The 132,500-nt window shown below is 40.5% G+C and overlaps 7 protein-coding genes, 2 long non-coding RNA genes and 1 pseudogene across 13 annotated transcripts in view; 7 read left to right on the top strand and 3 right to left on the bottom strand.

Annotated features, from left to right (window-relative positions):
- ankrd11 (ankyrin repeat domain 11) overlaps positions 1-23,524 on the top strand; it is a 102,707-nt gene extending 79,183 nt beyond the window's left edge. The window contains exons 4-13 of the mRNA XM_083550092.1: positions 1,383-1,521; positions 7,532-7,705; positions 8,359-8,559; positions 8,822-8,964; positions 9,879-10,023; positions 10,109-17,142; positions 18,179-18,277; positions 18,528-18,671; positions 18,785-18,877; positions 19,450-23,524. Coding sequence (XP_083406218.1) covers positions 1,383-1,521; positions 7,532-7,705; positions 8,359-8,559; positions 8,822-8,964; positions 9,879-10,023; positions 10,109-17,142; positions 18,179-18,277; positions 18,528-18,671; positions 18,785-18,877; positions 19,450-19,635 — 8,358 coding nt within the window. The 3' untranslated portion in view covers positions 19,636-23,524. The remainder of the gene's footprint in view (positions 1-1,382; positions 1,522-7,531; positions 7,706-8,358; positions 8,560-8,821; positions 8,965-9,878; positions 10,024-10,108; positions 17,143-18,178; positions 18,278-18,527; positions 18,672-18,784; positions 18,878-19,449) is intronic.
- A 937-nt stretch (positions 23,525-24,461) lies between these two features.
- On the top strand, positions 24,462-38,252 carry slc22a31 (solute carrier family 22 member 31). The gene is made up of 9 exons (XM_083550116.1): positions 24,462-25,661; positions 28,594-28,697; positions 28,819-28,973; positions 32,008-32,176; positions 33,399-33,544; positions 34,226-34,334; positions 35,524-35,738; positions 36,122-36,233; positions 36,312-38,252. Exons 1-9 carry the CDS (start codon positions 25,272-25,274, stop codon positions 36,742-36,744), a joined length of 1,833 nt encoding a protein of 610 aa, XP_083406242.1. The 5' UTR covers positions 24,462-25,271; the 3' UTR covers positions 36,745-38,252.
- Positions 38,253-47,333: 9,081 nt separating this feature from the next.
- On the top strand, positions 47,334-61,616 carry LOC310730896 (atlastin-2). 4 transcript variants are annotated; one of them, XM_083550120.1, is made up of 14 exons: positions 47,334-47,429; positions 52,582-52,838; positions 53,617-53,751; positions 53,905-54,009; positions 54,326-54,376; positions 54,505-54,561; positions 54,651-54,743; positions 55,773-55,911; positions 56,438-56,565; positions 56,644-56,700; positions 56,805-56,876; positions 58,430-58,861; positions 60,023-60,037; positions 60,145-61,616. In XM_083550120.1, exons 1-14 carry the CDS (start codon positions 47,336-47,338, stop codon positions 60,253-60,255), a joined length of 1,746 nt encoding a protein of 581 aa, XP_083406246.1. In that variant the 5' UTR covers positions 47,334-47,335; the 3' UTR covers positions 60,256-61,616. The 4 variants fall into 4 exon arrangements, with proteins under 4 accessions (XP_083406246.1, XP_083406248.1, XP_083406249.1 ...); XM_083550122.1 differs by having other exon boundaries at positions 47,336-47,494; XM_083550123.1 differs by lacking the exon at positions 60,023-60,037 and having other exon boundaries at positions 47,336-47,494.
- Positions 61,617-63,444: 1,828 nt separating this feature from the next.
- On the bottom strand, positions 63,445-95,864 carry LOC310730883 (lysyl oxidase homolog 4). Its single transcript, XM_083550098.1, has 15 exons — positions 95,755-95,864; positions 94,193-94,451; positions 92,631-93,196; positions 91,848-92,065; positions 81,916-81,954; positions 81,139-81,349; positions 79,606-79,783; positions 75,443-75,597; positions 75,130-75,285; positions 71,765-71,924; positions 70,446-70,689; positions 69,123-69,238; positions 68,493-68,629; positions 65,312-65,423; positions 63,445-65,157 (listed from the first exon to the last, which is right to left on the bottom strand). Exons 2-15 carry the CDS (start codon positions 94,449-94,451, stop codon positions 65,087-65,089), a joined length of 2,622 nt encoding a protein of 873 aa, XP_083406224.1. The 5' UTR covers positions 95,755-95,864; the 3' UTR covers positions 63,445-65,086.
- LOC310730937 lies at positions 70,510-79,327 on the top strand. Its single transcript, XR_014535023.1, has 2 exons — positions 70,510-70,610; positions 78,466-79,327. It is a non-coding gene; the product is annotated as an uncharacterized lncRNA (long non-coding RNA).
- A 4,129-nt stretch (positions 95,865-99,993) lies between the features above and the next one.
- Positions 99,994-109,072, bottom strand: LOC310731159 (pancreatic secretory granule membrane major glycoprotein GP2-like; annotated as a pseudogene). The gene is made up of 10 exons (XR_014538399.1): positions 108,973-109,072; positions 106,709-107,521; positions 105,316-105,402; positions 104,182-104,496; positions 103,885-104,078; positions 102,251-102,402; positions 101,924-102,172; positions 101,563-101,722; positions 100,174-100,240; positions 99,994-100,049 (listed from the first exon to the last, which is right to left on the bottom strand). The product of XR_014538399.1 is annotated as a pancreatic secretory granule membrane major glycoprotein GP2-like (transcript).
- A 2,143-nt stretch (positions 109,073-111,215) lies between these two features.
- LOC310731004 lies at positions 111,216-112,664 on the bottom strand. The gene is made up of 2 exons (XR_014535045.1): positions 112,540-112,664; positions 111,216-111,405 (listed from the first exon to the last, which is right to left on the bottom strand). It is a non-coding gene; the product is annotated as an uncharacterized lncRNA (long non-coding RNA).
- Positions 111,268-113,963, top strand: ciao2b (cytosolic iron-sulfur assembly component 2B). Its single transcript, XM_083550284.1, has 5 exons — positions 111,268-111,402; positions 112,537-112,614; positions 113,091-113,216; positions 113,303-113,348; positions 113,674-113,963. The coding sequence occupies exons 1-5, from the start codon at positions 111,274-111,276 to the stop codon at positions 113,772-113,774; spliced, it is 480 nt and encodes a 159-aa protein (XP_083406410.1). The 5' UTR covers positions 111,268-111,273; the 3' UTR covers positions 113,775-113,963.
- Positions 113,964-123,451: 9,488 nt separating this feature from the next.
- Positions 123,452-126,032, top strand: rrad (Ras-related associated with diabetes). The gene is made up of 5 exons (XM_083550139.1): positions 123,452-123,610; positions 123,734-124,166; positions 124,410-124,483; positions 124,608-124,812; positions 125,026-126,032. Exons 2-5 carry the CDS (start codon positions 123,800-123,802, stop codon positions 125,301-125,303), a joined length of 924 nt encoding a protein of 307 aa, XP_083406265.1. The 5' UTR covers positions 123,452-123,610; positions 123,734-123,799; the 3' UTR covers positions 125,304-126,032.
- A 323-nt stretch (positions 126,033-126,355) lies between these two features.
- Positions 126,356-132,500, top strand: part of cdh16 (cadherin 16, KSP-cadherin) — a 55,030-nt gene continuing 48,885 nt past the window's right edge. Inside the window, 5 exon segments of the mRNA XM_083550168.1 lie at positions 126,356-126,417; positions 126,817-126,865; positions 126,975-127,073; positions 129,298-129,432; positions 129,926-130,055. Of these exon segments, the coding sequence (XP_083406294.1) occupies positions 126,839-126,865; positions 126,975-127,073; positions 129,298-129,432; positions 129,926-130,055 (391 nt within the window). The 5' untranslated portion in view covers positions 126,356-126,417; positions 126,817-126,838.

The raw sequence follows: 132,500 nt of genomic DNA, 5'->3' as shown, positions 1-132,500 counted from the left end.
CAGAATGTTTTCTGCATCATTCTTTGTAAACTTTAGTGCTCAGCACTTTTTAAAACCCAAACCAGCTTTTCTAATGCAAGAGGTGAAAATGACCTGAAGTTCTTGACCTGCACCGTGCTGCTGGCACATGATTGGGTGATTCGATATCTGCGGGTGTGTACACGCACACAACGGTTCGAGGCAAACGCCGGAATCACCATTAGGGTTATTAATGATGTCCTACTTCCTAAAGGGACGCCTGTGAGAAGATCTGTAAAAGAAAAGATTTTGTGTGCATGCACATCATCATAATCTCTCGGCACTTTCTGCTCTGCTATGATTTCGGGTGCAGGCCGTAGCAGATGCATAGTTAGTGCATCGGAAAGGCACAACACATGTTCAATATAAAGTTGAGTACAGCTATACGCCAACGCGCACATCAACCACCTCAGGTTTTACAGACAAGTCCATTTTATAGCAGCAGCAACACAGCGCACACACACACACACACACACACACACACACATCAAACGCGGACGTGTGCGGCACTCAGCGCTTTCACATAGTTTTGAAGGTCGAGCAGCACCCAAGCGTGCACCGCTGCAGGTATCGATATGACTTCCGGTATCGCTTTTGCTGTGCAAGACTGCAAACGAATAATACACCATATGGACAAAAGTATTGGGACACCTGAATTTTACACTCGTATGTGATCATTCCACCAAGTTGGAGGCACATTCACTTGACCTACGAGACCCAAACCTGTTCCAGCATCACAATGCATTTGTGCACAAAGCCAGGTCCATGAAGATCTATAGATCTCAAAACCTATTGAACACTTTTGGGATGAATGGGCACTCCATCACAGGCCTCCTCACCTCACTTCCATCAGTACCTGACTTTACTAACACCCTTGTGGCTGAATGAGTCTCCTCAAAATCTAGTAGAACTTCTTCTAGGAAGAGTGGATCTTCTTATAGCAGCAAATTGAGGCTAAATGTGGAACTAGATTGAGTGCACAATCTCATGTTTAGGTGTCTACTCACAAAGGCATCCTTTAACTTTACATTTACAGCATTTTGGCAGAATCCAGAGCGACTTACATTTATCTCATTCATACAACTAAAGGTTGCTTCAAAGTCCAATGGCCTGCTACCTCCCTAACTCACTGCTAACAGGTCTTGAGAAGAAGCACAGTCGGGTGTCCCAAAACCTTCGGCTATATGGTGTATATATAGATATTACTGAGCAATAGGTGCAGTATTTTATTGTTCCATATTGAAATAATAATATTGGTATTAATGTAATACTCTTTAAAACCTTGCTGATTGGCTCAAAATTAACCTGAATGTGTTATTAAAAAGAGGTAATTTTTTTGCTTTTTTTTTGTCTTGCGTCTCCAGGATAAAGATAAAGGCTCGTCAAACAAGACTCCTAAATTGGACCGCGGCGATGGCATCAAAGATATGAAAGAGAAGGCTCCTAAGAGAAAGCTTCCCTTCACCATTGGAGCCAATGGAGACCAGAAAGACTCAGACTCAGGTAAGGAGGCAGGGCCAAGGCCTTTAAACTGAGCTGGGGGATTATGGGTAACATGATGAAAGGTTTTGGAAAGGTGCTGCATGCAGTTCTTGTGTTTATGCTGAAACGGACCTTTGGAAGCTTGAGAACTTAAACATGGCTGCAGAAAACACGGAATTATTGGGCACGATGGCCTGGGAATGCTTTTAGGTAAGTGTGTGCGTGCGCTGCGTTCAGCTTGGAGGATGAGGCTTATAATTGTTTGTTATACATTTCAGTCATCTTTATTAATGAAATGGGTTTGGGTTAAACACGATTCTGTGCTATTTATCTGTGTCTTGTGAGAAGTGTGTGTTCTACACTGATTTATCATTCTGGCGATCGCTCTAGCCACAAAAAAACAGCAGTATATGAAGTGCTCGTGTGTGTAAAGTCAGAGTGCTTGTGTGCGTTTCAGTAACAGTTCCTGGGTCGTTAACCCCGGACCCCCAACCACCCCCCTCCGTTTTTTTTTTTTTTTTTTTTTCCTCCAGCCGTTAGGCGTGAAATCTTTCCCTTTCTCTCACCCCATTTAAACAATGCCTATAGTGGCTATTGTGATGCTAACTCTCCAGGGGTGGAGGGCCTCCATCTTCCCACCGGCCTGCTGCATGTCTCTCGCTTCCTTTCTCCTTTCTGATCAGGTTATTGTGCTCTATTACACACATCCGTATTTTGTGTTCACCCCATTAGCGCGTGTGTGTGTGTGTGTCGGTCGGGCAACGTTTCATCATCATTTACAAGCCATCGTTCTGGTTGTCAGCCATCTTTTCCTGTTTTCAGGAGCAGAATTTTTTTTCCAGGTATTCCTGTCTTGTTGCAGGCGATCGTGTGTGTGTGTGTGCGTGCATGTGTGTGTGTTGTGTAACCGTGTACGTTCGGGTGCACAGCTCAGACCAGGCTTTCTGCTTTGGTCGATTTTTTTTATGCCAAGTCATTGTCAGACCCCTGTAGATGTATATTTTTTTTAATATTCGGCTCTATTCTTTTTTCTCCGCTCCATTTCAATGCTTTGACTTGTGAAATTTGTGTGGTTTTGTTTACCTTTTCTTTTGCTTCCTCTTGTTTGTGGAATATATGCCAGTTCAGGCCAGTTACCTTTTTGCTTTATTCACACACACACACACACACACGCACCACTGACTTATTACAAATAGATCACCGAGGCAGGAACATTTTCATTGAGCTTAATTATGAGAGCGAGCGAGAACCAGATAAAGCGCACAATAGATGTGCTTGGAAAGTCGTTTGAAGCTGCGACGAAGCCATTAGCTGCAAAGCACCACGGAGCACCAGGAGAGGCGAGACGCCTCCGTGCTTTTATTATGTAATGAGCTGCTGCGATCAGCGCCGCGCCCTTCACCCGTCAAGGAACAATCCCAGAACCATTCATGTTTGTTTATTCACAGTGCATTGTGTGTGTGTGTGTGTGTGTGTGCACTTATAGCTGCCCATGAGTTGAGTTCTTGCACAAATTCAGGTATCTAGTTTCTTATGCAACTGGTGTAATTCTTATGAAACCAGATTTATGTAGGACAGAAGCAGCAAAACCATAAAATACGAGTCGCACCTGGTCCCCACAAACAAATAAAAGTGTGGGAGCGAAGGGTAGAGGCACCCCTAGTCTCGTGCTGGCTCAGCTCACGCTCTGCTCGCTTTCATTTTTTTTGGAAGACTCCATTTGAGATGCATAATTCATCTAGCTGGTATTTTGCAGCAGTGTTGGTTTTTTTTTTCTGCCACTTTCTTTTTCTCATGTGCTTCTATAAAGAGTCCTGCAGAATATTAAATTTCTTCCCCCTTATCCCCTGCTCTCGCTCTTTCTCTCTTCCTGTACGTTTTTCTCCACCTGTTCCTGAAAGTCTGTGCTCTCGGATCCCATGTCACACACTTTTCTGTTTTATAATGTATGGGACAAAATCCAGTTCCTTGCTGCAGTTAGCTTGCAGTTTCTCTCCTTCCTGAACCTCCTGCAGGAGAAAGTGTTTTTTGAGGAAAAATGTAGTGCATGTTCTCACTCAGGCTGGAACGAGTGGGTGGGTTTATCAGAGCTACTAATATTCATCACTTCACTGCTATGCACACCAACACTGCCAGGCAGAAACGATGGCACACACACACATAAACACAAAAAAAACAAACAATTGGCTTCAAGCTTGGATGCTTACCAGATGTATCTGCTGGTACAGTGTGTGCCTGTAGCTCCACGTTTGTGTGTGTGTGTGTGTAGCAGTGCACTCTCCCCCTAAGCATTACTCTATAAGAACAGAGCCCAGGTCGATTTCGAATTCCTGCATGTCCAGGAGCCTAGTGTACTCTTTGGACATCCGAGGTGTGTGTGTGTGTGTGTGTGTGTGTGTGTGTGTGTGTGTGTGTGTGTGTGTGTGTGTGTGTGTGTGTGTGTGTGTGTGTGTGTGTGTGTGTGTGTGTGTGTGTGTGTGTGTGTGTGTGTGTGTGCACGCTTTTGAAGATTGCAGATATACAGTACAGGCCTGTTTTTGTTTGCATGATGATGGTCTGCTCATGAGTTTCTTCTCTCATAACGGCTTGTAGTATATTTTTTCCCTTGCCTCTTTTCTTCTATTCTGTCAATGCATTTTTTTCATGTAAAGCACAAAAAAGCAGTGACATAACATCCTGTGGGCACTTCCTGTCTCTTCAGCCTTCATTTCCTGTTTTCTCTGGGCAGCTCAAAAGGAGTCTGTCTCTCTAATTCTTACTCCGTTTTGTGTGTGTGTGTGTGTGTGTGTGTGTGTGTGTGTGTGTGTGTGTGTGTGTGTGTGTCTCTATCTCGCTTATTCTATATCATCTCATTTGTCTCTTTCACTTTCTTTTTCTTTTTTTTCTTTTTTTTTCCCCTCACATGTTTTCCATAACACACACTTCTTACATAAAGATCCCAGAGAGAGAGTTATATAAGTCCTATGCAGGACAGTCAGGACCGTGCGTTCAGATTTAGAGCAATGTCTTTGTTGTCATTGTCGTTGTCCCCTCCCCATTTCTCCTCTGTTTTTTTCCCTCCTGAACTCTCATGCTCCTCTGTGTAGATACCCGGCAGGACTTAATCAGCCAGTGGTGTTTGAGTGTGTGTGTGTGTTTGTGTGTATGTGTGCATGCGTGCACGAGGCGTTCGTAAATGTGAATGTCGTAGTACAGTAACAGACGTCGTGCTTCATGTCCCTGGTAATGGGAAAGTCCCCTCAGCGGCAAGTCCCCACCCTCTCAACTGACCCAGATTCTCTACAGCTCTCAGAAACACAACACAGCACCCATCATTTATATTTTCATTTGAATCAGTCCAGAGTGGGAGGGGGGAAATAAATAAATAAATAAATAAATAAATAAATATAGGACACACTTAGAAGGTAACTTAGAAGATTTATGGATGAACAGATCTTCTCACCACAGCACTATGCAGACCCACTAATCTGAAAACCTAATCCGGTCTAAATAGGGCCTCGTTGTTTTTCGCTTCGCATGTAATCAGCCAGCTTTTACCTGGAGAAAAAGCAAGCTCGTAGTCGTTGATGGGTTTTTTTTTTCGCTCGTAAACGTTACCCGTCCGGCAGCTTTGCTACCCAGACTACATCGACAGAAACGAGTTTATCTACTTTCACCATGGCAGGGTTTTTTTTTTTTTTTGTCCTTTTTTTTACATTTATTTTATTTTTTTAACTATGGAAAGCAGCAGCCCACACATTCCCATTCACACATCGTTGCATAAGCCATTGTCTGTCTTCTTCTCAGCTCATATTTCAAGTTTTTCTTGTACTTATCTCATGCTCTGGGTGTGTATTTTGACACAAATAAAGGGGATGGGGGGGTAGTTTTTGTCATGTTGTAAACACAGGCATCTGTGATGAATCGTTTCAGGCTCATGTTCATCCATCAGATGAATCTTTGGCTTTTTTTCTGTAGACTATTAACGGTTATTTAAAGCTGCTGAACTCGAGTACTTTACCGCCGATGTTAAAACCTCTCCCGTGGGAGCTTTTATGTTTTTTTTTTATTTAGTTTTTGTTTTTTTTGCCAGCTACTGTTTATTTGATTAGACTGAATAGTTCTGTTATTAGGACGTGGCATTTGTTATTCTGCAGCATTTCTAGAGAAAAAACAAAAATAATACATTTCTATCTTTCTCCAATACACACTTTACAGTATAGAGACAAAATTTTCTGGACACCTAAACCTTTGAGCATCCCATTCCACATGTCCTCATTTTCTGTTATGATGATGTCCACTATTCTGGGAAGATGTTCTGTTAGATTTTGTAGGGCTGCAAGGGTGTTAGTAAGGTCAGGTACTGATGATGAAGATGAGGTGAGGAGGCCTGGGGTGCAGTCAGCGTTCACATTCAGAACTGTACCGCATGAGATTTTTCACTCCAACCCATATCTTAATGGAGCTGGCTTTGTGCACAGGCGCGCTGTCATGCTGGAACTCCGTAAACACTAGCGGTATCTGTTAGCATTCGACGAGCCTAGTTTGAGACCCCGAGCAGCCGCAGCGAGCGAGTACGCTCTAATCGTAGTCCTGTTATAATGCTCACACGGCGAAGGCTGCGACAGCTAAACTCTGCTTTTTTTTTTTTTTTTCTTTTTTTCCTTCCCACCATGGAAAAAAAAACATGTTTAGACTGCTTCTGCGGCTCCTGCAGTTCGAGTTTGAATTGCAGGAATGTTTCTAAGCAGCAGATGTGTGTGAGAATGCAAACGGGCGGTTCGGCGGGTGGGTGGGGGGATCGGGGGTGTGTGTGTGTGTGGGGGGGGGGGTTACATTAAGTGTAATCGTTTGCAGATGTTGGCGAGAGTTCATCAGATTTGACTGTGGAAAAGCAATCCCTGGAAAGAGTTGTGTGTGTGACAGGAAGTTTTTTCTGCTGCCTCGCTTCCTCTCCGTATAAATTATATTTGTGACCTTGAGCAAATCAGTGCATTAAAAAACAACAGCCCCCGTGCTCGTAGATCTTCCGTAGATTAGACGCGCACCGAATCTAGATGATGGCATCTGGTGTAGCTCGTTTGTTTTTATTACAGGTGTGTGTGTGTGTGTGTGTGTGTGTGTGTGTGTGTGTGTGTGTGTGTGTGTGTGTGTGTGTGTGTGTGTGTGTGTGTGTGTGTGTGTGTGTGTGTGGTGTTAGGTCGTGTTGATTATTGTGAGGCATAGGCTTTTTCAGTGCCGTCTCCCTGCTTGTTACTGTAAGCTGATAGTTTGGGTCAGGGCAGTATAATGGACTGTCCTGGTGCCTTGTGGGGGCAGATATGTTTACACCCAGATGCAGAAAATAATTGACAGGCGTGTCTTTTGAAGTGCAGCTGCTTTTGTCTGGCTCCTCATTCATGCAGTGACCTTGCCTTAGCCATGCAGAAACCAACACCAGTAATTTTGTAATTGCTGTCAGCCTGCCAAGTCACACCCTAATAGAAAGACACTGGCACACATATACACATACACACACATGCTAAGTGCCCCTCCCCTCCCCATGGGGATTCTGGATAATCCTGCTCTTCTGCTGCTGCTGCTGCTGCTGCAGTCTCTCAGACTTTTCAGGGCAGACAAGGGAATTCACCTGGGAGTGCAGGGTTTCATTTCACTTTCACAAGTATCTTGTGAAGGTTTAGGTCGTTTTTTGAAACATCCGGAGGAGGTCACGTTATCGCGCTCTCATCCAAAGCACTTCCGATGAAGGTTGTAGGCGAAAGTTGTATACGTTATGATTTAAAAAAAAACACAAACACGTAAAGCTCTTGTTGGCTGTCTAAAGGTGAAGATGTGCAATTCCATATGCACGAACCTTCACTCTGACTTGAATTTGATTACCGTGATATTTCAGTAAAAATAGTTCCTCAGTTTGTGAAGTATGTTTGTGTTCTCCAAGCAGGACAAACAACCCCAAAGAACAAACACGAACAAGTAGATCGCTGGGTCTGAACATTGAGGCGGTTCTTCTGGTCTAACACAGCCGTTCTCCCCCCCTTCCTCCCACACATAGAGAAGCAAGGTCCGGAGCGGAAGCGCATTAAAAAGGAGCCTACCAACACCAGGAAGTCGAGCTTGCCGTTCGGGATGGGCATGCCAGGAATCCGAGCTGGGTACCCACTGTCGGAGCGGCAGCAGGTGGCTCTTCTTATGCAGATGACGGCGGAGGAGTCAGTAAACAGTCCAGGTGCGTGCTTGTCATGAACGCCACGTCTCACGAGCCCCCCAACAAGTCTCTCGCTGTCCTCGATGCACACTCTCGTGCTATGCTTCATTATAACACACACCGCGCTACTTAACTAGAATTCATTTAACGAGAAATCCCTCATCGATTCCCATTATTACATCGCAGAAATGTGTACATACCACATTCCTTTAGCATTCCTTTAGCAAGCGTTTTTTTTTTTTCTTCATGTACCGGACAGCTTGTATTTAATATGAAGGAGAAAGTCCTTGATGTGAATATTTCAAATACTTCACATGCACTGAAGTTGCTGAGTGAAGAAAAAAAAAACTGCATTGTGTTTTAACCAGTTTCTACTTCCAGCCGTTTTTCTGCCTCTAGTACAAAACAGATTATAATTATAAATGACGTTCCGCAGGATACTGTACAAAAAAACCCCTCTTATAAACCGTTAACTGTAACAAAACAGTTGCAGCTGTCCTCTTTGTTGAACAAGAGCGCCACCCGGAGGCGGATGTGGGTCATGTCATTTTTTAGCAACGTTTTATTTTACTTGTTACTGTGTGTGTGTGTGTGTGTGTGTGTGTGTGTGTGTGTGTGTGTGTGTGTGTGTGTAAAAATTACGGTTCTTTTCGTTTTTTATTTCTTTTTTTTAGACACAACACCAAAGCATCAGTCGCAGTCGAATCTGGGTCAGAAGGGAACACCAAACTCTGCCTCAAAAACCAAAGACAAAGTAAATAAGCGGAACGAGAGGGGCGAAACACGGCTGCACCGGGCAGCCATCCGCGGAGAAGTGCGCCGCATCAAGGAGCTCATCAGCGAGGGAGCTGATGTGAATGTAAAAGACTTTGCAGGTGAGGAGTTTAATCTGCGAACCTTAGTCTCTGAATTTGTGTATAATACACGCACGTCTACTAATATATATATATAATGTGTGTGTGTGTGTGTGTGTGTATATATGTGTGTGTGTGTGTGTGTATGTGTGTGTGTGTGTGTGTATATATATATATATATATATATATATATATATATATATATATATATATATATATATATATATATATATATATATTATAATTTATTTTTTAATACTCTTTTCTTCATTGTGTCTTCCAGGCTGGACCGCACTGCACGAAGCGTGCAACAGAGGGTATTACGAAGTGGCCAAGCAGCTGCTGGCAGCCGGAGCCGAGGTCAATACCAAGGGCCTGGATGATGATACGCCTCTACACGACGCGTCCAACAACGGCCATTTCAAAGTGAGACCTTTTTTCTTTTTAAAAGCGTGAATGCACAGGGGTTTAACGGTACACTAAATTCACGCTTCAGTACGTATCTCGTTTTTTAAGTCACGGTTCGGTTACAACAGTTAGGGGAAATGCAAAACATGAAATTTGATTGTGTTTGTTTTATTATTATTTGTAACATTTGTGAACAGTTTGCATTTTGTCGAACACTAAAAAAGCCTGCTTGGTGTAAATAAAAAAATATATATTTAAAAATAAAAAGTACTAAATCAAATTAGTGCAATGTATGTTATTTTAATAATTATATTGATTAAAGTGAGTAATTGATTAAATTGGCACTAATTAAATAAGTAAAAAAAAAAAAAGTTTACATTTGTTAGACCCCAGTAGTGTAATACAGATGTGTAAACATGTGTGTCTAGTAGGCTTTATTGTCATTCCAACCATATACAGTACAGTGCAAAGTGAAAGATGTGTGTCTCGAATTTAATGATTAGAGGTTTTACTTAACTGTTCTATTTATTTCAGCAGACTTTTAACAAATGTCTTAATTTTTCCCATCTTTCATTCATTCACTCCCACGACATGCCGAACTGTCAGGATTTTCTCTTTATAAGAGAAATCTTTCAAGACATAAAACGCTAAAGAATCCATAGCTAGACGCTCGTAAAAAAAAACGGAAACGTCAGCGATTTCGCACGTGCGCAAAACCAAATCTTGACTTCAACCTCGCACTACAAATGTTTTTTCTTTCTTTTCAATACCCCTGGCATTGTGTTTTCTCACGTTTAATAATAATAAAAAAAAGCACTGTATCGAAAGAATTCGGTACAAATACGTGCACCTTTACACCCCCAGTGAGTCACACTGGACTGCATTTCTTTCAGGCTTCTTTTTATTTATTTTTATGGTTTTGTGTTTTCCAGGTGGTGAAGTTACTTTTGCGGTATGGAGGGGATCCTTGTCAAAGCAACCGAAGAGGAGAAACGCCACTCAAGGTCGCAAACTCCCCAACCATGCTGAATCTGTTGCTCGGAAAAGGCACTTATACGTCTAGCGAGAGCTCGTCAGGTGTGTGAGATATATGATTTATACAAATTCTTTACAAAAAAACATCTACGTTTTCTCTAATCATTTTTATCATTTGTTGCGGCAGACTCTTCAGAAGAGGAGGACGCTCCATCGTTTGCCCCTTCCAGCTCCGTTGACGGCAATAACACCGATTCGGAGTTTGAGAAAGGTTTAAAGCTGAAAGGAAAGCCCCTGGACCCACCCAAGTCCGCCACCACACCGGTGAAGGACGAGTACGAGTTCGACGAGGACGACGAGGAGGAGCGCGTCCCGCCCGTGGACGACAAGCACCTTCTCAAAAAGGATTTCCGCAAGGATCCGGTCAGCAAGACCAACAGCTTCATCTCCATACCCAAGATGGAGGTTAAAACCTATTCCAAAAGCAACTCGCTCACACCAAAGAAGCCCGTGCGTCGGATACTGTCGGACAGCAACAGCTCGGACGACGACGACCGGACGTTGTGTTTCACGCCGACGCCCACGCCGAGGCAATCTGCCATTCAGAGCAACACCAAGAGCAGAGACTCGAACGCTCTGTGCTCCAAGCAGCAGAAAGACAAAAGCAAAGTCAAGAAGAAGAGGAAGAAGGAGACGAAAAACAACGCCAGTAAGGAGGTGCGCTTCGGCAAAGTGAATGACAAGTTCTGCACCTCGGACTCTGAGACCGGCGATATGGAAAGCGAGGACGATAAGTGCTCGATGCCAGTTTCGAACTGCGTGAAGGATTCTTCAACCCTGAGCCTTAAAGATTCCAGTGTGTTCAGCTCGCTGTCGGTGTCTTCATCCTCGTCTTCTCATGGAAGCTTGGGCTCTCAGAAGCTTACACAATCTCTGGCAGAGCAGCACCCGAAACAGTGGCGGACAGACGGTTGGAAGACCGTGTCCTCCCCGGCGTGGTCTGACGTCAGCTCCCTGTCCGACTCGGTCAGGACGAGGCTTTCCAGCGAATCGGACTATTCCTCCGCAGACTCGAGCGTGGAGTCTATAAAACAGGTGAAGAAGAAACCGCAGGAGAAGAAGAAAAACAACACACACGGCAGCAGCGCGCTCGACAAAAAGAGCTCGGACTTTTATAAGAACGCGGACGGGGCCGCATGTAAAACGGACAAAGATGGAAAGGTGTTGAAGAAACACAAAGTAAAACACAAACACAAAAACAAAGAAAAAGAGAAGGTGGCGACCTTAGTGTTGAATCAAGACATGAACGAAAAATTCGTCAAAAGCATTTCCTTCGACTTCGACGATTCGCGGCAAGAGTCGCCGTCCGAAAGCAAAGTCAAACTCTCCAAACACGACAAGGATCATTTTAAGAAAGAGGACCGACTGTCAAAAGTGAAAATAGAGGATAAAGACTGGGCAGGAAAAGATGTTCAAAGGGTTTCCAAAGACGAGAAATCCAAGAAAACCAAGGAGTCGAACAAAGACCGAGCGAGTAAAGATGAGAAGGACAAATCTTTAAAAATGGAAAAGGAGAAAAGCACGAAAGACAAAGACAAGCCGAAGGAGGAAAAACAGAAATCCCATAAAGAGGATAAAAAGAAAAAGTCCAAAGATAAGTCTCTGAAAGCAGAAAAAAAGGGAGAGCAGAGAGAGGAGAAGCATTTCAAATCGGAAAAAGACAAAAGCGCGAAAGAGGAAAAGTCGAAAAAGGATAAAACTATCAAGGAAGAACCGGATTACGAGGACTACGATCTGAAAAATCCTTTTTTAGAGGATACCAAGATGAGCGCGTCCGATCACGATCGGTGGCAATCGGATCTTTCCTCCGACAGCTCGCTGTACGAAGACGATAGCTGGGACGCCCCTGTGAAAGAGTACAAAGCCAATAACAACTCCGTAAAGCTTATTGTGGAAACCATGAAAGAGGAAAACAGGGACCGGAAAAAGGACAACAAAGCGAAAGACAAGAAGTCGGAGCACAGCGACAAGCGCTTGGAGAAAGACGTCTCTTCCAAAAAGAAAGAGAGGGAATCTATAGAGAAAGGAAGCGACAAAGGAAACGAAAAGAAAAAAGACTGGACGGACAAACAAAAGCTGAACTCCGGTCACTCCGAGAAGGAGAAGAAACGAAAGGAGTCAGCTGACGGAGTCATCAAAGAGAAAAAGGAAAAGGAGTCCGTTGAGTGCAGCAGAGACAGAAAAGATTCCTATGAGTTCACCAAGGAGCGTAAAGACTCCAAAAACAAAACGGAAATTCTGAGAGATGAGTACGGCAACGAGACTTTCTTCAAATCGGAGTGTGAAACTACTCCTAAGTCAGACCCCCGGGAGAGGAACCACTCCGGAAAAGAAAAGGAGAAGAAGGGAGATGGGGTGGAGAAGAAAGACAAGGTAAAAGGCGAAAAGTACAAAGATAAGCCCAAAGATCGAAGTCTGGACCAGGAGAAACCCGAGAAGAACTCGGTCGACAGGACTTCGAAAGATAAAGACGTCGAAAGGAGCTCCAAGGACAAGAAAGACGGAGCTAAAGATAAACACAAAGATTCTCACAGCAAAGACAAGGAGAGGAAGATGTCATCTGAGGTGCAGTGTAAAGACAAGAAAGAAAAAATATTCCAAGACAAACACGGTGACAGAGAAAAGGATTTTCTTGACTTTAAAAAGGAAGAGAAGAAACCTGAAAAGGTGAGGGAGAAAACCTGGTATAAAATCGAGGATATATTCACTGATGAGAGTGAGGACGAAAACGACAATTATAACGGAGGCGTGGCAAAACTGAGCGATTCGTTTGGCTTAATGGACTCTCACCGTAAAGATTCCACACCCGATAGAGACGACTTGGACTTGCTGACAGATAAACACAGGAAGTATTCCGGAGAGGGGAAACAACACTCGACAGAAAATAAGAAAGACAAGGAGCATAAAGATAAAAAGAAAGAGAAGATGTTCGATGCAGGAAAAGAAAGGAAAGGCTCCATGGAAAAACACAAAGAAAAGAAAGACAAGGACTCGACCGATACGAAACACAAGGACCGCAAAGACCGAGCATCTGTGGACTCGAATCAGGAAAAGAAAATCCGTCAGAAAGCAACAGACAAGCGGGAGCTCGCCGAGGAGAAGAGCAAAAGCAAATACAAAGATAAGCCGGACCACCTGAAAGATCGGAAACCTTCTAAGGGCAGCGGCGAGAACGAGAAATCCTTGCTCGAGAAGCTCGAGGAGGAGGCCATGAACGATTACAAAGACGATTCCAATGATAAGAACAGCGAGATCTCGTCAGACAGCTTCACAGACCGGGGTCACGAGCCGGTTTCAAGCAGCTTCTACGACTCCTCCAATATCACCTTGCCTGATATGACAGAAGATCGAAGAGAGTCGCTGTCCATTTCCAATCCACAGGACAGATTTAGAGAGAAAGAAAGACACAGGCATTCTTCTTCCTCATCATCCAAAAAGAGTCACGACAAAGACAAGGAGAAAGGCAAGAAAGAAAAAGCAGATAAAAGGGACAAGTCCGAGGAGATTAGAGAGTCCTTCGGCCGCAGAGAGAGCTTACCTGTTGAGAAAGAGCCCATGCCGCTGGAAGCCGATCCGTATATGTTCCCATACGGCTCTAAAGGCGACGGAGAGGACGACTTGGACAAAACTCTGGAGTTCGAAAAGGAAATGTCCAAAAAGGACAAGACAAACAGTATCATCACGAGTGAAAAGATCAAAGACAAAAAGAAGAAAGAGAAGCATAAGGAAAAAGTAAAGGAGGAGAAACACAAATATTCTGACGGCTTCGGGTCTTTCCGTCTCACCAAAGATGAGCTGAAATCTGGCCTGAAAGAAAGTCCTCAAGTCACAAATTTAAAAGACAAGTCTAAAGAAGATAGTCCCAAATTTGATGGCAAGAACAAGGACAGGAATAGGGACATCACAGACAAAGATAGAACGGATTATAACAAGACCAAGGATAAGCTCAGTGACAGCGACAAGCTCAGCCAGTCAAAAGACAGCACCCGGAAAGACAGTCGGCCGCGTGAGAAGCTTCTGGTGGACGGAGATCTCAGACTGACCAGCTTCGGCAAAATGCTCAGTTTAAAAGATCAGGAGAATGAAGAGCGGCATAAGAGATACAAGGAGAAGATCAAACAAATGGAGAAATTAAGGCATAAATCAGGAGATCCGAAGCTTAAAGAGAAAATCAAGTCCAGTGAGGATCTGAAAAAGAACCGTAGCGATCTCTCGTCTAAAAAATCCGGAGCATTAGATTCCGCTCTGAAAGACAAGAAACTTAAAGAGGTGAGCCTTCCGTCCCAAATAATGTCCCCTGATAGAAAATCACAACCATTGGACAGCCAGAATTCCAAAGACTGGCTAGCAGGCCACCAGATGAAGGAGAATCTTCCTGCTTCTCCACGACCAGATCAGAACAGACCAACAGGGGTCCCCACTCCTGCATCTGTGATTTCATGCCCAAGCTATGAAGAAGTCATGCAGACTCCTCGAACACCTTCCTGCAGCACAGAAGACTACCAGGAAATCATGTTTGATGGACTAGACTGTCAGAACTCTTCTGCAATGACGATGTCAATGAACGCCTGCTCTCCAACATTCTTCGACAGATACACCTCCCAGAACTCCTCCCATGGTTTCCCAGAAGGAACCTGCATCACACCAGCGAAGAACATGCAGTTACCCCTCGAGAGCAGGTCCATTACCTCTGAGGTCAGAAGACCTCTAGAAGAAGAGTTCAAAACAGACGTGGACAAGTTCCTTAGACAGCAAACCACGCCTCAAGAATTTGAGTCTTCTGCCTCGCACCTTTCTGAAGACAAAATACCAGTGGAGAGACTCGATGGAATTTCATCTTCGTACCCCTCACCTCACATTAACATGCTGTCTCCGAGACCTGATTCAGCACAGCCTGCACCCGATAGAGCTTCTGCAGCCAGTTCTGGGAATGATGCCAGTGAGCTCCCTCCAGAGAGCATGTACAGTTATCTAATGAAGCCCTCAACTCCTGTCCATAGACCTGACCCTCAGTGTCTGGACATCGCTGCTCCTCTAACACCAGCTCCTGCCGCTTTGCCTCCGATGGACATCGATGACTTGTCCGAACCACATCAAAGTGAACCCAGTTTGTTGCCGTCTGACCCAGTGAGCGGCTGCGAATATTTACCGCCTCTTGAAGAGGAGCAGGATGAAGATGAGGAGGATGAGGAGGAGGAGGAGGAAGATGAGGAGGAGGAGGAGGATGAAGAGGAAGAACATTCCGAGGAAACCCCCGAAACTCAGATCGTTTCCAATCAGCCTACAGAAGATCCCACGTATCCCCTCGGATTAGGAGAGTCCGTCATGAAGACTTGGGCTGAATCTCTAGATCGTCAAGATCCTGAAGTCCTTCCCCTGACACCCAGTCATCCTCAAGACAGCATCATGGAGAACTCCTGTGACCAGTCGATAGCATGGAACTCGGACGGTCTTATGAAATCACCACATGAAAGTTACAGAGAGGTCGAAGCGGCGGTTTCTAAGATTAGCAGTCCGTATTCGCACTCCGATTGTGACCTGCCTCCTATTCCTACCGCGATACCTGTGCATTCATCCATGACTCCGCCTTATTCTACATACTCGAGGGCATACCAACACATCTCAGAAAGTCATTATGAGGTCCCGAAGGACAACATAGAGGACATCTCTTCATCACCAAGACCTGAAGCAGAGCCTGAGGATTCGAACTTCTTGCCACCCTCCTCGACTCGACTAGAAACCTTCTTTACGGATATCAAACCACATGTTGAGGAGAATGAAATGGACGATGAGCCGTCATGTGTGGCACAAGAGAACCAAGAAGAACCACTCAGTTACCCTCAGAGCAGTATTGCCCAACCAGTAAGCTGCGAGTCTCAGTGGGCTGACCCCTTTCCTAGCACAGTTGATGAACTAGACGATCTGAGTCCATTCTCTTTGCCAGATCTTCCCTTTACAGAAAAAGAGATTCATGAGCCTGATGTTACTGCACCGGAGATACCGGAGAGCAAACATCCTTCTGTCCAAATAAGACCTTTGGAAACAAATAAAGAATTAGGGGTGTTGGATGTCGGTTTTCCCACTTTGACCAAACCTCCATGCTCACCTGCAGGTGTTTCTCCACACGAGCCTGCTCAGGATTTGGAGCCGGCTGCTCACGAGGAGAGTTACGGATCCCAGCTTGAACCAGAACCGCACAACATCCAGGACGTTCCATCGGTAAAAGAAACAGTACAGGAAGATGTGCACATGTTTGAAGAACAGGATGAGGGTGATGGCAACATCTATTCAGCTGTAGATGCAGAGAATGACCAAGAATATAGACCGAAAGATGCTGCACCAGATACCCTGCCTACAATAACGCCATGTTCAGAAGCACAGGCACCTCTAAAATCTGAGCAAATTGCTCCCAACCCCGTGGTCGTCTTGGGTACCTCGTGCAACTCGTGCCTTCCTGCTCCAGTCTTGACCATCACATCGTCTAGCACCACACAAATATCAGTAGTGTCTGAGACAACAGTCAAGCTCCCGGTTGTACCTCCAGCACCCGAGGCCCCCAAAAAGGTGGAGGAGATAGCTCCTCGGATGACCCGCAACCGAGCGCAGATGCTGGCCAACCAGAGCAAGCAGATCACCACGACGAGCGTCTCGTCTTCCACGACCTCCTCTCCCGTCACCACGAACGTCACCACTATTTCTCAGTCCTCTCTCACCTCCGGGGAAAAGGAGAAAGAAAAGGAGCCCATCAGCACCATCACTGCTCAGGCGTCGACTCCTGTTCTCGTCACCAAAACTAAAGGTCGTGCCGAGGAGGAGGACGGGCAGACACAACATCCTCGGAAAAGGAAGTTCCAGAAATCGGGTCAGCAACAGGTACAGGTTCAGCTCGTCAACACGGCGATGCAGCAAACCCGGGAGATGATACAGCAGACGTTAGCTGTCATAGTCAACGCTATCAAGCTGGATGACATTGAGCCGTACCACAGCGACCGCTCCAACCCGTACTTCGAATACCTGCAGATCCGAAAAAAGATCGAAGAAAAGCGGAAAATCCTGTGCTATATAACACCGCAGGCTCCCCAGTGCTACGCAGAATACGTGACGTACACGGGCTCCTACCTGTTGGATGGCAAACCGCTGAGCAAACTTCATATCCCTGTGGTAAGAACATAATTCTACACAAAAACTCTTCTAATTCTACCAGGGGTGTAACGGTACCCAAAATTCACGGTCACCTCGGGTTTTAAAGTCGCGGTTCGGTTCAGATAGAGGGAAGGAATGCAAACCATAACATGTCGTTTTTTATTTACGGTTTATTTTTATCAGCATTTGTGAACAGTTTACATTTTAAAAACAATTTTAAATCAAATACATGCCTGGTTAAATAATATATACAATTATATAATATTTTATACAAATAAAGTAGAATACATAAAAAATTTAATGCAAATACACCTTTTTTTTATTATAGTGATTAAATAGTTATTGATTAAATTGGCACAAATTAAATCAAATTAAATAAATGGGAAAATTAAAGTAAATAGTTTACATTTATTAGACCCCATTTGTGTAATAGATGTGTCTATAAGTGTGTGTGTGTGTGTGTGTGTGTGTGTGTGTGTGTGTGTGTGTGTGTGTGTTACATTTAATATTTCATTTTCTCCTCCTTCTTCTTCTTCTACTTCCGGCTGCTCCCAGTAGGGGTCGCCACAGCGGATCATCCGTCTCCACACAACTCTGCCCTCTACATCTGCCTCTTTCAAACCAAATAAGTTTTACTAACTGTTCTGCTTATTTCAGCATACGTCTTTAACAAATGTTTTCATTTCTTCCAGCGTTTATTTATTCCCTCCCTCGATATGCAGAATCGTCAGGATTTTCTTTTTTTAAGAGAAATTCTTACAGCTGGACTCTAAATGCCAAAAGAATCCATATCGCTAGACTCTCGTAAAAACGGAAGTGGCCGCGATTTGGCACATGCCAAAAAAAAAAAAAAAAACGTATTTCAGAAGATTAAACAAACTTGCAGTCTGCCACCTTATACGTGGGGGGGTTAACTATGTTCCGCACGTAAAAAGGCTCGCATTCCGTTCACACGTGCACCGAAACTGTTCAGGAAGAATGCGTGCACTGTTACACAAAATCACCAGTAACACACCAGCGTTTAAAAAAATCTATTTTTGTTTCTCCCTTGCAGATCGCGCCACCTCCATCGTTGTCTGAACCCCTGAAGGAGCTCTTCAGACAGCAAGAGGCAGTAAGGGGGAAACTGCGACTGCAGCACAGCATTGAGCGGGTAAATAAGAGCGACTCTCATCACACACACTTCCCGGATCGGATCCCTTTTTCCAGCGCTCATCACTAAACCTTTTAATTAAAGCTTCTGTATACTCGTAAAAGCCCCTGTATGTGGAATCCACGTTTCATCTCACACTCATCCTGCGACATTGGTGAAAAACAAACAACACCTCGAGGGTCAATGAGCCCAGAATGACGTTTTGTCTAAAATGTTATTTTTCCTTTTTTTTTTTTTTTTTTCTCTCCAGGAAAAGCTGATCGTTTCCTGTGAACAAGAGGTCCTGCGAGTTCACTGCAGAGCGGCCAGGACCATCGCTAATCAGGCCGTGCCGTTTAGTGCTTGCACCATGCTTCTGGATTCAGAGGTGTACAACATGCCATCGGAGAGCCAGGTGAAATAGCTTCTAACTCTCGTCACGTCCATTCTAACCGTTTCTGCAGGTGTTTCAAAATCATTTGGAATAATTCTCTGAATGTCCTCGTGTCGATGTGTGTGTTTTAACAGGGAGATGAAAACAAATCTGTGAGAGATCGCTTCAACGCCCGGCAGTTCATCTCTTGGATTCAAGACGTGGACGATAAATATGACCGCATGAAGGTAAAGATCTCCAGAACATTCTGAGTGCACCACAGCATGATTCTAAAGTTGTATGATTATAATAGAATGTGATTTTTAAAGGTCGATGATGCGCTATATGGACAAAAGTATTGGGACACCTGAAATTTACAGCCATATGTGGTCCTTCTTTAAACCGTTATCACGAATTTAGAGGCACACAATTGCACAGGACGCCATTGGATGCGGTAACATGAAATTCTTTCTTCACCTGAACTAGACTAAAACCTGTTCTAGCCAGCTCCATGAAGACCTGCTTTCCATGGGTTGGGGTGGAAGACCTCCAGCTATAGAGATATAAACCATATTGAACAATGAATGTGGCCACTAACACCTTTGTGTCTGAACGAGCACAAATCTCCATAAAATCTGATGGAACATCATCTCAGAAGAGTGGAGGTCATTATAACAGTGAATGAGGACTAAATCTGGAATTAAATGTTGAGCCAATATCAATCTTATGCTCAGGTGTCCACACACTTTTGTCCATTATAGTGTATTACCGTATGATTTATTGATTTACTTTTATTAACGTTCCGATCCTGATCTCTCAGACGTGCCTGCTGATGCGGCAGCAGCACGAGGCCGCCGCTCTGAACGCAGTGCAGAGGATGGAGTGGCAACTCAAGGTGCAGGAGCTGGACCCTGCCGGACACAAATCTCTGTGCGTCAACGAGGTTCCCTCCTTCTACGTGCCAATGGTGGACGTCAACGACGACTTTGTACTGTTGCCCGCGTGACACGAACACACGGAGACGCTGAGAGCGCGGTTCTAAAATCCCTCAACTTTTTTTTCAAAGAGACATCAAACAAGCAAGCGAGTTCGGTAAGGGCTAGCCAGTTTGAAAACGAAGATTTCTTTGAGAAGAGTATATACGTATATATTATATAGAAGAAGGTTAAAAAGAAATTACAAAAAAAAGAAAACTAAATGCTCCTTCCCATCAGAAAAGAGGAGCATAGTTTTTTTTTTCCCCAGGGGAAAAAAAATAAAACACAACTTGCACTTTCATCCTTAAAAGTTTTAATGCTTTTGTTTGGAATTTAACGAAGCAACACTGTTTTGCTTTAAAGCTAGCCCACCCTCTCTCAACCTGCCAGTTGAAAGATTTAGTTTTTCTTTATTTTTCATCCCCTTTTCAACTAAATCGCAAAAGAGGAGGGCTGAGAGAGGCTCCTCCACCTTCGACGTCCTTCAGGATCAGGGACAGAAGGCACAAACGGTGTCCTCGAGCGCACCAAACAGAAACAACGCGGCCTGGCGCTTCGAGGTGCATCCGCGTGTTAAAGAAATAGAAAAGAAAGAAAATAATAAAAAAAACAAAAGACATGTAAGGTCGCAAGGTGCAAGGCGGAGGCTGGAACATCCACAGCTACAGCGGGACAGCACGCTGCCGGACTCGGATAATCTCTCGTAACCACAACAGAGGAGAGCATGGCTCCCTGATGCCCACAGCGCCCCCAAGAGCAAGGGCAGCATGGTTGAGGCTCTGTGCCAGAGCAAGGGAGTTCAATTTCCTTCAGCACCAGGACATCCCACCTCAGTCCATCGTGGTGTCCTCAGACAAATGGGGGAGGGACAAAAGGAGAGCAGAGTAGGTTCAGTTCACAAAGCCTCCAACGGTCCACTGCAGGAGCCAATCCCCATTGTGCTAGCACTCTGCGCACACACACACACACACACACACACACACACACACACACACACCTGCAGAACGAGGAGATGGAGGACAACTCGAGAAACCGCAGTGTTGCAAAACCTTTTACAAATGATGTTTTAGTGGGTTTTTCTTTTTTTTTTTTTTTTTTTTTTTTTTTTTTTGGATCTTTCTTTACTCGGGCATTTCATTGTTCCCTTTCTGAGGACGTGACTTGAAACACTACAGAGCCAATGTTAGTTTAATGGAATAAACACACAAAAAACAAAAACAGGAAAAAAATAAAAATAAAATTGTATTCCGTAAATGATGTACAGTTTTTATATTCGTTAACCAATGTATTCTCGCTGCCTTCTAGATAATTTATTTTGCCACCCATTACTGCACAGTTGTAAATAACTTATGTACTGTAACATCACACAGTTAAGTGTAAAAACAAACAAAAAAAAAAATAAATGAATAAAATTATCTTTGTATGTACAGTTCACTTGCGGGCAGCACTTCCCCCCACCCCTTACCCTCACGGGCCAAAATGTGTACACATCAGTATTTTAAGGACAGTTTGTTCGTTTGTGTGTGTGTGTGTGTGTGTGTGTGTGTGTGTGTGTGTGTGTGTGTGTACAGGTCCTTAAGGTCTGTCAAAACGCGCGTCTGCCATCAATCAAGACCGTACACGACCCCTCAGAATGAAAGCGTCAGGGCCACAAACAGTTCTCAGATGTAGCAGAGTGATTCATTATGGATTATTTAAGAAGAATAATAAGAGGTATATATTATTCATTGCTTTAAATACACAAGTATGTATCTTTAAACAAAAAAAGAAAAAGCAAAAAAAAAAAGGGAAAAAAATTATATAAACCGAGAAAATGCCTTTTTACCTTTTTCTGATTTAATTTCAAGCTGCACACGTTTAAAGCTCCAAACATCAGCAAACAGCAGCAGCAGCGGCGACATTCCCATCTAATCCCATCTTATCCTGTCTAATCCGATCCGATCTGAGCATCCGGTTCGATATATAACCTTATTCTTAAAAAAAAAGTAACAATCCAATACACCGCTGAATATCTCTAATGAGTAGCGTTTTCTCCCTTCACCTCCTCCCTTCTTTTTATCATCGGGTTTCAGTGTCACACTTATTCTTTTCTTCCTTTATTTTTGTTCTTTAATCTAATCTGAATGCACACATTAGTGATCGGAAAAGCTTTTCTCCAAAAAAAATAAATACATTTCCAAAGGTTCTTCAGACCTATAAAGGTCATCCCTACTTACAAAAATAAATAAATTATTGGTTACACTTTTTTTTTTTTTTCTTCCAGCCCCTCGGACTGTTTCCATAGTTACCGTAGCCCCTCACGTTTTGGCCCCGCCCCTCCCGCGTCATCGTGGCGCACGTACGTCGCAGATTTTTGTTTTTTTCCCACCTTTAAAGCACAATCACAGCATTTTATTACAGCGCTCGTAATTATTCGGTGGCATTTGTTTGTTTTTGTTTTTTATCCTGATTTTAAAACGTTTTTGATATTTTATCCTTCCTGCCTGTGCTTCAGCGTGAAGTTGTGTGATGTGTTTCTCAATCAGCCACACTTCTGTTTCTGTGTTCATTTATTTCTCCGTGTGTGTGTGAGCGTTGTTGCTCGTTGATTTGACGTACAGGGTGTGTGTGAAATTTCCTTTTATTGAATTTTTACTGCTTCTCAAGTACCTTTTGTGATATGAGGTTAATTTGGCAAAAAAAAATTATTCCAAACCAAAAATGCGTGTGTGTGTGTGTGTGTGTGTGTGTGTGTGTGTGTGTGTGTGTGTGTGTGTGTGTTTGTGTTTCCCTCTCAACACTGACATGTTCATCATGGTTTATTAAAAAGCAGAATGTATCCCATTACTGTCCCTGCAAATCTCACGATTGTTTACAGATGCATTGTGTGTTTGTGTGTGTTTTCTCAGTTGTGTCTTCTTGTTCGAACCCTGCTTTTATTACTATAATTATTAATCTTATTCCTGCCGTTCTTTGAAGGCTTGAAATTGTGATGTGAATTTTATGTAGCGTCACTGTGAGCTTTACGTAGTTCTGTATCGTGGTCATCAAACTTGTCTCAACAAGCCCCGCCCCCTTTCCTGTTTTCTTCTCTCAGAAACTCCTGTCTGTGAGTGAAGCACTTCCTCCCACTGACCTCCATTATGCAGAATTACCTCCGTGATCTGATTTCACCCCGTTTCCTCACCCTGCACATTTACGTGCCATCGGGTCACAATTTCAAGCCTTTTTTTTTTTTTTTTTTTTTTTTTGCAGAAATCTGATCATAGATGTTTCTTGGAAAATGATTCATAAAGCATGTAGAGCTAAATGGTGAGAAAATAACCTATTTATTTTTGTTTTGTTTTTTGTTTTATCATTTTTTCCTGACACCTGTGGTATGTTTGAGTTGGAAGGTCTCTGCTGTGTAAATTTTCCTCTTGTAATGAGTAAATATACCGAACCGTTGTACATAAAAAAAAAGCTGTATATAATCTCCCAGGACCTTTTGCACCCTTCTCTTTGTACTAGTCTGATCTTGCGTAGAATGTGGGGTTCTAACAGCAATGAGACGCTGCAGGTGATGTAAAAAAAAAAGTCTCTTTTGTTTTGTTTTTGTTTTTTTATTTGTATTTTTATTTTGTTTTCCCTTTTATTTTTCCCTTTTGTACAATGTAGTTGAATTGTGTACATATTGTTGGAGCAGCTATGGGGAGGGAGGGGTTTGTTGATGCTGTCTTCAGTGCTGTCAAAGACCCAGTACTTTCACCTCTAGCTGTGTCGATATCCTGCAATTCAAACGCGAGAAAATTAGAAAAAGAAAAAAAAAAAAAAATCAAAAAATGAATAGAATAAAAAAAATTTCAAAATTGTTATTTTCTACAGTTGCATGTACAGAGAGCGCGAGAACTGCTGTTGTTCCTCAGAGATTATGTTCGTAAATAAATTTTTGAAATATGATGGTTGTCTGTCATTTCTTTTCAGTTTCTATAATGGCCAGCAGATGGCGATATTGTTATTATTTTAATTTTTTTATTATTTTTATTTTTTGTTGGGGGTCCCGAAACATTGGGCGCCTTTTAGCCGTGAGAAAATATCTAACATGTTTTATTGTAGCTGAAGAGAATTCTACTTACCCCAAGTCCCACTTTATATATATATATATATATAATATATTAGTGCTGTTCATCTCTATTACTGAGGCCAATGTGATTCGCATCTCGCTGTTTAGACAACGATACATTAAAGACACGTGTTAGACAATTCACTTTTATTTCTTCAGTTCAGACAGACAACAAATCAATTTACTTAAATTCCTTTTGACTTCTAACTCATGGTCCTTCCACACACACGCCTCTGTAGTGCAACAAAAAAGCTGAAATAAAACCAGACGTTCTTTTCCTGTTGTGTCTGGAGGAAGTTACAGCTCTGCTTCTGCCATGTTAATCTGTATTCTATGTGACCACAGAGACGGAGGCGTGTCCTGAGAGTGTTGTGATGCGTCGTATTCACGTGCTGAGAGAACGCGCTCGAGATACAATAATAATCTACTAATAATATTTCAATAAATCGTTTCTTACCGACGCAAATATTTTCAAAACGATGATACAAATGGCAACTTTTTAAATCGATTTTTACGTGTGAAGAAAATAATTATGATAGTGATTTATTTTAATAAACGGCACGAGGCACAACATGAACGACACTGAAAAAAAAAATATTGAAATGACGGCACCAGGAGTTTATTTATTATTATAAATAATATATATAATAAATAAAATAATTGGACGCATCCAATTACTAATGCACTACTTTAACAGTGTGTGTGATTCGGAGCAGCAGAATTCTGGATTTAATGAGCCAAACATCAATAACAGCTTGAACTCCATTTTAATGCTCTCTGCTTCATCACAGGTTCTATTTAAACCACTCTGAAAGCTGTTGTTCTTCTCCTTCGGAATCCCAGACGCTTGATGGACATGAAGATGGCAGGAGCTCAAACTTTTGACTTTTACGTTTTTTAAGTTACCAGTGGGTGGCGCCACTAAACCAAAATACATACTGAATGAGATTGTCTTCCAAAACACTGGTTTGGAAATTTATACTGAAGCCCAGGATTTAATATCACACAGGCAACAAGCTGTGTGTTCTGACACCTTCTATCAGAGCCAACATGAACTTCATCAGCAGTTTGTACTACAGTAAAATCTTCTGTTAGATCACACCACACGGGGTGGCCTTCACTCCTCACACCTCAGAGAGCCCTGATAATCCATGACCCTGCCGCAGGTTTCTCTTCCTCTCAACACATCACCATCATCATCACCATCACCATCAAATCCCACAATTTTACACTTGCCATTGTTATGACGCCTCCACGATGTGGGTTTAATGTTTGAGGCACAGTGAAGTTCTTCCTTTCTTTGCTTGTTAGAAAGCAGGGTTCAGAGAACAGGGTCAGCCATGATACAGCGCTCCTGGAGCATGGAGGGATAAGGGACCTTCCAGTGAGTAGCCCAGAGCTTAAACCATGAAGCTCCTACTTGTGGTGATCAGTTTGTATTCTCATGTCCAGCCTCAGGAGATCCCTACATGAGTCGCTCAAAAAAAACTGGGTGGAGTGTGTGTGGAGGAGTGTTTGGAGGAGTGAGTGTGTAGGACGCGGCGTTTCCCACTGACACTCGCTCTGGTTTCTTATATTTTAACGATGGAGTTTGAAGCGAAGGTTTTGCCGCAGATTGGAGGATTCGGCCGCTATAACCGACTGGTTGCGCTCTTCAGCTGGTTTCCGCACTTCGCCGTGGCTCTGAGTCTTTTCTCCGATGTTTTCTTCACGCTCGTCCCGGAGTCGTACCACTGCCGAGCGGATCCGGAGCTTCTGCCCTCCGCCTTCCTCCTCAGAAACTTCTCCAGACAGCTTTACCTCAACTTCACCGTCCCGTGGATTAACGGCTCCGGACCGAGTCACTGTGATCACTACAAGTACCCGAGGAACTGGACCAACTTCACGGTGAGGGAGTCCAGGGAGCTGGTGCCGTGTACCAGGGGCTGGTGGTACGGAAACGCCGCAGGGCTTCAGAGTAACTTCGTCACTGAGGTCAGTGATGTTCGTGTTTCTAATAAAAATCCAATCATCGGTTCATTACAGGTTCAGTGTGATCATAAATTATTGGTGCACTAGGTGTGCTATCTGATATATTAAAGGTGCAATAGGTGCAGTCTGATCTATTAAAGGTGCAGTAAGTGCAGTCTCTGATCTATTAAAGGTGCATTAAGTGCCGTCTGAACTATTACAGGTGCAGTAGGTGCAGTCTGATCTATTAAAGGTGCAGTATGTACAGTCTGATCTATTAAAGGTGCAGTAGGTGCAGTCTGATCCATTAAAGGTGCAGTATGTACAGTCTGATCTATTAAAGGTGCAGTATGTACAGTCTGATCTATTAAAGGTGCAGTAGGTGCAGTCTGATCTATTAAAGGTGCAGTAGGTGCAGTCTGATCTATTAAAGGTGCAGTAGGTGCAGTCTGATCTATTAAAGGTGCAGTAGTTGCAGTCTGATCTATTAAAGGTGCAGTAGTTGCAGTCTGATCTATTAAAGGTGCAGTAGGTGCAGTCTGATCTGTTAAAGGTGCAGTCGGGTGAAGTCTGATCTGTTAAAGGTGCAGTCGGGTGAAGTCTGATCTGTTACAGGTGCAGTCGGGTGAAGTCTGATCTGTTACAGGTGCAGTCGGGTGAAGTCTGATCTGTTACAGGTGCAGTCGGGTGAAGTCTGATCTGTTACAGGTGCAGTCGGGTGAAGTCTGATCTGTTACAGGTGCAGTCGGGTGAAGTCTGATCTGTTACAGGTGCAGTCGGGTGAAGTCTGATCTGTTACAGGTGCAGTCGGGTGAAGTCTGATCTGTTACAGGTGCAGTCGGGTGAAGTCTGATCTATTAAAGGTGCAGTCGGGTGAAGTCTGATCTATTAAAGGTGCAGTCGGGTGAAGTCTGATCTATTAAAGGTGCAGTCGGGTGAAGTCTGATCTGTTACAGGTGCAGTCGGGTGAAGTCTGATCTGTTACAGGTGCAGTCGGGTGAAGTCTGATCTGTTACAGGTGCAGTCGGGTGAAGTCTGATCTGTTACAGGTGCAGTCGGGTGAAGTCTGATCTGTTACAGGTGCAGTCGGGTGAAGTCTGATCTGTTACAGGTGCAGTCGGGTGAAGTCTGATCTGTTACAGGTGCAGTCGGGTGAAGTCTGATCTGTTACAGGTGCAGTCGGGTGAAGTCTGATCTGTTACAGGTGCAGTCGGGTGAAGTCTGATCTGTTACAGGTGCAGTCGGGTGAAGTCTGATCTGTTACAGGTGCAGTCGGGTGAAGTCTGATCTGTTACAGGTGCAGTCGGGTGAAGTCTGATCTGTTACAGGTGCAGTCGGGTGAAGTCTGATCTGTTAAAGGTGCAGTCGGGTGAAGTCTGATCTGTTAAAGGTGCAGTCGGGTGAAGTCTGATCTGTTAAAGGTGCAGTCGGGTGAAGTCTGATCTGTTACAGGTGCAGTCGGGTGAAGTCTGATCTGTTACAGGTGCAGTCGGGTGAAGTCTGATCTGTTACAGGTGCAGTCGGGTGAAGTCTGATCTGTTACAGGTGCAGTCGGGTGAAGTCTGATCTGTTACAGGTGCAGTCGGGTGAAGTGACACATTTTTCGGACAGATTGTGGATTGATTTCAGATTGTTGTCTGTTTGTGGCTGCAGGATTCTAAAGTCTGATTTGATCAATAGTTTGATGTTTTGTGTTTTTGAGGAACGCAGCACTGAGAACATTTCTCGCTCAGACCAACAGGAAGTTCGAAAGCTTGATGGGCTTTTCTTCCTGAATGCTTTACTCATCAGGGTTTCCAAAGGCCAGCGAGTGGTGCAGGACAGGAAGAAGAGGAATGTAGAGCGCAGCAACAGTGTAACATTATTACAGCAAACTGCTGTTTCTTAAATCAAAAGGGAATTTAAAGAGCTCATTTCCCCAACAATGGTATCTGGTGCTGGGTTTTACGACCTTCTGATCAGGAGACCAACATCTTTACTACAAATGCACAAGAAAAACAAACATTTGTGGGGGTTTTAGCATAAGATTGGTATGAAAATCTCATTCCACATCGTCTCCATTTGCTGTTTTAATAACTGAGAAGATGTAGAATTTGTGGAGATTTGTGCACATTCATACACAAGTCAGTTGCTGATGAGGAGGTCTGGGGTGCAGTCAGCGTTCACATTCATCCCATTGCTCTTCTATAGAGTTGGAGCTCTATAGCCAGAGATCTTCCACTCCAACCCATGTGAAGCAGATCTTAATGGATCTGGATTTGTGCACAGGAGCATCGTCATAAGGGAACAGGTTTGGGTCCATACCACCTATGTCTGGAAAAGTTAGGTGTCCCAATACTTTTGTCAATGTAGTGTTTGTGTGTGTGTGTAAATATTGGATTCAACTAAGAAAACAGATCAGCGCCCCCTATGGGATCATTACTGCATGGACGATTATGTTGATGAACAAGTTATTTAACTGTAACTGATGCAGTGAGCAGCTTCTCATTGGGGGGGGGGGGGTGTTTGGGGGGCTGTGCTGTGATCTGGGGTTCTTCATAAGGTGGAAAATTCACTCACCGGGTTCACCAGGCGTCTCATCCAATAGGAGAGCAGAAGCAGTATTTGGATGTTTTTTTTTTTTTCTTTGTTTCAAACGTGAGGCAGGAAAACGTGTCCGATTTTTTGTCCGATTGTAGATTTATGGCTCAGGGGCACTTGGCAACCCTCAAAACATTAACAGACGTGTAATGGATTTTGACACGTTAAAACGTCAATAAGGACCATCAAAACAGACCCTTGATTGTTTCCAACAGCACCATTGTGTGAGGTCGAAGGTCAGATGACCTCACTATAACCCTGTTTGTTGACGATATTTCCAATAAACGTGCGTCATGAACTTTAGGAGGTAAACAAACCCTGAGTATCTCGTTAAAGATACCTAATCTGAGTTGCTTCTCTTCGCTGGTGTCCACAGTGGAACCTGGTTTGCAAGGACTACTGGAGGATTCCACTGCAGCACGTCTGCTTCATGACCGGCTGGATCCTGGGATACGTCCTGCTCGGGACTCTGTGTGACTGGTGAGCGATTCGGAGCATGTAGTGGAAATTATCATTTTTCTACATGCTGTTTGTAGATACATTTGGATTGGCATAACTCATTTATGTGTGTGTGTGTGTGTGTGTGTGTGTGTGTGTGTAGGTTTGGACGACGTCAGACTCTTCTGATCTCTGTGTCCTTCTCAGGCCTGTTTGGAGTCTCTGTGTGTTTCTCCAACAGCTCCGTGGTGTTCCAGCTTCTCCGCCTGGGCCAAGGCGCCGCACTCGCTGGTGTCTTCCTTTCCTCCTACATCAGCCGTGAGTTCCACATGAGTGCTTCTTGTGTCAACACACACACACACACACACACACACACACACACACACACACACACACAGTAGTGTACATAAGGAGATCACACCTTTAGTTAGATCATCGTTGCACGTAATAAAGAGATGTTGACAGGTTTTTTCTTCGTGGTGAAATCTGTTGAAGGACATCAGAAGATGGCTGCAGGTCGGTTTGTGTAATCAGAGAGCAGGATGTCGGTGCGGAGTAGGAAGCTCCTGTTTATCCACAACATCCTGTCTGAATTCATGTTCTACTGATTGAATGTTTATGCTTCGAAGGAGGAAATTGGTTTCAGCATGAACATGTAAAGACGGCAGCCTTGCATTATGGGTAAACACTGAGTTCTAGTCACTTGTGAACTACAAATCCCTGGTTCTTCTCTGCAGCAGTAACTTTTGCCTTTTGTGTGTTAGATTTCTGTATGAAGGTAATTTGCACATTTGATAGACGAATGTTGGGAAGTACATTTTAATGGCAAATTACAATGTGCACCAGCAGAAGTTACGTTTTCTTTGTTTGTTTTGGAGCAAAATGATGATAAACAACATCTTCAGAACATTGGTGAAGTCTGAGGTCAAAACTAATGAAGCTTCACCAAACCAACCAGGAGGAAATTCAAAATAAACATCATACAGGTCTTTCTTTTACCCACTGGTCGGTGTGAATAGTGGATTGTGATTGGTTGGAAGGAGTTCAGGTGTGAATAGTGGATTGTGATTGGCTGGAAGGAGTTCAGGTGTAAATAGTGGATTGTGATTGGCTGGAAGGAGTTCAGGTATGAATAGTGGATTGTGATTGGCTGGAAGGAGTTCAGGTGTGAATAGTGGATTGTGATTGGCTGGAAGGAGTTCAGGTATGAATAGTGGATTGTGATTGGCTGGAAGGAGTTCAGGTGTGAATAGTGGATTGTGATTGGCTGGAAGGAGTTCAGGTGTGAATAGTGGATTGTGTTTGGCTGGAAGGAGTTCAGGTGTGAATAGTGGATTGTGATTGGCTATGAAGATCTGCTTCACATGGGTTGTATGAGTGGAAGATCTCCTGATATAGAATAATGAATGTGAACACTGACTGCACCTCAAGATCAGTACCTGACTTTACTAACACTCATAGCTGAATGAGCAAAAATCTTCCCAGAAGAGTGGAGCTTATTATGGGTTTTAATGAGCAAATGTAGACTTTATATATATATAAATAATTTGTTCCCACTAGTTTTCATGATTGTCATGCTGTTATATGATCCTCTTGTAAGTTCTCACGAACCACCTTGATCTTCATCTGCGCTTGCAGTAAACAAGAATGCAAGTCCAAGGCTTTCTCTAATCCTAAACTTCCTCTGGAAAGCTATGTTTTTCCTAATTTGGCCTTCCGGTGATTGTTCCATCCAGCAGAAGTTGCATTCGAGGAAAAGGCTTAAGGAAACTCTGTGTAATGCCCTTTCATACATGCAGTCCACACGTTCTGGCGTTGTGTGACGTGGAGCTTTAAAGTGCGTAGGAGAAGAAGGTACAGGGTGGAACTAGAAACATGAATCATGAACATGCACATACACACCTAAAGCCCAAATTCCTTCGAGGTCATAAGAAAAGAATTCGGTCCAGATTAAAATTCTGAGAAGAAAGTGAAGTTCCTTTCCAGACTCCTCTTCAGGAATTTCACACAGTTCTGCTCTCATTCACGGAGCACTGCAAGCAAACAATGGGCACGGCTTTCAGCCTGAGAGATTTTTATCTGAGAAAACTTTCAGTGCATTGAAATGTTTACTGAAATGTAAGTTTAAAGGATAATGTGATGAATTAGAGCTTCAAAAATATGGGCCCAAACTTCCACATTTACTCTCCATTTACTGCTATAATAATCTCCACTCTTCTGGGAAGATACTCCACTAGCGTTTTTGGAGATTTGTGCCACAACGGTGTTAGTAAAGTCAGGTGCTGATGAAGGTAAGGAGGCCTGGGGTGCGTTCAGCGTTCACAATCATTGTTCAGTAGGGTTGAAGATCTATAGCAGGAGATCTTCCACTCCAACCCATGGAAAGTAGATCTTCATGGAGCTGGCTTTGTGCACAGGAGTATTTTCATCCTGGAACAGGTTTTGGGTCTCCTAGTTTGAATGAAGGGAAAATGTCTTGCTCCTGCATCCGAAGGCGTCCAATACAATTGCGCCTCCAAATATCTGGATACAGTTTGGAGAAGGGCTAAAAATGGCTGAAATATCCAGATGTTCCAGTACTTGTGTGTATAAAGTGGCGCATGTGCTTGAGGTTGTGTTTGCCATAAACCTCTATAATTTAGTCTATATTTTAAATATATCATATATTTTCTATATGAATTAAGTGTGACGTAACAAACACATTGCAAAGATTTTAACGATGATCATGCACTTTTCCGAGCTGTGGACCTGCCTCAGCTTTTTTAGGTTGTGGAGATGATGAGCTGTGAAGACTGTTGCTTAGTTTTAGGGTCGTCCCCTAACTCCTGAGTTTCACTCGTAATGATCCTCGACATGAAGGACGGGCACGGAGTTCTTGTCAGACTTCGGCCCTGTGTTCCTTCTGCTCCTGGGACAGCCTGGGGATGAACACGGCAGCAATACGCCGCATGTTCAAATCTCACGTGAGGATTGTCTGGACTGTTCTCTCCGAGTTTCCCTGGAGAGGCGTGGCAGTCGATGGCGTGCCTGTTTTCTCGCAGTACAGGATGCAGGTGGCGGTCGTCTCTTGTGCACCGCTGGCAAAGCGTGTTACGAAACCTCGTATGTGTATGTATTATCATGGTGACGTTCGTTCCAGCTGCAGTCAGTTCTCATACACATGTTGTGGAACACCAGTAAAATTGATCTATTGTTCCCAGTTCACCAGCTGAATTTTATTGTTGATTTGATTTTTTGGTTAATGATTTATTTATTCTTAAACACCTCAAGGACCAAATTAATTCTGTCTATGAAAAGAGTTCCCTTTAATTGTTTTTTTATAAGTTTTTTCCTCTTGGTGTGAATGCTGCAGGTCTGGAGGTGTGTGATCCTCCTCACAGGCTCATGGTGTCCATGGTGAGCGGTTTCTTTTCTGTGATTGCCGAGCTCATGCTCCCGGGCCTGGCTGTGCTGTGCAGTGAGTGGTCTGTGCTTCAGGCTGTGGCTACAGTTCCTCTACTGCTGCTGCTGTCTTACTGGTGGTGAGAATCACACACACACACACACACACTCACACACACACACACACACACACACACTAATCCGCCACAGCGGATCATCCGTCTCCACACCCCCCTGTCCTCTACATCTGCCTCTTTCATACCATCTACCTGCATGTCTTCCCTCACCACATCCATAAACCTCCTCCTTGGTCTTCCTCTTTTCCTCCTTCCTGGTGTCTCCATCCTCAGCATTCTCCTACTGATATACCCCATGTCCCTTCTCTGCACATGTCCAAACCATCTCAATCTCACCCTCCTCACCTTGTCTCCAAAACGTCCTACATGTGCTGTCCCTCTAATAAACTCATTTCTCAGCATCTTCAGCTCTGCTACCTCCAGCTCCACCTCCTAAAAATGTATAATAAAATAATAGTTATAATAATCTAACAAATAGCTACTGGTTAATCTACTGATTAATGAATAAAATAAAATGGATACTGGATAAAAAACAAACACTGTATGTCAAATAATAGTGAACTTTATAACCAAAATAAAAAAAACAGTAATGAATCATAAAAAATGTGCCACCGGAAATAAATAAATCTATGAATAAATATAATAATAATATATAATAAATATCTAGCACTTTCCCTGCAGTGCACAGTTTTACATACAGAACGTGGCGTCAGTGATTCGCCTCTAGAGGCCGCTCTCGTAATGACAGCGGACTGCAAGCCGGAAAAACTATCAGCATGGACTTTGTTGGTAGACGATAGTTGCAGCGATCAACTATCGGTGCCTCGACCTCCATTAATAACTAAGGCACATTTTAGTGGGAAAGCCAACCTTTATTATCAAATTATCAAAATTGCGTTTTCAAAATATGTCTTTGGGGTTATTCAGAGGTCCGTTCTGAATGTGGGGGCAATAGTCTGCTGAACAATATCAGGTGCTAGAATTTATTATAAAATAGTAATTTTAGTCCCCTTCATTTTCTGAGCAAGTGACCTGCTGATGTTTAATATCTGCTTCGGTACATTATAGTGTTTGTGTCACTTCATTCGTCTTTATTCGCTACATAGATGTCTGTATTTTTTACTCGACACAACGTTGCACACTTTTCGAGTGTGTGTGTGTGTGTGTGTGTGTGGAGACTTGTATGTGTGGTATGTGTTCTAATGTGTGTCTTGTGTTACCGTACACTGACTTGTCGAAGACATTTGCCGTAGTAAATGAATAGCATGCTTGTATGTTTGAACAGCTGGCCCTCTGTGTTTCCCGAATCTCCACGCTGGCTTCTGGCCACATCTCAGATTCCTCAGGCCAAGAGATGCCTACAGCTGTTCTCCACCCGGAACGGAGTGTGTATGAGGGATGAGATCTACCCAGCCGAGACTCTTCTGACGGGTACGCGTGGAGTTGCGTCACTCCTGGACGCAAAACATCTTTACTGTTTTCACACGTTATCTCGTATTTCTTATGAGTTCAGGCAGGAATTCAAGGAACTGAAAATAAAGGCAGAGAGTCAGATGACAAATTCTATTTAGAGACTTCCTGTAGGAATGTGTAAGAATATGCCATATGAAATTGCAGCATAGAAACAAACAAGGTCAGTAGTACGACGCCGTTTTAGCGCCACCTTAAAAAAGAAGTAAAAATTTCAGATCGCGAGAATAAACGTAGAAACGTTTCGCTGTTTTGCATAAAATGGATGTGGAGGGTTTGGATAAATCCTGCTTCGTTTAGGATTTAACTCCTATTTTAACTTGGCATCAGCACAGAGTTATAATCAGTAAACACACACTTCAGCGGTTTTGTAGGAAACTTCATTTATTCAGAAAAAAAATCAGACAGACATTGAGGAAATCGCCTCTTTTGTGCAGGCTGAAGGATATCGATGGTAACACGTGCGTGATATTCAGAGAAGAGATGTTCTTAAGACACTATGAGGATGATGATCACAGAAAAAAAAATCTGATCTCATGTCACTCTAAACAAATGTGGGCAGGAAAGCAGCATATGTCTAAGTATATCAGTGAAGTCTGGCTGAATCTGTGATCGTGCTTCTCTCTGTTATTGTTTTTTCAGAGATAGACGTGGCGTTCCCAGAAGACCCCCAACCAAAGTACCACCACATCTTCGAACTCTGGCACACCAGAGTTATCTGGAGGAACTGTCTCATCCTGACATTCACCCTGTAAGTGACACGTAAACACCTCTGAATCTGTGTGCTTTTGTTTTTTTATATTATAACCTTCCCTTCAGTGTATTTGGTTGCCAGGTGCAGCACATTCATCTGCGCTAAAGCTGGAACAATATTCAATATTTCTTATTGACTTTAATCCCCTGGTCAGTGTGAAAAGTAAATTGTGATTGGCTGGAAGGAGTGGAGAGCATTGAACACACCGGGAGTTTGTGTCTTTCTAAGTTGAAACAGATCTTATAGAATATGAGGATTTTTATAAACGGGTTGAGACACGAAATTAATTTGATGATAAAATTGTTCTCTCTCCCTCAATTCTTTCCTCAATCACTCGCTCTCACTCCTCTTTCTACTTTTTTCTCTGTGATTCGGAGCAGCAGAATTGTAGATGTAATGAGGCGGATATAAAATGCATAATGAAAACGTGTTATTTTGATCCATTCAGTCAGTTTCGCTCTGCAAACATCAATAACAGCTTGAACTCCACCATTGTGGGAAGTGAGCATAGTACAAGGTGATAATCAGAGCTAGGTGTGAGACCTTTTAAAATGATCTCCGCTTCACCTCAGGACCTTCTTTATCTCTCACACCGAGCCCTGTATAATCAAGTACTAATAACCTTACATCCTAAACATTCTTGTGATTGCCTGCCCATATTTAAATAGGACATTGTTGTTCTGCCATATAACAAAAAGCCATTAGGACAAACTTCACACGTGTGATATTTAGAGGTCGACCGATTCATCAGTTTTGCTGAATAATTTTCACCGATAGTTCATTGCTGGAACCGTCGAATGTCTGCAAATATACACAGAGATAGTTTTTCCGGATTGCGTTATAAAGTACGAGAGCGGCCTCTAGAGGCGAATTACTGACACCACATGCTGTTTATAATGTTTAGTGACTTTTTTATTCATTTTGGATGTAACTGTTATTTTATTTTTTTTATTTGGAGTGTTACATTTTGTTTCAGTTTGTTTTTTTATTTTCCTCAATATTGATTAATATAATGAATATAGTCATATAGTATTTAAATTAGCATATTTTCATGATTCTTAAATTGTTTTATTTGTAATAAAGAACTATTTTACATAAAGTATTTGTTTTTATTTAGTGTGCATGAGTAGTAAATAAGTATGAAGCCATTGCTAATGAAGTGTGATGTTTTCTATCCACTCCACAGTTTCCTAAGCACAGGGATACAGTACTGTTTCACCCGGAACCTCCACAGCTATTCTCCTCACTTCTACTTCGTCTATTTCCTGCGAGCTCTGATGGGAGCCGTGGCCTGCGGTCTCCTGTGTGTGTCTGCTGACCGGCTGGGCCGGAGAGGAATTTTGCTGCTAGCTGCAATCGTCACAGGCCTATCATCACTGCTTCTGCTGGCCCTCACGCAATGTAATAATAATAATCATCATCATCGTCATTACCGTTTCACACAAGACCACACTCACAGTCAGAATAACATGGTTGTTTAAAAATGTAAAAAAAAAAACCTGGTGTTGCGGAAGTGAGATCATGTTGTTTCTGGCCGATGGAGTGTGCACGTGGTCAGAATAGCAGACGTGGTAACGTACGTGGTCAGAATAGCACCAGTTGCACAGCTCCCGATGTACACAGAACGATGTCTTTTGTTGGTGCTCCCTGTGACTGTGTGTTCAGCCTTGTCCTGCCATCTGTTGGTGTGTTACAAAACTAGTCCCAAAATGTTTTGATACCACCTCGTATCTGTTCTAATTATGTGTATAACTGATACATAAATCCACGTAATGATCTTACAGTCCTGCATGGAGGACTGGTGCTGGTGCTGTCATTCGTGGGACTTCTGTCCTCTCAGGCTCTGGCGATGCTTAGTGTTTTCTTCGCCAGTGAAGTCATGCCGACTGTTGTGCGGTAAGCGAAAGCGCAGATAAAACGAAAACATTCGAAAGTTTCAGTCTGTCTCTCTCATGACCTTTCCGTCTGTCTCAGGGGCGGCACTCTGGGTCTGGTGTTGGCTGCTGGCAGCGTGGGCACCGCCGCCTCATCCCTGATGGAGCTGCAGAACAATGGGGGCTACTTCCTGCACCACGTGGTGTTCGCCTCGTTCGCCGTGCTCTCTGTGCTCTGCATCATGCTCCTTCCTGAGAGCAAGCGCAAAGCCCTAGCCGACTCCCTGAGAGACGGAGAGAGTCTGCGCCGACCTCCTCTCTTCCTCTCCGGGAGAGAGAGGGATGATCTCCCACTGCTCCGCTGCCACCATCCAACTTCTCAGTACAACCCGGAGAACTACTCACGCCTGCTCAGCACCACCAGGAAGATGCTCTCGCAGGACACCGTGCCGTACAGGATCACGGTGGAGTCTCAGCCGCCGGCGCTGCAGAGAAACGGAACTTCTCAGGAAGATCACAATGTCTCCTCATAGCAGACGGATAAAGTCTTCACACTGGTGGCTACTGGGTTTTAAAGTGCAACAAATTAATGTAGAGTTTTGCTTTTTCCAACTGCAGGAGGTGGAGCTACTCATGGCCATTATTGTATGATCTGTCTTTAATATAATGAAGTCCATCTATAATCATGACATGCTCTTTCCCACCTCTGAGCAAATATTCTTCTCCAAACTCAGTGTGTGCTGTGATAAATTCTTCTCCAGGCTCCAGCCGTCACACTTCGCTGTTTCTTCGTAAAAGCCTCGGTCTGAACTTGTTTGTTTTCAATGAAGCCAAAGATCACATGAGAGCTGCTCCTTGTTTACTTAGCTGGTCTCATGGCTTTCATTGAATGCATCTTATCACCTTGTTGTTCTGGGGCTTCATTACATGGAACTGAAAGGTGCTCACATTGTTTATACAAACAACTCTGTGTTCATGTATCTGTGCTTCTGTGCTCTCGCTGTGCCATAGTGTGCACTGAAGGAAGAAGGTAAGTGCTATAATGAGATAACGGTCACGTGGATTAGTGCACTTTGAGCATCTGCTGAGATTCACTTACAATAACAGTGATCTTCATCTTCATTTGGCCCAAAATCTTTGCCTTGATTCTTCTTTTTTTTGTTTTTGTTTTTTTTTTTGTTGTCTTTTGAAAATGTGAACCGGTTTTGTTGTATCAGTCTGATTCTTTAATCCAGTCTGGTGCAACATGGGAACTGCATGCTATTTGTTTTATATATATTTGTAGTGTGTGTGTGTGTGTGTGTGTGTGTGTGTGTGTGTGTGTGTGTGTGTGTGTAGAAGTGCAATAAAATCCGTTTCAGCTTCCAGATATCTTCATTACAATTCTACTTTTATATTAATGCCATTTTTTTGTGCTGCCCTGAATAAACTACACTATATAACCAAAGGTTTTTGACCACCTGACTATAAGATTGTGCTTCTGAACATCTCATTTCACAGTTAGTCTCCATTTACTGGTGTAAGAAAAAGTTCTTGTGGAGGTTTGTGCTCATTGCGTGTTGCCAGGGTGTTAGAAACGTCAGGTACTGATGTAGGTGAGATGATGAGATGTTGGGGTGCAGTCAGCATTTGCATTCATCCCATAGGTGTTTAATATGGATGAGGTCAGCGTTTAGTAGCAGGAGATCTTCCATTCCCACCCATGTAAAGCGTATCTTCATGCACATTGTGATGCTGGAACATGTTTGGGTCTTCTAGTTCAGGTAAAGGGGATTTTTCATCCTACTGCATTCAAAAAAGTCCTATACAAATTTTTGTTAACAGTTTAGGGAAGAACCACATCTGGCTGGGGAAGAACCACATCTGGCTGGAAAAGTCGGGTGTCTTAATAGTTTTGTCTGTATAGTGTCTAACACACAGCATTTCAGTGTTCTCCGCTTTAGATCAGAACTTTCTGGACTAATTGTGCAAATTGTGATACTGTGTGGTGTTTTCTGGATGATCAGCGACTGTTTTTGAGGAATAAACCAAATGAAACTTTCACTGGCTGGCTTCATCACACTTCTAATTCAACAGCTCCCCCTGCAGGATGACAGTGAAATTACATTTTAGCTGAATGACCGCAGAATGTGTGAGATCTTTGATGCAGTCTGGAGTTGAACGCTACTGGATACAGAGTGGAATTACCATTCTAATGTGCTGAAGGTGTGTTGTACCTGCACTATACTGTACCTGTACTATACTTTCACTTCAAACCATCAATTCATTTCATCTTCTAGAGCAGGTCAGGTTGTGATTTACAGTCAGAATCATCTACAAATCAGGTTTGTTTATTTTTTTTCTACATTTTATTTCTACCTGTCTGTCTGTTTGTCTGTCTGTCTGTCTGTCTGTCTGCCCTGTCACAACTTCTTTCTTTATCTGTCTGTCTGTTTATTCTTTTATAAGTTATATCTTTTTTTCCTTTTCTTTGTCAAGCCAAAATCAGTGTTTGTTTTGATGAACTTCTCTAGTTTTCTTCATTATATTGAGGAATAATTGTCATTCCGGATTTATTTGGGGGGAAAAAAAGATGACATCATTACCCGCCATACATAATTGATTGTATACATACAGATATAATCACTATGCAATGCGATTTCCTTAAAGGAATGACAGTAATATCTGGGTGCTTTAAGAGTCTGTGGTTCTTCTGTGGATTTTGCTGAACTGCAGGTGGCTCAGGAAATGCAGCTCTCTACAGGCCCATCTGCCTCTCCAACAGCAGGTGTCTGGCTTCAGTATTTCATTCCTCTTGTCCTTGTCCTGTCACTCCGTTACACTCTTTCTCCACAAACACACAGCCGTGTCATAGACAGTGCTGGAAGTCCTGCACTTCTGTCAGGAAGGTTGATGATGTTTATGTTTTGTTTCTTCTTTTGTACCTTAATGGCATCAGGCAGCTACACGTCTGTACGTTTCTCCTCCTTGGACTTTTCTTATCTACACCACTCATCTGTTGTCTTGCATTTTGAATTGGTGAGATTAAACTGAAAATCATCAGTCAGGACTGAGATTTGTGCTCATCTCTCACTTTATACCCCTGTAGCTGAACATTCTCTTGTTATTTCAGGTCTGACTGATGATCCAAGAGATGTTCTGTGTCCCATTTTTTCCACTCATATACCTTTATTCAGTCACATTTTGAAAACCAGAGACGAATTTTAATTACTGTTTTTCTCAGTTGCTTTATAGCATTTCTCAGGTTATTCTTACTATTTGGTAACCAGTAAGTGAATTTCTCAAAGCAATTTGTGCACATTTGTCTGTACTTTTCTCAGAATCCTTAGTTCATCTCTTTAAATTATGTTTCTGTGTGAATGAACATCTCATTCCCATCAGAAAAACACGTCCTTATGTCATTGTTCACAAACAAGATCTTCAAAATGTTTCAGAGTTTCCTGATATAAACTACAGTTTGGATTGAAAATGCAGAAGGTCTGAATTTCTTCTGTTTGAAATCTCTGAGTTTCAGCAGCACAAATGTGTTTATTTGATTGTATATTTGATTTATTATTGATTGTAAGACACCGGACAGGATTCACACTTTTACTCTACTGTATTAGTGTTTGTTCACTTCATTAGTGACGTTCAAGATTCATCTGCACAATTCATCAATTCAACACATTCACAAAGAAAAGAATAGAATAGAAGTTTAAGACTCGCAGACGATGAAAACTCGTTTAAACATTTTGCATTTAAAGATTTTTACAATCAACTGATTCCTGAATGTTTTGGGGGTTAAAACTATTCAGATGAAACCAGTTTAATAAATTTTGATCAACATGAACATAAATAATTAATAATGTGGGGAACAGCAGACACTCGTACACAATCCATTAAAAGATTTTACCAAAGAATTTGCAATTTGTTCAAAATTGCTTTTATTACAGTATGTGCACAAGTGATGATGATCTGGAGGCTGAACGAGTAGTTTTGAGAAGTTTTTATTTCTGATCTGAGAAACGCTCCATTTCTCTTCTTCATATATTCTTATTTATTCTATATTTTGTGGAACGAGTGATGTGAATGCCATAAATGTTGTGATGTCTTTTTATCTTTAGAAGGTCTCTAGATCTACTCTAATACCAGTCACCATCAACACAACAAAGCGTCTGTCAGAGCCTGAACTTCTCCAACTTCAGTCTTGGTGTGAAATCCTACGAGGAGGAATCAGTCATGATAAAACTAGGCCACTCCGTTCCCACATGCACACAGGCCGAGCAGACAACAAGACCAACAACACACGTATCAGCATCCATCTGCTTGAGATCTTTGTTGGAATCCTCGTCAGGAATCTGCAGCACAGAAAGAACTTAATCTCGCTAATCCTTACAGCATTACTCACTTTTCTGCAGCACTAAGCATGCTGCTAGATTAACTCCTCACTGGAGCTGTTTGGCTTTTCCTCATGAGGAAGGGAAGTTATTTAAGCAGAGAAAGTGCCGTCGTGTTGCTGAGGATCTCCACTAGAGCAGGTAACATCAGGCATTAAAAATAATCAGAACAAGGAAGCTGGAATAAAACAGAGGGAAAAAGTCAAATTCATAGAAGATCCACTTCTACTTTCCTGTGAGCCAAAACATTTTATCTGTTGACCTCTACTTTCATTTTGTATCTTTACTATATGCTCAAAAGTTTGTGGACTGCTGACCATAAGATTAGTATTGTTGTTTTTTAGTTTTTTTACTTTCACTTTATTGAGAAGATGTTCCATTAGATTTTGTGGAGATTTTGTGCTCAGTGAGGAGGCCTGGGGTGCAGTCAGAGCTCACATTCCTCCTGTTCAAAAGGGTTTACAGCTCTACAGCAGGAGATCTTCCTCTCCAACCCATATAAAGCAGATCTTCGTGGAGCTTGATTTGTGCACAGGGGCATCTTCATGCTGGAACAGGTTTGGGTCTGGAAAAATAACATGCACCAGAATCCAAAGACGTCCTACACAATCTTGTTTGTGCTAACAAGATTGTGGCTGGAAAAGTCAGGTGTCCCAATACTTTTGTCTATATAGTGTAGAAGAGTGATGTATTTTATATACCGTCATGTCTAAGTCAGAGTAGTGATGTAATGTAGTGGAGTCTCTCCTGAGAACATTGTGTCTCCATCGGTAAACAGATTTTAACCTCAATAATGAAATCATTGTAATGAATGAGTGTTTGGTGTTGAGGATGAGGACTGGATCTATTTTTTATGTGATTCCTCATTCATTAGGGATAAACGTATAGGAATAGCGTTGAAAAGGGGTACATTTAAAACGTTCATTCTTTATTTATAAAAAAAAGCTTATTCATGATATTGTTCTGTGTTTAAAATAAAAAACACTGTACAAGTAGAATAGAATTTAACTGAATTATCCAGAATTTTGGTCATACAGCAGATTCCTGAAAGAAGATTTATGTGATTGACTTCCAGCGTAAATTTACAGAAGCTAATCTAAGACTTTATCTCTAAACATATCTTCTGACTAACATGATACAAATGCTGCCAGATTCCACACACACACACACACATTACAGGAGGAACAGACAGCTGTTCTATTAATACTATATAATAATAACAATAATAATAAATATTAATAATAATAATAATAATAATAATTTTATTATTAAATAGAACAATATATATATATATTTATCATATATTATTTATTATTTTATTTTATATATTATATTATATATAAACCCACCCACCCACACTCACCCACACACAGACACCCACCCACACCCACCCACACACACACACACACACACACACACACACACATATATATATATATATATATATATATATATATATATATATATATATATATATATATATATATATATATATATTTAAATACTGTTTCCTACACTTGCTGTTTGTTATTATTACTCCTCTGGTTTATACCCCTGTATTATTTCTTTGCATTTTCTTCTTCCCCTTTATATATATATATATACTGTATGTAGTAGAAATATTGGCTCCCTGAAAGGCTGCACGTGAGAGTTTTAGTCTGACACACTGAAGGTTGCACAAACACTCCTATCTGGCACATTTACTTATCCCCCTGCGTGTAACATTTCCAAACCAGTCCCCTGATTTTTACATAAAATAGGTCACATGTCATGGGGACTGTGGATGGAAGCCACAATAATGCTGGTGCCGGTTCTCAGTGCAGTTCTCTCTGCAGTCCTGCTGGTGTCTTTCCCAGAACTCATGTGCCCTCTGGAGTGTTTTTTGTCCTTGAGACGATCAGATATGATAGCTGACTGCGTACAGTTTACTCAGTGGAATACCGGTTTCACAGGCCACATATTTATCATAGCTTTAAAATCAGTTTATCACACCAGAAAACGTTTTGTTTTGTTTTGTTAAATGTGCCTCATTTTTTCACAGTTTACACAAAGTCATTATTACCTGTTTGGAAATATTAAGAGGGAATTACTCTTGTTTTTTCTAATCACATAATCCTTCGATATACAGCATGTGTAATTTCTGTAATGTTTATACAGTGTGAGTACGGTGGCTTGTGCAGGATACATCACTTCCTGTCTGATGACCTGTTCTACAGTATTGATCCTAAAGGACTGTAGACGTTAGACCCTGAATGGTTAACACATCATATCTGTTTATTTCCTGATTTATATAAAAATAAAGAATCCTTTTAGCTCTGTTCAGTTTGCCTTTATACTCTTCTGACCTGCTTAATTAACCTGAAGCCAGGACACCATGGTGCATAGATCATGTTGGAGATCTCATCTAAACTTTCCAAGATTTGATTTGGTTTGGGAATTATAAACTTATAAACTCTAATACATTGTCAGCTTTTATACATTTTGTTAGATATTTAGAACTTGTTTACATACACTTTTTATTAAACCAGTACTTGACTGCATACAGTCAAACCGATTATTGCTGACCAGCTGAAATGCAGCTGACCTCAACCCTGTACACGATCTCTCAGCTGGATCATCTAGACGTTTACCTGAACTGCTGCTATAATAATAATAATAATAATAATAATAATAATAATAATAATAATAATAATAATTATTATTATTATTATTATTATTATTATTACTATTATTATCCAGGGCTCATCCCAGAACTCATCACTATCACTGTTCTGTTTGATTACGATACACAGTGAGAGAGAAACTATTTTAATGTCCTGGTTGTTCTTAAGGTTTCTACGTCATGTCACTTACATCTGCCCCCCTGTTTGCTGTGCGATAGATAGATAGATAGATAGATAGATAGATAGATAGATAGATAGATAGATAGATAGATAGATAGATAGATAGATAGATAGATAGATAGATAGATAGATAGATAGATAGGGACAGACAGACAGACAGACAGACAGACAGATAGATAGATAGATAGATAGATAGATAGATAGATAGATAGATAGATAGATAGATAGATAGATAGATAGATAGATAGATAGATAGATAGATAGATAGATAGGGACAGACAGACAGATAGACAGATAGACAGATAGATAGATAGATAGATAGATAGATAGATAGATAGATAGATAGATAGATAGATAGATAGATAGATAGATAGATAGATAGGGACAGACAGACAGACAGATAGACAGATAGATAGATAGATAGATAGATAGATAGATAGATAGATAGATAGATAGATAGATAGATAGATAGATAGATAGATAGATAGGGACAGACAGACAGACAGATAGATAGATAGATAGATAGATAGATAGATAGATAGATAGATAGATAGATAGATAGATAGATAGATAGATAGATAGAGAGACAGATAGATAGATAGATAGATAGATAGATAGATAGATAGATAGATAGATAGATAGATAGATAGATAGATAGATAGGATCAGACAGACAGAGAGACAGATAGATAGATAGATAGATAGATAGATAGATAGATAGATAGATAGATAGATAGATAGATAGATAGATAGATAGATAGATAGATAGATAGGAGCAGACAGACAGACAGACAGACAGACAGACAGACAGACAGACAGACAGACAGAAAGATAGACAGATAGATAGATAGATAGATAGATAGATAGATAGATAGATAGATAGATAGATAGATAGATAGATAGATAGATAGATAGATAGATAGGAGCAGACAGACAGACAGACAGACAGTCAGAAAGATAGATAGATAGATAGATAGATAGATAGATAGATAGATAGATAGATAGATAGATAGATAGGGACAGACAGACAGACAGACAGACAGACAGATAGATAGATAGATAGATAGATAGATAGATAGATAGATAGATAGATAGATAGATAGATAGATAGATAGATAGATAGATAGATAGATAGGATCAGACAGACAGACAGATAGATAGATAGATAGATAGATAGATAGATAGATAGATAGATAGATAGATAGATAGATAGATAGATAGATAGATAAAGAACTTAGAAAAGACCAGACAGGCAGAAATACAGATAGATAGATAGATAGATAGATAGATAGATAGATAGATAGATAGATAGATAGATAGATAGATAGATAGATAGATAGATAGGGACAGACAGACAGACAGACAGACAGACAGACAGACAGACAGACAGACAGACAGATAGATAGATAGATAGATAGATAGATAGATAGATAGATAGATAGATAGATAGATAGATAGATAGGATCAGACAGACAGAAAGATAGATAGATAGATAGATAGATAGATAGATAGATAGATAGATAGATAGATAGATAGATAGATAGATAGATAGATAGGAGCAGACAGACAGACAGACAGACAGACAGAAAGATAGACAGATAGATAGATAGATAGATAGATAGATAGATAGATAGATAGATAGATAGATAGATAGATAGATAGATAGATAGGAGCAGACAGACAGACAGAAAGATAGATAGATAGATAGATAGATAGATAGATAGATAGATAGATAGATAGATAGATAGATAGATAGATAGATAGATAGATAGATAGGATCAGACAGAAAGATAGATAGATAGATAGATAGATAGATAGATAGATAGATAGATAGATAGATAGATAGATAGATAGATAGATAAAGAACTTAGAAAAGACCAGACAGGCAGAAATACAGATAGATAGATAGATAGATAGATAGATAGATAGATAGATAGATAGATAGATAGATAGATAGATAGATAGATAGATAGATAGATAGATAGATAGATAGATAGGGACAGACAGACAGACAGATAGATAGATAGATAGATAGATAGATAGATAGATAGATAGATAGATAGATAGATAGATAGATAGATAGATAGATAGGATCAGACAGACAGAAAGATAGATAGATAGATAGATAGATAGATAGATAGATAGATAGATAGATAGATAGATAGATAGATAGATAGATAGATAGATAGATAGGATCAGACAGACAGAGAGACAGATAGATAGATAGATAGATAGATAGATAGATAGATAGATAGATAGATAGATAGATAGATAGATAGATAGATAGATAGATAGGATCAGACAGACAGAGAGACAGATAGATAGATAGATAGATAGATAGATAGATAGATAGATAGATAGATAGATAGATAGATAGATAGATAGATAGATAGGATCAGACAGACAGAGAGACAGATAGATAGATAGATAGATAGATAGATAGATAGATAGATAGATAGATAGATAGATAGATAGATAGATAGATAGATAGATAGGATCAGACAGACAGAGAGACAGATAGATAGATAGATAGATAGATAGATAGATAGATAGATAGATAGATAGATAGATAGATAGATAGATAGATAGATAGATAGGAGCAGACAGACAGACAGACGACAGACAGACAGACAGACAGACAGACAGACAGACAGACAGACAGACAGAAAGATAGACAGATAGATAGATAGATAGATAGATAGATAGATAGATAGATAGATAGATAGATAGATAGATAGATAGATAGATAGATAGATAGATAGATAGGAGCAGACAGACAGACAGACAGACAGACAGACAGACAGACAGAAAGATAGATAGATAGATAGATAGATAGATAGATAGATAGATAGATAGATAGATAGATAGATAGATAGATAGATAGATAGATAGATAGATAGATAGATAGGGACAGACAGACAGACAGACAGACAGACAGACAGACAGACAGACAGACAGATAGATAGATAGATAGATAGATAGATAGATAGATAGATAGATAGATAGATAGATAGATAGATAGGATCAGACAGACAGACAGAAAGATAGATAGATAGATAGATAGATAGATAGATAGATAGATAGATAGATAGATAGATAGATAGATAGATAGATAGATAGATAGATAGATAAAGAACTTAGAAAAGACCAGACAGGCAGAAATACAGATAGATAGATAGATAGATAGATAGATAGATAGATAGATAGATAGATAGATAGATAGATAGATAGATAGATAGATAGATAGATAGGAGCAGACAGACAGACAGACAGACAGATAGATAGATAGATAGATAGATAGATAGATAGATAGATAGATAGATAGATAGATAGATAGATAGATAGATAGTTCACTTTATGTCATCATAGTTATAAATATTGTGTTTATTTATGTATGGTGTATGTGTAATATCATTTCTGGGACATACAACAGTGATAAATAGATATGTGTAAATATAACATTAGAGTGAAAGCTACCATGCAACCATTCAATAAAGTTGAAAAATAAATAAAATAGGCGCGCGTGTGTGTGTGTCTGTGTACATGCTGACACTCGACACGCCATATTTGAATCACGTTCATGTACTCCGTCGCGATTTGATTGGCGCTTGCTATGGAAACAGATTATCTCACTGTGAACTAAAATGGGGGAGTGTAACCTCCTAAATGAAGAGATTTTGAAAGCCAGAAAGTCGAGCAGTTGGTCAAACGGTTTAAATACAAAGATGTTATGATACGAAAGACATGTTTATACATTAATACGCCACTGTTTATAAACGACGTTGCTACGCTAATTCAGCAGGGTCGAGGGATAGCGGACACCCCCATCTCTTCACCCCGTGGACGCGGCAAGCACGTGTCCCCCCCGAGCTCGAGCCGTGCTGACGTCATAGGAGCAGGATTATTATGAAGCGCGAGGGGAGAGGGAGGGGGGAGTTAAAGATGGCGGAGGTGGAGAGCAGTTTCAGGCTTCAGAATCATTCCGGACTCAATCACAAAGGTAACCGCTGCAGCGTGGAGGGGAACCGCGCACAGGAGTCGGGCGCCGCGGACAGAAAGCGAGCAGTGCGGATTATTTTATCATTTATTTTCTTTTGTTTTTTGAGCGGGCGTGAAAAAAAATTGTTCGTCATCGTGCCTGCCTGATGACACCTGCTAATGCTAATGCTAAGATGAAGCTAGCGTCAGGCTCATGCTAACGTCCCTGCATAGTTCAGGCCAGGGTTCCTCAGGGGTTCTTCTTCAGGGAACCGTCAAGTTCTCATTTCCTCTCTGCACGGTTCTTTATAGTGTAATGAACGATGTATGTTAGTTTGAGGAACCCGCTTCAGCTCCACATCATCGCGGGGTTGCGCGGTGAAATAGCGGGTTAGGATTCGGGATTATTTGATGTGCTGTGATGAGCTTTAAGGGGCCTCCAATGTTTTGATGGGGGTCTGATAGAGCTCTAAATGCCTCCAATGTTTTTGATGGAGGTCTAATGGACTCTGAGGGGGTCTTTGACCTTCAATGTTTTTGATGGGACTCTGAGGGTGTTTTGAGGGTTTCTGAGTTTTTTTGAGGGAACATCTGCTGAACTTCTTGCAATGTTGGTCGAATGTTTAAAGTTACTCCTTTGCTTTTGGGTTAGTGTGAATGAATCCCCCAGCAGTCCTGTTCACGCTCCACACTGAGGATTAGGAGGCGGCCTTGACTTTGAACATCTGGCCTTTTTATACAGCTGTTTAATCTTCGGTAAACACCGTCCATATTTTTGTAGTGATCAAATGTGTCAGGTGTGTAATGTTCATGTGAAGAGTCTGACAGGTGGAAGTGATGACCGCTGATCTACTAGTGTGATGTTTCCTCTGGTTTCTGATGCTGATGGAGTGTAGGATGGACTGTAGTTGTGTAATGGTGTTTATTGGTTCATTGGTTTATTGCTCATTTGACAGGTTTACCTTCTGCACCTGCACCAGGTGTAGTGAACACTGCAGATCATTGTGCTTCAGGTGATGATTTAGTGGGGATGGTTGTGTTTGGTGAATTGTCACCCCCATTTTGTGTTTTTGTTGTTGTTGTATACATGAACATGAGGGTGTGTTTGTGTACATTTCCTGTGTTTTCTAGCAATTTCCGTGTTGACGCTTTTTTTTTTTTTTTTTTCCGTGGTTTTAACTCGTTAATCCTCAAATTCTCTCTCTCATTCTCTACGCAGCGCTCAGACTTTTTCTCACAACTCCGACTTTATTTCCTCAATTTCTCGTAAAACGTCCGACACTTCTGGTCCATGTTGTGAAGCTGTTGGTGTATGAATGAGGCTCCTCTGCTTCATCAGACTTGTTCCGTCTCCTCCAGAGCTGATTGTTAGACAGAGTTCTCTCCAGGGATCAGAGGATCAGTTTAATATCATACGATTCGACTGATTTGGAGCCGATTTTCATTTTGAACGTGTAAAAACTTTCTGGCACTACAGAGGAGTGACGCTGCTGATTGGTAAAATAAAGTAAGAAACTGCGAGGAAAATTGGGCAAACTTCATTTATTTTATATTTGTGTTTATTTATGTGTTGGAATCGGGTTTCTGTAGTGTTTACCTGTCCAGAGCACTTCAGAGTTTAGCAGGTGGTGCGTCAGTAATCACGGTCCGTGGGGAAACACGGTGCTCTGTGTGTAGTTAAATGGAATAAACGGAGCATCGAGGAACTTTTCAGCCCCAGTGCTAATAAAGATATTAATCAAGTTATTAATATTAATGAGGACTGTATTTGTGATAAAAAAATTAAACGAACTGAAAACATTAAGGAAAATATAAAGACACCATGGCTGAGTAGAAATCCCTGAAAAACACCCAAACCACAGTTTTCTTTTCCTCGTGGTTTCTAATGTGAGAACTTATTTTTCTTCTCCTTTTTCTTCAACCTGCTCACTTCCTCAGATCCGAGTCTGTTTTCTCTACTTGTGTCTGTTAAAATCACTGTGGCCTTTAGACATGCTAATATCTGACCTACTTGGATCAGATCTGCTGAGCTGTAACTCTGGACTTTACCCTGCAAAACACCACACGAGTCTTTCCTCATCTTCCACATTTTAGTCCTCATTTGCTTTTATAATAAGCTCCACTCTTCTGGAAAGATGTTTCACTAGATTTTGTGAAGATTTGTGCTCATTCAGCTACTTGGTGATGTCAGGTACTGATGTAGGTGAGGCAAGGAGGCCTGGGGTGCAGCTCTATAGCAGAAGATCTTCCACTCCAACCTGACACATGGCTGGAAATCTCTCTCTGACTCTCACACACACTGAGGGATTCGTCATCAGAATAAACGTTTCTCTAGAATCTCTGCTAAGTGCATTTCCCTGCACACTTTCTAATAGCGTTTATCGAGAATGGCTTTTTACTGGTTTCAGCTGTTCACATTGCATTTGTTTTCACATTACGCTAAAACTCTGGATGATCAGTATGATGTTCACTCAGGAATATTCGTCCGTGACCAGATTCTATTATCACTCTATCATTCTATTATGATATTGCATCAGGTGTCAAGATGATGTGAGGTCCAAAGGGGTGGGTGGGTGGGTGTGTGTGTGTGTGTGTGTGTGTGCGCGCGCGAGTGCGCGCGCGAGTGTGTGCGATTTCTATTCAAACCAAGAGCCACATCTTATTTACCCTGTTCAAATCAATTGTTCTTCCCTTTCAATGGTTTATTGGGTGTGTCTCTTAACTTGACTGGAATGAAAACTTACACACACACATCGGCCCTTCGAGGATAAGATCAGACACCCCTGACGCAGAGGTAGAATCTGATCTGAAGTAATACATTCCTTAGAGATTTTCATGTTTGCCCTCCATGGGAACTTTGTTTACATTGCATTTAGAAAAGAATAACAAACAAAGTACGAGACACTGAATCAGCGATAACACTTCATTTTTCTGCCTGCATTTTTGAATAATCTTCTAAATCTTTTTCTGAATCTTTTTAAATCTGTGTCTTTTGGAATCTTCTGAATTTGAATCTTTTTAAATCTGTGTCTTTTGGAATCTTCTAAATTTGAATCTTTTGAATCTGTGTCTTTTGGATCTTTTGAATCTGCATCGTCTCTTTTCTAAATCTGAGTATTCATCTTCTGAGTCTGAATCATATGTCGAATCGATTTCTTCCACACACTGTCTATCTATAACTAAATGCTCTTGAGGCCTGTAGTCTACTTGAAGCTTTCCCTCAGAGCAGCAACTTTAAAATAAAAAAAAAAAAATCAGCAAAACGCATGTTTTTGTTGATCATGTACACCTTCAACCAGACATGCACATTAGACACATCTCAGATTTGTCCAGATATTTCTGAAAACCCCTAAAATGTTAAATGCGATACACAAAACCAGCCCAAGCAACCAGCTGCAAAACCGCCAGTTAATTCCGAGTATGATTTTCCAAATTAGCAACATTTCACCCACAGCTGCTCAAGCCCCTGCAGTGTTCTGCTCTTCGGATCTATTCCTCGCTTCAGACTCGTCATTTTAGCTACAATTCAATTCTCTAATAATTCAGCATGTGGAGAGATTCGATGTCCAGCTTGTGACCGTGCTCTCGCTGTGCACCTCAGGGTGATGGTGCCATCGCTAAAATTATTTCAATGATTCATTTATTTTTCTCAACCAGCCTGAACATTTTAGCAGGGTTTTTTTTTTCTGTACTTGAACCTAAACAAGCATCATGTGCTTTATGTATCTACACTGTATGCACAAAAGTATTGAGACACCTGACTTTTCCAGCCATTTGTGCTCCAAAGCTGGTATTTGGATGCTGTAGCATGAACCAGGAAACACACAAAGCACCAGCTCCATGAAGATCTGCTTTAAATGGGTTTGAATGAAAGCTCTCCTGCTATAGAGCTCTGATCTCAACACCTTTATTATGAATGTAAACATTGACTGCACCCCAGGCATCATCACCTGCTTGTTTAGACAACACCCAGCAACGTGTGTGTGTGTGTGTGTGTGTGAGTGTGAGTGTGTGAGAGAGAGCGCATGCGTTCATCATGTCAGATCAATGTGAAGCTGTTAAGAGGCTCTGAATTGTGATACGTCTTTATCTTAAATTATACGTTTGTCAAAGTGAATTTTAACGACTTGATCAGTGTAAAATCTCTAAATTTATAGACCCATCGTCTTCTGTGTGACTCCGAATGTCCGTTCATTATAGTTCCATCACTGATTAACCGATGGAGACTTGAGTGTAAAACCTTCCATGATGATCGCAGCCTCAAGCTGTTGTAGCAAACTGTTTATATTGATTTCACTCCAAAGCCGTTTAAATCTCCATAGTAACATCATGGATCTTTAAGCTGGTGATGTGGAACCTTCTTCAGCAGAAGTGAAGATCCAAATATAGGGCATCAGGATAAATCAGGCAGGTCCAGAAAGAAGAAAAAGGAAAAGGGGGACAGGGGATTATACACGTGCATACGGAAATCTATATTAGTGCTGCAGCTTTTTCTCTTTCTGTAGAGTTTTACATGCGGAACGTTAACGTTTCCTCCCGAACGTTTTAAATGGCAGAACACGAGTTCGTTTAGTTTCCGCCTTTATTTCATTTTATTTATTCATTGTAATTAAATGTAATAGATTAAATTTGTGCCTATTTAATTAAAGTGTATTAATTTGATGAATTCATTCCTTTTATATACATATATATATATATTTAATCTATACCTTGCATGTATTTTATTTAAAAAAGAAAGAGAATAACTAAACTGTGTACTGTTACACCTCTAATATAAAGATCTATAATGTCCTGTACTACTTTATATAAAAGCACAGTGTATTTCTCGAACAGGAGGCAGTTTATTTCCCCAGACAATAATAAATAATGTAGAATTGAGTGCAATAGGCTTTTTATTGTACAGTGTAAATGTAGTGGTTCAGCACATTGATTTGATTTATTTGTTTATTTATTTGTTTATATTCCCTGTAGGAAGATATTTAAATTACAAATTAAAGGGAAATGTAGCGTGTGTGGGTGTGGGTGTGGGTGTGGGTGTGGGTGTGGGTGTGGGTGTGGGTGTGGAGGGTATTTTTATTTTTTTTTTAATCTGGAAGGATGTTCTCTAACAGGGGGTGTGTGTTTTGTCCAGGAGGGATGTTCTCTAAAAAGGTGTGTGTGTGTTGGCTGTTTAGAAAAAGACTCTTGTCGTAAGATGAGTGGAGACGAGGCGGAGGAGCTGCTGGAGGAAGAGGAGGTGATCGGGCCCGTGCAGATCGTGGTGGCAGATGAAGACGAGCACCAGTTCTCTCTGGACGAGCAGGCGCTGGAGCGCATCCTGCTGCAGGAGCACATCCGTGATCTCAATGTGGTGGTGGTGTCGGTCGCCGGCGCCTTCCGCAAGGGCAAGTCCTTCTTGCTGGATTTCATGCTTCGATACATGTACCAGCAGGTGAGCTGAGCGCTATGCACTAAAAGGGCTTTTCCATTGGTCCAGGAAGTTCTCAGATGTACAGTCTCGGCCTTCTAAAACATTTTACCGATACCAAAGTTATCGATACTCGTCGCTAACCAATTAATCAACCGATATTTTTTTTATTAAAATAGATACTGGATTAATAAACATGTAAAATATATGTATGTAAAATAGTACTGAACTTTTATAAAAAAAAACAGTACTGCACCATGAAAACGTGCTAAAGAAATTAAATATGAATATAGTAACTAATAAATATAATTTACATAAAAGTCTCACATGTAAAAAAAACAAAACAACGAACATTCCGTGATGGCAGTGATTCGCCCCTAGAGGTCGCTCTCGTAATTAATGATGGCGGACCGGAAGTTGGAAAAACTATTGGTTCATTTTTTTATTTTATTATTATTATTTTTTAATAAATACGTCAAACACTGTGGTGGTAGTTTAACGGTGTGAGGCCAAAAGTTTGTGGACACCTGACCATAAGATTGGTATCTGCTTTTGTATGTTTTTTTTTTTTTGGGCTCCATGTTTAAATGAAGGGAAAAGACGATCTATGCGATTATGCAACTCCAACAGTTAGGAAAAGAACCACATATGTCTGGAAAAGTCAGATGCGCTAGTACTTTTGTTTGTAAAGTATATTTATTTAAATCCCTCTGATCATGATGATGCACACCTCGAGATGTCACTAACGGCACACGTCGCTTTTAACCCAAGTGTTACTGTATTTTCTTTTCTGATCCTGCAGAAATCGTCCACATGGCTCGGAGGAAGCGATGAGCCCTTGACTGGCTTTACCTGGCGGGGAGGCTGTGAGAGGGAGACCACAGGAATCCTGGCCTGGAGCGAAGTATTTGTGGTTGAGAAACCGGACGGGACCAAGGTAGGTCTCAGCACGTCCCTCTAAACACTGTACAGTTCACACAAAGCACCTTTATCCACCTGTGTGTGTGTGTGTGTGTGTGTGTGTGTGTGTGTGTGTGTGTGTGTGTGTGTGTGTGTGTGTGTGTGTGTGTGTGTGTGTGTGTGTGTGCAGGTGGCAGTGCTTCTCATAGACACACAGGGAGCCTTCGACAGTCAGTCCACCATTAAAGACTGTGCCACGCTCTTCGCCCTCAGCACCATGACCAGCTCTGTTCAGGTCTTTCATTCTTTTTTTCCTCGTCACTCTATTAGATCCCGTCCTCTTCTGGACTCTAGTATGCGTTTTTTTTTTTTCTTTCTACGTGTTAATATTTGCTTAACCTGTTAACACACACTTGTTTGCACTTTTGCCAAATGGAATACGATCCAAATATAAACATGCATCATCTTTTATTCCGTGAAAGTCGTGTGTAGTAACCAGTCATGTCACATGGTTCCACTCGATCCTCAACAAATATTTATCTTTCAGTCGTATTGTAACTGTATGAACAGGATACAAGACTTTAATAATGTTCTTGTGGTTCCATCTGTAGGTTTACAATTTATCTCAGAATGTACAAGAAGATGATCTTCAGCATCTCCAAGTAAGTTCTGCTTTTCATATGATAAAGGCTGTGAATGTTTATGGAGAGGAGTGGGAACGCTTCTTCTGTGTGATATACAAGAGTGCATCGTTCTGTGTTTCCTTCACCCCTGCTTTTCCTTCTTGTAGCTTTTTACAGAGTACGGAAGACTTGCAATGGAGGAGATCTACTTAAAACCCTTTCAGGTGTGTTTTACTGCACAGACGTCTAAACTTGTGTGTCATAAATCAAGGCTTTATTTAACAAATGTGTTTTGTTTTTTTGTGGCTCGTAGTCGCTAATGTTCCTCATAAGAGACTGGAGTTATCCATACGAACACACTTATGGCCTGGAAGGGGGGAAAGCATTTCTAGAGAAAAGACTGCAAGTAAGTGAAGCTTTTGTGCCCTAGTTCTTTCATTCAATAGCAATCGAAACTGGTGTCTGAAATCTTAGAAGCATGAGAGGGGGAGGGAGGGGGAGAGAGAGAGAGAGGGAGAGATTAATGTGTAAAGATTGTGCTTATGCTCTATATTTATCTTTTGAGTGTTAAAATATATAATATAATTATTTCCTGAATGCAAATAATTTTTTTTTTTTTTCCATTTGTTGTGAGATTTTGGTGAATATGCATAATGTGAAATTTGCGTTTTCTGAGCTGATTATTTTATTTATAAAATTTTTTAAATATGCTTTTAGGCCGTGTCGGACAGTAATGAAGTAAATGTAATTTGTTGCTGTAATTAAGTGGATTTTTCACGTGTCTGTATTTTACTGAAGTGTTTCCATTTGAGAGATTTTTACTGTAACTTCACTACATTTCAAAGTCAAATATTTTACTTTAATGAAATCAGTCGTTCTTTTTAATTAATGAGGATAAAAGCGTAACTGGTGAAACACGCAGCGAGTCACCAATCAGGATCGAGCGCACGCTCTGTTTTACACGTGTTCTGATTGGCGCTCGGTGCATCTACTGATCACCAACATACAGTTCAGCATCAGTTCAACATCAAGCAGAACATTTAGAGAGGAATAAATGATGAAGAAACTTCAGACTCGAACTCACCACCACACACTCATTCTCACCTCATTTACACCATTTTTCTGACGTATTTGAAAAGAAGGTTTTGGGTTCATGATCATTATAATAATCAATCAGTGTTTGAGTCATTAATATCATTCTATTAATAGATCAGTGTGCTGAGAGTCACATTCGAGTCTTTACACAGAAACTGAGTTTATTAAGTGGCAAAATGATAATAGGAACATTATAGTTATAATAAATCATAGTCTCTTGGATGCTTAAGTTTATTTGAAGGCAAAAACTTTTGTCCTTTTACTCAAGTAAAAGTTTAAAAGGACGCTTTTACTGGACTCAACTACAAGCTTTGTGTACTTCATCCAACACTGCTTTTAGGTGAAGCAAAACCAACACGAAGAGCTTCAGAACGTCCGGAAGCACATCCACTCCTGTTTCTCTAACATCAGCTGCTTCTTACTTCCTCATCCTGGTCTCAAAGTGGCCACAAACCCTCATTTCGATGGCAGGTTGAGAGGTAGGAGTCATGTGCCCTCTAGTGGCTGAATAGTGGAATTGCTTCTTGAAAATAAAGGAACTATGGGATATTTAGCATTTTTTTCCTTTCTGCTTTTTAAAATGAACTTATAGCTGTATTTTGTATTATAAACATGCATTTTTTTTATTGTATAATCAATGCACATTTAGGATGGAATAAAGTTCGTAAACGGTTGTAATCTGTCATCTTGTCCTTGTCCGGGGGAGTGGTGGCTCCAGTGGTTAAGGCGCTGGATTACTGATCAGAAGGTCGGGGGTTCAAGCCCCGGTATTGCCAAGCTGCCACTCTTGGGCCCTTGAGCAAGGCCCTTAACCCTCTGTGTGCTCCAGGGGCGCCGTATCATGGCCGACCCTGCGCTCTGACCCCAGCTTCCAAGCAAGCTGGGATATGCGAAGAACAACATTTCACTGTGCTGTAATGTATATGTGACAAATAAAGGCTATTCTATTCTATTCTGGCTATTCCATTATTATTATTATTATTATTATTTTTCCCCCACACACAGATATCGATCCTGATTTTAAAAAGGAGCTGTTGAATCTCATCCCACTGCTGTTAGCTCCAGAGAACCTGGTGGAGAAGGAAATTAGTGGTTCCAAAGTGACGTGTAGAGATCTTGTGCAGTATTTCAAAGTAAGAGATTTTTTTATTTTTATTGTTAAAAAAAAAAATCAAAATTGCAGTCTAACTCTGTCTCTTTTCTGGCTTCAGGCTTATATGAAAATATATCAAGGAGAAGAGCTACCACATCCAAAGTCCATGCTGCAGGTAGAGTTATGTTATATTACAGTACAGCGAACCTGCTGTCTCATCCATTCATTACAATAGAATTAATTTGGACTTTAATTGTATGATTTGTGTTTTTTATTTAGGCAACAGCTGAAGCTAACAATCTTGCAGCAGTAGCAGGAGCAAAGGACACTTACATCAAGAGCATGGAGCAGGTAAACCATCAGCCTTTGCTGCAGATCAGCAGGCGAATTCTTCTTCTGAAGTCTAGACATTTCTATTTAACGTTCACTATGAGCTCTAACTCGTCTCACACGTTCGATGGAAAAGCAGAACAAATAATTCAATTAAGGCGATTTTAATATTGTATTTATTTAAGGTATTTACAATGTCTGCGAAAAGTCTGGAGTTTTTTTGTGGTTTCAGAGACACGTGCATGTTTCTATGCAACAAACTCTGTAAAAGACAAAAACATAAGTTTTATGGAGTCCAAATGAGACATTTGTGTCTCTACCAGAAGAACATGTGTAAGCTGAAGAACCGGAGAGAAGATGTGATCAGACTCCCTCACCCCCACACTCACACATGGAGGTGGAGGATTAATGGTTTGGGGTTGTTTTTTGGAGCAGGGAAGGTTCCAGGTTTTGAATGGAATCCTGAACCAACATGGCTCTAATTCCAGACTTCATCACCATGCAGTTCCGTCTGGACTGCGGCTCATCGGAAGCGACTTCACCGTACAACAAGACGATGAGGCGAAGCGATGAATATGTCCGAGCTCTTATTTAGTAAGAGTTATTTAGAGAGCAGACAGACGTCTGGAGTGTTTATCTGTCATGGAATCGACCTGCCCAGATACTGCACCTCAATCCTACTGAACTGCTCTGAGATGAACAAGAAAACCTCCTTCTAGCGGTCTTTCTTAACTTCAGTCCCCCTATAGCATGAAATATCTTCAGCAGTGTCCGATTGTAAGGCAGGTTTAAAATTTTGTTCCAAAAGTTTGTCCCTCTAACTGGAACACGTTTGGTTCTTGGTTTTTGACCGTTCTATCTTTGGCACTACACTTAGGTTTATTGTCCTGTTGGAAAGTAGATCTTCTTGCAGACAGGAGCAGGATCTCTTGTAGGATTGGCCTGTTTTTTTTCATCCAACTTGCTTTCATCAGTGACCAGTCCCATCAGTACCGGTATCCTCATAACATGAAGATACCCCCACCACCTACTGCTTTACTGTGGGAATTGCGTTCTCTTCCACAAAACATGCTTTGTGCAGGTTCATCACGTTTGGTCTTATCAAACCAGAGAACATTTCCCCAGTTATCGACTATAAAAGATTTTACTTTACCTGATCCCTTATGTGGTTAATAATACCTGTATTTTATTTATTATTTATTTTATGTGTTGTGTAGGGTTGCAAATTCCAGGAATTTTCAAGACTGAAACTTTCCATGGGAATATTGTTGTTTTACTTGGAATCAAATCAAAGTCACAAATATCATTAAAAAAAATCTGTATTAGTTCACATGAATATCAGCTTCTGACCAGACCCAAGGTTCACATTTGTTTGTATATGATCCAGTTTATATACATTTCCACAATTTTCTAATTAATTCCCATAAATTCCCGTTTCCGACTTGGAATATTTCCACAATTCCCCAGATGAAGTTCCCATGGAAATCTTCCACCCTTTATGTGTACAACATTGTAGAACTGCAGTGAAATGTGTGTTGCTCAGCTCGTCTATTTGGACCTGCTGTGTGCTGCAGGTGTGTGGAGGAGACAAGCCCTACATCGCCCCGGCCGATTTGGAGCGCAGCCACGAGGAGCTGAAGCAGAGCTCCATACGGCAGTTCCGCACCATCAAGAAGATGGGAGGCGAGGAGTTCTGCCGGCATTACCAGGAGCAGCTGGAGGCCGAGCTGGACGAGGCTTATAGCAACTTCGTCAAGCACAACGACGGAAAGAACATTTTCTATGCAGCACGCACGCCGGCCACGCTCTTCACCCTCATGTTCGCCATGTACGTGGTGTCGCTAGTGACGGGCTTCGTGGGCATAAACTCTGTGGCAACGCTTTGCAATCTGATTATGGGCGTGGCTCTGGTGGCTCTGTGCACCTGGGCATATGTCAAATACTCAGGGGAGTTCCGTGAGGTGGGAAGCGTCATTGACCAGGTGGCAGAAACTCTCTGGGAGCAGGTGGGTAATTCTAACTCTCTGTTCCAGCTCTTCTTCTTCTCTGTTCTTCTTTCTGCTTTCCCTGACCAGATTTTGGCTCTAAAATCTAAACCTGCATTCACATTATAATCCACATTGTAGAAGTGCTGATTCAGACCGATTCTCCTCCTCCTCCTTTTTTATGATCTTTTAAAAAGCATTCACTTTACTACAGCACATGGGTTCTGAACTTCTATTTATCTTTTGATATACAGAAGAAAATACATTTTGGACACACTAATGGACAAACCTACATTATATGGACAAAAGTTTGTGGACACCTGACCATAAGATTCTACTTTTTGAACATCTCATTCCACATTTAGTCTCCATTTGCTGACATGCTCCACTCTTCTGGGAAGATGTTCTACCAGATTTGGTGGTGATTTTTGGCACATTTTGTTGCACTTAACAGATTTGGATCATCATGCAAATTTTAATATTACACAGTTAACCTGAAGAAACATCTGAGCTTTTTAGAAAATATTCTGTAGACTGATGAGACAAAAAGGGTAACTTTTTAGAGGGTTACATCCGGTTTAAAAACTAACTTCACGTTTCATAAACAAGCACATGACTAACAGAGGCTGAAGGTTTGTAGACACCAGACCATAAGATTGGTATGCTCTTCTTTTTGGACATCCCACATTTAGTCTCTTATAATATCCTCCACTCTTCTGGGAAGATGTTCTTGTTGAGATCTGGGCTAAGATGATAGGTGCTGATGTATGTGAGAAGGTGAGGAGACCTTGGGGTGCAGTCAGCTTTCACATTCATTGTTCAATATGTTTGGAGCTCTGTAGCAGGAGATCTTCCACTATAATCCATGTAAAGCAGATCTTCATGGAGCTGGTACAGCTTGTGCACAGGGGTATCGTCATGCTGGAACACGTTTGGGTCTCTTAGTTTAAGTGAAGGGAAATATAGGGTCGTATACAAATGTGTGCCTTCAACAGTTTGAGAAAGAACCACATATGGCTGGGGAAGTCAGGTGTCCCAATACTTTTGTCCATAAAGCGTAACATCAGATAGAGATGATGTTTTACACTTTTCTGGTCAGAGGGATTTGTAAGCTTCTCATGCTGATCTTTGATGCACTGATATTTTTTCTAACTCTTCCCTTTTCTTCACTCTGCTGAACAGAGGACTCCGAGGAAGGTGAGAAGTTTGCTGTCGCTGCTCTCCTCTTGCACTTGACCTTGTTTTTACTCTCCACTCTCGTCACCTCCTCACCCCCACTGACCAACTCGATCTCCTCCTTTCAGGTGTTTTGCAAGCTTTTCGAAGTTGCCAGGAACAAAGTGACGCGGAACACGCCGGTAGCCGCTCAGCGAAACAGACTGCCGTCGAACAACAACGTGAAGAAGAAAAACTAGCCCCCGCCCTGCCCCCTCCCCCCACCCACTCTTTCATAAACTCCTCCTTTTTAGGACCTGCTCAGCCCTGATGCGCTCGGGCGTGAGAACAAACCGCTATGTGTATGCGGGTCTGTAGAATGCAGGATGGCACTTTGATCGTCTAGACGTCCTTCATTTCATCATGCAGACATCATGAGGACTGAAGTTTTTTTTTTTCTTTCTTTTCTTTTCTTTTCTTAATCTCTTTTCTCTCTTAATGCATCATCAATGTTCTATTTGACGGTTTGTGTACGTGCTGTCATTCCTTTCACGGTTTTCTTTCCATTCCTTATCATTCCTGTGTATTTTTATTTTCTTTTCCTTGGTGGTTTTTTTTTTTGCTATTTTCCTCTCTGCTCAGGTGTTGCAGCGTTTTTGGTGATCTGCTTTATTTCAGGCTGAACTCTATCCAGGCGAGCGTAGTTACCCTTAAAACCGACGCTGCACCAATCACAGAGCCAAAGTTTACACCATCCTTAGTGCGCGCACACACACACACACACACACACACACACACACACACTTTTAGCACTTCAGACGTTAGCATTCCAGTGGAAGACTTTCGCCTTGTGGCTCAGGAAAGGTTCTCTCGGTAATCATGCTAACGAGGTGGTTATATAAATGTTCCATCCTGGCAACAATGGCACACGTTATATACTGTAATTAACTGAAAAACACGTCACTTAAAAGTGACACTCATAATGTGATAAAGGAACTTGAAGGATCCTAAAGGAACCAGGCGCTGTCGAAAGATTTTAATCGCACATATCGTTTTTTGTGGCTCATGTTGTTAAAATAAACACGACACTGCATTTTATTCACGTCTCATGTTCCTCAGTATTAGAAAGATTGTGAGATCGTTAAAAGGATGAACCCATGACTCGCTTCTTTAGGCCCATGTGCTGTCTCCCTGCTGTATTATACAACCATGCTTTGATAATTCCATCCACAGAGTGACTGCTGACACGTACGTTATCCTGTACAGTCCTGATTTTTTTAAAAACTCGTCACGAATAGGGCATGTGTATAGAAAATAAATGTATAATGAACATTTTCTATACTTCTTTTTTTTTTGGTAGCTGGAACAGCGGCGGTTTCATGGCAGGCCGATGCTCAGTTAATTTAAAGGAATGCTTTCGTGATCTGTGTAAATGTCAGAAGGATGCGTTTATAATTTACTTTTATTTATATATATATACATACATATTATAAATAATTTGCCTCGAGCGTCATGATTCCACTCTTGCTGACCGAGCACTGGAATGTTTTTCAATTGTTTTTTTTCTTTTCTTTAATTTATTTTTCAATACAATATTAAAATGAACCACTGTATATCCAAATTTTGCCAATTCCTCTTGTGAATCGACTTCTGCAGCAGTGTTTGATATGCAGAATCGTCAAAATCACCCGGCGAGAGAGGGAGATGTACACACCTCTGTTCTCTTTCTCTCGCTTTCTCATATATATTATTTATTTATTTATATAGGGAGAGGGAGCCTGACTCCTTGATCTGGTCTGGGGTCTATTTGGTCATTAGGTTTGCAGTTTTACACTTGGATTTATTGTCCTGTTGAAAGGTAGAGGCTTAAGCCACTTGTAAACAGTAGCAGAATCTCTTGTAGGAACGTTTTTATCTTCATCCAACTTGGTCTTATCAGTGACTGGTTTCTCCATAATAACCTGATTCTACCACCACCATGCTTCATTGTAAGGATTGTGTGTCCATTAAATGTAAATGTTCATCGTAATTTTTGCTAAACAACAAAACAAACATTAGAGAACATTCAAATGAAAAACAGGACTTACAGATCTCTTCTGCTCAAATGTTTTGGTGAACAGCCTTAGATCTAATGATTAGAGAGAGAAACTCGCACCTTGGCTCTAGTGTTGCGCTGCCTGTAGCCCGACCTTAAGGATATCAATGTGGCCATTAAGACCTTGAGACCATCAAATGGACTGAAGTCCAAAAAAGTGGGAATAAAATTGTCAAACGTCTACCTGCATGCTATCTTCATCATTAACTAAAACTCAACCCCAGCAAAACAGAACTGCTGGTCATCCCAGGTGATTCATCTCCAGGTCAAAATCTCCAAATAACCCTTCATGACTGCTTTTCCCTTCAGCCACTGCCTGTAACCTTGGGGGTAACTATGGACAATGAACTGTCCTTCCTCCCACATGTTGCTAATGTTACTTGCTCATGTCGATTTCTTCTCTACAACATCTGAAGGATTTGATTATTTCTGCCCAGGTTCTTGTTCAGTCTTGTCATTTCAAGACTGGACTACTGCAGCTCTCTGCTGGCAGGTCTTTCTCTGAACGCTATTCTTCCACTGCAGATGATCCAAAATGCAGCTGCATGACTTGTTTTCAATCTGCCCAAGTTCTCCCACACCACCCCACTGCTGCTCCTTCACTGGCTTCCAGTCCCTGCACGTATCAGATTCAAAACACTGATGATGCCTACAAGACCAAAAATGGACCAGCACCATCTTACTTTAGAGACCTCATAACATCTCGCACTGCACCAACCACGCTGTCTGAGATCCTCCAGCACTGCTCGACTGGTACCACCTTCTCTCAAAATGAGAGGTAAGTACACTTCAAGGCTCTTCTCTGTTCTGGCACTGAGGTGGTGGAATGAACTTCCTATAGATGTCCGAGCACCGGAGTCCCTGACTATCTTCAAGTGACGATTGAAGACCTTCATCTTTCTGAAACACTTAAATTAGCACTTCTAAGTTTGTAATCTTGAGTATCAGTGTCGATTTATTCATTGCTGGAGACTCAAAGCATTTTGTACGTCGCTCTGGATAAGGGCGTCTGCTAAATGCTGCAAATGTAAATGTTGAGCAACACCACGGCCCTCGCTAAAGCCTGGGCTCATCTGGACCACAAGTCTGACCTGATGGACACCCAGCAGCACTTTGTGCACTAGTACATTAGTGAAGGTATGGTAGAGGGTGAGATCTGTGCTTTGGAGACGAACTATAAAGAGGTTTGGATTGATTCTTGAGAAAGAAAGTCAAGTGCATATTGTCTATCAGCTGTTCAGAAAAAGAATCGCATGCAGTCATTTCTACATGTAGCACTAAATCACAACGCTTTTCCAATGGCACTAGATCTTGGTTATATTTTTTTGTAGCTGCATAAATATTCTTACAAATATAAAACAGACGTAACAAATGTTTATTTTCAAGTATTAGTGAAAGAACCATCTAAAATAAAATGAATTCACTGACCCGCTGTTTCTTTTTCAAACCAAAAAAATAAAAATAAAAGTATCAAAAGGTCATAAATTACAGACCATCAAATATATAAATCATGATTCAAATAAATCTGTACATGACAATACATTGAAGATGAAGCACATACACACTGATCACAAAGCACCGACACAGCCGAGAACCGAGACGGAAACGAGGTTGTTTCTGGGGCTGGAACGTGACTGCGTAGCTGTGAAGTAGCACAAATACCTGATAAACTCTTTAATGAAAAGGTTTCTGATACATGATTCTAGAAGAGGGTCGGTGTTTGCATAGCAGAGAAGGCCTGAATAAAGCACCGTTTTGTTGTGAATGAAGGAAACATACGATGTGTTTCCTGCTGCTACCTGACTGATTACTGGTTGATTGATTATGTATGAAGTCTTGAAAGAAGTTTCCACTGACCTGGGAACGTTCATACTGAAGTAAGAAGAAGAAACGCAGAATTAAAGGGTCAGGTCAGGAGTATCCCGGGATTGCAAACGTGTGAAAAGAACAATCAATCGATGTTCGTAAGCAAAATGTAGAAACCGGATTCGTTTATACACACAAATGCAGTTAATATTCATTTTTTGGTCAAATCGGAAGGACAGTCTAATCTGTTTAGAGCAACAAAAAAAAATACACAATTGTTATGGCAACAGTAACATAATGGAAAAACACGGACGTCTCAGTTGTACATGCAAAATCGTTCTGTTAGATAATCATGCTTTGTAAAAGACTTTGACAGCTTTGCCAATATCCATGTTCCCATTTTCCTTCGCATTTATCCGCATATAATAACAATTCTCCTTATATAATACTTTGAGCTAGCATTCTAACATCCTGCGTTGGTACCAAAAAGTTTCAAGACTCGCTCTGTTGACGAGAAAGTACTTTATTTCCGCACGATCGCCTTCAAAACGGTTCTCTTGCACAGTAATACAGCTCCCAGTGTTCTTCTGGAGCGTGTCCTGGAAGCCCCTTTCCGATTCGAGCCGGATCTTCATCTTCGGAAGTCTGCAGGAGCCAATTCCGGTGAGTAGGGTGGGTGTGTAGGTGAGATCATGTTGTTTCCGGCGAGAAACTCGTGAGGAAAAGAGCAGACGTGTTAACGCAGCAGCTGTACACAGGACGATGTCTTTTGGCACGCTGACTTATGAACGTCGGTGCTCCCTGTGACTGCGCTTGCTTGTGCTGCCATCTGTTGGTGTGTTACAGAACTAGAATCCAAACTTTTTGATACCACCTCGAATGTCAGAACTACTGCGCTAATAAGATCTAAATAATTTATTTTTACCTCTGTTTCAATTATAACTGGTTCAGATATTAAGAGAAAATAAAAGATCTGGATTAAAATGACCCAGAATTCTGGACCAGGTCCTACTTCGATGTATTCACCTGACTGACAATCAATTTTAAATAACTCTCTAGAAACCCCTACAGACTGGAATGTGTTATCATTGGCCACCTTCTCCTTCTCCTTCCCCTCTGTCCTGAAGCAGGATGAGAGGATGGCGAAGGAGAGTTTTTTCTTTTTGCTTTCCCAGTTCCTCTACAGCTGATTAGAGGAAGTTGTTGGAAATCTGACGCTGGTGTTCAAACAGGTCCTCGACCTCGGCGCTGTAGGCGTCACCTGTAAACAAGCAGGTGGAGACGTGAGGTGCGTTTGAGCTCCTGATGTTTTCTGTTATATTTCATTACTGCCAGCCTTTTCAAAGCCTTGTGTTTTGTTACCATCAACCGTTTCCGGACATTTGTGTTTAAATAAAATGGAACGGTCCACTCACCTGCGTGACATCCGTACAGGTAGACTCTCCCACCATCGTACCTGCATCTGCACCGCATCACGTTGTTCTCAAAGTCAGACTCGGCCATGTCCAGCGTGGGGTTCACCTCCACCTGCAGGAAGCCAGAGACAATTATTATAGAGCACATTTCATACACACACACACACACACACACACACACACACACACACACAGAATGATCTAAAACGTGCACCTATAATCAGAGCTGAACATTCAGTTGTGTATGGAAATGTGTGCAGAGAACCAGTACATAATTGGGTCAATACCAGACTACCAATAAGCTTCAGGACAAACCGTTCAGTTATCAATACTTGCGTTGTTTTATATCCGTATATTTCGGCCTCAATGGTGAATTAAAAGCTACTCCTTTTCATTGTCCGTACCTCAATGATGTCATGTGGCCAACGTTATATACGTTTGTTTGCTTGAACCATCAACAAAAATCCATACCGATAGTTTTTCCGGGTTGCGTCCGTTGCTGGAGCGGCTGAGAAGGTCTGCTGTCATTATGAGAGCGGCCTCTAGAGGCGACTCACTGACACCACGTGCTGTTTGTTTTTACACGCAAGACAGCGCGCGCTGCACGGAGAGCGTAATATTTATTTATTTATAATTTATTTGTTATTTAATTATATTGACTAGTTATAGTATTGTTTTCTGCACCAAATTAGTATCGTTATCCGTACGGGTATCAATCAAATGTAAACGATCATCTCCTCCACATACAGTACATTTGTGTGAGGATAAAAAACAACAAAAAAAAAACAAGCCCTAATGACTTTCCCAGCTTTCGGCCTCGAACATTTTTATTTAACAACACATTCTCATTTTTACGTGCCGAGTGAACCGTACGTGTCCGCAAAAAAAAGTTCATCTGTGCGAAATTGAATTTCACATTTTACTTGAATTTTTTTTCCAATTCCTGAGGTATTACAGAAAACAGAACTGGGATCGTGATTCTCCTGTGAAGAGATCTGTGTAATGAGATCCCTGCGAGCAGATTGCAGTTCGGATTTCTAAATAACTGTGCAATCAGAGAAACGCTCGTCTCAAACCCAGTCATGAGTAATGCGTTTAAATGTATGTTCCTAAATCTGGCGCACCGCAGCCCAGGCCACTCTTTTACAGAGCAACACCCAGCGATAGCATGAAATCCACTCCACACATGCATGGAAACTTACTAACTCACTAACTGACTTTATTAGTCCACTTTACAGCCCTTGCAAATATGGGGGTTTAATGGCAACCTAAAGCGAAAGCGAACACACATCTGAGCATTACGTAAGATCTGTGTTTGATCTGCACTGTAAACCGTATCATAAACATGGTATTGTCATTGTCCCGGGCGGGTTTAATGCCATGTTTGTCACCATCTTGCCTCTGGAAAAAAATTAAAGTAAGTATAGAATCTAGTCTTAAATTATAGTGATGAAACAAGAAACATCCACTTCACTGAACTGCAGCTAAAAATGTCTCCTGTGAAAAAAAGAAAGAAAGAAAGAAAAAAAAAACCATCGTCGGTTAACCAACATTAACCAACAACGCCATTACTGTAATTCTCCCCCATTACACATTCCTTTTTTAACCCATTTTCCACTGTACTTTTGTTTGTAGTGGCTGACTTTATGAGCTTTGCCTGAATGTCGTAATGAGATTATGTGCTCTTTAAACTGCTTCAGGTTCAGAGGAGTAGACAAGGTGCAAAAACGCTTTCACACGACCCTGAAATAAAAAACAGAACGAAAAAAGAAAGGTGCTGACTCAAGGCTTTTTCTATGAACCATTACAATAATAGCAGGTCTAAGGAGCTTAAAATCCAGAGCCTGAATCCTTTCATTATTAAAAAAACACACTCACTCAAACACGTGCAAGCGTGCATACACTCAATTAGTCCCAATTACTCTCACTATCTGCACTTTGCATCGCTGGAGAAACCTGCGAAAAATCCGTTTCCCATTCAGGCCAAAAAGCTATTTTAAAACGGGGCTTGATTTTGTATTGGGGGGGGGGGGGGGGGAGTTTGGTGCTTCTACGCAACTTCATGCTAATTTTAAAACATTATTATTATTTCTTACACGTTGGAGGAGTAATGAGGTTATTTTAACCCATTTAGATGCATTTTTTCCCTTTGCTTTGTGGTTTAAAAGTGCAAAAAGTGAGGTCCTGCTGCGTCCTGAACCTGCACACACCGGCTAATAGGAGATGAATAAAGTGTAGGATACCTGCTCAGGTTTGCAACACAAAACAGAAGACATCATTGTAGAAGCACGCATGCTGGAGCGAGGCGCTGACGCACACAGACAGAAAGCGAAATGAGATAAATATGTGTTTGGGTGTTTCGCTGCAGTGGAATTGTCTGTCTACAGAAAATATGTAAAAACAAAAACAATGTATAGAGACGTGTATTCAAATAAAAACATGCGGTTTATCGAATTGATCGTAAAACATCGATATTTCCGTTACCTGCATGTAAACATCGATCCTGCCTGGGATTTTATTGGGTTTATTGTCTATACAATACAACATTAAATAATCCAGAAATGTTCCCTTCACTTCAACTAGCAGACTCCAAACCTGTTCCAGCATAACAGTGCCACTGTTCACAAAGTCAGCTCCATGAAGATCTGCTCTCCATGGGGTGGAGTGGAAGATCTCCTGCTATACATTTCTTAACTCGACCCTATTAAACAATGAATGTGAATGCTGACTGCACCCCAGGCCGCCTCACCAAACACACTCCTGCTTATAAGATCTCAAACCTCCATAAAATCTAGTAGAACATCTTCCCAAAAGTGTGGAGCTTATTATTAGTATTATATTTTATATTATAACAGCAAATGGTAAGAAATGTGGAATGAGACGTTCAAAGCACATAGAATACTCGGATATCCACAAACTTTTGGAAATAATGTGTAATAATGCGTCTCTATTCATTGTATGAAAGACTCAATGTTCTGTCACTTGGGTTTGCTGCATCAGCTGGAGCTTCTGAGAACATTTTCCTAATAGGAGAGTTACAGGAGAGTTACAATCGAGTTTAAATAAAAAATTCGGAGAAACAGAAACAGGAATAAGCAAAAAATAGTACAACAAACACACACAGGAACATTGTGTGTGTGTGTGTGTGTGTGTGTGTGTGTGTCAGAGGTGTGTGTTTCACCTGGAAGATGTAGTCTCCAGGCCTAACATCAGTCACGTCAACCCACTGACAGTCGATGTCATGGCGATACGTATCCCAGCATCCCACTGTAATGCCCTGATCTCCCATGTTGTAGCAGGTATAGCGCTTCTGCAGGCCTGTTGCCAAGGAAACGACAAAAAACATACGTGTGTTGTTTTTTTCCTCTTGACCACATCATATAGCTCTGATGTAAATCTCAAGTCATTTTCTTTCCATAGGCTTAAACGCTTCTACAGATATTCCACAAACTGTTTGAGATCGAGATCTTCACGTGCAGTTAAACGCTGCCAATTTAATTCAAGTGCTTTTATTCACAAAGCAAACGAACACTGAGACTCACAGCATGGAATAAAGATAAAGCCTTCATTTAAAGGGTTTAACAGATCGTACAGATTCCCTGAATCGAATCACAGACGCCACGTGTTTGTTTTTACACGCGAGACTGCGCGCTGCACGGAGAGCGCTATTTTATTTTTAAACTCAATCCCATGATTCCAAGCACTAAGTTTCATGCACTGAAACTGATTAACTGTAACTGATACTCCGACATATTGTTACAGAAATGTGATTATTGTGTGTACTGTGTAATCTCAGTAATAAGAAACCCACCATCCGGGCAGAAGGTGTCCTCCAGACAGAAGCTGGCTTTGTGTCCCTCTGCGATCTTTGTGCCGTTCAGTGTTAGAAGGTCGTAGTGTGTGAACACCTCGATGCTGTGGTAGTGTCTTTAGAAAAACATGCAAAACCACACAATAATTTTCATCTCGAATACTATTCCTCAAGTTCTTCTCCTTTAATTCAAAAACGTCTCGTAATGATCTCGTAATGCATGTTACCCCAGTGACCTTCAGCAGGAGTGTATGAAAGGGTAGGTTGAATGATCTGAATGATGACGTGAAGAAGGTATGATGAACAGGTGGCATGCTACAGTTATTCTAGATTTTTGTTTAACTACAAATATTAACCGGAAACTTACATGAGAGTGGAAGTGATACAGATTTCTGTAAAACTCTTGCATAAAAAATTAACAGAGAAGCAAAATAAAATGGTACGGGTTTCTCGCGCTCCATTGTGCTCAGAGGCAGAGTGAAGAACCAGGCTGTGCTCTCAGCTGACCGCAGCATCCTGACCACAGCTATAAAGAAACCGGACCGGGACGAAGCAAAGCAGAAAGAAAGAAATAACACCTCTGAAAGAGCTTTTTGGAGCCGATACTGAGAGCTCAGAACTGCCAGGAGGGACTGAAGGGGTCTCTGGGGCTTATAGAAGTCCTCCGTGTGTGTGTGTGTGTGTGTGTGTGTGTGTGTGTGTGTGTGTGTGTGTGTGTGTGTTGGTCTGCTTCTGAGTATTTGATCTTTAATAGATGATGTTGTGTCAGTCCACATCCAACAAAGACTTACTCCAGGAACCTTTCACAACCAAAACTATTTCGAGGTAAACATCTAGCATGGTGTTTAGACAGAAAAAAGATTTTTTATCCCCTGCACTGATCCCTTCTACAAGCAGTCACATTTTGCTGGCAATTACACGATAATCAAGAGCTTTTCTTTGTTTATGTGCAAAATGAAAGCAGACATAATGACTTTATGATCCAGCCCTGTTTTTTACATAAGCAAAAAAACCAACAACAAAAAAACATACTGTATTTTGGGAGTTTTAAATTTTACTGTAATATAAACCACATACAATTAACAATAATATACATCATTTAATACATTTCTGGAAGAATCTCTACAATACTGTACAATATGATGCTGAATGGATTTCTACAGTTATCTAACAGTATCAAAAAGTTCCTAAAAGTACCATTTTATTGCTGAACTCTGCCGTTCTTCCTGAACATTTTTCCATTTTCCATATTTAGTATTTTATAAAAGTTACAGCAGACTGAATGCTTTCGACACTGTATTTTCATTGATTCGAGACTCTTACCTGTGGCACTGGTGCCAAACCCAGGCGTCACGTCCGGCCCGTGGCCTGAAGTCTGCGCGTCCCAGATTCATGATCCGTGAGGAGAAACGTAGCAGGCGTCGGTGGCCGTAGGGCCAGTTCATATGGGCGGCTGAGGACGAGAGACAGCGCTCCTCATGAGCACAGGTGAGCAGGTGGAGAGGACGATCCTCCAGGTATGCAGACTCCTGGACCAGCTGAGAGTCCAACACCAAGTCTGGTGCCGCTGGACACAGATTTACATTCAAAAAAGTCATTTTGTAGCATTTAGCTTTCAACACGTGCAAAATGTAAAAAAGAAAAGACGGATTTTACTCGCAATCAGTAATAACTCGGAGTGTAACGGTACATGTGTTCGTACCGAACTGTTACGGTACAAGACTTTCGGATAATCCTTTTAAACTCGCGGAACATCGTTAAAACTCTATGAAGTGGCAGAACGCAAGTTTTAGTCTCTGCCTCGCACCCACAAAAATAATATAGAAAAATAAAATGGAATAAATCAAATGAATGCAGAAGACTTTTATATTCATTCTTTTTCTCCCGCTTATCCGTAATTCGGGTCGCGGGGGCAGCAGTCTAAGCAGGCCCCCGCCTTCGACTGCTGCCCAATCCTCACAGCACCGTCCCTTACGGTCCCTCCTGCAGGTGGTGAGCCCACGGGAAGGAAAGATATCCTTTGCTACGGTGGGGCTTGAACCCGCAACCTTGTAGGGAGCTGCTGATTTGTAAACCAAGACCTTCCCCACTGAACTATCAGTCCTGACTTTTATATTATTCTGATTAAATTGAGTAAAAATCCATATCTCTTGATTGTCGTAAAAACGTTGGTGACGCAGGAAGTCGTCGATTTTGTGCAGAACGAAATCCGAGTTGCGCGGTACAAATGGTGTCGCGATATACTCAATTTAATCAATATAATAAAAACTTTTTATTCCGTTTCCTTTCAATATATTAAATTTTTCATTTAAACCAAGCAAGAAATTTTATCCGGAATTGTTTTAAAAAAAATGTTGAACCGAACCGTGACCTAAAAACCACCGAGGTACGAACCGAAACGTGAGTTTTGTGTACCGTTACACCGTCAGTAATAACATGAAAAACAATCACCAAACTTCTTTTTTTCATGTATTACATTATTTGATATTATACTAAAAACGCCTGGTAAAATAATGATCCTGGACCTCAAAATTAAATTCAAGAAGTTTTAAAAAGACACTGCCGATCTCCTGGAATGATCTGAAAAAGGGCATGGAGAAAGAAAATGTAGGAATTCAACACTATAAGGAGGATTGACTCACTCTCAGCACAGGTAACACCGGCGGCTTTGACTCCTCCACCACTAGGGCAGTAAACATACCCGTTCCTCTTACACTGTTGGATCGAGATCTCGGTCCCAATACAGTGAGTCCCACTGAGAACGACCTCCTCTGCACCTGGGCTCCCAGACCAGTACACAGTCTCCAGAGCACAAAACACAAACAGAACAAATTACTGACAGGTCAAAAAGCTAGCGAAACGCACACAGTCTTTCTTGTGTCGGTTTAAAGAGCAAATGGTGTCCAGATAGCGATTTATTTTCATTTGCTATTAAACATGAAAACCGCGGCCAAGTAAATAATTGCAAATGGAAATATTTCATTGCCATCATTAGGGCATGGAGATGTGAAACCACCTGATATTCACACAGAAGCTCTGGCATGTACACGCTGCCAACACTAGAAAAGCTGCAATAACAAAATAGCAGTTATGCAAAGAACAACAAATAACTCAGATGCACGTTTCCTCACAAGCTCAGAATTAGCAGAATTAGCAAGCAGGCCAGAGATTCACTGAATTCACCGTCTGGGTTTTACTCCATAAACCTGCATCATTTATTCAATATTATCGTGTTGTTTTTCCCCCTACTTTTGCTCTTCCTCATGCTATTAGACATCTAAGTTTACAAAAAAAAACAACAGTGTCTTCATCCAGTGCAAAAAATACAAAATCTCAACTATTTAAAGTTTGTTTTTCCTTCAGTCTTTGCTGCTTTTCTGCTACTTTTTCTTGGCCGTGTGGAAGCATTTCATGCAAAGCCTGTAATTATCTCCTGCATGGGAAATAACATAAGACTGAAAAACAAATGCAAAGAGGATATAAACAAATCCAGAGCGCAGTGGCACGCTAGGCGACAAAAAATCTGCTCCAGTTGTGTAGAGAAAGAAAAAGGTGTGCAGTCTGCCTGCGGATTCTGCTTTAAGGGCAAACATGCCTTTTGCTTTTCAACAGTAATAAGATATATATATATATATTAGGGCTGTCAAAATTAAGGAGTTAATAACATAAATGTGTTTTAATGACACAAAAGGTATTAACACGCGATTATTAAAATGTTCTGTTTCATAGTTTTTATAAAAAAAAAAAAAAAAAAAAAAGTATGTGAAGATATCAAGAAAAAACACCACTAAAAATTTTTTAAATCGCTAAACATTTGTTTTACTGGTGTGGTCTCAAATCAAGGACCAAAATCCTAAGCCCTAATATATATATATATATATATATATATATATATATATATATATATATATATATATATATATATATATATATATATATAGATACAGTGAGGAAAATAAGTATTTGAACACGCTGCTATTTTGCAAGTTCTCCCACTTAGAAATCATGGAGGGGTCTGAAATTGTCATCGTAGGTGCATGTCCACTGTGAGAGACATAATCTAAAAAAAAAAATCCAGAAATCACAATATATGATTTTTAAACTATTTATTTGTATGATACAGCTGCAAATAAGTATTTGAACACCTGTCTATCAGCTAGAATTCTGACCCTCAAAGACCTGTTAGTCTTCCTTTAAAATGTCCACCTCCACTACATTTATTATCCTAAATTAGATGCACCTGTTTGAGGTCGTTAGCTGCATAAAGACACCTGTCCACCCCATACAATCAGTAAGAATCCAACTACTAACATGGCCAAGACCAAAGAGCTGTCCAAAGACACTAGAGACGAAATTGTACACCTCCACAAGGCTGGAAAGGGCTACGGGGAAATTGCCAAGCAGCTTGGTGAAAAAAGGTCCACTGTTGGAGCAATCATTAGAAAATGGAAGAAGCTAAACATGACTGTCAATCTCCCTCGGACTGGGGCTCCATGCAAGATCTCACCTCGTGGGGTCTCAATGATCCTAAGGAAGGTGAGAAATCAGCCCAGAACTACACGGGAGGAGCTGGTCAATGACCTGAAAAGACCGTTTCCAAGGTTACTGTTGGTAATACACTAAGACGTCATGGTTTGAAATCATGCATGGCACGGAAGGTTCCCCTGCTTAAACCAGCACATGTCCAGGCACGTCTTAAGTTTGCCAATGACCATTTGGATGATCCAGAGGAGTCATGGGAGAAAGTCATGTGGTCAGATGAGACCAAAATTGAACTTTTTTCATAATTCCACTAAACGTGTTTGGAGGAAGAAGAATGATGAGTACCATCCCAAGAACACCATCCCTACTGTGAAGCATGGGGGTGGTAGCATCATGCTTTGGGGGTGTTTTTCTGCACATGGGACAGGGCGACTGCACTGTATTAAGGTGAGGATGACCGGGGCCATGTATTGCGAGATTTTGGGGAACAACCTCCTTCCCTCAGTTAGAGCATTGAAGATGGGTCGAGGCTGGGTCTTCCAACATGACAATGACCCGAAGCACACAGCCAGGATAACCAAGGAGTGGCTCTGTAAGAAGCATATCAAGGTTCTGGCGTGGCCTAGCCAGTCTCCAGACCTAAACCCAATAGAGAATCTTTGGAGGGAGCTCAAACTCCGTGTTTCTCAGCGACAGGCCAGAAACCTGACTGATCTAGAGAAGATCTGTGTGGAGGAGTGGGCCAAAATCCCTCCTGCAGTGTGTGCAAACCTGGTGAAAAACTACAGGAAACGTTTGACCTCTGTAATTGCAAACAAAGGCTCCTGTACCAAATATTAACATTGACTTTCTCAGGTGTTCAAATACTTATTTGCAGCTGTATCATACAAATAAATAGTTTAAAAATCATAAATTGTGATTTCTGGATTTTCTTTTTAGATTATGTCTCTCACAGTGGACATGCACCTACGATGACAATTTCAGACCCTCCATGATTTCTAAGTGGGAGAACTTGCAAAATAGCAGTGTGTTCAAATACTTATTTTCCTCACTGTATATATATATATATATATATATATATATATATATATATATATATATATATATATATATATATATATATATATATATATATATTCTCTATTGGGTTTGTACAATTGTCTGCTATTCATACACACTCTGTCAACGAGCTCTTCTCGCACGTGAGTTTCTTGCCGGAAGCAAGATGATCTCACGTCAGCACCACCCAAATTGGTGAAGGTGCTTGACACGCTTCCAAAAGAAGACTTCCAGGACCCGTTCCAGAAGAATACTAGGAGCTGTATTACTGTGCAAGGGGACTATTTTGAAGGTGATGGTGTGGAGACGTAGACAAATAAAGAACATTCTTTAAATAGAACGAGTCTCAAAACCCTTTGATCCCAACTCGTATAGTGTGTGTGTTTATGGCCTCTGTACTTTGAATCACTTAAGAAGAACACATACAGACCCCAGAAAGTGTGACTTGTGTCTATTAGGTTTGTACCTGGTGAGCTGAGGATGCAAAGCCCATGCCAAGCTGTCGGCAGACCACCATGGCCTCTTTAATGCCCCAGTTTTCACTGCACACTGTCCCCCAGCGCCCATCTATCAACACCTCCACTCTTCCTTCCAACGCATCTCTTCCTCCTGTCAAACGCACCTAAGAATGAGAAAAAGTTTGATAGATGACTAAAGTAAATAGTATATAAAGTATAGTATAATTCGATTAGTATGATAATTCAGTGTGTGTGTGTGTGTGTGTGTGTGTGTGTGTGTGTGTGTGTGTGTGTGTGTGTGTGTGTGTGTATGTGTCTCACCGTAGCTGACAGTCCAGTCTTGGGAACGTTGCAGCGAACAGAAACATCTTGGCCGTGTTTGCAGGTGTACAGTGGAACATCCTGATACTTACACTGCTTTATGGAGCTCTCATGGCCTGTACACTGCACTGAGTTCATATGGATAGGACCCGTACCTGCACAACACACACACACACACACACACACACACACACACACGAAATTGTTTCCTTTTGGTTACCAAGCCTAAATTTAGACATAGGTGTATTATTAATTAACTTTATTAATAATTGTCATTTTAAATGTCCTCACAAAGCTAAAAAGAGCTTTTCTTTGCATTTATTTGAGTGTGCAGTCAGTTTCAGTTTCACAAAATCATGTCTAGTGTTTATTGACTAGCAGCGAGTCTCTTATCCCCACATTAGCGCCCTCTTCAGCTGCTAGAAATAGCGATTAGCATGTTTTTCTTGGACCAGACAGCCACTGGGCTCGTCATAAAAAACACATCAAAGATGGCACAGTTGTGATGTGGAAGGAAGTGAGTGTGTGTGTGTGCGTGTGTGTGTGTGTGTGTGTGTGTGTGTAGTCAGCAACCCTTTACAAAATTACACCCCGAAACCCAGCACATCGTTTAATGTTTCGAAATAGAAACCCTAGGCACGACGGAGGGACAGGAAACAGAGTGCTGGAATCTGTCATTTACAGCACAGTTGGGTCATGATGTCATCGCAATGAGCCAATGGGAAACGGACGATTCTTTCTTCTCGTGACCTTTACGCAAGTGTCATTTATATGCATTAAAAAAATATCTTTAAATTGCAGAGGAACAACCATTTGATGGTATGAAAAAAAGAACTTCCTGATAGCATTCTGTGTAGCTGTATAGAATTAATACTTTATTAATTTTTTTAATTACATTGTCATTGTTTTTCAACAAAAAGTTTACTCTGATTTAACAATTAATTAGTGGACCCCCTGCAGTACCACCTATATTACACCCCTATGCACCCCACCCCATATTACACCCATACACAACCCATCCTATATTACACCCCTATACACCCCACCCCATATTACACCCATACACAACCCATCCTATATTGCATCCCTATACACTCCACCCCGTAATACACCCCTATACACCCCACCCCATATTACACCCATACACAACCCATCCTATATTACACCCATATACACTCCACCCCGTAATACACCCCTATACACCCCACCCCATATTACACCCATACACAACCCATCCTATATTACACCCATATACACTCCACCCCGTAATACACCCCTATACACCCCACCCCATATTACACCCATACACAACCCATCCTATATTACACCCCTATACACCCCACCCCATATTACACCCATACACAACCCATCCTATATTACACCCATATACACTCCACCCCGTAATACACCCCTATACACCCCACCCCATATTACACCCATACACAACCCGTCCTATATTACACCCTTATACACTCCACCCCGTAATACACCCCTATACACCCCACCCAATATTACACCCATACACAACCCATCCTATATTACACCCATATACACTCCACCCCGAAATACACCCCTATACACCCCACCCCATATTACACCCATACACAACCCATCCTATATTACACCCATATACACTCCACCCCGTAATACACCCCTATACACCCCACCCCATATTACACCCATACACAACCCATCCTATATTACACCCCTATACACCCCACCCCATATTACACCCATACACAACCCATCCTATATTACACCTATACACAACCCATCCTATATTACACCCCTATACACCCCACCCCATATTACACCCATACACAACCCATCCTATATTACACCCCTATACACCCCACCCCATATTACACCCATAAACAACCCATCCTATATTACATCCCTATACACCCCACCCCATATTACACCCATACACAACCCATCCTATATTACACCCATATACACTCCACCCCATATTACACCCATACACAACCCATCCTATATTACACCCCTATACACCCCACCCCGTAATACACCCCTATACACCCCACCCCATATTACACCCATAAACAACCCATCCCATATTACATCCTATACACCCCAATCCATAATACACCCCTTTACACCCCATCAACTATTACACCCCTATACACCCCACTCCATATTACACTTTAGATGCCCCACCCCATAATACACCCATAAACAACCCATCCTATATTACATCCCTATACACCCCACCCCATATTACACCCATACACAACCCATCCTATATTACACCCCTATACACTCCACCCCATATTACACCCATACACAACCCATCCTATATTACATCCCTATACACCCCACCCCATATTACACCCATACACAACCCATCCTATATTACACCCCTATACACCCCACCCCATATTACACCCATAAACAACCCATCCTATATTACACCCCTATACACCCCACCCCATATTACACCCATAAACAACCCATCCTATATTACATCCCTATACACCCCACCCCATATTACACCCATACACAACCCATCCTATATTACACCCATATACACTCCACCCCGTAATACACCCCTATACACCCCACCCCATATTACACCCATACACAACCCATCCTATATTACACCCATATACACTCCACCCCGTAATACACCCATATACACCACATCCTATATTACACCCATGTACGTTCCATCCCATATTACATCCTATACACCCCAATCCATAATACACCCCTATACACCCCACTCCATATTACACTTTATATGCCCCACCCCATAATACACCCCTATACACCCCACTCCATATTACACACATATACACCCCACCCAATAATACACATTACCTTATAATACACCCCTATGCACTGCACACTAAAATACACCCCAAAATACACCCCTATACACCCCTCATCCACCACAGTTGGTGTCTCTGGTCTTTTGGTGTTTCTTGAGACTGCATTTATAATAGTGCATTTGGCCACATCTGATATTTTTGCTTTCTCTCTGATTTGTTTTTCATTTTCAGACTGCTGATGTTTTGCTTCAAGGCCAATGGAGGCTCATAGCGATGATGGAGTTCACAGCAAAAGATTGCAAATGGTGCATTTAAAATGGACTCTATAACGCACACTGGATCGACTGTACATAGTTTGAAATCAGAGATGCAAGACTCCATTAAAGGTTATGAATAAACGTCTAATATGTCATGGCTCATGAAGCCAGTTTCTGTGGGCTCAGCTGAACACATTTCGAGTGTTGAATGCTAACTGATCAACAAGTTTGAGAAAAGTGATAATGAGACGAGCTATAATTCCTAAAATTCCCAAAATTCCCAAAATTCCCTGCTATGTGCAATGGATTGTTTTTCTTTCGTTTATAAAAGAACAAAGCAATTTTTAGTATTGGCATTAAATCCTGGCTGTACAGCAGCGACTTATAATAGAATTTTCTCAGTGGAGTAGAAAATAGAAAAAAAACACAGACATTGAAATGGATAGAATTACCCGAGGGTGGAATATAAAACTAATCCTGTCTGAATTAGGGTTTTAAACTGGATTAGTTTTACCAGAGAAGGTTCAGTAGTGTAAAAATATAACAGGGCTGTTTGGACAGAATAAAAAGCCTGAATAATGTCAGTATTATGTGGCAGGTGATGCGAACAGTAACATATTCCACATTACCGTGAGGTTTGTTCAAACACTGTGACTATTATGGAAGCTGCTGAATTATTGCTTATTCATGACGACTCACTTCAATTACATCCTCTTCACATCCTCAGTCAGATTAGTCTTTTACAGTTCAGAAAATAAGCTATTTCATACAGAAATATGTGTAAAGTCTGTGTTACAGGTTCCATTAACCCATTAAACAGAGGTTTTTCATGTGAACTTTCTGCATGCTTTTGGATCACATGTTGTTTCCTGTTTGCTCCAATGAAATGGAAACCTAATAAGAATCAAAGTCAAAGCATCGCTGTGATGGAAAAGCCATTATATTTATTTTTCTTGACATTTTTCTAAACTGAATTTGTTCTGAACCACTGATTAGGTTCTGTTTTCCATTCCATTTATATTGAACTATTTTAAATGTTATTGTATGCAATTCCATCAGATCCCATCCTCAGACAGAGGGATTTCTGTGTAACACTGTGGTGTTTTGATCTTACCTTGTCCCAAGTATGCGCTTCTCAGGGCCTCTCTGGCAGTGCCGAAGCCCAGCTCCCTACACACTACGCTGGCAGCGGTCATGTCCCAAAGGTGATCACACACTGTCCCCCATTTCCCCTCTTTCAGCACCTCCACACGTCCCTCTCCGAGCCTGGGACCTGATTTCAGACGCACTGTCTGCTTAAACATACAGAAAAAAGCTTTGTGAGGAAACATTTCCAAATTTAAACCCAGCGTTTATTATTTTTTTAACATATCCTTGTAAAAAAAAATTTTTTTCTTCACTTGAACTACAGTAGGAGACCCAAAACCGTTCCAGCATAACAATTCCTCTGCGCACAAAGCCTGCTCTATGAAGATACGCTTTCAATTGGTTCTCCTGCTATAGAGCTCCAAACCTAATGAACACCTTTGGAATGAATGTGAATGCACTGACTGAACCGCAGGACTCCATACCTTCTCACCTACATCAGTACCTGACTTTACTAACACCCTTGATGTTGAATGAATCCCCGCAAATGGAGACGAAATGAGATGTTGCGAAAACCAAAACACCGATCTTATGCTCAAGTGTCCACAAACTTTTGCCCATTTAGTGTATATAAAAGTTCATTGTGTTTTTATATCTTTATCCAGGCCTCATGTTTTACTCTCATACAGCCAAAAGTATGTGGACACCACTCTTAATTATTATTGCCTTTCCCACTGGCCAGAGAGATTCAGTTTTCTTTTTTAAATTCTGCAAAAACAACAGCTACATGGAATGGGTTTCCACTGCAGAATTGCTGCACACATGCCTAAAAATCACAGTGAAATGCTCAGTGTCAGCTGGAGTGGTTCAAAACACACAACCACTAGACTCTGGGCAGTAAAACATGTTCCCTGGAATATTAATCACAGTTTATTCTTTGGAAGTCTGATAAATAAATCTGAAATTTTAGGATGCTATCTGCCAGACTGCAAGAGATAATGGTTTGTGGCTTTGGGCCAAGTTTCTTAATTCCAATGAATGTTATTTAGAGGTCGACCGATTAATCGGTATTGCCGATTTATCTGCACCAATAGTCGATTGCTGAAACTATCTGCAAAAATCCATACTGATAGTTTTTCCGGCTTTCGGTCCGCCGTCATTTTTGGAACGACCTCTAGAGGCGACTCGACAAGTATGATCCAAACTAGCTGTCGGTAAAAATCCCTCGACCTCTAATATTAATTCTACTGCATAAAAAGACATTTAGACAACTTTGTTTCAACTGTCTGAGAAATGCTGTTTTTTTCCTCCTGCATGGCGACGCCCCTGTGCACACGGCGAGCTTCAGGAAGACATGATTTCCCAGGGTTTGTTATGGAGGAACTCTAGGAACCTGCACAGAACCTTAAACCTAAACCTCAATCTACCTGAATACCTTGATGATAATTAGGAAAGTCGATTGTGAAACCTCACTGAAATAAGCCTGATGGTCAGGTGTGTGCACACCTTTAGCCATTAATAGTGTATTATGATAACTAATAGATTGTCAAGGTGTGCGTACCTGAGATGCTGGTGGAGCTTGAGGCTGTCCAGAGCTCGACAGGCGCGAGAACTGCGGACCGGGTACACAACGCACCACAGCATGCATCCCACCATTACACGGCACGTCACTACGTGCGAAAGACAGCTGAGTCTGGCATTGTGACAAGGAGATCTCAGCTCCTGTGCACTTCACCTTCTCTACCCAGTAACCTTTTTTACTGACTGCTGATCTGTGAGACAGAAACAGGAAGTCAGATTTGAAGCAATTAAAGTTAAACTCTGGTTGAATTGATGCCATTTAACCAGAGAGATACGAAGTCAAGTCAAGTTTATTTCTATTGCACTTTTCACAACAGACATTGTCTCAAAGCAGCTTTACAGAAATCAACAGTCAAGGTGATGACACACACACACACACACACACACACACACACACACACACACACACACACACACACACACACACACACACATATATATTGTTTTGTTTAGTTTTTATTTTGCTTACATTATTATTTTTATTAATTCTTTATTTATTTTATTGTAATTTTTTTTGTGCTCAATTAAAATCAAAGCCAGGGTTGATTTTAGACAATTTGGCCTTAGTCCAAAACACTTTATGCGACTGACGAGCACATATAAAGGAGGTGTGTGTACACGACAAAGGGCCTTGGACTATTCCTGGTCTGGAAAACATGATTAAGCTCCGATTCCCAATTCTGCTTTATTAAAAGGATTTGATGGAATTTCAATAATACGTGTATTACACATGCGTCTGTATAAACTCATCACTCACCGCATGGCTGAATCCGCCATCTTGGAGTCCCACTGTTTCCTAAAAGAGAAGAGATTCAATAAACCGTAAAATAACCAGAAAAATACACACGTACACCTGGTAGCAAATATGAACTCAACAAATATGTTCCTAAGCGCTGAGACACGCCAGTAAACATGGCGTATTTTTGTGTGTTTTTGTTACGCCACCAGTTCAAGATTCAGTAATTCAGACGCTTGTCTCCATGTCTTTTCCAGGCAGACAGGATTTCCACATACACACTCACACACATGTACACACATCAGCAGAATCCTGCTTTACCTTATAAGGTTGGCTAAATAAATACAAGCTGTATATATGACAGACAAAACAAGCTGAGGAGGTTTGGTGGTTTTGTGACTTACAGAGATCTCAGTGTTCCTTGTTTGCAGCCAGACAGCCCCCTGTGTCTTTTTTTAACCCCTTCTCTCTCTCTCTCTTCCCTCTTTCATTCTAGCCTTTTATTTTTCCTTAGTATAAACCCTGATTACATTATACATAATTACATAATGCGATTTCGTTTCATAGTAGAGCAACAAGGAGTATGTGGCTAATAAATGACAGATAAATGGTCTAAATATTCTTTTTAGAGCGTAAAGAATCAAATCCATCTACAAACTGAAGGTTCTGACTGAATATGGAGCAAACAGAAAAATGTCAAAACAGTGCTATATGTGCCTTTAACCATCCCTTTAAGAGCATAAGCTCTATTGGGCCTTTTTGGCTAAAAGAAGCTGCCATGCAGAAGCTGTTAGAGATTTCAGGAAGCTGAGAAGATAATAGGTATTTAAGCTAAATATAAGCACAAGCTACTGACAATTTGAAGCCACCAGGCTGGTGCTGATTGGGAGCCACACACCACATAAGAGGTGGAAAGTATGATGGCGATACGTTTACAGGTTTAACAGTGTTACAACATGGATTTCTTTAGCAAAAAATAAAATCAAGCTAACAGGAAAGTGTTCATCTAGCTAGAAATTATAGGTGTGATGCTAGTAAAGGAGAGCGTTCAATTAAACAATGTCAGGAGAATTAATACATCTACAGGTTTACATCTCAGATTGTACCACACACACACACACACACACACACACACAAGCTTGACACACTGCCGTCTACCCCACGCAGCATGTGTGCTGGTGGGCTGGTCAGGTTTTTGCAGAAGTGCTCATTTGCCTCGTGCACACCTACGAGATCTTTCCACCAGCTGAAGAACTGGAGAACTTAAAAATAAAACTAGAGGAGTTTCGAAAAGATTTCTGAACTCTAGTAAAACAATAGATTATAAAAAAAAAAAAATCCATTTAATTAACGCTTTTATATGAAGCAGCTCTTGGGAAAGTTCATGAAGGGCACAACGGCAGACGCCATCAAACCACAGAGTTACTGAGCTGAGTCAGAGCTAATTACTTTATTGGCTAATCTGTGTTCGGGGAGGAGAGATGGCTGGGTTCTCCTCGCTTTAATGTGGTTTCACAGTAAACATGGCTGAAGGGAGATGCCGTCTGTGTGAGTGCTTTTTGCATTAAATCTCAGAAGGGGAAAGTGAGTGTCGTATTGTGGAGTATAACAGGTGCAGGACATTACGATGTTCCTAAAGAATGTAGTGAAAGCATGAAAATGGACCTTCTTTAAATAATAGATAAATAAATAACATTTAGGATCATAGACACTTTTCTGAGCATGTGTATATTTCTCAGAGATTCAATTTTACTCTTTGCATATTCATAAATATACAGTGGTTTGCCAGAACACAGACAATGTTGGGTTTTTGTTATTAGGTCGGATTTGGTCTTACTTTTAAGTCCCTATGGATAAAAATTTGAATATGTAAATATTAGAGGAAACAACAAATTACTTTTACTTGTGTAATTGAGTAGTTTTTTTGTGTACTACTTTTTGAAATCTGTAATTGAACTTTTAAATGAGTATATTTTTGTTTGAAGTTTTGTACTTCGTTACATTTTAAATAATATCCGTTACTGAGTAAAAGATTTAATTCCAAGTTTTTTTTGTAGCCCTTTCGCAATAAAAATTTATTTTATAAATTAAAAATAAGATAAAAATTTTTATATTTGAACTACATTTATTTATTCTTGATGAGCAAAACAAGGAAGACTGTGGCAGGAAAAAACTCCCTTAGATGGTTTGAGGAGGAAACCTTGAAAAAATCCAGAGTCAAAGTCGAAACCTCATCCTCACTTGGGTGAATAATGTTCCTTCTACGGTCTATCACAGTCAGGTGGAGGTGTGGAACCAGGAGATGTCTCTGTGATGTGATTGGCAGGAATCTCAACCAGTTAAGAGTTAAAATTGTCTCAGTGAAAAAAGTTTTCAACTTCAGCTAATCTAATTAACTGAACCACTTTTTTAATAGATGATTAATGATCCTGGTTTGACCTTAAGATTTCCATGTTCTCTCAGTGGAATTCTTCTCAAAACATTGGATGGATTGGGCAATAGCAGGTAGGTCAGGTCAATGTGTATTTGCATGGAACCTCATGCTCCAATTCCTTTGCTTTACACACAACATTTCTAGATATAAGTGAACTTATGATCATTAATGGGGAATGGGAAAGTGGTAGTTTAATTGTTAAGGTTCTGGGTTACTCAATCAAAAGGTCAGGGATTTGAACAATAAACAATCTACCATGGGCACTGCGTCATGTCTGATTTATGCGAACACATAATTTCAGCGTGCTGTAATGTATATGTGACAATCTAATATAAACTAATACCACTTGACGCTAGCGAAGCTCTTAGATATCAGCAGCATATTTTTCTCCTTCACTAAGTGAAATTGCAGGAAAAAATCAGGCCCAGATTCAAAATAAAAACATGTAATGTCTCCCAGAATGTGGTTTGAAATGGAAAGAAAACCCTTGACCCTTGAAAAGTCTGAGAGCATTAAAACATGACCCAGACGATCTTATTCAATATACCATTCAAAGTCCCACTTCCACCACCGCAGGCAGCCCAGAGGATTTCATCCAGCCAATATTTATTTCTACAGGCTTCAAAACAAGGAACACATGCTATTTCTGTAGAAAAGTAAGTTCTGCTGAAAGGAAGGTGTTGCTGTATTTATGCAGCCAGCTCTGAAAATGCAATGTACCGGACACTTCCCCAAAGTAAACAGCATCAATATTTTGCAAAATATTGAACATGCAGTCAAATCTACATTGGGAATTTAAATTGGCTGCATAAACACCATGGAAAAAAGACAAGACACGGCTATTCTTCACTCAAAGCGAAAACGAAGCGAGCGCGCTGAGGCTTTAACGGCCACATGGGCGAGGTCCTGTGCTGACACAGCCAAATCGAACACGGCTATTAAAGTGCAGTCAGAGACGCTACCACACGATTCCACCTTATAATTACTGGACTGTGAGCACTGCATCCCGGCCCCAAAGGACAGAGGCTCGGAGTTCCACGCTGAGACATGACACAACGTTGCAAGCCTGAAAATAAAGGTGAAGCTTTCAGCTGAGCTGCGCTCTCCACTCTTGTGGCCCTTAACCCTCTGTGCTCCAGAGGTGCTGCATAATGACCAACCCTGCACTCTGATCTCAGCTTCCTCACATTGCTGGGATATGCAAAAAAAAAAATCCACGGAGCTGTTATAGAAAAATGTACACTTAATAAGTGGTGAAGTGAAGAACACTGATGATCTTCATCATGGCACCTGTTAGTGGGTGGATTTATTTATTAGGCAGCAATTTTGTGCTCAAAGTTGATGTTAGAAGCAGGAAAAATGGGCGTAAGTATTTGAGCGAGTTTGATAAATTGTGACGTCTAGACGTCTGGGTCAGAGCATCTCCAAAACTGCAGCTCTTGTGGGATGTTCCTGGTCTGCAGTGGTCAGAATCTATCAAAAGTGCTCCAAGGAAGGAACAGTGGTAAAGCAGCGACAGGGCCGTGGGGGACGAGGATCATTGATGCCCGTGAAGGCTGGTCCGTGTGGTCTAACTGTTTTATCAGCAAAAGGGGACCAACACGATATTAGGCAGGGGGTCATAACGTTAAACTGATCAGTAACCATGAAGTTATGCCTGATCTGTGCATGTATGCGTGTTTGCACATACTTGTTTTGCAGCATCTCAGATTGGAGACAGTATTAAATCGCAGAAGCAAACTGCATGTGGGTAAAGTCGAAGGAAAATCAACCTGCAAATCAAACTGTATGCACACAGTAAAACCCTTTCAGAATTCCGTCAAACTAATCTCATCTTAAATCCAAATTAAAACTAAATTTATCAAATATCATGGTACAGGATCCTGTAATTATATATTACAGTCACAAGACAGGATTGAGCTACGAGACACATAAACAAGGCCAAACAAGGCTACACGGCCTTCCAACAACGACCACAACTAAAACAAAGCGATTCCGGTCACGCAAGAGGAGTTTAGATCGGATTTTAGAGAACTCTATGCGTCATTTTTAGAGTATAAGAAAAGTCTGTTTACTGTAGCTACACTGGTGCTGAGAGATGGTCCTAACAGTGACCAAAGTCGAATTGTATAAAAACAGTGGAAGAATAGAAGCGGACCAGAAGGTTCTGAGCTCAAATCCCTGGACTAACATCAGAACCAGTACTGGATCCATGAGCAAGACCAGGAGTGCTCCAAAGATGTTGTACCATGGTCGATCCTGCACTCTGACCCTCATGTTCTGATATTTGAGAGTGCTTGTGGAGATTTCATCCCAAAGGTGTTAAATAGGCTTAAATTCAAAGCTCTAGTGCAGAGCACTTAAGATCTTCGCTTCTAACCCATATTAAGCATCATTTCATGGACATAGCTTTGTGCACAGGTGCTTTGTCATATTGGAACAGGGTTGGGTCTCTTAGTACAAGTGAAGGGAAAATCTAAAGCTACTGTACCTGAAGACATTCTATACAACTAAACTCAGTTTGGTGAGAAACAGTTTATGGCTGGAAAAGTCAGGTACCCAATACTTCTGCGCATATGGTGTATATATTTATATTTTAATCCAGTTTGATCTTTTTTTGATAGAGTCTCAGATTTTCAGTATAAATGCTTGTATAAACAGCAAGTGGAATGGTGTTACTGTGTCTCCTGCCAAATTTCAACCCTTCACGCTTCAACCAATTTGGAAAGAACAACAGCTTTGCACTGTAATCTGGACTGTAACCTTCTTATTCTGTATATAACTTCAATTTAGTGGTTACATTCAAAGCCATTTTTTATTTCAGGTTCTTATAGGAGGTATTTCTGGACAGAAATTAACATGCACATTTTACTGGGTATAATCATATGTTATATTCTAGCAGCAGCAGCACCCACTGTGCTTTCCTTCAGATGTAGAACATGGCAATGGTCACTGAGATATTATACAACGAGTGTGTTTATAATATATTCACCCATCAGTATAACATTATGACCTGACTAATATTGTGTTGGTCCCCTTTTGCTGCTAAAACAGTCGTGACCTATCGAACATCAACAACATGAACTTCTTCAGCAGTTTGAGCTACAGGAGCTCGTCTGTTGGATCAGATCCACACGGACCAGCCTTCACTCCTCACGTGCATTAATGAGTCTCGTCCCCCACGACCCTGTCGCCCTGGTTCACCACTGTTCCTTCCTTGAAGCACATTTGATAGATTCTGACCACTGCAGACCAGAAACATCCCACAAGAGCTGCAGTTTTGGAGACGCTCTGACCCAGACGTCTAGACGTCACAATTTATCAAACTTGCTCAAATCCTTACGCCCATTAAGAACAGCAAGCTTTATGATTGCATACAAAATATCTTGGAGTTATAAGTCTATTCTAATGTACTTATGTTGAGGTTTTGTAGAATCTTTTGTCTTTTATCCAAGACTTATACTGAATACAATGCAATAGTTATTTGGGCCTGGAGATGTTAATTTATGCGAGAGTGAGCAAAGTAAAGATCTCAGGCTTGTATTGTTAGAGTGTGTAATATAGTGGCATTGCAAACATCATCTTGCTTTCTTCTTTATCTTGTATGACTTTTAACTGGGAGATGTGGAAGCTCAGAGCTCAGTTACTGATCAGAGGTTCAGCTGTTCAAGACATTATATCACCAGACTCATCACTGGGCCCTTGAGCAAGGCCCTTAACCTTCTGTGCTCCAAGAATTTCACTGTGTTATAATGTATACGTGACAAGTAAAAGGCCACTCACTTGGAGAAGGGGCAGCTCAGTGTTTAAGATGTTGGACTTCTAATCAGAAGGTCGTGAGTTGAAATCCAAGCACCACTAAGCTGCCACTTGCCCTTGAGCAAGACCCCTAATGCTCAGCTGCTCAGCTGCATGAATGGGATAACAGAGCTGCTCTGGAGATAGCTGCAAGTCGCTCATCTAGAATGTGTACATTGTGGTGGTACTGTTTTTATAAATATATATATAATAGAAGTAGATTCTTATCTTGGTGTGACAGAGTTTCTGTAAATGTATGTAACCAGGCATATAATATATATATATATGTATATAATGTGGGCAAGTGACCTAAAATTCTGCTGAAGTCCCATTAGACGAGTGAAAAAGTCTGAAAATTGACTATGATGGTTGATAAAACAATGAACTGGATTTATAAACTAGTGCTGCATTTTCTCTACAAAAAGCCAAGTTTTTTGCATTATGGATTTGCTGAATCAGCGCTTCCTCCCAGACACACTGTGGGCTGCACCATTATGATGAGTGGGTGTGGGTGTGAATCTACTGTATGTTTGTCCTTTTTTTTTTTTTTTTACCCACTTGCTATCACAACAGGACAGATCCGCTCTAACCCAAACGTCGCTCCTAATTACAGGCTGAGCGTGGTCTTTAAAGAAAACTGTTGATTTTCTTCCTCTGACACAATGTACTTTCTTCATCATGGCGTTTACATGAGATGAAACATCCGTAATCATGCTCCATCATCTATCCCAGTGTGGGTTTCGCCTGGGACGTTGTTTCGCCTCAAGCCTCAAGTCTTATCACATAATTTTTTGACAAAAACAAATTCAGAGAGACAATAATCACGCAGCCCTTCTCATAACACGGGGTGAATTTCCTCGGTCAGCTGTTTGATGTGGAGAACATGATGACAACAGCCTTTAGATTAAAACACATACTTGCAATCAGTGTACAGGGCTGTGACAACATGCTTCCTGTGAAACGCTTAGGATGTGGCCATGAGCTCATTTGCAGGTAGGGAGATATCGTATACGCCGCCTGAACTCTGCTGAGGAAATGGAGATAGAAGCAGCAGATGCCGAGGCGGCGTGATCTCAGAGTCAGAGAGAAAGGAGTGACATGAACAACAAGGTTCAACAGGTCGTGTTCGATTTTAACTCGGTCATCATTGCAAAAGTGGTGAGATTTAGCTTTTAGCTCCAAAAAAAAAAAAATAAAAAATCATAAAATTTTTCCAGCAATAATCAACATTTTAAAGAGGAATGTGATGAAGTAGGAGAGACAACACTCAAATTCCAGTAGAGAGTCACAGTAGAGACGCATTACAGCTAGTGAGCAAGAACGTGACAAGCATGATGGTGATGATACTAGTATTAGCATTAATTTTAAATTCTTGGAAGGAAAGAAAGAAAGGGGCTTTTATACTCATCACATATGCGGTACAGGTATTTCCTGACCCCGTTGTCGTGGTCTAGCGTACCCAAGAGACATGAGGAATGGTGATCAGTATTGGGTAGTAATTTAATAATTTAACAAATTAAAGTACATAATTTAGCAAAACAGAGCAATTTATACTACTGAAACTATAAACTATATATAAACTATATATACATATACATATAAACTATACAGTATATATGTATATGGAGGAGCGCCAGTTTCCTGAGACAAGGAAAAATTGGGCTTTGGAAAAAAAAAACCCCACACACTCGTACCGCTATCGTACGTTACATCACTGTGAAATTCGACCTTATATTCCAATGGTGTTCAGATGTATTTCCACTGGAATGACCATCAGCGCAGACAAACATTGAGACTGTAAATTTTAAATGAACACGTGTGTCCCCATAATGTTTATCCTGTGTCCTGTTTAACGGTTAAATAAATAAATATATACGTTATTATCCAGCTGTAAGCGCCGAGCAAAGATAAGCATCACAAAGAGTCATTAAATTCAATTTAATCAGCGTGCGACCTTTTTCATAACACTGGCGGCATTTCCTAAATGAGCTTTTTGATGTCGGGATCATGATGCAAACACAGACGCAATCAGTGGAAAGGACCTGCTTCCCCTTAAATACCTCTCAATGCATGCGGTCATGTATGTGCTTTTTGTGGAAATTAAAAAAAGAAAAAAGAAATGTGTATATGTATATATAGATTTATAGATATATACACTCCCAAACAAAAGTGCGATTGATTGGTGAATCATAGAGTTTGTCTCAGAGAGCAAAAGAAAAATGTATCTAAAATAAAGAGTCTGAAAACAGAATCATGCATTCCATAATACACGTTATTCTTCACATGACTCGCAAATGGAGTGTTGACTAGAGTGCTGACTTCAAAAGTCAGGAAGGAAGCAAGAAGGGGGAAAAAAAACAATTCATGAAATGGAAAATTACATTAGGCAGCGGCGATTTTTTCAGCACGTAGTCCGTCTAATTTAGGGGACGGAGTTTGGAGTGCAGGGTATAACTTCCAGAAAAAGGATCTGTGGTGAAGTATAAAGACAGAGAGAAGCAGCGTTTTCCGTGGCGGCTCGGTCTATTTATGGATGGGGGTGGGGGGGGGGGGGGTCACATGGTGTGGACGATTTAGTGGTTTTCCAGTTCCAGGGAAAAGTAAAGGAGAAGAGGAATTACTCACGTCTAAAATGGCTATAGTTTGGTTACTCGACCTTGGATCCTCCATAACAGATGCAAAGAAAATATATTTAGGTGACAAATTTCTTTCTCTCTAATGCCAGAGAAGGAAAGAGACACGTCGTGTGTTTCTACTTGAATTATATGAGGTTAAAAAAACAAAAACAAACACAAATCGCTCAAAGTGAGAATAGTAGCTTGTTTCATAAACACTCCTACACAGATTATACTATTCCTGTACAGTAAATCTAGGGTTAATGACATCCTGCAGCATGAGAAAAGATGGAAATAAACATCCAAATGGGTTAATATACTGCTCTGGGTACACTAAATGTATGTGCACCCCTGACCATCACACCCATATGTTAACATTGGACACAGACAATTATAAAGGTGGCGGCTCAGTGGTTACGGCATTGGACTTTGGATCGGAAGATCGTTAGTTCAAATCCCAGCACCACCAAACTGCTTCTGGTGGGCTCATGAGCAAGGGTCTTAATCCTCAACTGCTCAGCTGTAGTCGCTCTGGATAAGGGCGTCTGCTACATTCCGTAAAATGTATAAAGGATGTCTTTGTATGCTGTAGAATTATTATTCAACTTCAGTTGAACAGTTGCTGTATGACAGCACGCAAATTGCGATTTCTCTCTTCATCATGCAAGACATTATAACAGGAGATTTTTTATGTTTTTGCTTCAAAAGTGCATAACTTACATTGGACTCAAGTCACGGGCTCATGGTGTTTTTATTGTTTTTTAATTTATTTTTTTGTTGTTGCATGTAAAATTGTGAAGGTGTTTCTTTAATGCAGTTTTGTTGAACTGCACAATAAATGTAAACTTTTTACTTTTATTTGAGTGGATTTTTAAACCGGTATTTTTAAATGTATTTATGTAAAATTTCATTGAAGTAACAGTAACTTTTACTTAAGTAGAACATTTTATTACTTTTCTAGCTCTGTTATTAAACAGATCAATGTAAATATGATGCAACATAATGTCTATGCTGCAGTATGTGTTCATTTAGTGATATTTTTAAAACAATTAAAAAACTTAAAGAAGGAAATGGAATTAAAGAAGAAGAAGGAGGAGTCGACTGACCTGTACAAGCGCTCGTCATGCTGCTCTGCTTTCGGAAATCCCAGCATCCCACACACCACTCGACTGCTGCTCAGGTCCCAGCCAAGGTTACACACGTGCCTCCATCTCCCAGCATGCTTCACTTCGAGCACTCCTTCCGTTACCATTGAATTGCCCCGAGTGCCAGGCAAAACCGGGCGGAGCCGAACCTCTTCCAAACTCCCCCTTCCCGATCCACTCTGCTGAAAGAGTAACGCAAAACGTGCACTCGTTTCATCACGACATTGTTTTCTCATTGTGTTCTCAAAACAACAGTTCCGACAACTTTAATGTTCAGTGTACCGTAGAATATACGGACCAAGGAGGAAGCAAATGCAATAAATGTCTGGGTTCAGCAGAATGCCAGTCCCAATGAAAAATGCCAGCACTCCGAGCGAAATAATTGTTTTTGCATGCCAAGACATGACAGATGGTGAAAGTAGATTGTCTGGTAAACAGTAATTAAAAGCCATTGAAGGTTTTTCTGTGCGTTAACTTTGCCACTAGACTGTGCAGAACGACATCAATGAAACAGAAAAACAAACTAAACTGGTCGACTGTTAAGAGAACGTTGAAAATTTGTCATTGTGCAAACAAAAACAGTAGCATGTTTGGGCTGTGATGGGTTTAAGGGTGCACATGCACATGCACATCTGGGAAACGGATCAGTGAATGAACTCATCATCAGTCCGCCATGTTACATCACTACAGTAGAATTTACTATTTAAATAGGACCAATGCTGTTAACTACAGTGTTCAACCTACCTGTTCAACAGTGTTTGTGAAATCAGGGTACATTCTGTTGTCCTGCTCGGTAATGGGATCAGACTGTTCAGACCGAGGCGCCGGGATCGACTGTAGATTTTCATATCTCTCTGAGCCAGACGACTGGGCCACTGCTCTGGGTTGACTGTCCTGATTGCGTCTGTTTGGGGTCCTGCTTCGGAGGTAATTGGGCAGTTCGTGCCCTTGTGGCACAGAGTTTTCTTGCCTGCGTGAGTCTGCATTGTCGTAACCGTTCCTGCGCAGTTGGATCTGATGGCCTTGCAGTTGTGGTGAAGAGCCTGGAGAGACCCGGGCAGAGTTTCTGTTCAGAGCGATCTCGTGACCTCGACGTGTGGGCGTCTGTTCTGGTGGACGAGGCTCGGAGGTGGCAGGTTGTACGGGTTCACTGTAGCGTGGTACATGGCCCTGGCGTGGACCCTCTTTGGTACATACGACGCCCAGGTCCTCAGCGTGGGTGCAGTCGTGCGTACCCCAGCCATTAGAGCGACAGTCAGAGAGAGAAGTCTCTGTGCCTTTGCACACCACATTATCCAACCAAATATTCCCTTGAACGTGAACAAAGACACAAGAAAGACAAGTTACACTCAATCTTTTGATGAAAGGAATGGAAAAAAGGTTTGAATCGAGTAGAAATGTCTGATTTGGAGGGAAACTTCCAGGAGCTCAACTGTCTCTAAAGGTTTCTCAAGAACAAGAAAGGATAAAGGATGGAAAGTAATTGTAAAATATATAGTTTTGCCTCTAAAGGTTTTATTTATCAATAAGAAATGGAATGTTCAAACTTCAACTTGACACCTCTCCTAAAGTCGCTCTGTTGTCTCTCTCACCATGTTGGATACAGATGTTCCAGATGTCTTGCACCGTATCTGTACAAAGTGCTCTATAGCACAAACGTGAATGCACTACTTTAAGCAAGAAGCAGAAGTTTTGTTTCTGCTAAAATGTCAGTCATCTTATTGGCTGAAGGGAGCTGGTGTGGAATAATAAGATCATTAAATCTCTAAAGGAAAACCTTCAATGAGACCAACAGGGAGCCCTGGAGAGGGGTGTTTGAAGATGCACAATAATTGTTGATGTTGAACTTTATTAAGTTGCAGGGTTGTGGTGTAAAGCTTAGCATTCTAGCAATACCAGTGAAACATCTGGTCAAGGTTGCAGTGTAATTGAGATACTCGATTTAGACAAATATTGTGGACTCCTGAAAATGAGTTCAGAGCTCTACAGCAGATCTTCCACTCCAACCCATGTAAAGCAGATCTTCATGAAACAGGATTTGTGCACAGGGGTTTTGTCATGCTGGAACAGGGTTGGATTTCCTAATCTGTGTGTCCCAATACTTTTGTCCATATAGTGTGTTTGTGTCCAAAGAATAACTTATAATAAGGTTTAAAAATAATGTACACACTTTGATTGAAGTAATGCTCCATGTATTTGCGCCCTAAGTTTTAGTAATAAAAACCACTGCAGTTTTTCCCTCCTTCATTAATAATTAAAGAGGGAAGTTTGATGGAAAAACAGAAGCACCGACACGCGCGTCTCACCTCTGCCCTGTCCGAACCTGGCGCTATGTGCCCAGGTGAGACCCTGTCCGTACCCGAGTTCTCGGCACACCACATTAGCCAGGTTGATGTCCACCTCGTCGTCGCACACAGATCCCCACGCGCCATTGTAGAACACCTCCACGCGCCCCTCGTGCGCTCCGGACCCGCCCACCAGTCGCACCTGGAACCCTGGAGGCACCGCGCGCGCGAGCGGCAGGAGCGCGCACAGTGCGAGGGTGAAGGTCAGCATGGTGTCCATCTGAAAAACCAGCAGGAGGGTCATGAAATGCACTCAGGGTTTAATCATGACAGAAGAGAAGCTTCAGATTCAGGAGCGCAAACTTCTGCTCTCTCTCTCTCTCTCTCTCTCTCTCTCTCTCTCTCTCTCTCTCTCTCTCTCTCTCTCTCTCTCTCTCTCTCTTTCTGTTATTTTGTTGCAATTTTCATGTGATTTATTGTTTCATTGTTTTTGAATGCGATGTTATTGGTTTAGAATCTGATGTTACAATAAATCAGACAGTCTGAAACTTGGGCGGGGGGGGGGGGGGGGGGGGGGGGGGGGGTCCTAACGGGTTGAAGAAGTGTGAAGCCGATCACTCAGTGTTCCTAATATTGTGGCCGGAGTTTCTGTTGTTGCTCAGACCTTCTGCTCTTCTGGACCATCTGCCTTAAACTTGAACGTGTGTGTTCTGAGATGCTTTTCTGATCAGCACTTCTGTACGCAGTGATGGTGAGGTGTTCAAACCTGATCATTCTGATCTGACTTCAATCATCACCAAGGTGTTTCTGCTGCACTAGTGCCACCCAGTGGATGTAATCTCTGGAGACTACATACATTTTCAAAGAATATCTGTAAACCAGCCACATATCTGACTCTGACAACCATCTCTAAAATAACCTGTGATCATTTTTCTGTCTCGTATGAACATTGAGATCTTTTCATTTGAGGTTAGGGTTGAGTGTTGGGTTTAGGTTTAATGTTAGGTTCTTGGTGAGGGTTTATATATAGATGCATTCTTGGAAGCCAAACTGCAGGTGTTTTCTACAAAGGTAAGGATGAAGACGTGCGATAGAGGAGGTCAGGTTTTCTTTCACACGGTTAGAGGGTGTTCTGATGCCTGTCCTGATCTTCTGCACGCTCCCACAAAACCATAAAACACTCACAGTGCAATTTTCCACTGACTGACTTATAATTAGCAATCCAAATATTTCTCTACTCTTCCAGAAAACTCCCAGGAGTGAGAATCTAAAAGTACAGTATCAGAGCAGTGTCATGAATTTAAACAGGGAGGAGGAAAAGGAAGGAGAAACAGTATTAAATGTGGATCATCAGAAAGTAATCCAGATAAAACTACAATACCACATGATACTTCAACCATCACATGAACATTGCCACGTGCCAACTCACTGAGAGCTTCGCCCCAATGCAGCAGTTCACAAGTGCATGGAGATGAAACTAATAAAAAAGTGTAAGAATAATAAGAATAAGAAAACATAAACATAAGAAGGATGAGAAGAAAGATGCAGGAGAAAGAAGAGAGCGAGAGATGAGCTCTACTCACCTGTTAGAAGAAGCTCCTGTGAGGAAGCACAGCGAGTCAGACTGAGAAGAACAGAGGGTGCGTGAGGGTTTTGGATTCTGCTTTTCTCTCCCTCTGCCTTTCTCAACTCCCTCCCTCTCCACTACTTCTCTCTTCTTGTTCCCTCCTTCCATCAATTTCTCCACCCCATGTTTTTTTTTTCAGCTTCTTTTGCATTGTCTTAATTATTTATTCTACACAAAGCACTTTTAGAAATACATGATTTTAGAAAAATCTTTTTTTTTTACAGTATAAATACTTCTCACTGAACTGGCAGCTTCACCTTGTGCTTCATTTTGGACGTCTCACTCCACATTTACTTCCTATTTTGGTGTTATTATAATCTCCACTGTTCTGGAAAGATGTTCCACTAGATTGTGTGCTCATTCTGCTATTAGGGTGTTACTAAAATCAGCTACTGATGTTGGTGAGAAGGTGAGGAGGTCTGAGGTGCAGTCAGCGTTCACATGCATTACTCAATAGTGTTGGAGCTCTACAGCAGGAGATCTTCCACTCTAACGCATGGAAAGCAGATCCTTCTGGTACTGGCTTTGTGCACAGGAGCATTGTGATGCTGGAACAGGTTTAGTTCATGTGAAAACTTCATCCTCCTGCATTCAAATACATCTAATATAATTGTGTGCCTCAGACTTTGTGCTGACAGTTTGGAGGAGAAGCACATCTGGCTGGAAAGTTCTGCTCTCTCAATACTTTTGTCCACAAGGTGTATTGTATACTTATTTATCAGAACACACAAAATGCTGATAGAGGAATGACATGGTCTGATTCTACTCGGAGAAGGAATTGTGAGACTGTAATAGTAAAAGACACGACATCTATGGAACCATGGAAGAGGATTAAAGTCAGGCTCTGGAAGCTTCAGCTTTCTGTAAAAAAAAAAAACATGTTTTCATTTTTTTGTATATAAAAAATGGTAGGTTTAATCAAAACCTCTATAAACCAGGATGTAATACTTTATTAATTTATTATCTACATACAATTTCACTAAAATATTGAACAGTCATCCATGACCAGGAGCCACAGGAGAAAATTGGCCATGCTCTTTGGGGAGCATTGTGATCATCTCGCTCTTTCATTTGTCATCACAGTCGTGGGAATCTGTAAACATGCATGAAAAAATAGCAGATACTCTTCCCCTCTGAGTGCGCTGGACGGCTCTGTGATGCGATGAGCTGATGTGGTAAAAATAGATGTGGTTCGCTTCAGGAGGAGGAACGTGTTAACATTCAGCCGGTTGTATTTTAAGTCAGGGTTGGGTGGGAACGGGCGTTTGGGTGGAATATGGTGGGAAAGAAGACGGTGACTACAAAAAGTGTAAAAAACCCTGATATAAAATATAAACATGAGGGTAAGATGGAGGAGATTTATATGGCAGATATCCAGGGAAGGGGGTGCAAGGAATTTGTATCAAACTTGAAATATTAGAGGTAAATAATAACGTTTTAACTGATATTTATTTGAAATAATGGCATCAGTACAATCAGTGATGCCATTATTCCCCCCCCCCACACACAGAACCCCCACTAGTTTTTTTTACGTTTCCACACTTCCACCTTGCACAGTAATACAGCTCCCAGTGTTCTTCACCTCCTTTGAGCTTTTCATATTCGTCTTTGAGAAGAGGGCAAAGTCCGCAGAAGCCAAATCTGGCAGTGCAGAAGTCAATCTCACGTGTGAGAAGCTCAGTGACAGGGTGCGCATGTGGTCAGAATGGCAGACGTGTTAACGCACGTGGTCAGAACAGCACCAGTCACAAGGCTCCTGAAGCGTACACGACAATGTCTTGTGGTACACTGACTTATGAAGGTCGGTGCTTCCTGTGACTTTGCGTGCAGCCTTGTGCTGCCATCTGGTGGTGTGTTACAAAACTAGTTTTAAAACGTTTTGATACCACCTCGTAAACGATATTGCAAATCACAATGTTTTAATGTTTTAATTGTGTCCCTTAAACGATTATGAAAAATGGGACGTTCTAAAAGGCTTAACGTGGATTACTGCGATAAGACAACGTTTTTAAAGACAAAACTTATTTAGCAAATTAATAATAAACTATACTATTTACAGACAAGCACAAGTCCAGAATACGAACGTAGCAGGTTTGATTACGTTCTCCCATAAAAAACTGAAGAACAAAAAAGCTCAATGCGATAATACAGAGATTTTAAAAGACCAAACTGCTTGTCTGTACATCGTATTCTTTATTATTAAGGTGTTTATTGAGTTCGGTCTTTTAAAAACGCTGCCTTATCGCATGAAACCATGTTAAGCGTTTTTCACATTCAGCGTTTTAGAATGTCCCCATAATCATCTCTCGGTCTCCAGGAAATTCTCTTGAAGGTGACAAACCTTGTGATTTGCAGATTTGCCTCTGTGTGTACAAATTATACAGAATAGTGCAAATTCAGTGGTAGGAATCAGTTGTGTAGAGACGATGGACTGACAATCAGATGCGAATTTCCTCATGCTGGCAAATATAGACCGTGATATACCAACATTTTTGACTGTTTTTTGCAAAAACCCAGATACACCCTGCTAACGCGTACAAGTCACATCCCAAGGTGAAATGTTTTCTTTTCTTCACACCTCTGTGCTTTTTTATCATGGTGTCTCCCAGTGTCATGTTCTGTATCAGTGCCATCTCATACCCAGGAACTACAATGAGCCTTAAAACAATGTGGAATTCACCCCAGTGACCCTCTGACAAAAACCTGGAATAAGTGTAGATTTGGAAAGTGTGAAAGCCAGTTGGAGTGTTTGTGCATCTGTCTCTTTCTTTCTTCCTTCTTTCTCTGTTTTTCTCTAATTACACAGTAGTGATGCTGGCTCGAACCCGCACCCACAATTAGTGGTGTCATGAAATAAGTGCTTGATGTGCTCTTCAGCAATAAGCCGAAGTGCTGTTTCAGTTTTTGCTGAGAACAGAACGCAAACTCCACCATCACCACCACCACCACCACCACCCTCTCACCACCCCCTCATCACCCCAGCCCCCTCCACCCTGTCTCCTCAGGGGCATTACAGTCGCTTTTAACCATTTCATAACTGCATGAATGTGCTCTACAGTCTCGTACACAAGCCCAAGTGAGTACAAGTGAGTTATTTTTAGCACATTACCCAAAGTTTATTTGGATCATTGGTGAATAATTCGGATTACTCACATTACTCAGTAATGCGTGACATCACGCCACTAACGGCATTAAATTCGCCTTTTATACATGTCAGGATTCTATATAGGATTTAAAGTGAATTTGAGGATTATATTAACCCATGCTACTACAATTGTACGCAGAATTATCAGTAGAATAAAAGCTTTAATTTGATATGTAAGTGTTTAATGCTTTAATTTTGATTCAAGCTCACTGAAGACAAATGGACATGCTCAGTTTGGTGATTTTGTCTCCCTCTAGTGGTAAACTAACACTCTGCATCTATTATAAGTTTGTTTTTTTTTCCCCACAAAATCCGAACAGAATCTCTAGCACATTTGTATCATTAGATAATTAACACACTTGTTTGTGCACATTGATGTCTGTAATATGACTTGCATACTTTATAAACATGTTTTTTTTTTTTTTTTTACAATAGTACTGGAACACCTGACTTTTCCCAGCCATATGTAAAAAATTCCCCAAACTGTTCCCACAAAGTTGGATGGACACCATTGTATAGGACATCTTGGGATGCGATAGCATGACAACTTTACTAATGTGTCTGAATGAGCACAAATCTCCACAAAATCTAGGAGAACATCTTCAGGGAAGATTGGTATGATTATGTTCATAATAATCTTATGGTCAGGTATCTACACACTTTTATCCATATAATGTATGTAGTTTCAGTGGTCTTTAATTTCTCTAAAACTAAAAACTTTTATAATCTTTTTTTTTTTTTTTATAAACCTTTGGATTGTTTAACAGAGCTACTTAACCGCTACGGAAACCCACTCTGAGTCTGCTGTTTTTGGTGGGTTTTTACACCCCTCGTCTGTATACACCACCCACATCGAGAACAAAACGAGAACAGAGCATGTAGGAGACTGTTATATTAATCACATTTCACTTTCGTGACTAAAGTATTTTCACATCGCTGCTGCTAGAAAAAAAATGCAATTGATTGAATTATGATATCAAAAATTCAGAAACAAAACCTAAATAAGAAAAATGGAATTCAGATAATCGAACAGTATTTTTTAAACTTTTATTTAAGATGAATATTGTGGTCCAGTGTAGATCAACATCACTCTCCTCCTTTGTTCCCTAAAAATAAATCAATAAGATGAATTAATACTTCACTCCAGCTCCAGATGAAGACTTCAGAATGCAGAATAATCCAAAATATCCTAAAGATTAAAGCGTCATTGTGTTACTTTGTGTAACTTACAGGTAATTGGGCCGATGATGAGGGATTTGTGGTTGGAGACGGAGCGAGTGGTTCTGGTCTGACATCTCTGAGGAAGCACAGAGCAGCACAAAGTGAGGTTTTAAAACGACAAAAAAAACCTTTTATCTTTCAATAGAGCAGATTTACTCCAGTTTCCGATACTAAAGAATGTATTCATGTATGTGAACGCGTGAACTCATGATGTCCATGATTAATGTCTATCTGATTAAATTCAAATCAATTTAGTTGGATTTTTACTGCGATTTTTACAATAGACCTTTTTATAAAGCAGCTTTACACTCACATTTTAAATTGATAAATATATCCCTCAGTGATGTGGAAGAGGAAACTCAGTGGTTTAGATGGTTTAGATGTTGGTCTTCTGATCAGAAGGTGTGAATTAAAATCCCAGCATGACCAAAGTGGCACTGTTGGGCCCTTGAGCAAGGCCCTTAATAGGATGCATGTTTATTATTAGTGAAACCGAACTCAACATAAAGACAAAATGCTCTCGTAAATGTTTTAATTATGGTGTTTTAAATGACGGAAATCGGCAGGACACCAAACGGAACATTTGTTTCCACACGGATGCTTAATGATGTGATACCAGAAAAACTGTACCTCCTCTAACTTTCATACGGATTTGATAATCAGAGAATATTTGTATTCGTGGTTTATGTAAAAGACATGTCGAGTTTTTTACACATATATTTATTATGTCTGTGAGGTAAATATTCACTGAGATTCAGGTTGTTTTATTGATGTGTCTGTGAAGAGAGATGACATGGCAGAGAGCGCCCCCTGTCGGTTTACTGTATTTTACAAAAGCACATTGTTTTGTTGGTGTTATGAGTGTACACACATAAAAGTAGACCCTTGTGTATACAAAGAAAAGTAGTATACGGATTCAAATGCTCTTTTCTGTACGATCAAAAAAGATTCATTAAAGTTTGTTTCTGCGTTTTTCAGGAAAAAATGCCACAAACCCAGAGGGTTATTACCAGCTGTGTGAAACATGGCGAATTTTTTTTGTGCTTGATTTGAGACTTGGCACATCAATAAAACAAAGATTTAGTGATTGTTAGTTTTTTTTTTATATCTGAGTAAAGAGAAGATGCGGTGAATAAGTGTGTGTTGCGTTGAAGTTTTTGATTTTGCCTCTTTTATATTTATTTTATATTTATATTTAAGACCAGTCCTAAGCCCGGATAAATAAGTGGGTTGTGTTAGGACGGGCATCCAGCGTAAAACGTGTCAAATCAAATATGCGGATCACAAAAAGAAGTCAAACAGAAACGCTCGCTGCAATAATTGCACGTTAATAAAATGAGTGCTGTTTTAAATGAGGAATTGGCGTTGACGTGTTATTAACGCCATAATCACACGCACCGCAGAGCAGGAGTCCGTCGTTCTGTCACACAGGGTGAAGTGACACTGCAGGAACATCTGATTGTAGTTGCCCTGGTACAGGAAGAGCAGAGCGGTGAAGCGTGCGCTCTGAGACACACCGTTCACGTTCACGATCACATCACGTGGGTTGCTGGAACACCTGCGAGAAAGAAAACCTACAGTCAATAAAATAGATAGATTTGCCTTCATAATAATTTCCACTCTTCTGGGAAGATGTTACAATGACTTCCTGGTGTGTTGTGGAGAGCAGGGTTCTCAGTGTCTGTCTCAGTTACAAGATTTATACATATTTATTTATGAATGAGTTTTTTTGTTGGTTTAAACAGGATAGATAACTTACCGGTTTTGAATAAGATAATATCTCTCAGTGTTGTTAGCATGTGGTGTGTCTGTAATATAGCACTCCTCAATAACCACAGTGAAGCGAGTGGACTCCACCTCCTGCACGTTCAAACCCACGTAGAGCGGCGTGCCGACGGGGAGCGTAACAGGCCCGGGTGGGTACGGCGATGAGAAGTTGGCATCGTGGAACAGTACCATGGAGGCACCGACACCAGGGCCGACACCGACCAGGCCAGAATCCTGCGTCCTGCCATGGCATAAATAATAAACCTTTCCTTAAACAGTAAACATTGTAGGTGTAATTGGTGGTGTGAGGCGTACGTACGGAAGAAAAGGTTTCAGTGAAAAATCCAGGCTTGTCAGAGACTCCAGAGGGTAAACGCAGGTGAAAGGCAAAGCCGTAGGCAGAGAGAAAGTAGACATGTTTACAGGGTAGAGATATAAAATGTTGGAGAAGATCGCCTGGGTACTGTTTGTCTGTGGCACAAAAAAACACAGAAAATATAATCACATGGTATTTGAGCACATTTCTCCATATAATATTCAAAAATGTCCTTGTCAGGTCTGGTCACTATCTAATATTCATCAGAATCACATCACATTATATACGAGGTGGTATCAAACCGTTTCTAAACTAATGGTGTAACTGGTGCGTTTCCACGTCTGTGATATCATCACCCACAGCAAGTTAAAACAAAGAGCAAACGTGAAATTCTGCGTAAAATTGAAAATGATGATCATCGGAAAACAATCCACATGATCTTACTTCAGAACACACACTACTCAGCAGATTTGGCTCCTGCGGACTTCGCCGCCTGCTCAAAGATGGTCGGCATTTTTTTACTATCGCGAAGATCCCATCGCAAATTGCCGAAGGAGCTCAACACACTTCCAGAAAGAGGACATTCAGGACACGTTCCAGAAGAAAGCTGAGGAGCTGTATTACTGTGCAAGGGGACTATTTAAAAGGGGTGGAAATGTAGATAAATAAAGTACTTTCTTGTAAACAGAGCGAGTTTTCAAACTTTTTGATGCCACCTCATATATATATATATATGTAGGCTATGCATATAATCGGCTGATTATTTTTCAATTAATTAATTGATCGGATAATAAAAATTTATTTTTTGCTAATTATAACATACAAAAAAAAAATCTAATTTAGGGTATTTCCGTATAAAAGTGTACTTAAAAAAATCTAAAAGCCACATATTGACAACTATCTTTAATTTTGACAATTTCAAACTTATAGTGGCTGCTTGTTTAGGAGCACATTCGGGGGTTAACCATCCTTAAAAAAATGTATATAAATCATCATTGTTTTGACAATTTTTTTGTTGAAAAAATACACAGACATTTTGTTCCGCTGTGAAGATATTAACATCTAGAATATATACTGAATTTGATTTTGAATAATATTTAAATGATATATGCATAAATTAAATATGCAAACATTGAAAAAAAGCTTAGTATAATAAAGCTGTAGTCAATCACGTTTAAAAAACAGATACGTTTACTGTTAATGTAGACAAATGATATGAAAAGAGAAACCTTGCATGGCTTGGAACGCACATTTTTTTATTCCTGAGTGTTAATCCGCTATACTGTTCTTTCCTTCCATTCGTTTTTGCCCTCTGCAATGGTAATTGTATTTTTGCTTCTTTTTCTCAGTTTCCCTATAAGGCATAGTTGTGTGGTTTATATGTCATTTAAAATCAATCAACCTATATGATGTCTAGGAGTCAAATGTGAACAGTACTGAGTTATTTTCTCAAAATTAAAGTCCTGCATAAATTATTTTACACACTGCCTGGCCAAAAGTACAGTGACACGACTTTTTTCCAGTCATATATGTGCTTCTTTCCCACACTGGAGGCACACAGATGTGTAGCATGTTTTCTCTAAGGAATTTGCCTTTTACTTGGGAGAAACTTCTTCCAGCATGACACTTGTTCTTACCCTCAGTACATTTCCACACACGCCCTCTTGGCTTTGCACCTCGTACCACACGGTGCCGTTGACCTCATGCCCGGCCGTACAGCTCGGGTCTGCCAGGTGTCCTGATAAGAGGTTGAGAGATTGGGATACTCCGAAGTTGTCTGGAACCCCCAGCAACATTGCTGTCTTGTTACACACTAGCTCAGGGAGTATGTCTGAGAGAAACAGGTAAGTAATTGGCATTTTTATCACCTTTACACCCATTTCCCCCTCACTGAATCATGTAAGAAAATAAAATCCCACACAAAGATTAATTACTTTCACAGACCACTCCAGCATCCTCATGATGGCCACAGTTGTGATTCTCAAAGCCATTGTGTCTGCAGTCTACCAGGAAGTGCTCGTTGCCTGTGCAGTCAGTGTTATCCAGCCAGATCGGACCGGTCCCAGGACCGAAGAATGCATTTGCGGGTGCGGAAATGGCCCTCCCACAACCCACCTGCCTACACACCACCTCTGCGTTCTTCATGTTCCAGCCATCGTCACACACCGTGCCCCACTGGCCATTATGGTACAGCTCCACTCTGCCCTCACATCTGTTACTACCACCAACAAGACGTACTGGTTCTGGAGCTGCAGATGACCAGGATGGACAGGATTGGAAATGAGTTTATTAGGGGGGCTGTGCAGGTAGGACGTTTTGGAGAGAAGGTGAGAGATGGGTTGATCATGTGCAGAGAAGGGACATTAGATAGAAGGATGCTGAGGATGGAGGAAAAAACAGACAGGAAGGCCAAGGAGGAGTTTTATGGATGTGGAAAGGGGAAAACATGCAAGTGTCTGGGTTAAAAGAAGCAGCTGCAGAGGACAGAGGACAGGATAATCTAAACTAAAGAACAGAAATATACACAGTATACATACCTTTATTTAATATCCCCAAATGTTCTTAAATCAGTTTCAAGCACTGCAACTTGTCTACATTTACCTACAATCATGACCTGCTCTGAACCATGTTCAGGGACCAAGAAGGACATGCATCAAGGCTCTTCTCGGGCTCTTCTCATGTATGGATGGAGGAATGAAAATGAGCATCACCAGAGCATCACCTAAGCATTCTTTGCAAATGAAGACCTTCCATTTCTTCGTGTTACTGCTGGTCTTATTGGAACAACATGCAACACATAGGTGACTTTTTGAGGTCCATGTAAGGATTGTTCCTCTTTGTGTGTTAAGTAAGTGAAGACTGATATCTCTTGTCCTTCATACTCACTGTAGCTTTTGTCAAAGATATTCATACCTGTTTAAACAATCTTTTTGAGTCTAATTCTGGATTATTGCCAGCTGGTATACAGTATTTAGTTTTTCACTAGTTTTCCATTCGCTAAAGACTAAAAGTGTCCCTGGATATATGTATAATGGAATGTCGTATCACATAAGATGATAAGGTGTCACCTTGAGCCTTGCACGTCCAGGTGATCTTGTCAGCACTGACACAGGCCTCTCCCTTCCTGCAGGTACCACACACTTCTGAGTTGGCATCTAATAAAAGATTAAGACATTTATTAAGTAAGTAAGTGAGCAATAAATCAGGCATAACATTCTGAGTGGTGAAGTGAAGAACACTGATGATCTTCATCATGGCTCCTGTTAGTGAGTGGATTTATTTATTAGGCAGCAGGTGAATATTTTATCCTCATAGTTGATGTTAGAAGCAGAAAAAATGGGCGTAAGGATTTTAAGAGTTTGACAAATTGTGACGTCTAGACGTCTGGGTCAGAGCGTCTCCAAAACTGCAGCTCTTGTGGGATGTTCCTGGTCTGCAGTGGTCAGAATCTATCAAAAGTGCTCCAAGGAAGGAACAGTGGTGAACTGGCGACAGGGTCGTGGGGGACGAGGATCATTGATGCACATGAGGAGTGAAGGCTGGTCCGTGTGGTCCGATCCATCAGACGAGCTCCTGTAGCTCAAACTGCTAAAGAAGTTCGTGTTGTTGATGCTCCATGGGTCACGACTGTTGGCAGGGGGTCATAATGTTATGACGAATCAGTGTATAATCCTATTAAGAAAATTCTAGAAAATCCTAAAGTCATTATGAAGACGATTTTGTTTGTGTAGTCCAAATGTCAATGCTGTTTCTCCATCATTAAACATTTTGAAGTTCTGGAATGGAGGAGTTGGTGTTGAATCTATAATGAACTCAGGTGTTGAGCAAATGTATTGGTCAGGGGCTTCTGGTTCCACAAATCCAGCTGATTGTATTTGACTATATTAGATATTTCTGATATTTTTTTAATGATATATAAAGACATCCTTGGTGTCACACAAATGAGCATGGGTTCCCTTTTATATCTGGTTCCTCTCCAGGTTTCTTAATAATACCAGCTAAGATAGTTTTTCTGTTCCACAGTCGCCCAGGTTTGCTCATCCAGGAAAAATACACATAGTTCACTTATTTACATTTTTGTTCTGAAATTCTTATGTGCTATAAAGCTGCTTTGAGATGATGTCTACTGTGAAAAGTGTTATAGAAATAAACTTGAATTAAATAATTAAGTTGAAAGTGATATTTATTGGTCATTCATATATCAATTATAATAAAATCTAAATTGGTGGTGCAAAGGAATCAAAGGGATTTACATTTAGTGTTATGCATATGAGCAACTGAGGGTTTAGGGCCTTGCTAAAGAACCTAGCAGTAGCAGCTTAGTGATGATGGGGTTTTAACCCAATGCCTTTTGATCAGAATCCAACCTCTTATCCAATACCTCATCTTAGTTCAAAGAATAAACACATCTAAGAAGTGATCAGAGAACTTAAACCCTTTGAAGTATATCAAATAGCTCACCTGCTGCGTACGCCAAGAAGCACAAAGGTGGCGAGACAAAATTGTAGACGTAGAAGTTTCCGGGGCAGGATTTAACCCCGATCGAAAACTCAAAATTACAGCAGCCTGCTAACCAGCTTGCACACACATTGGCCTGCACCACACCTTCTTTCTGTGTTGGAGGCGGAGACTTGAGCCAGATAGGGGAATTCGTTCCTCATGTGTTGGGTTGGGGGCACCTCTCAGGCATCTGGACACTGGCATTACCCAAGTACATCCTGTACCAACCTTGCCAGTTGATGCCGACATCGCAGTGCACTGTACCGGTTGTGTTTATGTCAGTCGAGCGCCACGAGTCATCCAGAATAGTGTAGTGCTGGCAGGGATCGGCACAGCGTTGGCCTCCGTCTATACTGATGCAGTCCTGGCCTGAGCTGCACACCTTGTCCCCACATCTCACCTGGTTAGAGGCAAACTCAACATTCAGTGTATTATCTTGAGTCTCAGTGACTGAGGGCAGGCAGGAAAAAGACCCGGGTGTATTTTTACACTGTAGAGGAGCAGTGCAGGGACTCTTCTTACTCGAGCACTCATCAATATCAACACAGCCATGTTCAGACCAGCGGTAGCCATCGGTGCAGCAGGACGCACCAGGAGAGCTACATAACGAGACGTTATAACATTTGACCCCGTTGCCTGTGAAACCTTCAGCGCAGGAGCAGGTGAATGTGGATGGGACGGGATCAATATCAGCCTGAGATGGAGATTCTTTCAGCACAGTTGCACAAGAGGCATGCTTGTGGCACGCATCACAGGAAGTGACCACCACCAAACCTGAATGGCACAGACAGACAGTATTAGCAGACACACCGAGATACCCTGAGATGAACTTAGAGTAGTGTACAGTGTTTGGACAATGTTAAGAATAAAAGAATAAGAAGAAATAAGAAGTAAAAATGTAATGGAGTAGAAAGAACATGACAAATAACTCAACATCTTGGTTTTCTTCATTAAACACTAACCTGAGACACAAGACGTGACAGTCGTTATAAAGAACAGACCAAGTACTGTCCAAAATTGTGCAATTTCTTTCTCCTTTTTTGATAAACCTCAAGGACCTGCATCAAATATATTCAATAGTTCACTGATAAATTAACTTAGCAACCCTTATCCTTTTTTTTTAATGATCATGATCATATAATATACAGTATAATATCCTAATAGAAAATAGTTTTAAAGACATTCAGATCTGAGGAATATGTCAAATCAGAAAATATGTAAAAGTTAATGTGACTGTGGGGTAAAAGCTTTTTTATATTAAATTTAAACAATATTAACAAACAAAATATATAGAAATTATTAATAATTATGACTGACCATATTCATTATTAATATGGAAAATATGAATAATAATTATTACAAATACATTTAATTACTATTAATAAATTAATTAAATCATGAATTTAATTACTATATATTTGCATTTGTTAATATTGTTCAAATGTTAATACAAAAAAGCTTTTACATAAACAGTTAAATAATAAAAAAAACTAAAAAATATATAGTAATTATAAATAATTGATAGTATTGAAACTAATGTGTAATAATTACTATTCATATTTTCAATTAATAATTAATAATTATTACAAATATATTAAAATTTAATTACTATGAATTACTGAAAACTGAAATCATTAGCATTAATTATTTATAAATAATTTATATATTATAAGTTAATATTATTAAAATGTTAATGTAGAGGTTTTTGTTATATTAACATTTCAATTATATTAACAAAGCAATTATCATGAATAATTAATAGTAATGAAATTAATTTGTAATAATAACTATTTATATTTTTTAATATTAATAATTAAAGAAATATGAAAAATACTGGTTACACATTAATTTACTTACTATGAACTATTAATAGTTGAAATCATTTATATTAAAATAATATAAATGTTTAAAATCCTAATTATTTGTACTGTCAAAACTATTATATATATATAAAACTATATTACTATATATTTTATCTGTTAATATAATTCAAATCTTTATGTATACGTTTAAAAAAAATTAAAAAGAAAAAAGAATATATATATATATATATAGAATCACATGCAATATTTATTTTAGATAAAATCCTTTTGCTAAAATCTAGTACTAGTAATAACAAAAAAAAAAAAGATTGATCCAAACTTGAACAATTAATTAAACAAAAATAATATCCAGTGTTGCAATTTGAAAAGTTCTCATAATAAATATGTCTGCATGTGACTTACCTGTCACATATGTTCCCCTGAACTGAGCTGTGATTTGGGTATTTATGGGATCAGAGAAACAGGGTGGAGGCCCAATAACAACAGAAAAGTAGTTAATCATGTTATACTGTAATAAAAACAAGTCTGCATTAAGGTGAGAAACTCTGCACACTTGGTTCATATCAGTGCTCCTTGTGTCAATAATTCATAACAGACTTTCAGCCCTTCCTCCAAGTATTGCTATTTTTCCACCTTTATCGACGTGGGTGGCACATGTACAGTAACACCCACATCTCCTGATATCAGACCGGCCTACAGATAGGATCAGATGAAGTTCTGCCACACCTTTGCACTTGTCTGTGCTTCTCTGCTGAATTTCTTCCCTTTTAACCACATGACAAACAACGGTCGAGTGGAAAAGCGTGAATGATTCAGTTTTGAATAATGTACGCATATTTTTATATTGTAACGATGCTAATAATGATCCATAGCATTTGAATGCATTGCGACGATTCCATCATTTGCAAAGAAATGTATAATTAGCAAATACCCTCACCTTAACCTTAACCGTAACTGATTGCAATGTTAGAGATATGTGGACAATAACTCTAAGTAGTTTACATAGTTCATAGACTGATATTTATGTGCATTCCTGCCGTATATTCATAAAAAGTACAGATGACTAAATATGGAGGTCCTATGATTTATAATTCTTATTTCCTGTAAAAAAACAGTAACATCTGCTGTCCATCTATCTGTACTTTCATAAGTTCTTCATTTATCTATCTATCTATCTATCTATCTATCTATCTATCTATCTATCTATCTATCTATCTATCTATCTATCTATCTATCTATCTATCTATCTAAAGTCTAGAACCTTAAATGACCCAAATGACCTTGAGGGCCTCCTCATGTAGCTGATTCATTTATTTATTCACATCCTTAATACAATTTACACGTGTGGTTTGTACACGGATCTTCACGTGTTTTATTAACTAGAAAATGCTATAAATCTGATCAGCCAGTAAACAATCCCATATAGAACCATGTATAATATAAAATTCCCTGTTGCTTTAAGAAGCAGGGAACATTTTGACCTCGTGGTTTTTTTTGTATGATGTTTCGTGCTACACATCATTGTGCGCACTTGAAATATGAAAAAGGTGTCTTTCAAAAAGCCATGTGAGATTGGTTACGGGTGGATCATTACATTAAACAGTGATTCATTTATTTCAGCAACATACCCCAACTATCTGTGATAAGATTAATACAGAACACACTTCACAATGTGGAAGGTGTGAGATACCGGTCCCGAGTCCTTGTGTGCAATAAGTGAGTGTGGCTTTGGACAAAACAGCGCCATGAAGTACAATTTAATGTTAATAATTAATCATCTTGGCGAAGCTTATACAGCCACATGAATGACAATTAATCTTTCTTAGTTAAGTGTTCATAAATTATTTAACCAGGACAACAATTAATCATTGTGTGTCAGGCCATTTACTGTAATCAATCAGGATATAGAGATTTGAGTTCAAAACACTGGTCAACACTGATTAAAAAAAAAAAAAAAAAAAAAAAAAAAAAAAAAAAAGCTTAGTCATCTATACAATATATGGACAAAAGTATTGGGACACCTGACCTTTCCTACCATATGTGGTTCTTTTTCAAATTGTTATCACTGTTGTTCTCAGCTCCATGAAGATACTAAGTGGCCTGCTATAAAGCGAACACTCTTGTGGCTGATGAACACAAATGCCCACAAACACAATCCATAATCTAGTGAAAGGGAATTATAAGAGCAAATTGGAACTAAATGTAAAATGTGATGCCAATATGGTGGAGAAGCATTGAACCTTTTCAGGTTTGGGTCTCCTAATTCAAATGAAGGGAAAATTTCATGCTTCAGCATCTGTATAATTGTGTGTGTACACAGTTTGGGGAGGAACCATAGGGGTGGAAAAGTCAGGTGTCTTTTGTCCAAATAGTAGAGTGTATATGATTACATTTTGTAAAAATATATATTAATTTATTCCCTTTAGTTGCATTGCTTTAATGAGCTATAAAACTATTCGTTATTCTGTTGAGACTTTTATTGTAGAAAGCGACTATTTCCGGTACCCGGAAGTTGACTTCTCGGGGCGTGTAGTCAGAACGGACAGTTTTCTGTGTGCGTTTGTTTACTTCTTAAACATCATGCACAAGTGTCGCGTGTAATTTAATTGATCTGTGTTTATATTTATTTAAAAATAATTGATTGCGTGCAGACGTGCATGTGATTACTGAGAACTTGTTGAGGTCAGTGTGAGGAGCAGGAGGATGTCTGGAGGAACCCGACTGGAAAATGCAAACCCTTTTATCTTTCAGAGGAGTGGAGAAAGACTCCTGACTGCCAGTGAGGAAGATGAAGGTGTTCCTGATCCCATCGATGACCGAGAGATCTTCGATATCCTTTTATTTTCTAAAAACCAAAAATGCCATGCAAACTGTTTCTAATTTTATTGTAAACACACACACACACACACACACACACACACACACACACACACACACACACACACACATATATATACATGTGTATGTTTATATATATTTACATTTGTTTATTTGTCTATCTATTTGTCTGCCCGCTGTTTTGTAGGTCTGTTCTCTCTCACACACACACACACACACACACACACACACACATACACACAGTAGAACATTATGACCATCTGCCTAATATTGTGTTGGTCAATTTTTGCTACTAAAACACTCCTGACCCATCGATCATCAACATCATGAACTTCTTTAGCAGTTTGATCTACAGGAGCTCGTCTGTTGGATCGGACCACACTGTCCAGTCTTCGCTCCTCACGTGCATCAATGAGCCTCGTCCCCCACGACCCTGTCGCTGGTTCACCACTGTTCCTTCCTTGGAGCACTTCTGATAGATTCTGACCACTGCAGACCAGGAACATCCCACAAGAGCTGCAGTTTTGGAGACGCTCTGACCCAGACGTCTAGACGTCTCAATTTGTCAAAATCCTTACGCCCATTTTTCCTGCTTCTAACATCAACTTTGAGGACAAAATATTTACCTGCTGCCTAATAAATAAATCCACCCACTAACAGGAGCCATGATGATCATCAGTGTTCTTCACTTCACCACTCAGAATGTTATGATGTCATAGTGTTATGCCTGATTGGTGTGTGTAAAAATGTCTGTCCATACATTTACATTTACATACAAATATGTCTATTTGTCTCTCTGTTTGTCCTTTTATACATATTTCTCTCTGCCTTCATACAGATGTGTGTTTCTGTCTGTGTGTCTTTATGTAAATATTTGTCTGTCTGTCTATCAGTGTGTCTGTCTGATGATCTGTCTGTACTGCCGTCTATACGTCTGTCTGTTTACACTCATTAAGCACTTTACCTGCACGCTATACTGATACTAGCTAGAATTTCCATGTGCTCTCGAAAGTGCACTTCTTTATGGTTATGGATATCACATGATGTTGAGTTCCTGGTCCATGTTGTTCTACCTTAAACTCATGATCAGATCACATGTTATATGAAGCCTTAACATAGTGCTCACATCACATTCGGTCCATCAGTGACCCGGAACACCCTCTGTCTCTGGAGGAGTTAAACGTTGTGGAGGAAGTGCGGGTGAAAGTAAGTGTACACTACATGCACAAAAGTATTGGGACGCATGAACTTTTCCAGCCATAGGTGGTTCTTTCCCAAACCGTTACCACGTGATTTTATCAGATGTCTTTGGATGCTGGAGCATGAAATTTTCCCTTCACTTGAACTAGGAGACCCAAAAGCTGTTCCAGCATGATGATGCCCATGTGCATAAAACCAGCTCCATGAAGATCCATGGGTTGGAGTGAAAGATCTCCAGCTATAGAGCTCCAGAACTATTGAACAATGAATGTGAACGCTGACTGCACCCCAGGCCTCCTCACCTTCTCACCTAAATCAGTACCTGACTTTACTAATGTGTCTGTATGAGCACAAATCTTCATAAAATCCAGTGGAAAATCTTCCCAGAAGCTTATTATAGCAGCAAATGAAGACTTTTTCGAACACAATGTTCAAAAAGCATTGCATTGTATAAATCCAGTTTCTGCAACTTTTCGTTTCAGGTGAATGACCAGGAGAACAATGTGTCTGTAGAGTTCACACCAACCATCCCTCACTGCAGCATGGCTACTCTTATAGGCCTGTCTATCAAAGTCAAGCTCCTGCGTGCACTCCCTGACAGGTTCAAGGTACATCCTGTTTTTTTTTTCTTTTTCTTTTTCTAAAGATGAAGGTTGTGTAAAAGGTATTCACGTTTTTGTATTTGTGCCTGTAGATTGACGTCCACATCACTCCAGGAACACACGCGTCAGAAGATGCAGGTAAGTCAGAACCCTGCATTACATTCAGAAGAACCCTGAAAAATAAATAACATTGAAGATCCGAAACACAATCACAGTGCAGTAATTGTCGAATTATCAGTTTACATTAAATGAATTTCATTCACTCTGATATCCACAAGGCTCGGTATTAGGCCTCGATCATTTCATATTTTTGTATATTTTAAACTATTTTATGGAATCATATTAATCAATTAAAGCAGATCCTTTACCGATTTATCACATACGATATCTAATCATGCTGCTACTTCTTAACAGGCTGAATGATTTAATGCTTTTTTAAAGTTTACTTCCTGTTTCCTCTTAGTTAATAAGCAGCTCGGTGATAAGGAGCGAGTGGCTGCTGCTCTGGAGAACGCTCATCTGCTCGAGGTCGTCAACCAGTGCCTTTCCACGAAACCTGCGTGATCCAATCGCCGTTTCTTTATTATTACTTGGATGAAACTATCTGTCCATAAGCTTGAAGCCTGGTGTGATTTAATTCCGGTACACGTATATGTTATTTGCAATGCGACGTTTCAATTTAGTAATAAACCACAAAATAAAATAACCAGATGATCATTCAAACTATTTCATAATAAAGGTTTTTTTTAGTAACTCAGTCTGCATGATTTATTTTCTAACCAAGAAAAAAAAAAGAAATTTTTCAAAGGAAATTTAAAGCAACACTATTTGGACAAAAGTATTGGGACCCTTGAATTTTCCGACTGTATGCGGTTCTTTCCCAAACTGTTATCGCAAATCTGAAGGCACACAATTATGAAGGACGTCTTTGGATGCAGTCGCATGAAATTGAGTGAAGTACAAATACTTCTTTATTGTACCTAAGTAGAAAAAGTTCTTTACTTCATTATTTATTTATTCGGACAACTTTTTACTCATTACAAACAAGACGAGCATTTGTTTTGACGCGTTTGGTTCTAGTCACGTGTTCTGCTCGCCGCCTCCACCCCCATGCTTCACGTTGTTCTGAGTGCTTTCTCGTCGTTCTCTTGTCTGTTTTTAGTGTTTTTGTTTTATTTCACTATAAATTTAGCATCATGGGTCCTAAGAAGTGTCTTGATAGCCTGGACGGAAGTTTGCGAAAAGAATAAGCATTGAAATAAAGAAATAAATTGTAGAAAAGCATGAACGTGGTACGCACGTGTACGCACACGAGATCTTTGCATTATGGCACGTCAAGTTCAACAGTAAGTACAATCATAATTAACAAAGTGATTTATTTCCCTGGTTATAATTTATTACTTTGTTTATTTGTGTGTTAAATTAGGCATAAAACATTTTAAGGGCTGAGATAATCGATCGCCTGAGATCTGTGAACGGACTGATTTGCTTTTACATTCATTTTTATGTTAAAATTAACGAGCATATGGGAACACGAGCGGTTTTTGGGAACGAATTCATCTCGTACACCGGTTTTCCACTATATTGATATGACGTGATATTTTAAGATTCGGAGATCCCTGGTGTGATATGATATAATAACATTAGGACCTAAAGTCTAAAACGGTCCTGCCTTCCTGTTAGATGGGAATCGATTCTAAAATACTGCAATTTATGGAATTTCCTGGAAAACATTTATAGAATTTTGGTTCTTTTATCCAGAACAACTTACAACTGAGCATTTGAGGGTAAAGTCCCTCGATCAAGCACCCAGCAGTGGTACATTGGTGGGGCTGGAATTTAAAATCATGACCTTTTTTTTTCTCCAAAGTCCAAACCCTTAACCAATGAGCTACAGCTTCCTGACCAGTTGCATCAGCAGATCTCAACTCAGTACTGATCTGGAAAATAGTTAAAGAGCTGGTAAAGGTCTATTTACAACAGGGGTCTCCAATCTTTTCCAGAAAGGGCCAGTGTGGGTGCAGGTTTTTATTCCAACCAAGCGAGTCCACACCAAATTCTACCTGTTCAAACCTAATGATCTTCATTTTCAATGACTATCAGGTGTGACCATTGATTGGTTGTAATGAAAACCTGCACCCACACTGGCCCTTTCTGGAAAAGATTGGAGACCCCTGATTTACAAGCTTAAGCAGCTCAGGTTGTGTTTTGTGATTACGTTCATTATCAGAACTTGTCTCCGCTGCTGGTGAAGGCCACAGTTGCTCTCAAAGACTCATCACTATTATTATTTCCCAGCCGATCACTTTGTTTAAACTCATAATAAAGTGTGTGTGTGTGTGTGTTATTGGTCCAAGCTGAACATTTGACCATCAAACATATGTGTTCATTCAGCTACAAGAGAATGCTTGAGGTCAATCACAGAGGTCCGAGGTTCAGTTCTGGGTCAGTGGGTCTGAGGAGTTCAGGACTTTGTGCAGGACACTGAAAGTGTTTTCACTCCAACCTGAACACAAACAACCAAATCTTCATACTTATGGCTTTGTGCAAATGAACAATGTCGTGCTGGAACCGTGTTTGGGTTTCTTAGTTGGAGTGAAGAGAAAATCTAGAATTCAGGCTTCAGACTTTGAATCAGCAGTTTGGAGAAGAACCGCATGGACAATATGGACCGAATTTGCAGCATGTGGATATGAGTGAATCAGCCATTTCTGATTGATTTGCCAGGACTTGTTTCCAGGACGACCTAATCTAACTGATCCGGTGATTCTCAGGATCGCTGTAGGCTGAAACAGGTGTGTTTGAGAAGTTTAGAAGCCCTGCATGAAACTTAAACACAGACCAACACCTTTTATTTTTCACCCCCAGTGTTACAGTGACCCCTAGTGGGCAATCTAGAAATGGCACTCAGAATTTGATGCGACTTGATTTAATTAAAATCGTGAATAAGAAAAAAACTGAGTTGGCGCAAAACGAAGGATATGCAAGACAATAAAAAATTTAATTAGTTATTATTTTATTATTATATAGTGTTTGAGGATACACTCATCCATGAAGCAGAGTGGCGCAGCGGAAGCGTGCTGGGCCCATAACCCAGAGGTCGATGGATCGAAACCATCCTCTGCTATGTGACTTTTAATTTAGAGAGAATTCAAGTAATAATAACTTCATGCACGTGCCTACAATATTATATTATATTCTATAAACGGTGCAGTTATGATGTAGCAACCAGCTAAGTGCGAATTATCGTATAATTAATTACAAAAAAATTCAGGTTAAAATCACCATCAGGTCACCATACAAAGATCATATAACAATTATACAGTAATGTGCAACAAGGCAAAGTAGAATATCAGATCTAAGGTATAGAACATTGTCCAATCGACTGAAGTGCAAATTATTAAATGCAAACAGCATTAATAATGAATTAATGAGTTTATTTATTTATTTATTTATTTTTTTTAAAGAAAATGGGTCCGAGTGGAAATGTGACCAAAATGTAGAATCTGATACCTAAAACTTTTTGACAATTACTGCATTTGAGAATAAAAATACAGGTATATTTCATTTCATGCAAAAATATTACAAAATATATAAAAGGTTTAAAGCATTTTGCTTCTGTAATCTATTTCCCCCAGCTGATCTTTTCCCTGCTAAATGCCCTGATGTGCCTGTAACCTTGGATTTATTCAGCACGACTTTTTTTATTAATCACCCAGATATCATTCATTTATTCATCTCTTCAGAACAGAACACTTACAGAACGTTTCTGACACACGTCACTTTTTTTTACGCCAGAATTAAGTAACCTGAATAAATTTAGTTCCAGAATACTGATATCTGAGATCAGGTGAAAGACTGCAGGTATAAAAGTAAATCCTGGTATATTTAATGCACCGTTATTGATCAATCCTGCAGGTGCAGATCAAGAGAACAAGTACAGGTTCAAATGAACATTTAGAATGAAATAAAAATGTGATATTTGTTACTGTAACTGTGATACAGATTCTAATATCTAATATGAGTCGGTTTGAGTATTTCAGAAACTGCTGGACTCCTGGGAATTTTACAACAGTCTGGTGAGAAAAACAAAAAATATCCTGGGAGAGATATCCAGTGTGAATGACACGACCATAGAACATAATAAAAACAAGATTAGATTAGATTAGATTAGATTAGATTAGATTAGAATAGATTAGAATAGATAGATAGATAGATAGATAGATAGATAGATAGATAGATAGATAGATAGATAGATAGATAGATAGATAGATAGATAGATAGATAGATAGATAGATAGAGAACTTAGAAAAGAGCAGACAGACAGACAGAAAACTAGACAGACAGACAGACAGACAGACAGACAGACAGACAGACAGACAGACAGACAGACAGACAGACAGACAGACAGATAGATAGATAGATAGATAGATAGATAGATAGATAGATAGATAGATAGATAGATAGGCCCAAAAACCAGTACACAGAAGCTCCAGCATCTCAACCTGCATTTAGACGGATGTTCTGTAGTTCTGTAGTTCAACAGAAAAAGATCTGGGAGTTATTTCAGAGCAACTTGTCTTTTAAAAATCACATCAACCAAGTTACAAAAACAGCTTCTTTTACCTTAGAAATATTTCTAAGCTAAGAAACGTGTTGTCTATATCTGATGCAGAGAAGCTCGTCCATGCGTTCATGACCTCCAGACTGGACTACTGTAATGCATTACTAGGTGGATGTTCTGCATCATTAATAAACAAGCTTCAGTTAGTTCAGAATGCAGCAGTCAGAGTTCTTACAAGGTGGAGAAAATATCACCATATAACCCCAATCTTATCGTCCCTACATTGGCTTCCTGTTAAGATTCAAATCCACTACAAACTACTGCTACTTACCTACAAAACACTAAATGGTTTATCTCCATGTTTCTCTCCAGTCTGCTAACACGCTACAATCCGTCACGCTCCTTCAGATCTCAAAACTCTGGACTTCTAGTAGTTCCTAGAATAGCAAAGTCCACTAAAGGTGGTAGAACATTTTCACATTTAGCTCCTAAACTCTGGAATAGTCTTCCTGACAGTGTTCGGGGTTCAGATACACTCTCCCAGTTTAAGTGCAGATTAAAAACATATCTTTTTAGCAAAGCCTACACATAACACACATCACACACATCACATCACAACCTTGTGCTCCAGAACATCTGATCACATGCACATTATCAACTTGTGCTGTTAATATCATGAACAGCAGCTACGCTAATTCCTCTCCACTGCTTCTCTTTCTCTCCCCATCCCGAGACACCCTGAGGTTGCTCCAGCTCCAGTCACGTCCCACCTCTTGAAGATTATGGACCTTTAAAGAAGTAGATGCCCACAAACATCCCGAACCATCTAGAGACGTACCAGTGCTAATTGGATCCCACTTCATGTGGAGTTTGGACACTGGACCTCCTGGAGTGTTTTAAGGCTCTGGCATGGAGCCATAACTTCAACTGACTGTAGAAAGATCATCACTCATAATCACACACTCCAGTGCTCATGTTAGTTCTCACTCTCCAGTGTTCTGTAGTGTTTAAAGACTATAATCACACTCTTGATGTCACCCAAATGAGGTTGAGGTTCTGCTTTTGAGTCTGGTTCCTCTCGAGGTTTCTTCCTCATTACATCTAAGGGAGTTTTTCCTTCACCACAGTCGCCCCAGTCTTCATCATCAGGGATAAACACACATTATTCACCCTCATTCATAAAGTTTTTAAAGCTGTTTCTGAAAAGTGCTATAGAAATAAACTTGGGGGGATTTGGGGCCAAACAGATGATTTTTTAAAAGCATTTTATTAATCCCAAAGCAAATTGTAATTGTCACATGACCAGGAAGCTGGGGTCAGAGGACAGGGTCAGCCATGGTACAGAACCCCTGAGCAGAAAAGGGGTAAAATGCCTTTAACCCACCAGCAGTATTGCTGGGGATAGAACCCATGATCTCATGACCAGTATCCCAGAAACTTAACCACAGAACCATGACATCCAATCTGGTTGTTGTAGGATGGGAGTGGAACCTGATTTGGTTTTCTTCTCTAACTGCATACATGAGATAATTGTAAGTCACTCTGGATAAGGGCATCTGGACAGACCCATTTAGAAAATTTGGAAAAGCACAACATCTGTAAAATTCGTATTTGTAAAATAGTTTTCTTACATTTTTTAAAAATTATTTAGAACAACAAATCTTTATTTTCGTTAGCAAAGAAATCCATTTGATGTATATTTAAGAATCTTTAATACTGTAGATATTTAACTATTATGCAGCTTGTTATTTAAATCATTAGCCACATGGTGTCGCTCGATCTCAGTTTTTTTTTTTATGACCTCTTTGCGTTTATTGTTACTCTTTAAAGCTGTGCCCTAAAAGCCTCACCATAAACAGCTTCCTGCCTCTGGCTGTGTTTGTCTAATATTTTCTCTTCTAATCAGCCTGACCACAACCTTTCTATTCAGCATGGGTATATTAGTTCTCCACACTGCTCTCCACCCGCCATGCGAATGAAAGTGCGGAACAGAGCGATCCAAAGCCAGCAGTGAGTCACCTCAGCTAGAGAAGCTCGTTGCCAAGCAGTCTAGGGCACATACAAACATCTCCACCACCACCTCCACACTCACTTATGTGTATATCTGTCATGAAGAGACAATGCGAGTAAAACTTCTCGTAAACAGCAGCATGAGCTCTTCAGTACACACAGAGCTGAATGTTTGTCCTAGAAGGAACGCAATACACTTCCCGTATCTGCAGCAGGAAAACAGGTGGAACCTGCTCATTAATACGACAAGATCAACAACAAATTATGCAGTGAAACACTGGCGGTCCAAACAAGGCCTGAGAAATCAATGGTCATGATCAAGTTCAGCCTCTGACCTGTTTTATGTACACATTGTTTTTTTTTTTAGTGATGACCTTCATGGTATATCTTTATACCTATAGATAAAAATTTAAGGTACATTTACATGCTTTCTGCCTTGAAGAAAAAAAAAACATATGCAACATTCTTTAAAGTGTGTTAAATGAATAAACACTTAAAAACATTAATATATTACTCCCCCACTGACCTCCTGTTTATTTAAATTCTATTCTATTGTTGCAATGCAGCTCCAGAGACATGAAAAAGTTTACATCTATAAGTTTATCCCTAAAGATCAAACAGGGGCAAAGACGAGGAAAAACCCTCTGTGACGAAATCAGAACAACATAAAACGATACCACACTTAATTCCCAACAGTGTTGTGAACATTAACTACAAAGTGTGTGATGGTAAAAGCCGCTGTTTGTCTGAGTCAAAATATTTAGAGTGCAAGACTTAATGCAGCTGCTGCAGACTCCTTGTTCCTCATAACAAAAATCCGTGTGTATAAACAGAGCGATTCATCTGCGTCTTTGCATGCGTGAATGTATAACATACGCAAGCAATGGAAATTGAGATCTAAACTTTAAGCCTGTGCCATAGTTAAAAAAAAATGGATCAGAGCAAGTTCAGAGCTTTGGGTCATTATATTTTATATAGAATAATAATACAAATAAGTGCTAATGATAACTATTACTTCTTTATGTTGATAATCCGATAGCACTATGCAGCATATAAAATCCCAGTGAGATAAGTGTTTGTGGGAGGATCAGTGACTTGGGACTCGCAGGAAAGGTTTTTAAAGAGACATCAGGATCTACAGAATAACCAATGAATGAAAACTGTATTAGTTTTAACTGAAAATTTTAATTGACACATATCCTAGATCATCAGGAAGCTGTGGTCAAAGCACAAGGTCAGCCATGGTATAGCACTCCTGGAGCAGACAGGTTTAAATACCTTGAGGGCCTAACTGCAGCTTGGCAGTGCTGGGCCTAGAACCACTGACCTCATGATCAGTAAACCAGAGGCCTAACAACTGAACCAATAAGTTCATGGCGACTAGGCTGAGGAGGCACGAGAATTTGGATCGGAAGGTCACAAGTATAAATCCAAACATCCAAAGCAGGGTGCAGTTCAGAAAGTAAGCACTAGATGTCGGGAGTGGACCATTTTCTCATTCTACATGCGCAGGCGTAGTAAAGTCATCTTCAGTCTAAAGCTGAATGAATGGATCATCATATGTGTATCATCTGAATAGCTGAAGGATGACCACAGCTCGGGATGACACATCTTCTATAAGAAATATTATTGGTAAATCTAACTATAGCTATAACATCTGTGCCATCTTGGACCTTCAAGTCATACCTAATCTGGCTTGGTTTGATTGCTTCCTTACATAAAAATGAACCTTATCACAATCTACTCATGTAGGAAACGTGACGAGCATGCATTTACCAAAACTCAAACCCTCCATTAAATATGCAGTGCCAGATCAGAGGGTGGTGGGATTCCATGACTGCATCGTTGGCCAGCTATGTGGAGATCCTATAATAAAAATGTGACTGTAGCTCACACCACATCCACTCACACAATCATAGTTTTACATGATTATTTTTAAACCATTCAGTATAACAGCAAAACGTTAATGAATGCAGATCTGATCTGCATTACTACAAGAGTTAACACTACATCATCAGTATGAGGAGGAGGAGAGGAGGAGGAGGGAAATCCCCTCTGATGTACCCCTGAGTCTGAATCACGTCTGCAGGATATGGAAAGCCAAAACATCCACAAGAGCGGCAAAAGTAAAGAAAATACATTTACATACAATGAAAATATATGAAAAAAAATCACAATTTTTTAAATGTTGAAAATTCTATCAACATTTCGATAATTTAATAGTCAAATGGTTTATATTTTCTAGGTCACTAATGTACATTCAAGAAAGTTCCTTAAGTGAAGAACCCTTTCAGGAGACATGAAGATGGGCTCTACAATAATATGGCTCATTCATTACAGTTTTATACAAATATCTTTATACGTATGTATGTATATATACATTTCACATCTGACTCATTGATTTAGTTTTTATCTATTTGGTGACTTCATCTCTCACACACCACAGACGTAGACTAGTTTATGAAGCTCACAATGAGCAGGCAGAAGGCAAAAAAGTAGTCTGGGGTTAACGTCACCCATCTGATCATATCATCTTTTCTCTGCTTGTGTTCAAGATGGTGGATCTTCAACCTGCATTCATTCATCAGAGAACATCATTTTTAATTATTTTTGTATTAATATATTAATATGACGTGAGGTTCAGTTTCCAGTGTGACACTAAAGCAGGTAGTAATAATCACTAGTTTTTACTGAAGAACATGTCAGAGCTCAAACTTCTTTACTTTCACTTGAGTGAAAAAGTGCAGTCAGAACTTTTTCCAGAATCTTTTAAAACATCAGTATCTGCACTTCTAATTAAATGAAGGATGTGTGGACTTTTGCCACCTCTGAAAAGGACATAGCAAAGCAAATACCAATAAGTTTAGAAAGTAAATTTCACTCATGTGGTTGCTGAGAAAGTTTTTCATCCATATTGGAATTTATTGGCTTAAAATGTAGTTACTGCATTTTTTTTCCTTTCAGAATACGGACATAATAAAATGAGTGTCTCAGTGTAATTAGTGATGAAGTGAGTTTGGATATAAATTTCAGTTCCTCAGGCACCTCTATTATCAAGGAGCATCCACAGTGTTCATGTTTAATTTTATTAGCATTCAATAATATTACATAAGATACATAGTTTACTTGTATATCTCAATCCTGAATTCATATTTTTATTGCGTCAGTATAACGCTTTATGTGCACCAGGATCGTTTATTGCATAGATTTTGACCAGAATATTATTTATTACTAATATGACACACCACACCTGAATAATGCGTTACATTCATGCTATCAGAATATCTTTATTGAACAAATTTGACACAGTGAATAGTTAAGGGCCTTGCTGAAGGGTCCAAGGGTGGCAGCTTGTTAGATTTGAACTCACAACCTTCTAATCAGAAGACCAGCATTGTAACCTCCGAGCTCCCACTTCCACACATTAGTGACTCCCAGGATGAGAAAAATTAAGATCCATTATACCCTTAACCATAAACAGTGGAAAATGAATTCGCATAATACAGTGACTAATGTGTTTTTCATTAACTTTAGTCGCCATATTCCACTCTTGATCCTTCTGGCTTCCCATAGTAAAATGCGCCTCCGCGCGCACTGATGGTGATTCTCCATCACCAAGTCCCTCCTCTCGCATCATGACATCACTGAATCTACTCTGCCATAAATAAAGGGAGACCCGTCTACATCTCTGATCATAAACCCTGGATCACACTTTGGAAGAGCTACAGAACGAGCTACAAACCAAACCAAGCCAGCAGAAGGTTCATTTCTTATAGGAATTACTGCAGTTTTATACTGAAGCAGGACATTGGAGCCAAAATCTAATGTAGGTATTACTTTGATCTATTCTTGATTATATGTTAATATTGTGGATTTATAATAATAATAATAATAACAAGTATATAAATATCAATAATTAATATAAGCAATATAAACTTGATTCACACAGCCCTTGTGACGGATTACACCGGGTTTTAAGGAGCTGCTCGAGTTCAAGGCAACCAGTCGTGAAGTCATGACTTTGAACAAAGGAGACAAGTGTCGGAACATGGACAGGAGGAGAGGAAGTGCTCCGTTCCCCGTGCACCTCCAGACCCTGCACCGGAGGAGCATGCCGGTGGATGACCGCGAACTGCGCTCCTCGATGCCGCCCGTGTACCCGGGCGAGTTGTCCAACCTGACCCGCTGCACGTCCTACAGTCCCGGCGAGCCGCACCGCGACAGCTGCGTCTCAGACTCCTCCGACTCGGTCATCTCCTCCGGGAGCGACTCCAACGGCCAGGTCTACAAGGTCGTCATCCTGGGCGAGCACGGCGTGGGGAAGTCCACGCTCGCGCGGATATTCGGCGGCGTGGAGGACACGCACGACTACGAGGACGCAGGTAATGAAACTGCGCGTCACCTGTGATCAGGGGGTGAATCCCAGGAACAGCCGGTTAGGATCACCATTTGTTACGGGATAAAACTGTATTGATTGCTGCTATTTTCATGAATCCATTACCCTCAAACAGACGCTGTCAGTCAGCCATTATTATAATGACTCTAACTGGCAACGCAGGACTGCAGCTCATATACAAGAGAGATATTGCAATGAGGTGATCACGTATTTTATTCCATTCTTTTAGGAAATACATATGACAGATCGATCGTCGTTGACGAAGAGGAAGCAAACATCTTATTATATGACATCTGGGAGCAGGTGAGCCAATCACACACAAACACACACTATAAAGTTTAATATAAACCATAAACTCATTACAAACAAAATCCCCACATCGACAATGCACTAACCAGACGACCTGCTGATTGCGTGATCTTCTCAGGACAACAGCCAGTGGCTGAAGGATCAGTGTATGCGAATGGGTGATGCCTACATCATCGTCTACTCTGTGACGGACAAGTCAAGTTTTGAGAAGGCCTCAGAACTCCGTATACAGCTCCGCCGGGCACGACAGTCCGAGAACATCCCTATCATCCTGGTGGGAAACAAGACAGACCTCGTACGCTCCAGAGAAGTGTCTGTAGATGGTAGGTACTCTTCCTACAATCCCTTTTTTCCTGCCTCAGTCATTCCAATAGTAGATAACTTCCTGAATGTTGCAGTTACACATCCATTTCCTGGTGTTAAAGAAAATAAAACCCAATCCTAGGTTATGAGTGCATGCCAGGTTGAGTAAACTTCATCCCTTACCACTGAGTAACAGCCACTTACTCTATTGATCTTCACCGTTTTGCTTGCAGAGGGCAGCGCGTGCGCCGTAGTATTCGACTGCAAGTTCATCGAGACCTCGGCATCTCTCCATCACAACGTCCGAACCCTGTTCGAGGGAATCGTGCGGCAAATCCGCCTTCGGAGAGACAGCAAGGAGGAGAACGCACGGCGCATGGCGAACTGCAAACGCCGAGAGAGCATCAGCAAGAAGGCCAAGCGGTTTCTGGGTCGTATGGTGGCACGCAAAAACAAGAAGATGGCCTTCAGGCAGAAATCCAAGTCCTGCCACGACCTTTCGGTGCTCTGAGCGAAATTGGACTTGTAGAGCCATGAAGACCAGAAGCTGTGTGTTTTTTTTTTTTTTTTTTGGACACTAACTCAAGGACTAGGCAACTGTACAAAGATATATTTCCATATTTTATATTGTACAACAAACAGAACCCTACAATAGTCAGTGGTGTAGACTTGCATGAGGCTTTTTAAGTTTATATATTTTTTATTTTCATATTTTATGTTTGTTTTTTTTGCCTTGAAGTTGTGGAGTGGTCAAATGTTAGCAGTGCAATTAGAAGTCAAGGTCTCAAAGCTCTTTCATGATGGACTGAGAGCTTCGGGCATGCCTTCTCAAGAAAAGAGAGTTCTTTGTAAATGCAGTAACAAAAGTATTGGGTCGTGGTGATGGGATACACGTTCTCATGTACATGTCTAAATGATGAGCACAATTATTTCTCCTCACTGAGATGAAAAACAAAATCATATTTACTTGAATCTGAGTGCGCAGGTACGTACTTCAGCACTTCAGAAACACAGGATGGTGTTTGGGGGAAAAGGGGAACTCTGGACTGCGAATTTCACACGTTATCCTCAACCCTTTATTTAAGTTCAAGGTGTAACTGAATATCGTAGAAGCAATAAATTGTTGTTTTGTTTTTCTCGAAATGTTTGATTTGCACTTCCATCGAACATTATTCTATTGTTAATTTTATTACATGTTTACACTGATTTTTATAATAAAAAGAACTAATTTAAGGAGAAACCTTCTTGTTTATTGCCAACACACACACACACACACACACACACACACACACACACACACACACACACACTCGTGTGCACACACACACACACACACACACACACACACACACACACACACACACGTGCACACACACAAACACAATTTCCTCAGGAAGCTCTGTTGCATTTAATGCATTCCCTCATCCATATGTAGGTGTGGAATTATGCAGAGACTTGTTGACCAGGAGTATCATTAAAGGAAAACAAGGCAGTTAAGCGCCTTTGCATGAAATTGAAGCGGTTAAACATTAATTTGCGGAGAGTAGACACCGTTCCCTCACACCTCACTTTAACCATTCTGTCTTTGTTGGGGACCAGAGCAGACACTCACCCGCTTTTATAAGGTACGTCGTTTTTCCTTTCAAATTTATTGAAAATATGACGGATATTTTTGCATTAAAAGATCTACAAAAGACGTGTACGTCTTATCACCTCAGTGAGAATGTAGTCTTCTACAGTAGGTCTTATTCTTATGTCTTATGTTTTTGCTATTAAATGCATTGACTTTCAAATCATACAATTGGAGATAGAAATTAAACCAGTTACAATAGCAGGTCTGAAGAATTAATTATTTCAGACATTTGATTGTTTTCAAATGCTTTTGTTTGATCAAATTAATCGAATAGATTTACATCACTGAGTCAAAATTTCAGTTCAGGACTTAAAATGCACCTGTTTATAAAGTGTAAAATTATACAGTAAAATTAAAAGGAATGATGGAATTGAAATGTTTCGTGTCGCAGGCCACAGTGTGTTCATTGAACGATGTCTTCATGGATCAAAAGCTTGAACGTATGACAAGTTCTTCTCTTTTTCTCCTACTTTTTGCACGTAATAGCTTTCTCTTATATTTTAATAAAACTAAATGCTCCTTTATGCTAAAATCTTTTTTTATTTTTAGCTCCTGCTCTGTCTGTCTGTTTTATACGGAGAAGCAGCACACCTTCGGATTGGTGTTCCAGAAAACTATGATGGTATTTTCCCTTGGTACCTCACCAAGGTGAGTTCTGCCTAAAAAGGGACGAGCGAGCACTGTTGCTCTAAATCTGAACTAATTTATTGCTTAAAAAAAAAAAAGTTCTTATTTTAGGAAACTCCTGTAGAACAAAGAATCAATAATGCTGTTTTGTCTGATATCCCAAAATCGAATTTCCAGCTTTCTCTCTGTTGTTGTTAAAACTCCTCAAAGCTCAGTGGAAGGAATCTCTCTGCTATCACAGTTCAGATCTAAATGGAGCGGCTATTATTGGCTGCCGTTGTGTTGCTGGTTTTTGTGTAAGATATAGACTGAGGAAGGAATGGACGTGAGGGTGGGTGAGTGGGGGTGGTGGTGGTGGTGGTGGGGGGGGTGTTGTTGTGGTTAGGGGGTTAAAAAGCAGGCAGGCTTGTGTACATGCTATTCATTTACCTCTTTCACAAAATTCAATGATACAAGGTGTAATTATGAGAAAGCTGCATGCGTCACTACACTTTATATGAGGCTCCAGTGCAAAGCGAGAGGTCCAGTCACGCTGGGCAGAAAACGGCAGGAGTTTAAACCAGAGGCTGTGGGAATAACGAGCTTTTCTCTCTCCTCTGGATCGCTTTTTCCTTTATGACATTGTGAGTGGAGGAAATTGCAAAAGACAATCCTGCCTCACTCAGTGTTCAATACCGAGGCCCCTAAAGTGTTGAATTTGAATGTATTGATGACTGATTAATGATTGTGCTGCCACTGAAAGGACCTAATGATGGTTATTATGTTTATTCAGCCTTTCAGAAAGACAGGTTATGACTCATGTTCTTTGTACAAACCAACATAGAAATAATTTTGCTAATAAAGCAATATGAAGGTTTTTTTTATAACAATCAAACAGAGATATTTGTCGTTATATAAAGTCTTTAGTGACATGCTGGAACTATAAGACTAATGTGTACACTGTGTGTTTTTTTTTACACACTTTTACACACTGATAACAATATAAATAGACATAAGCATGGTGCAGAACATCATAATCAGAGGGTTTCTCAAAGTTATTGAGATGAAAATGTAGTTCTGATGTTTACATTATGCCCCGCTGGCTAACAAGCTGAGGAGAAGGTTCCTGCTGTGGTAGCACAGTGATTAAGATGTTAGATTTCTGATTAGAAGGTTGTGAGTTAAAATCCCAGCACCACCAAGCTGCCACTGCTGGGTCCTTTAGCAATGTGACAATCTATATAATAACTGAGACAAGCAGAATTCTACAATTCAACTGGTAATAAAACTAAATCCCTACTGAAGAATGGTCCAATGATAGTGACCCATCATGAAGCTGGAAAACGCACCCAGTAGAGATGTGTGTGTTACTGAAAACTGGGAACACGGGTTAACCCAACTGTAACATGTGTTTAGATAACGTTGTTAAACAGGGTTATCACTGCCAGCAGCAGAATTCCCTTAAGCCATGTGAGGCTCAGTGGGTTCCACAGCATGGGTAGCATCTGAACAATCTTCCCCCAGCACACACGTCTCACACACAAAGCAACCCATTAACCAAATAAAGTGCTCCAACATTGCATAAAGTGCTCCAACATTGCACTGTAATTGCTTGAGCTGAAAACGGTGGCTTGTGATTTCTAACAGGGTTCTTGTGTTGGCTCAGTGATTAATGTTTATATTTGCAGCCTTATCCAGAAGAGCGACTTACAATTGAGCAGTTGAGGGATAAGTGGTGCTGGGATTCAAACTCATGACCTTCCATTCCAAAGTCCAATGCCGTAAAGCACTGAGCCACCACCTCCTAAATGTGATACATTAAAATGTATGGCCCTTATACAAAGAAACAAACTTGTGGGTTAAGGGCCTCACTCAGGGGCCCAGCAGTGGCAGATTAGTGGTTCTCAGATTTCAACCTTCTGATCAGAAGTTCAATATCTTAACCACTGAACTATCTCTTCCGCCATTAATAATAGATCAGAAGGTGGTGTGTTTAAATCCCATCAGCCAAATGAACAATTGTAAAGGAGTATGCATTATTTTATACATTGCAATATATTACAATACTCTACTGTACATTAAATATCTTCTTATTACTTTATTAGCTATCCTGTTTATTTTTCATTTAATAGTTTTATTGTTATCTGCTGCAAAGATAATAAAATACTGTTATAATGAACATTTTGACGATCAGTATCATTATATCTTTTTAACATCGAATTTTCCCAAATCATTATTTGTGTTTTGTTACTGCGTATTTCCATAGCTGCCTGATCTTCCCTTAACCCATGCTGATCTGGTGGTAACTGGTGATGATGAGGGGATCTTTGGAGTAGAGTCAGGCTTCCTGTACGCCCTAAAACCACTGGACCGGGAGAAGAAGCCATCATACTCCCTGCAAGTGGGTAGACTTTACAGTCAAGATTTTTTTACTCAATAAACATTAATCATTGTACACAGCAATCAGGATGAACTTTTTTTTTCCACAACAGACCTTTTTTTGACAACTGAACTGAAATCGGAGAACAAACAAGAGTTAGAATGACATAGAAACAAACTACAGAATGAATTATTTAATAACATTGAATCCAAACTGTCAGTCCACTTCAGAAGCTTCGTCAGAATGGTCACGAATGTGGTCACTATTTTCGTCATCATTCGTTATAATTGGTTTAATTATTACTTACAATGAATTGGAATGCAATTTAGCAACAAAAAAAGCCTGGACTGCCACTGAGTATCCAATCTATCCAATTCAAGGCTGTGCCAAAAATACCTGACAATTGCTGTGAAAAAATTGCAAGACACATCATAGGATGAAAGGCTTCACTGTGGGCACTGAAAAAAAGAGACTTGCCATGTGACCATTAAATCCTCCTGTGCCTTTCTTCCAGGTGTCCTTCATGGCATCCATGCACCCGCAGAGCTTAAGTGTAGAGGTGTGCGTCATCGACAAGAACGACAACGTGCCCATGTTCCTGCAAGAGAGCATGAGAGGCACTGTTCAACTGGGTCTTCTGAAAGGTGGGAAAGTTCTGCAGGGGTTACCTAACAAGCCCTTCGTTAGCTACTAACGTTCCATTTGTCCAAATCGTCAAATCCAAGCATAAAGGTGCTGAAGGGGCTGACAACAAAACAAGGGGTGATTTTTTTGTGTCTAAAAATAACATTCTGAGATTTTAAATTAAGGCATTGTTTCTAAAGGCCATTGAGGGCAACTGGATAAGTTTATGGCTAAAAACATGCTAATATGAACGTTAGGCCTTATACTAATAACCTCATATATAGAATGTAACAAATAGTTACAATGTGACAAGTCACATACTGACCAATCCAGTCCAATCTAATCCAATTTATTTCAAATCTGGTTCAATCTAATCAAGTCCAGTCCAATACAATCCACTACTCTCTAGTCAATTCAATCTAATCTAATACGATACAATACAATACAATCAAATCCAACCCAATAAAACCCAATCCAATCCACTCTTATCCAGTCCAGTCTATTTCAATTTCAGTCCAATCTAATTTAATACAATACAATTAAATCTAACCCAATCCAATCCATACCAGTCTAATCCTATATGGTCCAATCTAAATCCAATTTAATAAAGTACAATTCAATCCGATCAAGTTTATTCTAGTACAATATCATTTAATCTTCTCCAATCCAATCCAATAAAGAACATTTTGTAGAGTACTTTTAACAGTGGACATCACAATCTCAACAGCTTTAGAGAATTAAAGCAATAAATAAATTAATGTATAGGTTTGTACCCCCCTGTTATAATGAATTCCTTAAAACATTAAGAAATGACCATGATAAAACAGACGCTGTAGATGAAATGAATGAAACCGAGAATGAGCACCAGGTTGCGGTGAAAAACCTCTGACATGCTTTGATTTGCTCCAACAGCTTCATATCTGCCTAAAAACCCTGTTGCATCCTGTTTAGCTCAGTCCAAATACATGTTTCCATTTACGAACACATGCCATAAAGCATCCATAAAGGATTCTGTATAAACAATCTTACACAAATAGAGACACAATACCAGCAAATCCAGCTTACTGAATAACAGCTGAAGACCACCAGCAAAGTATTGAAACACCAGACTTTTCCAGCCATATGTGCTTCTTCCCCAAATGTGGTAGCATTCCCTTTAACCATCATTTAATTTAGGAGACCCAAACCTGTTCCAGCATGTCAATGCTCCTGTGCACAAAGCCAGCTCCACAAAGATCTGCTTTAGATAGGTTGGAAGATCTCCTGCTATAGAGCTCCAACCCTATTGAACACCTTTGGAATCTGACTGCACCCGAGGCCTCCTCACCGTCTCACCTACATCAGTACCTGACTTTACTAACACTCTTGTGGTTGAATGAAAGCTCAAAAATCAAATGGATCATCTCCCAAGAAGAGTGGAGCTCATTATAACAGCAAATAGGGACTGAATAGGGTCTGAACTTATGATCAGCTGTCCATATAGAGTGTCTTCAAGTATAAAGCATTCAGGCAAAATCAAAGAATGATTCTTGTTTACTTCACCTACTGTTGTGAACTTCAGATACACTTTCAGAGTGAGCAGCAATTTCAGAGAAATTCCAAGATTTCATTAAAGATGCCACAACATTCTTCTATTTTTTTTTTACATTTTTTTGCAACTTTGGTTCAGACTTTCAGGAAGGACGCACACACACACACACACACACACACACACACACACACACACACACACACACACACACACACACACACACACAAATCGGCAGTTAGTTTTATAATGTTGGAAAATGTTGAGAAGTATTTGGCAGGGCTTTAACTACGAGTGTTTGTAATTATGTTGGACTTTATTGTGTGCTTTGGGGTGTAGAGGAAATATTTTGAATGTAGAAGTAGAGATTTTCGGGGTGTGTATTGGAGTTATGTCTAGAGGAGAATGTTGATGTTGGACTTTATTGGAGTATGAGGTTTGGTTTATTGGAGAAAGGATTTTTGGGGGGGTTTATTGTACAGTGGTTCATTCTAGCATCTGAATCCCACCTGCTTGTGTGTATACATGGTAAACTTTAGCCTTGGAGCAATTTATTCAAAATGCAGAGCCGTCTGTATGGATTTCTTTATACGTCCCTCCTGGCAGTTGACCATATTGACCACCTTGCCTGATAGCTACAGTTTCACCCTGCTAAACATGGATCATTCTTCAGGCTTTCAGCTCTTGATAGGCATAACCAGAGCAGTGATGCCTCTATATGGCAGTGTATTTATAGATGTGTTTGGATTGTGCTTGTGGAGATTTGCGCTCTTTTTTCTTCAAGGATGATAATAATGTCAGGTACTGATGTAGGTGAGGTTCAATAGGGTTGATGTCAGAGCTCTATAGCAGGAGATCTTTCACTCCAACACAGATGTTCATGCAGCTGGCTTTGTGCACAGGAGCATTGTCATGCTGGAACAGGTTTGGGTCTCCT

The sequence above is a fragment of the Silurus aristotelis genome, assembly GCF_946808225.1.
Source record: "Silurus aristotelis genome assembly, chromosome: 9".
NCBI classification, from domain to species: Eukaryota; Metazoa; Chordata; class Actinopteri; order Siluriformes; family Siluridae; genus Silurus; species Silurus aristotelis.
The sequence above is the reverse complement of the archived record's forward strand: the minus strand, read 5'-3'. Positions and strand labels throughout refer to the sequence as shown.

What these genes read in the sequence shown, in the direction of transcription:
- LOC310730896 (XM_083550120.1), top strand. Translation starts at nt 47,336, where the DNA reads ATGAAGCGCGAGGGGAGAGGGAGGGGGGAGTTAAAGATGGCGGAGGTG. An exon ending in AGAAACCGGACGGGACCAAG is followed by an intron (nt 53,752 to 53,904) that starts GTAGGTCTCAGC and finishes GTGTGTGTGCAG; the next exon opens with GTGGCAGTGCTTCTCATAGA. An exon ending in ATCCAAAGTCCATGCTGCAG is followed by an intron (nt 56,701 to 56,804) that starts GTAGAGTTATGT and finishes TTTTTTATTTAG; the next exon opens with GCAACAGCTGAAGCTAACAA.
- LOC310730883 (XM_083550098.1), bottom strand. Translation starts at nt 94,451, where the DNA reads ATGGACACCATGCTGACCTTCACCCTCGCACTGTGCGCGCTCCTGCCG. An exon ending in AAGCTCCACCAGCATCTCAG is followed by an intron (nt 79,784 to 81,138) that starts GTACGCACACCT and finishes ATGTTTAAGCAG; the next exon opens with ACAGTGCGTCTGAAATCAGG. An exon ending in GTTTGGCACCAGTGCCACAG is followed by an intron (nt 69,239 to 70,445) that starts GTAAGAGTCTCG and finishes GTTTTTCTAAAG; the next exon opens with ACACTACCACAGCATCGAGG.
- slc22a31 (XM_083550116.1), top strand. Translation starts at nt 25,272, where the DNA reads ATGGAGTTTGAAGCGAAGGTTTTGCCGCAGATTGGAGGATTCGGCCGC. An exon ending in CTCGGGACTCTGTGTGACTG is followed by an intron (nt 28,698 to 28,818) that starts GTGAGCGATTCG and finishes GTGTGTGTGTAG; the next exon opens with GTTTGGACGACGTCAGACTC. An exon ending in TCTGCTGGCCCTCACGCAAT is followed by an intron (nt 35,739 to 36,121) that starts GTAATAATAATA and finishes ATGATCTTACAG; the next exon opens with TCCTGCATGGAGGACTGGTG.
- rrad (XM_083550139.1), top strand. Translation starts at nt 123,800, where the DNA reads ATGACTTTGAACAAAGGAGACAAGTGTCGGAACATGGACAGGAGGAGA. An exon ending in GCACGACTACGAGGACGCAG is followed by an intron (nt 124,167 to 124,409) that starts GTAATGAAACTG and finishes CCATTCTTTTAG; the next exon opens with GAAATACATATGACAGATCG. An exon ending in CAGAGAAGTGTCTGTAGATG is followed by an intron (nt 124,813 to 125,025) that starts GTAGGTACTCTT and finishes TTTTGCTTGCAG; the next exon opens with AGGGCAGCGCGTGCGCCGTA.
- ciao2b (XM_083550284.1), top strand. Translation starts at nt 111,274, where the DNA reads ATGTCTGGAGGAACCCGACTGGAAAATGCAAACCCTTTTATCTTTCAG. An exon ending in ATGACCGAGAGATCTTCGAT is followed by an intron (nt 111,403 to 112,536) that starts ATCCTTTTATTT and finishes TAGTGCTCACAT; the next exon opens with CACATTCGGTCCATCAGTGA. An exon ending in TGGAGGAAGTGCGGGTGAAA is followed by an intron (nt 112,615 to 113,090) that starts GTAAGTGTACAC and finishes TTTTCGTTTCAG; the next exon opens with GTGAATGACCAGGAGAACAA.